The 124,219-nt window shown below is 40.1% G+C and overlaps 1 protein-coding gene, 2 long non-coding RNA genes and 1 pseudogene across 4 annotated transcripts; 1 reads left to right on the forward strand and 3 right to left on the reverse strand.

The window, feature by feature from the left end:
- The first annotated feature begins 13,174 nt into the window (after positions 1-13,174).
- LOC150077714 (glycolipid beta-1,4-mannosyltransferase egh pseudogene) lies at positions 13,175-70,487 on the forward strand (annotated as a pseudogene). The gene is made up of 2 exons (XR_016547618.1): positions 13,175-13,258; positions 68,974-70,487. The product of XR_016547618.1 is annotated as a glycolipid beta-1,4-mannosyltransferase egh pseudogene (transcript).
- On the reverse strand, positions 14,008-19,996 carry LOC150077715 (uncharacterized). The gene is made up of 2 exons (XR_016547637.1): positions 19,891-19,996; positions 14,008-14,243 (listed from the first exon to the last, which is right to left on the reverse strand). It is a non-coding gene; the product is annotated as an uncharacterized LOC150077715 (long non-coding RNA).
- On the reverse strand, positions 39,600-52,229 carry LOC150077716 (uncharacterized). The gene is made up of 2 exons (XR_016547638.1): positions 52,132-52,229; positions 39,600-39,832 (listed from the first exon to the last, which is right to left on the reverse strand). It is a non-coding gene; the product is annotated as an uncharacterized LOC150077716 (long non-coding RNA).
- A 15,769-nt stretch (positions 70,488-86,256) lies between the features above and the next one.
- LOC150077717 (alpha-tocopherol transfer protein-like) lies at positions 86,257-106,633 on the reverse strand. The gene is made up of 6 exons (XM_090384913.1): positions 106,520-106,633; positions 98,773-98,977; positions 97,526-97,768; positions 89,545-89,741; positions 88,064-88,174; positions 86,257-86,571 (listed from the first exon to the last, which is right to left on the reverse strand). The coding sequence occupies exons 2-6, from the start codon at positions 98,912-98,914 to the stop codon at positions 86,341-86,343; spliced, it is 924 nt and encodes a 307-aa protein (XP_090241039.1). The 5' UTR covers positions 98,915-98,977; positions 106,520-106,633; the 3' UTR covers positions 86,257-86,340.
- Between the last annotated feature and the right edge of the window lie 17,586 nt (positions 106,634-124,219).

The raw sequence follows: 124,219 nt of genomic DNA on the forward strand, positions 1-124,219 counted from the left end.
AAATGTTTCTCCCTTCACAGTGGTTTTCGTGAGGACCTATTTTTGAAGTATTTTGGACTGTTTCAACTTATCAAGAGCTAGTTGGTTCTAGTTGGTTTTTATAGTTCTGTTGTCTTTCAAACGAATAATAAACGTAGTTATTCTTAAAAATTGATTTCTGTAGAGAGATTCAGACTTGTACAACTAAAAATAGGTTATACGCACCTGATTATTTAAATCATAAAAAAAGAAAATAAATGATTTTATAGAAGATGGGATCAAGAGGCTGTTCCTTTTAAAATTATATACTCTAAATTAACATATGTATAAATATTTATTATATAGACCCAAGGTACCAATTGGAAAGATGGGTAGTGGCCTAGATGAGAATAATTCCTGTGTGGTGCTTCTCCATCAGGATACGACGAGTATTCTGTAATGGAAAGTTTGATTCATTTTTATCTTTCCTTGAGTTCAATAATCTACGTTCTTCAATTGTTATCAACTCAGAGAAGTTAAAATCATAAAAGTGAAAGACATATGAGCTTAATGCCCTGAAAGCTCAAATTTCAATAAAGATAAATAAATAGATAAAGCGATCCTACTCTCTAACGGAACCTAAAGTCATAAACACTTATTAAGTAAGCTGCATCCATGTACTTTTTAGCTGATGGTTTACTATATCGTTTAATAGCTTCGTAATTATCACGGATGGTTCTTCTCAATCATTATGCAATTTTGCTGATTGTACACTTTCTGTCCAAAAAATTAGAAACCTTTGTTCAATATCTAATAGGATCACCTTTTGACTGAAACACCTTTTGAAGCAATGCATTGCACTAACTGTTTCAGGGAGACTAGCCTTAGATTTGCTTATATTTCCGTCAGGTTATTTGTCAGCTGCTGTATTATGGTCGGTAGAACTACGAAGCCAACTTCTTGCCTTTCCAACATATCGCATATATATATATATCCTCAATCGGATTCAGATCTGAAGAATTAGGCGGTCAGTATTTGTTGGAAATCTTGGGAATGTTCCTCGAATCATTTAGATAGCATTTTTAGACAATATAATTGCATGGATGATTACACGCCCTTCTAACGGTAAGAGCGGGCCCAGTTCCATACCAACAGAACATAACCCACTCTATGAAACCATCTCCAGCGCTTGAGTGGTGGATACGAGAAAGTCTGAATGCATGGTTTCATGAGATTCACTCCACACTTTTACCCTACCCTTCGTGTAAAGAAGTGCAAATCGATACTCGTCAGACGACATGATCATTTTCCACTGTTCCGGAGTCCACTCTTGGCGTCGGCGTTACCAATCCGTTCGAAGCTTCCGAATTTTTATAGAAAGAAGTGGTTCTCATACAGGTATACGATTACCAAATCACAGATTCTTGAACTGCCACGACGTAATTCGGTTGCAAATGGGTCTTTCTATCCCTAAATTTCATTTTTCAGCCATTTGCGTCACACTGGACCGTATATTGTGACCTACAATTTGCTTTAAATTGCTGCAGTCTCCTTCTTGGAGTATACGCCATTTATGAGAATTTCTTCCTTTTAGAGCGGCACTCTCCTTTCCTTTTACATTCAATGTATAGTTTTGAGATGGTTGTTTTTGACGCACCAGTAAAATCCTTTGTTTTCTCAATTGGGGCTCATAATAAACGTGCTCCAATAATAACACCTTTGTGAAAGTCGGAAGCATCATTTGTCTTCCCATGAGAGAATCGACTAAGAAGTCCCAGAAAAGTGTGCAGAATTTTCTTATACGGAACTTGTGATTACCTTGTGACAGCTTATATTTGCACGCGGTGTGTTTAATTATTTGTTGACACCAATTGAAAAAGGTTTCCTTATTATTTGTCCTGTCAGTATTAATTCACTTCTGATTAGGCTGTAGCGTAGTGACAATGGTCTCATTTAATTTTCGAGTGACGATACATAAGTCTATTTCTTTCCAGTGCTATTAATAATAATATGGTATTGGGGCTCCATTTGGTGTGGAGGTTCAAATTCTAATTTAATTTCCAATCATATTCTCACATTATGGATAACAGCACCTATATCCATACAACAAGATCGCGTGGAAACTCTCTGAATAAGCGATCGTTTATTTTCTTTTTTATTATCCCCTCCCCTTTTATAATGATCTACTAATATTCTATTAATGGCATTGGTTTGAACATCCTCGCTTGTTGGTGGCGAACCCTATTTGGCATTCCGCCAGATAAAGAGTCATGCAACTGCCAACCAGTCTGGCAGACAAATTAATCGTTTTCTTTCTTTCTTTTTTTTTTGTTATATATATATATATATATATATATACAGTATATATATATATATATATTTTTTTTTTTTTTTGGAACACGTGAGATGCATTTAATACGAAAAAACATCGAGCAAAAAAAAACCTGGCAGGTACTTTGATCTTGTAATCTGTTTTCCATCCAAGTTGGAAAATAGATCACATGATCAACAGATCACAGATCACGGGATCAAAGAACCTGCCGTATAACTTCGAATATTTCCAATCAGGATGGTCCAGAAACAGTCTGATTTCCATTGATGAACAAAGTCGTATCGGTCCTTGGAAAGTGAACTGTAAACGAATCCAGTTGACCAATTCAAAATTTAACTGTTCCGTGAAGCTCACCCATCCCACAGAGCGCAACCATACCTTTGGGAATGTGTCCCACTTTAGTCATGGTCTTAAGCTCATAAAGCGTTGTAAAAGTCTTTAATAACGAAAACAAGTAGGACTCGATATGTTTTATGCATTTTACGGACAACCCTTTGCTCGTTACGTCACCGTCGGTTACCTTGGCAACTATAAACAAAGAACTGCAGCGACACACTCGAGTGTCCGTTTCGGATCTCAGATTGTGGCGCAAACGTTAGTGAGTAATCAGTGGAGCGTACCGTTAGCATTTTAAAAGTGTCCGAGGGAGACTGACAGAGGCCTGACTTGCAGCACCACAAATAAGGTACGGACCTGTTTATTGTTTTCCTTCGATTCAGCACCTTTCATTTTTTCTTAGATGTCCACAGTTAATTAAAATCTATTCGGGAAGGGAAGGGAAGGGAAGGGGACAGGACACTAATGATACCAGACCTAGTTTCTGTTCATAATTTTTTATTTTTTCACGCACACATACAACGATCTTGTCGAAGGAAGCCATTTATGACCATCGTTTTATTTTATTTATATCAATTTCAAGGAGAAATATTAAAATTAACAGATCCGAACACACAAAAAACATATTATAGGAAAAGCTATTATCAGGTGTGATTTTTGTTTGTCTTAGTTCATTATACTGAGACTGTTCATAATATCTCAGTGCTACTTCTCAATATTTCAAGGATATATCCCAATGACAAAAGGATTCTTATATCATACTTGATCCTGGATGATAGTTTCACATGTATTAGGTTACTCTGCACTTGAGTTTTATTTAAAGTTCTGTAATTCAATGATCTAATGCGTATTATAACTAAATACTCGTACACTACCTGAGCCACTGTAATAAGAATTGTGCAGGTCTGTGCTATTTCCAACAGTCTACCCAAACACACACTCACTGGCCAAAAAACGAGAAGACTTTGTTCAATATCTAGTACGGCTACCTTTTCCACGAATTACAGCCCGTACACGTCGTTGTAACGATTCCACTTAGCGATTCTAGCTACATATATGACCATTCCTCCATCAGGATATTTGTCAGCTGCTGTATTGTGGTGAGCACAGAAGTGCGACGCCGAAATGCCCTTTCCAACAGATCCCAGACATTCTCAATTGGACTCAGATCTGCAGAATTTGGCTGCCAGAGTGGATGTTGGAAATACTGGGAATGTTCCTCGAACCAATCAGGTGTAATTTTTGCAGGGTTAATAGTTACGCTGTCATCTTGAAAGAATGATCACAATACGGGTAAAAAGGAAGCATTGCATGGTGAATTTGATCGGATGCGACAGAAACATATCCATTGGAGGTTACACGACTTTCTAATCGTAAGACCAACACAACATAATCCATACCATGTTACTACTTCCAGCCGCTTGAGTGGTGGACACGACACAGTTTTGATGCATGGCTGTACGAGGTTCACGCCTCACTCTCGCCCTATTTTTTTTGGGCAAAAAAAATGTATATCGAAACTCGTTAGACCAAATTATCGCTTTTCACTGTTGGTGGTACCGTTCCGTCGAATATTTCGATTTTTTACTACATTTTCTATTTCAATAAATGGTTTTCTTATAAGCACATAACTATCAAATACCAGATTCTTCAACTCTGGCCACATAATTCGTTTGAAATTGGTCTTTCTTCACCTAAACTGCATTTTTCGGTCATTTGCTGTGCTGTGAACGTCTATTGTGACGCACAATTCGATTTAAATTTGTGCGATCTCCTCCTTGGAACATCGACTTTCTGCTGAATTTATTCCTTTTAGAGCTTTGTGTTCTTTGTATTCATTGTGTTCTTTTGAGATGGTTGCTTTCGACACACCAATGATTTCCTTTGTTCTCTCAATTGTGGTATCTGCTAAACATGTTCCAACGATAATATCTTTCTTAAAATTAGAAAGATCACCTCTCTTCCCAGGATGAAATAGACTAAACAAATAAAAGCGTACAGTAGTTATCTGTCACCAAGTAACTTGTGATCATACCTATGATAACTTACATTTGCATACCATAGTTTAATTATAAACGGTTCTTAATTTTTTGACCGGTGAAGTGTACGTAAATGGAAGAAATGAAGTAGTGTGTGACCTTTGAGGAATGCGCTATAAAGTTTTTGGCCCGACTAGTGCTCCTATCAGTGGTACCCTAAATGCACTTGGAAGCAATTAAGCATTTTGAACCCAGCATATCTCCACGCCATTGACGATCACTTACAGCCAGCAATGCTGCTCGTTTAACCAGGATATATTTCACTGTGATAATGCAAGTATCCACTGCACCAAATGCGCGAAAGAGTACTTTGAGGAAGACCTCACGTTCTGACTAGCTCACTGTCCCAGATTTAAATTTCACTGAGCATCTTTAGATGGACAGGAATGGAGTGTTCGTCGCCACAGTTCTCTGCCTATGCATTCCAATAATTGAGGAGTTGTTGCGTGAATAGTTCAATATTCCTTTTTTCACTCTTCAACGTGGGCCATTTATCTTCAGATTTTTAATGCCTGGAGGGTCGCTGCTGATATTCAGATAAAGAGTAAGTTTCTTTCTAGTTGACTCTCTAACATACTAGTGCAGAAAACAGCCATCCAATAAATCCACAAAAGTCTCGGTAGTGCGTGAATAACCAATCTACAAGTTCCAGTCAATATCTAGAATATCAAAATCCTGCAGTAGAAGATAATCTAGTTTACCAGCCCACTCTATGCGTCTCTATAGTTATGCGTTATACTCATCACAGTCATGATGTTTATAACACACCCCTAATCTCATTTTCGCGTTCCTAGTGCTGTTGTCACACCAATCTGATTTAACGTTGCACTGGTTACTAATATCAACTAGATACACTGCTTTACATTTTTAATATTCTTCGAGCATAACTTAGAGCATAAACCTCCCCCCGTTCTGTCCTGCCTGTTCACGTTGTACTGCCCATATTCAAAATGTGCATTCGTTTATATCTGAGTAATACCATGAGTCCGATATCTACACATTGTGCGTAATTGATAATTTGATCAGTAATTCAAATTCATTTATTATGCTCCTGGCATTATTCACATACACTTACATCTGCGCCTGTTTTCACTCTTAGTAACCGTTACACAGCTCATATATTTGCTCGTTCTACGAGGATCCCCCCCCCCCCTCAGCAGGCCTTCAATCCTCCGAACTCCCTGCTTTTCATGACACTGTTTGTTCCAATAGAACCAGCATAAGAATCACTTACACCTCTAACGTCAACTGCTGTTAATATATTAATTTGTGTCTTCCCCCAGCTAGCACTTTTCCTACCTACCTAACACTGCCTCGATAGCGTCAGCAAATATTCTTTCGCTCTTTCAATTTAAATGTATCCCATCCCTGTAGCAGCAGTTTCTTCTGTTAACAAGCACACACCACGCTGAGAAAAACGCTGTCCCATAAGCCTTGCAGAATCTCTCCAGGGTCGAGTTGATTGGCAAGGCTCTCATCATATACTTCCTCCTCTCGCATCTGGGCAGAACCGCAGAAACTTTCAATTTCAATCCTAACTCGCCACTCTTTCTCAACACAAACTGTTTGCTGAACGATAAACACCAGTTTCCTGGAAAAAAAATCCATGCCACTCTCGCCTTAGACCGACTAACTCAGCCACTTTCTGAAAAAGACCTATAAAAATTACTCGTGTCAATAACGGAATTCGAACTCAGGTCTTTTCAACCCGGTGTAGATTTAAAAGACCTGTGTAAACCTGTGGGTTGGGGAGATCGATCGTCTTTTTGACAAGGTTGGTTTTGTCTTTTAAAATTATTACTGTTTTTCAACGATTTAGGCAGAACAGTTTACTGGGATCTGCTGACCTTGATGAAAATGAATGATGTCTTTTGAATTCTAAACTAGAGATTGGACGCGATGCACATGACTATTAGATACCGTTCGATCTTGCTGCTAAGAGTTGTGGCAAAATTTGGACGGTATTTATGTTCGTTAAATCTAAGGACATTGATACTGATATTGTTAAATATCAATATAATAAGGACATTGACATTGATATTGTTAAATCTAAGGACATTGACATTGATATTGTTAAATCTAAGGACATTGACATTGATATTGTTAAATCTAAGGACATTGATACTTCTTCTGTTGTGACCTTTAAGGTAGACGAGCCCACTGACCCCTTCTTCAACAGCTGAGAACATTACCGTCAGCAGATCATGAATTTTATTTCCTAGAGCAATGCTCGGAAGAGGACTGGCCCTTTGAATTAAACTAATCCTAAAATTGAAGACAAATTGGTTGTGATAGAGAAATTCAGTGAGGTTCAACTACATTTTTGAATCGAATTTTAACTTCCATAGAGCTTCTCCAAATTAATAAAAAAAAAAAAAAAACGGCAAAGACTGAGAGCTTAATTCGTTTGAATGAAACTGGTCATTATGATGTCTCCACGAAAGATACAGGAGCAAGTAAAATTAGTCCTTCCTACTTTTAGCTGACGCAGCGAGAGAAAATACTTCTCCACATCTGAGAAATTTCTTCCAAGAATAATTTATTTACGATGATTCCAAAGGCTAGTCCTTATAGGTCTTGTTTCTATTGTAATGAAATATATATATTTAAATTTCGGAACTCAAGTCGAATTTTAGCGACGTTGGAGTTAAGGTGATTCTGGAGATGCAGGAAAAGGCAATCAAGGATGCGTAATTAGCAGAATCAAATTCTACACTTAAGGTAAAAAAAAAAAAAGTAAAGTGCAGCCATTATCAACCCACTGCAGGATGGAAGCCTCCTCAACAATTCATGCTGAGGGAAATGGACCATAATCTGCCACGCTGGTCCAGTGCGGGTTGGCAGATCGACCGTATTCAGCAGTCAGGGACTTGAGAGCGTGTACTACTGCACTCCCGCTCCTGACCACTCGGCTACGGAGGCCGTCTACACTTAAGGACTCTGGATTTATTGCTAAGAGATCTTTGCAGCTGAGACCTAGAATCATTATATACGGTTTAAGCGTTGGAAATGATGAGTTGCTCCATGAGGCATTCAATTGAAACGTCTGATTTGTGTAATGCAAAGAATGAATTTCCTCTGGGTAAAAGAAATCTGGAATCTTTTCTTGAACACAGGCTAGCTCTTAGTCTTCCTGATATCTATTTTATCATATTTTTCCCTGTTTCATTTTATGTATATCTTGTGCCTGGTTGGGCATACAACTCAGGTTTGAATGCTAAACGTTTATTCTTTCCTTGGTACGCCATTGATGTCCACGTGCCATGGACCGAAGCTAGAAATTTAATTTACAGTTTTCCGTAGGCCTCTGGGATAAGGAGCCAATAATAACATCGTATCAAGTCATACTTGGATTTCAGGAAAGCTTTTGACACTGTTGCGCATGGAAGACTACTGTACAAATTGGAGCAGAATGGTATTAAGGGTAAGTTGCTACAATGGATAAAAGGATGGTTAAGTGGGAGAAGACAGAGGGTGGTAATCAATGGGTGCTGCTCTTCGTGGACTAATGTTATTAGTGGAGTCCCACAGGGTTCGGTGTTGGGTCCACTGTTGTTTTGTGTATTTATCAATGATATTGATGAAGGTATATCAGGCTTAATGTCGAAGTTTGCAGATGACACAAAGGTTGGCAGGGTTGTTAATGACAGTAATGGCAGTGTGCTACTGCAAGAGGATCTAGATAATTTGGGCAGATGGGCTAAGAAGTGGCAACTGAAGTTCAACCTTGACAAATGCAAAGTACTGCATATGGGTAGAAGTAACCCCAGAGAAACGTACCAACTGTGTGGTACTACACTTAAGGTGGTAGAAAATGAAAAAGACCTGGGCGTAATTGTGCAGTCAGATATGAAGTTTTCTGAGCAATGCAGACAGGCTGCTAGGGCAGGTCATGGGGTTTTGTCAATGATATATAGGAATTTTGCTAGCAGGGAAAAGGAGGTGATTGTCCCTCTGTATAAGGCAATGGTCAGGCCACGCCTTGAGTATTGCGTACAAGTCTGGAGGCCTCATTTTAGGAAGGATGTAGATTTGCTTGAGCGTGTACAGAGAAGAGCAACACGATTGGTGAGGGGAATGAAGGGATTCTCTTACCAAGAGAGGCTTAAGTTCTGCAAATTGCAGTGGCTGGAGACTAGGCACCTGCGCGGTGATCTGATTGAGGTCTATAAGGCCTTGAATGGGTTGAGCACGCTGAATTCTGATGGGATCCTTCCACTTGTTCAGATTACGAACCTACGGGGACATAAGTTCAAATTAAGAAAGGCTAGATGTAGAATAGATGTGCGGAAATTTGCCTTTAGCCAGCGGGTGGTTAATTGCTGGAACAAACTTCCATCTGTCGTTGTGGAAGTTGATAGGTTAAATAAATTTAAGGAGGAACTGGACAGGCATTTGGAGGGAATGGTGTGATGATTTTTTTTTTTTTTTGGCTGATGCTGCATAAGCTCCTACACTTGCTTTCTTGCATCATGTGCCACTACTACTACTACTACTACTACTACTACTATTGCACTGCAATACATGAAAACTACTAAAATGAATTGGCCTTTAGCAAACTTATCTGAACGTTCACACAGAAAATTTATCTGATGGGACCGAACCTTTTGCACTATAGAAATAATAAAATAAATATACTTAGTATCAAAACTTAGATAAACATAATTTCGCGGTTCTGTACAAGAGGAAATGAACTAAAATAAGAATGGAGATAAATGGAATTATTTCTACCCAAATCCTACCTACCAGTATGTAAAACAACGGAGACCCAATTAAATGGACTTAGTTAGAGTATACAGAAATTATTCGAAAAGTTTTAACCATGGTTTCAGATACTATAAACTTTTAATTTTAAAGTGATCAGTACATTTATTTCCACAAAAGCCTCAGAACAACTACGCTATCCAGTTGAATAATGAGCTTGAAAAGTGATATCCGTGGTGTAACAGACCAAACAACGAAGGAACAACATGGGTACCTCAAAACTTACAATAAAACAAAAGCTGGATTATTTTAATTAATTTTCTGTGGAGGCTCTTAACGCGAAAAAAGATATTAGTCCAGTGTCTTTAGTTACTCCAGCTTCAGGAAGGGGAACTGCTTGCTTCCTTCAAAAATATCATAACTAGATTTCACTTCAGTTACCTAAAAACAGACGAAACGTCGCTAAGTATTTATACCAATAGCGAGATTACTGTAGACTTCAATTTTAGTTCCATAAGCCAATACGATGTTGGACTGCAGCTGGAACTAATAACTGTTCCATCACGATATAACATGAAGTCAACAAGGCATTGTTGACCTCGTGTTGTCATGGCGTATCATGACAACATGTACGCCATGACAACGGTCATGGTGTATTGATGTGGGTTTTACTAAAAGATATAATTACAGTCAAGGGCAAGAAGCTTTTGGTTTTGTTTTCCATTCTATTCTAGAAAAATTGGGCAGATAGACTGATGATATTAACATCACTCCATCATTAACTGGATGGTATTAACATAGTACTCTGGGTATCATATTAACATAATATATACAGTGTGAGTAGTGATTTCATATTAACTTAGTAGTCTAGGGAGCATAGAACTGTGGGCTGGTGCTCTGGAAAGTAATTCCACATTAAAGTACCAATTGTGTGGCCACACTTAGGATAGTGGGGAATGACAAAGAACGGAGAGTAATTTTGCAGTCGGACATGAAGTAAAGCTCAATGCTTATGGAATCCTTTCTCTTTCTGAAACTACCACATGAGGTGGCATAAATTCAATTCAAGGTTGGATGGTTGCAGGATAAATGAGCGGAAATTTGCCTTCAGCCAGCCTTCTATAAATGGCTAGTTTGATTAAATTCAAGGAAGAAATATTCTTGCTTTCGTGCTTAGTTTGCCACAGTTATGCTAATTCCAATACTAATCATAATAATCACCTGATCCATACATCGAGCATCTTGTTCCGTCACCTTACATTTTCGGCTGCATTTTTATGTTTTTCAGGTGATCTTCTCTTTCTTAAAATATAAATGACACTAGCCTTTGAATACTCAACAATTTAAGCCGTTTTTTCCTACGGTGGCACCTGTTAAATATACATTGGAAATCATGTCTTTGAAATGCTGTGAGATCTTTCTCGTTCTTCGTTGTTGGTGAACTGATCTAGGTACTATTCAGTTCACTCGGCTTTATAGAGTCTCCTGCACTCGCCGCATACCACGTGAACCCTTCGATTTACACAATTTCGCACAGAAAGTGACAAAAAGCCCATAAAAAGAGCTTGTATCATTGACAGGATTCGTCAATAACGCAAGATTTTTGAACGATCCGTCACCTCTGTTTACCAAGCCATTATAAAGCAGTTATACATTTCTAGAGGGAAAAGCAAAGGCGTGGAAACATTTGGCTCCAGCAAGACGGGGCAACCTGCCATACCTGACGCTCAACCACTGAAATGTTTGTAGATTTTTGAGATCGAATCATGTCTAAAGGATCTTGGCCATCAAGATCTCCTGATTTGAAATCCCCAGACTTCTTTTTTTTACGCGAGCAATTCACGAAGCATTCAGCAGTTCTAAGCGTTGAAAATTCTATTTCTTTCTCATGTCGCTCTCAATATAATCTTAAGAGGGAATTTATGTATTACTAAGAACAGAGGACACTTCTAGAATTGTTTATAAACTATTATTTTATAATTATTCTGATAATAAATTATATTTTCCTTTGACCGTTTTTTTTTGGGGGGGGGGTTTACATTTAAAATGAGCGTCCTATTAAAAAACGGTGTGCCCGTACGCAAGATACTCCATGATTTATGTCCCTACCTCATGGCAGAAAACTATCACACTGGTTAAGTTACAACCACGTTATTTTGTATAATTAGTAGTGATAAAGACATAAACGAACTTCCGGTTAAACTTCTGAAACTGTAAAAGTAGTAAGTACGTACATATGCGCGTGGCATTTTTGTATTTTGATGTTTCCCCCTTCCCTACTTGAACTGTGCTGTCTTTCGCAGCTGTCTGCTACCTCTGGCTGCAGATGAACTGTATGGTGACGCCGGGCAGCGCATTTGTATGAACGAAATACCACATTTTTAATTTACACCAGTTCCACGTAGGCAAAGTGAAGTTGTCACTCCCAAAGAGTAAATGATTACGGATTTTGTGGTTAAAGTAAGTGATTATCTCTTATTAATTAAGTTAATTGTGAAGTTATCTACTGATTGTCTTTGTTAGGCTGAGTGAGCGATATTTGACATATTTATTCCTTCTAATAACTAACAGGAATAGGTAATACTACTAGTGGATTAATGATTACATTACAATACTATTAATACGATTCCTGTACATATATTCAGGGCATTTGTTATTATTATTGATGAGAAATATTTCACAGATTTACTCAACAAACCATAACTGGAAGTAAACTAAGATTAAACTAAATAAAATTTGGCTAAATTAATTTCGACAGTATTCTCCGTAGAGTCATCACCTCAATTTTGTAAATCAAAGTGACTTAAATAATTTAATAAGCCATAACTTTTATTATTAATTTTATTTTAATTTTTAAAATTAATTACAAGTTTTAATTAATTTAATTTATGTAAAAATTCTAAGAGTTTAATTATTAAAATTTGTCAATGTAATTTCTAATGTACAAGATAGTCCATAAAAATTTATTTTGAATAACTGCTGATGTACGTATAGTCTCTCTTATATTGTTTCAGAACAATTTGAGCCTTAAAACGAAGGCGAGGTTTGAAATTGTGAAGCGCCATGCAAAATATTAAAATGTTACAGAAGTTGCATCCTAGTTCAAGACATTTTTTGGACCACCCACAATAAAGACCATAAAGCAAATTGTGAAGAAGTTTGAGGAATGTGCATAATCTACCAAAATCTGGTATACGTTTTATCTCAAAGATACCTGCCAATTAAAAACACGCAAGAGACAGAGAATATCGGGGAAAAAAAGTCCAAAAAATATTTAAAAAAACGAAGTTTGGAACTTTACAGAAGCTTAATAGAATCGTAAATGCAAGTTTATGTCCCATGTTGCTACGAACTTTGATTGAGAACGACCCAGATAGAAGATGGGAATTTACGAGCAGTTTTTTGGCCATGAGTGTTGCAAACTGATGAAGTCGCATTTAAACTAAATGGAACTTTTAATTGCCATGTGTTTATTACTTTGTTAACAACCACAACCCCATTTTATTTTTTGACAAGGATCTAAATGTTCTTGATTTGACAGCCTAGGCTGGAATTTGGACAGGTTTTCTTGGACTTTTTTTTTCTTTGAGGGAAATATGACAGGAACAATCTGAGATTGTTCTGGCATTAATTGTGATTAATTAAGATATATATTTAAAGTTATTTACAGTCAAACATGTTTCCTTACTGTAGTTATTTAAATTAATATAATTAATTAGGAAAAAAAATTAATCAGTTAAAAGTAATTTGATCGATTTAGTTTATAATAAAATTACGGTTTTTAACTCGATTTTTAAATTTCTGCAGCGCTATTCGTATCGGAAGGAGTATTGATCCAGAGATCGATGACGTCTTCATAACATTCGTGCGATATCTGGAATGTACTGAGGTAAAAGCCTGATTTCTAAACATCTTAATACAAGTACCCAGTTTGTTTTTTTTCCTTAATTATGGATTTCAGTAAACCTAATAATCAACAGAGACGCAACAACTCTAAGCTAATAAATATTTTCTTAAATTTGAAGGCGTTATCTCCACATAAGATAAATCACAAAAACAATTTTCAGGATTTGTGAAACGAGCAGAAGTAAAGACAAGATCTGAAAGCATAAATATCATTGAAGACCAACTGTAACACGTGTACAACTCCCACACACCCTAACCAATGAATATAAAAATTTGACATCAACACGAGGCATCGCACCAGGAAGCGATAAAAAATAACGGAGAAAGGTAACACGCGACATTGGTGACCACGTTCGTGTGGATCCCCAAAAGCTTTACCATGCACATTAAGCACACGGGTGTTCCGAACGGCTCTTGAAGTGAGCTTCCTCAAAAGAATTTTCAATCTTTGTTAATATCATTGCCCGCCTCACAACAGTAATGCAGTTCATTCAGAGATAAAATCCCAAATTTCGATAAAATATAATTTGTTTCCTCCCCATTTATCATAAAAATTGTTCTGCCTCCCTCCCTGATGTTACTCCTTTGTGTTGTACCTCTGATTGGTTTAATAAATAAACATTACTCGATGTTTTTCCCCCAGCGTGTACCTGTCCACTGTTGTCGAAATGCCAGACAAAGGAAGCTTTGATAGTTATACAGCTTTATTGATATTATCAGAATACATTGCGACTACTGTCTTCGTTTCTTTTCTTTTGTATTTGGTGGAGGTGTTCCGTGTCCACTTCGTGATTTTTCTTTTTTTGAACCACCGTTTTTTCTATCTTTCCCGGATTTCTTTGCGCCTGCAACTACAGTTTCGCCCTCTTCATTTTCTCTTCTCATCCGTAAAGCGGGTCCAAGTCCATTGTCGTCCAAGGCCGTTTCCAGAAACCTAGTCATAAGATTCCAAGAATCATCTTGATCCTCTGAAAAAAAGAAAAGCAGTAATTAATAATGTGCCCTTCTTTCCACAATGCATATCGGGAAATGAGTTTGGAAGAATTAGTCACGTAATAGGGAGTTTTTTGCGTCAGTTTTAAGATCGAAAAAGCCGTGGTATAGAACTAAAAGTCTTTAGGCTTGGAAGGGAATACAAGGTTTTTAGAACAAGGCGGGGTCTGAAAGTTCAGTGATTGGTATGCATAGTCACTTCCTGGGACGCATCGCTTGGATAAACAGACTTCAAAATTATCCCTAAAATCAGGATTGAGCTTACTCTATTAGGAAGGGGCATTTGAAAAGCTCGTGGCCCGAGTAGGAAGGATTATGAGGAGTCTGATACCATATTATTTTTCAACATAGTCAATATACGTTTGCTACCGATGCTGCAATGCGTTGATTCCAGTTGCGAAGAAAGTTGTATGAAATTGGTGAAAATCCAATGGTGCTAAATCTGGTGAATTGAGGGATGGTCCAAGTTTCCAATGCCACACTCATTCAAAGCAGATGCGTTGTTCTGGTGGAACAAGTTTTCTTTGCTGAGTATTCCTCGGCGTTTTTCTTTGATGTTTTCATACAGACACCACAAAAGGTATGCGTAACATGGCCCTGTGACTCTCTAGCCTTTTTGCACGTAATCTACTAGCCACACTCCACCAGCATCCCAAGAAACCGATGCATTACCTTGCCAGCATAAAGAATCTGCTTGGCTTTCTTTGGAGGAAGAGAAGAGCTGTGTGAACACTGTATGGACTTTTGTCTGTAAGTGATGATCGAACTTTTCACTTGAGTTGACACCTCTTGTGTGTTTTTGATCTGCTGACAACAACTTTGGGATCCATCATGCCGACACCTTTGTTAAAGCAACAGCCTCTGTTATTATATGGTACATGCGTTCAAATGGCACGTTCAAGACGCTGGCAGTGTACCAAGTTGTCACTCATTCACCAGATCATGAACACTGTAAATAACTTCTGAAGTGATGGACGTTTCAGGGCTTCCACAGCACGGGTCATCATCCAGACTCTCCCTCCCTCGTTTAAATTCTGCTGCCCACTGCTTAAACATGAAATAGGAAGCAGCATCCTTGCCAATATCGTAACATTATCGTCATGAATTGGCTTCTATCAGTTACCCAATATTTACCTAAAATATTGGATGACTGCACAGTGAGTGATTTCTCCATCTTTCTTCATTCATACAACTTTAGGTTGAATTCAGGACCTGTAATTAAAAAAAAAAACACTTCATTAAAACTGCATGAAAGTTGGTGGGTTACTATTTGAAGCGCTGTGCATTACGTTACAGTGTTAAAAATGTTTGCACTTAATAAGTGCAAACATTTTTAACACTGTAACTTACATACTGAGGTCACGAACTTCGCAAACATCCCTCGCAAAGTAGTTCCGGTATATCACCTAAGCGGTAGTTTTAAACGTTTAAATTGTGTGAATATACACTGAGTGATCACTGAATTATGACCACCCCTATTAAAACTGAATGCGACCCATTGACCACGTGAGGTACGAGAGTGCGCAGTTAGTCGACCTACATAGCATAGATAAGGTGTCAGTGGTTCAGTAGGTAGTAAAATTCTGAGCGTGATGGTAAAAGGAAGGATTTATCGGACTTTGATAAAGGACAGATTGTGGTGCTCGACGAGCTGGTGCCTCGATTTCCAAAACGGCTGAACCAGTGGGGTGTTCGAGAGCCGCCGTTGTTAAAGTGTACCAGGACTGGCGTCAAAATGGTCAAACAACGATCCGACAGCAAAACTGCAAAGGTTAGCGAAAGGTTGATGTTAGAGGTGAGCGCGGGGTACGATAACACAAACAGGCGCAGCACTATTGAAGAGTTGTCTACCCAATACAACATGGGCCAACCCGGAACAATATCCGGCATGACCATGCGTTGCACGTATGGGCTATACCAGCAGACGACGCCTACGTCTCTCCTAACCAAGGTTCATCGGCCTAAAAAACGCGCCTGGTGCAAACAGCATGCAAGTTGGACGTTAGAAGACTGGAAGAAGGTGTGCTGGTCCGATAAGTCACGTTATTTACTCCACACCGTGGATGGTCGTGTACGGATTTGGTTTCAGCAATATGAGGCTCTTCATCCATCATGCATGGTATCAAAAGTGCAGACCGGTGGAGGCGGTTGTATGGTGTGGGGCATGTTTCAGTGGCAAGAACTTATACCCCTAGTGCATATGGAACAACGTATCACTGGTCCCCGCTATGGTCAACTGCTTGCTGACTGTGCACACCTCGCTATGTTACTCTTTTTCCAGAATGGCGATGGTGTCTTCGAAGATGACAATGCGCCGAGCCAGGAATGTTTTGAGAAACACAGTTCTGACTTCCAGCATATCGATTAGCCTCCCAACTCCGCCGATATCAATCCCGTAGAGCACTTTTGGGACACTATGGAAAGGCATATCAGGCGTCTGGATACACCAATCACCTCCATACCTGCATTGCTGACCGCATTACACAGCTTGGTTAGCCATACCTCCCGAACGCTTCCGATATCTTGTTGAATCAGTGCCACGTCGGATAGCTGATGTACTGAAAGCAAAAGGAGGACCTACGAAGTATTAGGTAGTGGTCATGATTCAATGATCACTCATTGCAAATTTAATACTAAAATTACTCTTGTTTTCTAAAATTGATCACCAGAATTTTTTTTATTTTTTTGTTGTTCTGATGAAATATCACGTACTCCTTTGTAGGTGTTACTCTGCCATCTTTAATCAGCCTTTTCCAACTATTGTCATCTGAGAAATGAACTAATAATCTTAGAGAAAGAAGTTTATTGTGTTAAAAGTTTTCAGAGCTAATATGTACTATAAGTTAACTGTGAAATATAGTTTAACAGATTTTAATTAAACCTTTTTTGCAAAATTGCCTTCCAAGAATGAAAATCATGTATTGAACTAATAAATTAATCTAATATTTATTCGATATTGGTTTAATATCGAAAATTTATCTCACAATTTAAGTGGCGTTAAACGTCTTTTATTTAGTAATTTGCACTCTGTATTTATATTCACACTTTTCCTGAACGATCCTCTCCAAAGACTTTAAACCCTCAGAAACTCCTCAGTTCATCTGAAGAGTTTCTTTCAGACACATCTCTAAAACTCTATTTCGAAATCAAATATTTAGGCATTATCATAGGTATGAAACTCATGTCCTTAGCAGGAAAGATTAGAAAATATTACAGCCACAATTAGCAGGACTGGAACGCAGATCTCTAACCATCATCTACAACGCTATTTTCGTTCCCATAGTTTGTTACGATGCAGCGGTCTGTCGTACAAAACGTTTGCATAGTGTGTTCGTGTCTAACGGCACCAGGGGTTTCCCCCATCCCCGCGTTGCTTTCATTGTGGGTGTAACAGTTCACTGTACACGCCAGAGATTTAAGTGTATGGATATTGTATGAGTGTAGTGTTGTGTATCGTTGTTCTTCTGGCCATTTAGCCGCAAGACCCCTGCTGGAGCCCAACGTTGTCAACACTATGAATCGTGGAGGCAGACCAGGTACACTAGTATTTACATATTTACTCTGGGAGGTCCTGCTACCTAATTTCCTGAGATTTCATTGGCTAGGACCTAAATAAAAAAAATAAATAAATAAAATAAAAATTCTTACTCGGTGGTGGTTAAGAAAATTGAGTAGAAAGGCCAAATGAGTCTAGTGTAAACGCAATTAAATTTAGTCATTAAATTTTTCAAGTTATGCCGGGTATACACTTGCGTATTAGGTAGAGTGGGGGAAGACAGAAGGCTGGGGGAAAAGACAGAAATATGGCGACGATAGAAAAGGCGACCCCAGATAATCAGTCTGGCAGGTCCATGCCCCACCAGGCGAAGTGAGGAGTAGCAAGGAGGTGAGGGGACGGAAACCGTCCTCCCTGCTGGGGAAGAGGGGAAAAGATAGGATCATGCAAGGGAGCATGGTTTGAGAGCCAAGATGGCCAGCAGCAAGCTGCAGTTGGTCTTCAGTGGTATTAGTGTTCCCAATTGGGATATCACTCATGGGACCAGGTCTCGTCCAGTTTAGTCAAGTCAGTTCTTGTCATTTGTTAAGTAGGTTCAGTTGTTATTTCTGGTTGTCATGTGTAGGGTTCAGTTGTGCTCCACTGCAGCGAGTACTCGTCTTCTTGCGAAGAGCTCTTGGGCGTAGCAGGAGAAAGCCAGGTACTCTTGTTTTGTATCCAGTAAGTTGTCCTCTAGGACAATATAGGATCTTTGTTATTAGGATGTTTCGGAGGTCGTCATAAAGCTGGCAATCATATATTAGATGTTGCCAGATCTCCAGACCGCCGAAAACACTGGTAGGGTCCTCTCTTTTCAATTCCCAAAAGGAAACGTTTGGCGTTGATGGCGCCATGTCCGTTGAGAAGGTATGCCGCGTGGAGTCCAGGTGACAACTACGTTTGGACCTTATGGTAGACACTGCCGACGTCAGGTAAAACTCTCTGGTTATCTCGACTGTGTGGGAGTTTGTCCATCTCTCTCGCCACACCTGCAGCAGGTGAGCGTAGAGCCTCTTCTTTTCAGCGGTGCAGTTATTTGCTGGGTCAGTTGTATGTCCGAGACAAGTCCTTGAGGTGCCCTTTGCCAGGTGGTAAAATAATCATTTGCCCACAATCTCCAGGTCAAGGGGGAGAACTCCAGTCAGGATCTGTAAAGTGTGGGTGCTCACCGTGCTGCTGGCGCGAAAAGTAAATAGTAGAATCGATCTTTGCCTGAGACCGACTACCTCAGCCAGGGAGTGAAAAAAGCCCATTAAAGTTCTTCGCGTCATCGACGGGATTCAAACCAGGGCCTTTTCAACCCGGTGTGGAGAGGACGGTGACGATACCACTGTTCTACCCGAGCAGACACTTGGTTGGGTAGAATGTCTGCTGACACTGCACATTTATATAGTGTTGATCTTTTGCCATCGCATCCCAACCTCGTGGGTAGCACAGTTAGTATAATCGCCGTCCTCCCCACACCGGGTGGAAAAGACTCGAGTCTCGTCGATGACGTGACAAATTTTTACGGACAGTTTTTATAACGTGGCTGACTTAGTCGGATCTCAGGCGAGAGTAACGTGGTTACTGGGCTCCGCCAAATCCTCCTCACCTTTTTTCGTCTCAACTGTCTGAGGCTAGCCAGAGTATAATGGGCAACCTAGTTTACCTCTCAGCGGTGGCGGCGTGCAATGCAGGGTCCCACTAATGGCCCTGTGGGCAAGTAACCAGAGACACAACAACAGAACATTACACTATTCTGACACAAACCAGACATTATGAGGAGGCTAACCATAAACGATAGTCCTACTGCTTGGCTCCACAACCCAGTGGTGATGACGACAACATGAGGTCCCACTAGGGGCCGGTCAGCCAAGTAGCCAGAACAACACACGCACTCACTCACTCACTCTTCTGTTTTCTTCACAAGAGATGGCGCAGTTGGAATAAACCACCCGTGGCGCCTTACCCTCAACACTATGCCTATGAACTAACTACTTAGTTTTGAAACATGCAGATTTGATATATTATTTCCACGATGTCACCAACGAGAGATTGAGGCAAAGAAACTCAGTTAATTATTTAAGAGAAGAACATTTTCTTACCAGCAACGACCAAGACAACGAAGATCGATGCAAGGAGTGCCGCTACCAGCCAGGTGTTCATCGTTGCAAACGTCTCGATTGTTCCTTCTGTGAAAGAAGACTGGAATACCCGAAGGAGAATTCTCTTCTTTATACATCTCACCCTGAATTGTATTTCGCCATGCGTACATAGAAACTGCATTTTGTGTTTAGACAGCGGCGCAGAGGACACACGCAGCTGATGATTGCGTGTTGAATCTGGGCTTAAGAAATCACGCAGTTCCTTTATGATAGATGTAGTAGTTCGTTGGCAACAGCAACTATTTCGCATTCTTAATTCAATTCCCTTGCTCTTGCTTAGCTGCTCATTCTTTAATCTTTGCACGCGTTTTATACAGCTGTCTTTCTTCCCTAAAAATTTAGATGGGTATCCAAGCACAGTAAAAACATCTCATTATTGAATATAAAAAAATACAAAAATTAACTTTCATGACACTTCCAATTGTATTTCTCCATTTCAGTTTTTTTTGCAGCTCTAATTTCTTCGTGTGAAATATTTTTGCCAAATCTGTCTCAAGTTGCAATCGCAATGGATTCTGTAGTTGATTCTCAACCTTTATTTAAAGCTGGGGGGACACCCAGTCATGTTGCAGTTGATTGATCTCATCCTCCTTCTTAGGATTATTTCGTTATATCTAATTTCATTAAGTAATTTTGAATGTAAGATAGTATCCCTAATAGTGCTGCCCGAAAAGTACGATAATAAAAAATAATCTTGTCCACTCACCGCATAAATGACAATAAATATTTTGCTGCACTTAACACATTTACTCTCAGTAAACCGAATGCCAATTTATATAAACAAACTTAATATAAACTATTAATATTAATTTTTGTGAGGTTGATGTTTTAGTGTATTGCACGTTGGTTAATTTCCTAGCGCAGTGGTTCCCAAACTACTGAGATCTACGGACCCTTTCAAAAATCAAAAAAAGTTCACGGATCCCTTCAAATATCAAAAACAGTTTGCGGACCCCTATATATAACGTATGCATATGTATGTATCTATATATGGTCGACCATATATAGATACATACATATGCATCTGCGGATCCCAGTTTGAGAAACGCTATCCTAGAGTATTCAATGTGCTTTATTTACTCCTAATGACAGTTCTAAAAGGGGTTTAGTCAGTCACATTTACGATCTGCAACTTTCCTTAATGAACTTAATTCTGTCAGCGAATGTTGTGGCGCTATTAATATTGCATCCAGCAAACAATTTCAAAGCTTGCCACATAAACGTAATCCGAAATGCTATCCTTACATCGTAGTAATTCTTTGTTATCTAGCCTTCTCGATCGGCAAATTGATGTAACAAATAATCTGTGGTGAGCAACGAATAGGCTACTGCACCTATTCATTGACCCGAATAGTTCACCAAATTCAGTTGGCTAAACAATTCTGCAGCAGTTAGCTTAGAAAGACCATAACTGAAATCTGTACCTTCCCTCCCTCCCCCGGAATTCTTCCTACCTTGGTTTATTATTCACCCATGAATCAAGTCAATTCGCAATTTTTAAGGGTGATAATTTCATCCGATGCTTTTATTTCAGAACCTTCTTCTGACAGATACTTTTTTGGCTTTAGGCACACTGACTGGATTTCTTTAAATCGATTTCTGGGCAAAGTTGATTGGATTCACATCCAAAATTTTGAATCATTACATTTATTATCTGTACCTAATCCTCCATTTTGCAGATTCTGAGTTCGTTGCCATAAAATTCGCTACCTCTAATCGTAATAACTTCCTTCGCTGAATGTTGAACGAGCTTGTCTATTTAATTAATCGCAAAAATTTCCTCCACAAAAGGTATTTAAAACTGAACTTTAGCTACATTTCCTTCTCTTCCATTAGACGTCATGTTGAGAAAATTATGAAATCCCAATATCCTGTTGTTTACTCAGCTGAAGCTTCAACTTACTCGAAATTTCAATTCCAGACGATTATGGTGCTGTCTCAAAAAGCTATTGAGATCTTCCAGAATTCCTGTGTTAACTAATGATTCGAATATCTTAATCAACTGACCTCGCGGCATTGCTAATCTTTTTGATACTCATTTTTCGAAACTTTGTTCTCTTGAACAGCAAACATACTATACCCTGTTATCCGTTTGAATATAATACTAATGACTGTTTTGATTGACTAAAGGGGAGGATTCCACACCCACCGAAGGCAGTGCTAAATCAATGGATGCCAGCAGATTTATCTAGTTTCCCAAACCAGAAGGGGAAAAAAGGCAATAAGTCACTGAAGCACGGAAGGCTTTGTGAATTTCAGTACTACTAAGAATAATCCTGAAAGGCAAGCAGGATGCGAGAATAGTAGACGAACAGTAATAGTATTATTAATGGCCACATGGTGCAAGGAAGCCTGAGGCTTATGCTGCACTAGCAAAAAAAAAAAAAAAAAAAAACTAATATTCATAAAAAATTAAATAAAATAAATAAATAATAAACAAAAATAAAATACACAACCTAATGTGTTTCCATGCTCCCGTAGGTAACTATCCCCCCTCGACGTGGGCACCTGTACGTGGTGAGGGGACCTCCCAGTGATGCTGCTGGATTCCCAGATTAGCATCACTGGGATCTAACGCCCATACCTTGGTTCCAGGGTTACATCTTTGGAATCAGGCGTGTGCAGCCGTGCGCCGCGACCCGTGGATTTCGGAAAGGGGGATCCTGGTGGTTGAGGGGCCCCAGCCTTAATACACCACTTTGGCCCCTGCTTCGACAAGACGGGAGGTCCCGGACCGACCCTACTGGGATCAATCGGCGGGTGGTTTTTTACTGCTAGGGTCAACTGCGTTCCAAGAAGTCTACCCCCCTATGGTCCTGGGACGGGATAAAGACTTATTGGTAACGTGGGTATGGGGCTCCTAAGCGAACTCGGCGTCCCATTCGTGTACGCATTACCTGCTAGTTCACGAGTGGGCGTCCCCTCGTAGGGCTCCGTGGTGGGTGAGGTACTTAGGCATCAGACACTTTCTCTTTACTCATATGAGTAATTTAAATCCCATTTCTTCTGGGGCCCCAACAAGGCTCCTACTTAATCGAGACGATGACAATGAAAACACCTCTGCAAAAAGAGCCAGGACTGAGGATACAGCACCACCATCAGTGACACCGCTTTTCCTCATTCTTCATTCCATCGGAGAGCAGTCAATTGGAAAGATGTCACCCTTCTTTATCCAGAAAGGATTAGAAGGGTTGGCAGGTTCACCAAAATCCGTTAAACGACTGCGTTCTGGCGATCTTTTGGTTGAAGCTTCCAGCACAAAACAAGCTGAAAAATTCTTGAACTCTACATCCATAGGGGGGAATACCTATCACCGTAACCCCCCACAAAACTCTGAATTCTTCACGTGGTGTTATATCAGAGTGGGACCTTCATGTTTCTGAGAAGAGATCTGCTGTGAATTGAAAGACCAAGGAGTGTGATAGCTGTAAAAAGAATATCGATACGAAAGGATGGGAATCTCGTCCCTACCCGAGTTCTTATCCTTACGTTCAATACCCCACGGCCTCCAAGTTCCATCAAGGCAGGCTGTCTAAACTGCCCAGTGAGGATTTACATCCCAAACCCACTGAGATGTTTTAGATGCCAAATATACGGCCACTCACAAACATCTTGTCGTGGTAATCCTGCCTGTGCTCGATGTGGTGTTAAAGACCACGAGAGCAAGGAATGTTCAACTTCAAAATCGATCTGTATTAATTGCCAAGGAGAGCACCCCGCCTACTCTCGAGCATGCCAGCGGTGGAAGGATGAAAAAGAAATCCAAAAACTGAAAACAGTGCTGAATATCTCCTACCCAGAGGCCAGAAAACGCATCCAACCAATAAATAGCGTGAAACCTTCATATGCTCAGAAGGTTTTTGCAAAGTGCACTATCGGTACACAAACTGAGATGACTATACCACCGAAAGAGTCATTCACTCCGATTGCACGCTATTTATTGAATTCACAAAAGCCCACCAAAAAAACACAATCAGTTGCCACTCCTATATCCGTGCCTCCTAGTGCTCCACCACTACCAAAACCAAGTGGTAAAAAAGCAAAAACGTTCGGAAGAGTCACCCGTAATACCAGAAACAATGGATGTAGAGAATAAGGTGGTATCGGACGAATCAGTCTTGGAACTCTTTGCGGAGGAAGAAATGGACACGGGACAGCGTCCATTCTTCCCCAAAAAAGATAAATCCAAGACTGACAAAATAAAGCCCTCAGCACCTCGGAAGCCGCCTGATGGACTCACCAAGCCAAAATAATGGCTAAATTCCTACAATGGAATTGTCGTGGATTCTGGCGAAATACTGATGACATCAAGGCCCTCCTGCAAAAGCACGAGCCAGTTTGCCTTTGCTTGCAGGAGACTTATCTAAAGGCAAATGACGATCCCACCATGCATAACATCACTTTTTTTCGAAAGGATAGAATTGCGGATGGTCCTTCTCATGGAGGAGTGGCTATCCTTGTGGGCAACCAGACCCCAGTTCAGCCCTTGCTCGTTACAACCAGCATAGAGGCTGTTGCAATTCGCCTTTCAGTGGGATTTTTATTAACTGTGTGCTCTATTTATTTGCCAGCTGGGACTGACATCTCCCAGGAAGACCTTGATGATCTTTTAACGCAGTTGCCTCCCGCTTTCTTACTTCTCGGGGATTTTAATGGACATAACACCCTGTGGGGTAATGCTAACATCAATGGAAGGGGACGAGTCATAGAGCGTATGCTAAATGACAGTGACCTTTCACTTCTAAATATTGGAGCAAATACCTTCTTCCACATGCCTTCCCGTACTTTTTCTGCCATTGATCTCTCTATCCTCCCCTGCTCTACTCACTTCACTCACTTGGGAAGTGGAGGAGAATCCATACGGAAGTGACCACTTCCCTGTGATAACCTCGTTACACAGTGGGAGACCATGCCTTCCCTTCAGGTTACCACGGTGGAAGATTGATCAGGCTGACTGGTCTGCCTTCCAACATCAGGCAAATTTTGATCTCAGCACCGTCAGTCAGGAGCCGATCAATGATGCAGTAATGTACATCACAGAAATTATAGTCCAAGCAGCTGCGAATGCTGTTCCAAAAACATTTGCCCAGTTTCCACCATTTCCCAAACCTTGGTGGAATTCACAATGCACAACAGCAAAAAAGGCTCAAAACAAAGCGTGGGGGATATTCCTCCGATATCCTACCACGTCCAACCTTATAGCCTTTAAACGCTTACGAGCCAAAGCACGCTATATCCGCCGTCAGAGTCAAAAGGAATCGTGGATCCGTTTTACATCATCCATTAACCAGTCTACCAACTCTAAGGTAGTCTGGGATAAAATCCGGAAAATGAAGGGAAAATATACATCCCACCCTTCTTCAATCCTAGATTATAATGGATGCACTATTGCAGATCCAACTGCAATAGCCAATTCTCTTGGGGAAACATTCTCTAACATCTCTGCATCATCATCATATTCCCCAGAGTTCCTGGTCCTGAAACATAAACTCGAGAAACAGGCACTTAATTTTAAGTCTAAGAGCGTCTGTCCCTACAAAGGGGCATTCCCTATGCAGGAACTGAAAACAGCCCTCACTCTTTCCAAAGCAAGTGCCGTAGGACCAGATGGCATCCGTTATGATATGATTAAACATCTTTCACCAAAATCTATGGATTATCTGCTCTTTCTATATAACAGAATCTTTATTGAAGGGCAGTTTCCGGATTCCTGGCTCAAGGCAATCGTTCTTGCCTTTGCTAAGCCAGGAAAGGATCCAAAAGTCACTACCAATTATCGTCCTATTGCTCTGATTAGCTGTCTGTGCAAAATCCTGGAGAGAATGGTTAACTCTCGTTTAATATGGTATTTAGAATGAAATGACCTTCTCTCCAACATCCAGTGCGGCTTCCGAAGGAACCGGTCCACTTTGGACCATCTAATTAGACTGGAAACATCCATTCGGGATGCTTTCCTAAAACGCGAACACTTGGTGTCAGTGTTCTTTGACATGGAGAAAGCGTATGACACAACTTGGAGATTTGGCATCTTAAAAGATTTACATAGCCTAGGACTTAGAGGGCGTCTCCCCTTTTTTATTCAAAACTTTTTAGCCGATCGATCTTTCCAAGTTCGTTGGGATCCTCACTCTCTCGTTCCTTCAGCCAAGAGGAGGGAGTACCACAAGGATCAGTGTTAAGTGTCACGCTTTCCGCCATCAAAATAAATTCCATCACAGAACAACTTCCTCCAACTGTAAACTGTGCCCTCTATGTTTATGACTTTAGCATATTTTGTCAGTCATGCAACATGAGGGTTATTGAAAGACAACTGCAGAAAGCCATTGATCGCCTTAATTCCTGGGCACTTGCTAATGGCTTCAGGTTCTCGCCGGAGAAGACCGTTTGTGTACACTTTTGTCGTAAGCGTAATCTTCATCCTGAACCTGAATTAAGGCTCGGACAAAATGCTATTCCAGTAGCAGCGAACACAAAATTCTTGGAACTCATATTCGATAAAAAACTGACCTTTCTGGATCATATCCGTCAACTCCGCACAAAGTGCACAAGAAGCCTTAATATTCTCCGCTTGCTCTCCTCTACATCTTGGGGTGCAGACTGATGCATCCTACTACGGCTTTACCGTGCACTTGTGCGATCCAAATTAGATTATGGGTCCCAGTTATATTCTTCAGCCAGAGACAGTACCCTGTCCATCATCAGGCTCTCCGTATCGCTACTGGAGCATTTCGAACATCTCCTGTTCAGAGTTTATACGTCGAAGCAAACGAACCACCGTTATCGCTTCGACGTAAGCAGTTGTCTCTAAAACTGAAATCCCTGCCAGACGATCCTACGTGGTCATTCGTTTTTGAGCCACGATGGGAAAATTCGTCTCCAAGAGCTACTCATAGAACTTAATATCAAGGTAGACAATGTTGCCCAAAAACCGAAGCAACCCCTTCCACCCTGGCATGTTCATATCCTGGCATATGACTTGTCCCTTTAGAAATTGGGGAAAGTCGGACACTCAATCATATATCTACCTGCAGCTTTTTTCAGCACACCGAGCTGAACATTCTGATTTCGCGCCAGTTTACACAGACGGTTCGAAGTCGGAATCATATGTGGGATCTGCTGCTGTCTTTAGGGACACCACTACATCGGAGCATATTCCCTCTGAATGCAGCATATTTACTGCAGAGCTGCACGCTATAGAGTTAGCCTTGGATCAAATTAGTAAATGCCAATACAAACGGTTCATTTTATATTCCGACTCCCTCAGTGTGTTACAGGCTTTAATATCTGTGAGATATAATTCTCATCCAGTTCTATCTAGTATTCAGCAGAAGATTCACATTCCTCCGTGAATGTGAATATGATATCCGCTTCTGCTGGATTCCCAGCCACATTGGGATTAAGGGAAATGATTTGGCTGACACCGCAGCCAAATCAGCAATTCTCAGTAATAATCGCTGCTTGTCAGTCCCCTATACAGACTACAGGCAAGTAATACACATGAAGATACACTCCCAATGGCAGGATTCGTGGAATAGACAGACTGCTAATAAATTATATCGTATAAAGCCCGTAATTGAACCATGGCAGTCTAGTCTGCGCAGGAATCGTAAGGAGGAAGTTGTTCTTACCCGGACCCGCATAGGACATAGTCATTTGACTCATTCGTTTTTGCTGAGGGCTGATGACCCTCCTATGTGTGAGTCCTGTGGCACTATTTTAACTATCAGACACAATTTTAATTGATTGTCCAGATTTTAGTAATATCCGTTTTACCGCTTTTAATCCTCTGACTGAACCGTATACACTCAGTCAGATTTTATCTGACAATGACCATGTGTCTGCTATTTTTAGCTTTTTGAAATCAGTAAACCATTTTACTCATATTTAAAAAATCTACTTCGTTAATGTTACTTGTTTACTGATATTTGTCTTTTACCATTTATACTTGTTTTCATACTCTGACTTGGTGACCTAACTCGTTAGGCCACTGAAAATTTTACTTTTTATGACTAGGTTTTGGCGCATTATAGCCTTAGTCGCTAATGCGCCAATAAAACCCAAGCAACAACAACAGGTAACCACCCAGCTTTGAATTTCTCCAAACTGTTAGCCTCTACCACCCATGCAGGTTACCTTATTCCAGTAATTTATAACTCGCTTCCTAAAATAAAACTTCCTGCGACCGAGTCTAAACACTTCCCCGTAACTTGAATTTATGTCCCCTAGTTCTAGAATCATTTATAACCGTGAAAATTTCGTCCTTATTCATTTTACTTATGCCTCTCACAGCCTCAAACACCTCAATCAAATCTCCTCTAAGGTGCCTAATTTCCAAGCTCTGCAACCCACATATTCGAAGTCTTTCCTCATATGGACGCCCTTTTCCCGATCTCACCAGGCAGTTACCCGTCTTTGGACCCTCTCAAGAAGCTCGATATCTTTCTTTAGGTGCGATCTCCATACTTGAACACAGTAATCCAAGCGTGGTCTAACAATAGCCTTATAAAATGGGATTAGGCATTCCTTATCTCTACTAAAAAATGTTCGATAACTTATCGATAGGCCACCATGGGCCTTCCTTGCAACCTGTCTACAATGCTCGGCGAACTTCATGTCTGATCGTATCGTAATCCCAAGTACCTTTATTCCACTACTGACTTTAATTCAACTCCAAGTGTATACGTTATTTTGCGGTTACTGAATATTTGGTTATCCCTTAACGTCACGAATAATACAACCGGTGCAGGAAGAGCCTAAAACTGGAATTGTGGTCAATAATAGAGATCTAGACGTAGTGGTTGTTCATAGGTTATGTAACCAGTTCGCTACATGTGTTATGGTGGCCTCGGCAAATGTTCAATTCTATTTTATATCTCTGTATTGTGCTCCTTCAATGGACTTTAATAATTGCGTGGATTATTTAGAGTATGTGTTGCTCATTTTAAGACCTAAACAAGTGATTATTTCGACAGACGCTAATGCAAAGTCTCCATTGTGGTATAGTGCAACATCTGACATGAGAGGTTTATTGCTGGAAGAGTTTTTATCGAGCCATAATTTATTTGTAATGAACAAGTCAAATCAACTCTCTACTTTCTGTGGACCAATGGGTGAATCTAATATTGATTTAACTATAACAACTTCTGGTATTAGACATTGTATTTGTAACTGGAAGGTAATGTCTGATTGGACATCAAGTGATCATCGAGCCATATTGTTTTATGTGAAGAATGTGCCGGATTTAACTGGTACTCAAGATCGGATACCACACATTGTTCGGTTTTCGTTGAAATCATTTGATTGGTCCATGTATGAAGCTTCTATTCTTCGGGACTTTTCCTCGGATAAACAACAACAGATAGTTCGTGAATCTGCAATATATTTAGCTAATACTATAGAGGATTCAATAGTAAGAGCGGCATATAAGTCAGGTAGGAAGAAGGTTATTAAACTAAAATCCTGCCCATGGTGGACAAACGAACTGACTGTCTTACGACGGGCTGTATATCGAGCTAGGAGACAGTACCAGCGGCATCGGAATTGGGGTCATTCTGAGGTAGTTAGATTGCATGACAATTATGTATCTCTTAAAAATAATTACAAGAGAACCATGGCAACTCGGAAGAGAGAAACCTGGCAATTGTTTGTAAAACAATCGGGGAGAAACGATCCCTGGGGTTTGCTATATAAGTTGTCAAGAGATAAACTGAGAAGTTTGGAGGTATTTAATACAATTCAAGAGGATTCTACTGAGACTATTGGCTGGGAGGATTCAGTAGATGCAATATTAACCAGGCTGTTCCCGGTTGACGATCCCATCTTAGACTCACAGTGCCAATTCGAACTGCGGAGAAAAAATCAATTTTATGTAGCTAGAGGCAATACCATGGCGTTTACAATAGATGAACTAGCAGGGGTGTTAAAGAAACTTAATTTTGCAAAATGTCCAGGAATAGATTTGATTGAGAACGCATTTATAGTGAGGTTTTTTAAGTTAATACCTAACATGTTACTTTTGTTATATAATAAGTGCCTAGAGGAAGGACTGTTTCCATTGAAATGGAAGATTGCTTTATTGAGGCTAATTAGGAAGCCTGGGAAACCTTTAATTGAGCCTAAGTCGTACCGTCCAATTGCTTTGTTGGCTAATCTGGGGAAAGTGTTAGAGAGGTTAATGGCAATACGTTTACAAGAATTGTTAGAACGCCATGACATGATTACACCTAATCAGTATGGTTTTACACCGGGGAAATCGTGCGAGGATGCTCTTCTGGACTTTCATACATACATTTCAAACTCTGATTCAAAATATGAACTCGCTATATATATAGATTTTGAAGGTGCGTTTGACTCAGTATGGTGGGAGGCAGCTCTTTCTCAACTGTGTCGTGCTGAGTGTTCTAAGCAGTTATACAGTCTGTTCAGGAGTTATTTTTCTGAGAGATATGTGACTGTAAGGTCTAAACATTTTCTCCTTCAAAGACAAATCACGCGAGGTTGCCCTCAGGGCTCTGTATTAGGTCCTTCTATTTGGAATTTAGTGTTACAGAACTGGCTGGTTCGACCACAAGTAAATTGTCACGTGATAGCTTTTGCTGATGATGTCACATTAATTGTGGCAGGTCGATCACGACACGATTTGGAGCAAAATGCAAACCGTGTAATAAATGATATTAATACCTGGGCACAAGGATTTAAGCTTACCATTAGCCCCCAAAAGACCAAAATGATGCTTTTTAAAACCAAACTTGATTTGGGACGACCGCCGCAAATAAAATTAAATGGGAGACAGTTGACTATGGTTTCTGAAACTAAATACTTGGGGCTCATTATTGATCACAAGTTGTCTTATTATGCGCATATAACACATCTACATAGCAAGATTAGGAAATTTGCCGGCTATATTATAAGAGTATCAAGAGGAGATTGGGGTGTGTCCAATAAAACTTTATTTTTATATTATAAGGTGGTGTTTCTGCCTATGGTTACGTATGCAGCGGGAGTTTGGTCTCACAGAGTGGCTCTTGTTAGATTTCAGGCTAAATTAAACTCACTACAAAGAACGATGCTTCTCAGTATATTAAGGGTATGTAGAACTGTAGCTACGACTGCACTTCAAGTGATGGCTGGGGCAGTCCCTTTGGATTTGTTCGTGGCTTATCGAGGGCTGTGCTATGGCATTAAGAAGAAAATATCTACTAGACTTGTTGGCATAGAAGTTGACATAAATTCTGATATTAAGAGGGAGAAGAGAAGATGTTTAAATGAGATTGTTAACTTGTGGCAAACAAGATGGGACACTGTATCTACTGGTCGAGTGACAAAGAAATTTATTCCGGATGTTACCTTTTTAAGTGACAGAACAGTTCGAAGTTGGTTTACGCCAAGTTTACAAACATCATTTTTACTAACAGGTCACGGCTCGATGAAAGCGAAATTATTTCAGTTGGGTCTTTCGGATACAGATCTCTGTTTTTGTGGTGAGAGTGAAAGTTGGCACCATATATTATATGTGTGTACAATTTACGATAATGTCAGGGAAATAATCAGGGAAATCTTTGCTGAAAATGAGTTAGGTCGGGAAGAGGTGTTTGTATCTAATAGGAGTGTATTTCAATTATTCCAGGATTTTGCAAAGGGAGCCTTTGAACTGAGGAAACGCCTGTTAAACAGTTGAACCAGAATAGTGTGTTGAAAAGAATACTGAAGTGGGTCCAGAATGCCCAAGAGACTATTGGTGATGATGAGGAGGATTTATTTATTTATTATTATTATTTTTTTTTTTTTTTTTTTTTTTTTTTTTAAGCTCTGGATTGGGCCCCCAGAGGGTTTTTTTTTTTTTTTTTTTTTTGTTGTCTCATAACCTGAGACCTTATGCGTCCCATCTACTGGAACTGGCCCACCTTCCCGTGGTGTGGACGAGTATCTAGAAGCAGCCTTCCTGGTGATAGCTGCTTCTCGGTAGCTAAGAGGTCAGCATAACACAACAACATAACATGCATTAAACTACACGAACATTGCACTACTACACGCTGGCCTGTTTTGCAGAGTCTGTTCAACGTACAAAGAAACGAGGTGGATTTGAACGGACGTTCTAGGAGCCACCCTACCTATACACACACATGTCCACATGTCCACATGCGGTTACTGTTCCCCAAATGGCGAATAGGGGAAACCCTGGAGCCCGCCAAAAAAAAAATAAAATAATAAAATACTTTGAATACTTTGTTCCCCAGGTGCAATACCTTACACTTTGTTGGATTAAAGCTTAGCTGTCACTTTTCTGACCATTTGTGAAGTCTATTTAGTTCACCACGAAGCCCTGCTTGGTAGTGATCGTTAACTGCTTTACCAATCATTACATTATCTGCAAATTTAGACATCACGCCCTCTATCTCTTCATCGATGTCATTCATGAAAATAAAAAAAATAAAAAAAAAAACAGTGGTCCTAATACTGATCCGGGAAACCCAATTCTTATATTAACCCAACCTGAGGAATAACCATTTATCACAACCCTCTGCCTCCTATCCTGAAACCGTCCTGCTACAAAGGATTTTCCCTGCGATTCCAACTTGTTCCAGTTTATAACGCAACTGCTCATGTCGGAGTGAGTCATATGCTTTGCTCAAATATAAATAAACAATATCGAAATTATTCCTTAAATTCCGCTCATGAGCAACCCTGTCAAAATAAATAATCAGATTAGTTAAACATGATTTTCCCTTCACAAAACCATGCTTGATATTCTTCAAAATTCCATTTTTATCTAAATTATCCTGAATTCCAACTTTGATCATTGTCTCCATGATTTTCCCTGCTACTGAAGTTAGTCTAACCGGTCGGTAATTTCCCACTTCACTCTTAGAACCGCCCTTATGTATTAGAGATACATCGGCACTCTTCTACTTCAACAGAATCTCTCCTGAGTTCACTGATGTTCTCATAATTAGCCTTAATGGTTCAATGCACTCACTTGCTGCCTCCCTTAAAATTACAGGGTATATTCCACCAATTCCAGGAGCCTTACTGCCCTGTAGGATTGAAAGTTTTTTTTTATTAAATAATCACGTGAAATTTCAACATCATTAATTACATTTTTTTTAACTTCACTCCCAAAATTTCTCATTGATATAAAATGGGTTTTTCTTCTGAAATATCGATGCAAAATAAAACTGATTAAATAAAATATGATATCCAATGCCGTGTCCATTACATAAGCGTCCGATCTGGTTTGTTCTCTTCTTTGCATTTATATATGTGAAGAATTAATTACCCCCCCCCCCCCCCCCTTTGCTCTCTTTTTCAGAGGTTTCTCATAATTTGCCTTTGCCAGCCTAACCTTTTCTGTGGCTCTATTACAGATCAATTTGTAGCTGTTATAGGCTTCAGTACTTTTTATTGCTCTGCAACCTTTCCATGCCGTTTCTTTTTGCTCTGTTAACCTGAAAACTTCGTTATTCATCAAACTTAGAATCTTCTTCGTGTAGTATATTTTTAATGGTATATATAAATTCAAGGCTTCTGTGATTAAGGGTTTAAACATATACTATAATTCAATTGTATTCGCTCTATGTGCGACATCTACCCACTTAAAGCTTACTTGCCCATTTCATTTGCACGTTGAGGTTCTCATCATAATCTTCACAATCACCTGGCCTGTAGATTACTCCCACTCTCATTATGCCTTTGTTTCCAACTAAATCTCACTATACAGATTCTATACTAGCATATGAAATGTCTGAATCCGGAAAAGCTTTCGTCGCGCTCAGGATGCTTTTTATAAGAAGCATGACCCCGGCCAACCTTCTGTCTGCCTTATCCTTCCTAAGTAAATCATACATACCGTGCTGAAACTCATCATCCCCTATCTCCGTGTGGCAGCACGTTTCCATAAGCCCTATTATGTAGGCGTTACTTGTCCTAACGAGCAGCTAGAATTCAATCATTTTATTGACGACATTACTGTATAAACAATTAAGACTCGGTGTTCTTCAGGGTTACCTACCCTGATACACCCCTTGAAGTTATTTAAGTTTGGTTCCCTGGTATTTAGCTACCCGCTCATTTGAAATGTTTCTTCCCTCGGATCATCTTGCTAATATAATCGGTTGTGGTAACAAACAACAACTCTTGAGGTATATTCAACGTTACGTTGACCTTAGAGAAAGCATCCATTCATATTGCGTTGAACCCGTCGTGGAAATTGTTTGTAACTGCCTTTTTCTATTGAAAACGTCAACAGAAAACTGTTGAAATTGGAGACAGTTTCAATCAAAACTTTAACATTGTCAGGCGAGAATTGGAGAACTTTTTCTAGAAAGGAATTTCTAAAGTCAAAATAATAAAGGCAGTGGAAGACAACGTGCGCCCAGTCTTCTCGCTGCTGACAAAGGCAAGTGTCATTATTTTCTAAACCCTAATGACCCAGTTTCGATTTGATGGAACCATGCCCAGTGATGAGAAAAGATGTGTAGAAATTTGGACAGAACCAAGATGATATTTGCTGATCAGAAGCAAACAGTACATTATCAATAAACTTGTATGTGATTCTGTGTTTGACTAACGTGGTCCAGAGATCTTTCCAGATGTTGAATAAGTTCCGACCAGATATGACGTTTTTCCCGATTTATACCATTTAAAGAGTTTGCAGTAATACCAACAAATTCCATTGGCAATGCGTGCTTGAGATAATAACAGAAGGATCTAAATATAAGATGAAGATCTAAGGCCAATTTCCCACCAATTACTTGTAGCGCATCGATAGAAACTATACTGCAGGCACGTAGCATACAAACCAGCATTGAGCGCTGAAGAGTGTACAGTTTAATTCGAAACTTTATAGTTTTAACACACTCAAACCACATAGGAGGACAACAATAAGCGACAATTGGAAGAAACAACTTTGTAGTAGAGCAAGAGCATCTTCCTGCAATGACCCCAGTCAAAATTCGAAATGCTCATTATAGCCATAGTAAATTTATTGACCTTCTACAGAAGATTGTTGATGTATAGGGTGAAGTCTAGTCGGTCGTCTATCTCGACACCAAGTTAATTCAAGTTACGGGCGTATGGTATTTGTTTTCCATCAATCTTAATACTAGGAGGGCAGCCCGGATTAAACTGATGGCTGAATGACATCATCTTTGTTTTCGCCTAAGATATAGTAAGTTTGTTTTGTTTAGTCCAAGCAATTAGGCCCAGAAGGACTATGGACGTCCTGGTTTCAAATTAGCTCTTAAAAATCCAGAAACAATAAGCACCAAATCGTCTGCATAGGCAATTTGGAGAGTATACTCAAATCGGCTGATAAACCATCTATTTAAAATAATATTCAAAAACAGAAATGCCAGGACAGATCCTTGAGAGCATCCACGCGAGAGAGATCTATTAATTGTCTGGTTTTTGTGTGATACTTCGATAAACCTGTCTCTGAAATAATTCCAGATAACCTGATAAAGCTGTTTCGAATACACTTTCCCACCACAAAGAATCAAACACGCCTTCAAAATCGATGAAGACAGCTAAATGGTAATTCGAGTCCAAGTTCTTAACATGTTTCTTTAGTTTTAATAAAGTGTCCTCACGACATTTTACCTTGATAAATCCGAATTGGTGAGTTAAAAATTATTCCTGATCATGAATAAATCTGTAATTTTATGATAAAGCATTCGCTCAAATAGCTTTCCTAAGTTTGGAAGAAGGGAAATAGGGCGGAAGGATTTTGAATGAGGAGGCTTGCTCGGCTTTTTGACGAGCTTCACCATGGCCGTTTTCCACAAACGTGGATAGACACCATTTGGCAGATATTTATTAAACAAATTTAATGGAACATTAAGTAACAGCTCACTAAACTTCTTTATTACAACATTTGTGATCAAATTCGGCAGAGGATGCTTAGATAAGCTGTTTTTTTTTTCAGTGTTGCTTGCAGCTCAGATAATGTAAAAAGATCCATTTCCAGGCTCTTAGAATATTCAGAATTCATTCTGCGAACAGATGATTGAAAGTGGGTATCGGAAACAAGCCATCAAGAATACCATTAACAGTGTTAGACCAAGTCAGTTTCCAGTTATCACATATTACGGAAATGTAGACCTCATTTGTAATCAATTTGTCTCTAGAGATTTTATATAGAAGATCCCATGTCAGAATTTCCAGTTGTGCCAACAAAAGCTTGCCACGTTAGAAACTTTTGCTTATCGATTTCTTTATTATTTTCCTGTTTCAGTGCACGATAATCCCTCATTACTCTGGTGACAATAGTCTTCAGCCAAGAGCGGTGGCGTTTAAATAGCCTTCTGGCACAATGTACACTTGTTCTCAAGTCAGACAAATGACAGTTCCACCGGGGTAGAGAAAATGCCCGAATTTCCTTCCTTCTGGTCGATGAGTGGCATGATGAAGGAATGCCTGTACAAAAAAAGCGTACTCGTTTGGATTCAATTAATTCAGAGGCAAGGGTGTCCACGTTGAAGGCTAATCATAAAGAAGCATGCAAGAGCAGTCGTTTTATAAATTTGATAGTGTCTACGAAGATCCTGTGGTGGATGAACAATATTTTGTTTTTTAGAGATGGTAAAGGGGATCAGTCCATGTCATCTTCATGGACCGTCCGATTATGTATGCCTTTAACAATTCCATCCATACCACGTTCAAAATCACTTAAATCTTTCGTGTTGTCCATTTTCGTGCAGAACTGTCGTCCACATTCAGCAACCCTATATATTTGCCAACTTGCTTCATATCTTGTGGTACGAACTGGTAATGCTGTTAAGTTAACAATTTTTAAAAGCTTCAGGCTTTTTCTTTAATGTATTATTAGTTTAAAACTTTATTTAAAAAATATTAATATAGACTTGTGTCCCCCTGATAATTTGTGATCATCATGTGTGGTGGGGGGAACCGCTCTCTCATCAGCTCATCTAACGTCCATTTAGGTTTAAAGCTTGAACATTGTCTCATAGATAGCATAAAAACCCGAGCAGCTTCTGTGATTCTTTTGCTAAATGCCTCCCATTTAGAATTTGTTGTTGTTAACATCATTAGCCGGTCCCACTGAAAAGAATTTAAAAACTGTCTAAGAGGCGTAGACGCCATCAAGAAAGAAAAATCCCTTCGCTTTGTCTTTGACAGTAGTCATCTTGTAGATCTGAATCAGTATATTTTATGATCGCTGATACTAAAAGTTCTTTTAACTGCATATTCTTAATGCACGAAGAGTTGCTGTTGATTATTGTTTTCTCTGATGCTAGTGTAGAAAACGAGTCATCCAGAAAATTTCTGCTACTGTGTGAGTGACCACCGAGTTCCAATCATTATTTGGAAAGTTAAAATCCCCCCTTTACATAAAACATTTTCATTTACTGACCCATTGTATTTGTCTTTGCAGCAATACTAATCACAGTCATTAGGCCTATAACACATTTCTACTCTCATTTTTGTTTCTGCAATACTTATTATAATTGTTATTACTTATTGTAGTCAGTTTACTATAACGGAGTTATTGTAAACTGACTACAATAAGTACGTTATTGTAAATAACTGACTACGTTATTGTAAATAACGGAGTTATTGTAAACTGACTCAACGTTTCCTGGCCACCCACGTCATATGAACAGAATCCTTCCACTAAACATCTGTTACACATAATCCTATCAAAAAATCGGGGGCCCCTACCTCTGATTGCCGGAGATTTGTGTGACTACGAAATATGCAAATATATTTGGCCAATAATGGTGATCAGTGGTTAGTTTTGAATTCATTCCAGCTGTATACGCAGAACGCATGATCTTGGAAAGAAAAAGTTTCAGCAGGGAATGATAGTTGAATATAATAGGAGGGAAATGTGTGCGCTGGCGCTGTGTTCAGGAATTCAACATTTCTTTGGTCAGTTTGTTATAGAATAGTAGTGCAGAGGTGACATTCAACTCAAGAAACCACCAGGTAGGGAAAAAATGGAACTCACCGAAGCTAGCCGCAGCTGGATGCGTCATCTTCCATCACACCCTAGAGAATGTAAGCCTGGAGCTGCCAGAGACCACAAGCAAATTTATATTTCCAAGACACCTATACAGCTACATGCTGTGAATTTTCAGAGAAGAGTTGTAAACCTTTGATAAGAAAATCAATTGCGCACTGTCGATTGGCATGGGGAAAGGCACATTAACGCGGACTGTGACTCAATAGAAATCGGCTCTGTTCGGCACACAGTACACGCTCTTCCAGTCTGAGAAATGGGTATTTTAAAGTAGCGAGGATGCCGTGAAGAATTCTTTCTACCCGAGTGTGCTGTCCAAACTGAAAGATGAGAGGAGACATGCTCCGAATGTCTTTCTCATTGTGTGGATGAGTTTACCGGTTCCTAAGGCTCACTTTACTACGCACACGCTCTTTGAGTAGACCGGGGTTCAAGCCCCTGACTGCTGAATACGGTCTATCTGCCAACCTGCATTAGACCAGCGTGGCAGATTATGGTCCATTTCCCTCAGCATGAATTGTTGAGGAGGCTTCCATCCTGCAGTGGGTTGATAATGGCTGCACTTTACTTTTACGTCTAAAGTAATTAATTTAGACATTCTGAAGTGATTAAAGTATTACGCGAAATACCACAAAGGACAGCTTTTACACCTAGACTCGTTGAGCCTATTAAAGCAGGTTTTTCACATACAGGGTCCTCGTAATGCCACAGGAAGTGCCAAGAAAATAACGTTGGATCTGGAAAAGAGACACGATTACGATCTAAATGTCCGGCTCCTACTGATGTTGTGCCAGTAACAGTTGACAATCTGAACAGTCTCCCAGAGTCCTTCACAAGTATAAATGATCCTGAATTAGGAACACAGAGGGGGGAAAAAGCTAATCTGTAAACTTCATAAATTTGTAACTGCTGTTGATAGCTCTGACCTAGAAGGATTTTGATTCACCGATGACTTCATCTTTGACCTCTGGGAAACTATTAATGATGCCAAATTGAGGAAGGTTGATGAAATATAAAGACAAAATCATGCAAAAAGTAGCGTACCGGAAATTGTATAGTGTAATTTCATAAATATATTACATTATTAAAAGGGAAAGGCTTTCAAAAACATGTTATATCTACACATCTTGGCATGAATTTATGGAGCTGTCCATTTCTGAAATTTCCATGTAGATCCATCCACTAAGACTTGGACAATGTGTTCTAAATTACGAAGGTCGTACAATACAAATAAATGTAATATATTTTAGTGCTTTTAAAAGAGTACAGTATAATTGACACAGTCCATTTTTAGATTCGAATCATGCTTTTATACACTGATAAATAATATGCATTTTGCATACTGCTGTGAAAATACAAAAATATTTTGCATGTAAAATAATATTTTTGCTTATTGCGCAAAATTTTTACAGAAATGTTTAATGTCATTGCTTTCCTACTTGCTCTACTCTAATTACAGAGTGAAGTGCTGTTATGATTGAATTAATGTTTTATATAATTGTATTCGATGGGACTTTCATCAATTAGATTTTTATTACGATTGCATGCATTTAATCGATTCTACAAAACAGGATTCGAAAATTATATCTTTAAAATTTCTTTATTAATTCAAAACTACACCAACACAGTTGGATATCCACTTTATTTTTCATGAAAATGACATACGCCACTATGCTGTTTGGGTTCGGTTTCGCCTTTTTCTTCTTAAGCCACTAAAATTTAGAACTGAGCTTATCAGTTTTTTTCTTCTGTGTTTCTTCTCCTGCTCCTCCTCTTCCTCCTCATCGTCATCAAAAGTATCCCCATCATCGTGTTGTCTTCTTATGCGTAAAGCTGGTGCAAGACCATCCTTGTCCGTTTCCAGAGAACCAGTCATGGAATTCGAAGAGTCATCGAAGTCATCTGAGATAAGAAATACAAATAAAGCATATTAAAAATATATATTCATAAAAGAGCCTGAGAATCATCTATAAATTAGTTTTTCGTATTTGAGGCTACATTTGGGTCAAGTGTAAAGTGCTTTTAGGGTCAAACGGCACCAGGGGTTTTCCCCCATCTCCGCGTTGCTTTCATTGTGGGTGTACCAGTTCACTGGAAATGCCAGAGATTTAAAGGTGTATAGTGTGTTTAGGGTCTAACGGCACCAGGGGTTTCCCCCATCTCCGCGTAATATACATTGTGGTGTTATACAGAACACTGTAGAGGCCAGAGGTTTAAAAGTGTGTGGATATTGTGGTGTGTAATGTTTTGTACCATTGTTCATCTGGTCTTTTAGCCGTTGGGTCTCAAATGAGACCCACCGTTGCCCACACTATACCTCGTGGAGGCAGACCAAGTACACCAGTATTTTAGAAATTTACTATTTACTCTGGCAGGTCCTGCCACCTAATTTCCTGAGTGGCTAGGACCTAAAAAAAAAAAAAAAAAAAAGTGGAGGGGGGAGAAACGCTAGAAATTGGGTCATGCCGAAAGAAATATAAGTTATACGGGTTAGAGTTCATTTTTTTTATTTTTTTTATTTTAGTGTGGGGCTTGTGTAGTTTTGGCAAGGGTCAAACGCTAGTCGCAAGATAGCTAGAGAGGGAAGGGAGACTGAGGACTGGGAGGTGAAAGACAGAAATATGAGGTCAATAGTAAAGATAACCCCAAAAGTCGGCGGGGCAGGCCCATGCCTCACCAGGTGAAGATAGGGGATATAAAATTAAATTACTGTATTAGGGTTACCCGTAAATGAAATTACATTAACCCGTATTCGTGTCTGTAAATTGCGTGTGTTCTCTGGTCGATTTGCCTGTTTTGCTGGACGAAAAAAACCTCAGTTTCTGAGGGAAAAAACCTTGCTATCTACGCCTGAGACCGACTAACTCAGCCACGGAATGAAAAAAGCCCACTAAAGTTCCTCCCGTCATCGACGGGATTCGAACCCGGGCCTTTTTCCACCCGGTGTGGGGAGGACGGTGGCGGTACCACTGTGCTACCCACGCAGACTAAGATAGGGGATGGCAGGGGGGGAGGGTACAGAGTAACCATCCCCTGCCAAGGGAAGGGAAAGAAAGTGAACCGAGTGAGGGTACCCAGTTCAGGTCGCCTAATGATGTTTCGGCAGCAAACTGCATAATGTCATTGTGAGGTCTTCGTATGCCATTCCTGGGACATGTTGTCCTGTCCGTGTGAGTGGTCAAGTCCAGGTAATGACTTCAGTTTAAGCCAGTGGTCAGATCCAGGTTAAGTTAATGATTAGTTTTTCAGATTGTAGCTGTTAGGTTTTTGTTTTGTTGACACATCTGAGGATCTTTATTATGGATGACGAGTGGTTACTTCGTGGGTATGTTCTTCTTCTAGTAAAAAGATTCTGCGCAAACTGCGTTAAGGCTTTATAGTTGTCCTCACTCTCCAGGAGATATTGTTCTTGGTTTATTGGTGAGAAACGTATTCTAGTTATTAAGAGGCAGTGGAGGTCTTCGTATAATTGGCAGTGGTGCATGAGGTGCTACCACGTCTGTGGCTGTCCACAGTGGCAGAGAGGGGTGTCACTCAATCCGAAACTGGACAGTTTTGCTCTTATTGCGCCATGTCCCGTGAGCAGGTAAGATGTCAGCAGTCCCGGTGAAAACCAGTTTGGGCTTTTGGGAAACACTAGTTGATTATCCAGTATGAATCTTCGGGTAACTTCCCCTTTTGTCGAAGTCGTCCAGCAGGTTTGCCAGACCTGCTGTAGGTGGGTGAGAAGGCGTTTTTTCTCGAGTTTACGATCGTTCGCCGGATCGGTTGTGTAGTCTAGGCAGGTGATTGCTTTGCCTTTGGATAGTTGATAAAGCAACAAGCAGCGGACGATCTCCAGGTCCAGGGGGAGAGCGCCCAAGAGGACCTGGAGGGCGTGGGTGCTTACAGTACAGCAGGCTCTCGAGATTGTCAGTAGGACTGAACGTTGAATGGTCTCTAGCTTCCTTTTGTTTACTGCTGTCACCGCCTTGTGGAACCAGACTCCTGATGCGTATGTTATTATTGGTAAGAAGACTGCCTTATAGATGAGGGCTAGGGTCGTCTTCTTAAGCCCACAGTCGCGACGAGTGACTCTAGCTATTAGTGCCGAGTATTTTTTTGATTTTGCTTCGGAGGTAAATAAGATAGGGTGTGAATGACAGATTTTTATCCAACAGAATACCAAGATATATAAGTTCGGTGGAAAGCTTAATTGTTGTTTCCTGAATCTTTATCTGGGGAGGCCTTCTGATATTGAGAGAACCTTTAAGTAGGATGGAGCAGGTTTTTGTTGGGGATATCTTTAAGTGGTTTTGGGTGGCCCAGTCTTGTAGGATATTTATTTGTATGGATATTATAGTGTCGTGTACCGTTGTTCATCTGGTCGTTTAGCCACTGGACCCCTGTTGAGGCCCAACGTTGCCCCACCTTCGCCCCGTGGAGGGAGACCAGGAAACATCAGTAGACTAAGATTTACTCTGACCGGGCCTGCCGCTTAATTTCCTGAGATTTCGGAGGCTAGGACCTAAAATAAAACCCCAAGTCACAGTGGGGCATGCTCATACCCACCAGAAGGGAAAGTGGGAGCGGCGAGGAGGAGAGAAGACAGTAAAACCGTCTCCTCCCCCTGCCGGGGAAGGGGTACTAAAAATGGAGGCTAGGGCGCCCTCTTCAAGTCGCCAAATGGCATTTGGCAGCTGCGCTGCGTCAAGTCTCTTTTCTTCAGTGTCCAGTCGATTTCAGTCCAGTCGCCCATGGGGTAAGCCCAGTCCTTGTGTTTCTCCCTTTCTTGTCTCATGGTTTTTCGCTGTACTATCTCCATTGGATGGTATTTTATGGTCTTGTACAATTTAACTTGTGGTGGTCTCTCGTCAGACACGTTTTGGGGTAATTACCAGTTTTCTCCTCTCGAAGAGGTCCTGCGCATATTAAGAAAGTGCTCTGTATTCCTCTTCTGTGTCTATGAAATGGGATTCCAGTCATTTCGGAAGGTAGTGTATCTCTGTGATCGGGATGCCTCTGAGATCTTCGTATTCTAGGCAGTCGTAGACCAAGTGGTTCCAGTTCTCGACCTTCTCACACGTGCAGCTTGTGTCCTCAGCAAGGCCAAACCCGAGCAGCTTATTTAAAGGGGCCATGACCAGTAAGCAGCGAAGTCAAGTACTTCCCCGGAAAGAACCAAGCCGGTTGCTTTGGGTATATAGGATCGCCGGGAAGTTGCCGTGGTTGAATAGGATTGCCGGGAAGTTGCCGGTGGTTGAATAGGATTGCCGGGAAGCCCTTTACAATTTCAAAATCCATACTGTATGTAGGCGCACTATAGCCCCAGCAGCTCGTGCCCCATTAAACCCCCATCACAACAACAACATACTGTATGTAAACTTGAAAACAGCTCTATGGATTCAGATGATCGCAATACGTAACATCTGCACTCTGGTACAACTTCTGACTGGAAGTTTAGATGCCCCTAAAATTGAAAATCTTGTAGTAAGGCCCCGCCCTGGAGCCCACTTCCACAACCCTCATAGTCTTCGAAGCGCTCTCAATAACACGGACGGATTAAGGCGGATGTTTCCTGCTAATACTCTGGAGCTGTTTAGAGAACTCAAAATAGACCCGGACAGGTACTGCCATGAGAAAACTTACAGGAAGATCATTGCCGCGGATCTGTATACGAAACTACAAATATGACGAAGAATGTAATTCAAGAAAGATTTCAAGTGCCCTCGAACTCATAAAAATCTTAAATGAACTTATATGAACTTATAGGATTTAGGGTATTCCTTTTTGTTCAGAGAATGACAATCAGGATCAATTCATAGTGTAAATGACGATGTCATTTTTCTATGTATGTATGTATAATGTTTTGTAATTTTTCTATGAATGTATGATTTTCTGTATCTGTGTAACTTTTTCCTCTATATTTATATATCTTATGTTGATATTTTATCCTATGTTACACTCTAATAAGTTTAGTTGGATGTATTTATGAGCCACCTTCCTAGATAATTTCTGTACAGGGGTGTTTGTTGAATAAACTGATTATAATAATATTTTGCTGAGGTCGGGGAGGAATTTTCGTGTGATTTCTCCTTTTGTTGTATCGGTCCATCTTTGTTGCCACTCCCGAAGTAGGCGTGTAGTCTGACTTTTTCTGTTTTTGTACTACTCGCTGGGACAGTTATGAAATCCTGGAGGGCGGCACGACCCCTCTGGCGCGCAGGAAGAGCAAGCCAGCTTTTACAGCCTCCAAATCGAGGAGGAGCGCTCCAGCAAGCACCTGCAACACCGGTGTGCTTACTGTTCTGCATGCTCGTGTGGTGGTTAATAAAATGGTCCTTTGTATCATACCCAGAGTTCTGCTATTGACTGCAAGCGTCGTTTTGCTGTACCACACTGCCGCAGCATAAGTTATCGCAGGGATGAAGGTTGCTTTATAATACAACGTCAGTGCTGTTTTTTTTAAATCCCCAGTCTTTCCACGTAACCCTCGCCACCAGTGCCGAATAACGTCTTATCTTCATCCTCATATATTGTAGGTGAGGTTGAACGGATAAGTTTTTGTCCAAGATAACTCCTAGATAGTTCATTTGGTTGGAGAGCTTAATGGTCACACCTATTTTAATTTGGGGTGGACCCCGTATTTGCAGGGTTCCTTTTGAGTAGAATAAATGTGGTTTTCGCGGGCGAAATTTTTAACTGGTTTCTTGTAGCCCAGTGTTGTAGTTTCTGTCGAGCTTGGTTGGCGGTGGTTTCCTGTTGGGCTCTAGAGTCAGTCTCGATGGCAAGAATAAGGTCGTCCGCAAAGGCCTAGGCCCCGACCAGCCCCAGGACCATGTTCCAAAGGAGTGGCTCCTCAAAGCAGACCCCCTAAGGGCAGCCCCTGTGTACAGATCTTGACTTTTTGGTAGGTGGCATTTATTTCTACTTTCCTGCAAGATTGGTAGTCCTCCAATACCTTGTATAGGTTGATAAGGACTGCAGCCTCCCTTAGTCTACCCAGGACGCTCGCCCACCATTGTGAATCGAACGCCCCGGCAAAATCAATTGAGATGACTAGTAGGTATATTTTTTCTGCATTCCTGCGCTGTCCGAAGCAGGTTTCCAAGTGCATCCACTGTGGAGGAATCCGCTAAAATCCGAACTGATTCTTAGCTGCCAGGTCTGCCCTCTCATAGTGGTTTTTGATTCGCTTGTGCAGCAGTTTGTCATATAGTTTGCTGACTACTGAGAGCAGTGCGATCGGTCTATATGACTCTGAGAAGTCCGGGTTTTGTTAGGATTTTTAAGTATTAAATTGGTGTTTGCCGTTTTCCATTCTGTGAGGAATTTGCCTGTTTCCAAGCATCTGTTATATAGAGTAAGTGGTAAGTGCAGTGCAAATTCTATGGTTTTCTTCAAGATCTCTGGTTCAATCATGTCCAGTCCTGGGCATTTCAGATTTCTAATCTTGATGGCAGCCTCACCGAGCTCCTGAAGGATTAAGGGGGGTTCGATTGCCGAGGTGATATAGTTTGCGTTGTCCTTACAAATTTCATGTTCTTCTTGCATGGTTAGTATTGCTGGTTCCTTGAAGATTTTGTCCAGCATGTTGCCCATGGACTGCTCCCATGTGGTCGTTAGGTTTCCATCCGGTGTTCTGATAGTACTAATAACCTCGCCCCTGGGGAGTTTATTGGTTATCACCTTGTAGACCACGCCCCAGGGGTCGGTGTTTGCTGAAGTTGACACTAGGCGCTCCCAGGAAAGGATACTTTTTTATTGTGTCTGTGTTACGGTTCCCAGCTTCTCTGTAGTGTTTTCGCAGGACCTCCACCTCATTTTCGGGCCAGGTTCTGCCAGCTCTCTGGAAGACTTTTCTTGTATCTGTCGTCATAGTACAGCAATTTCTGGTGTCCACCAGGATACTGCGCCAGGTTTTGGAATTTTTCTTTTTATCTCTCGGTCACTGATGTTCAATAATAATTTTGTAGTTTCCCTCTGAAGGTCATCCGGGTCGCTCCAGGGATTTTTGCTCTATACAATGTCCAGTCTGCATTTGCGACTGCATATCTGTTTTGTGGTTGGTTTGTTTGAGTTAGCGTTAGCATTAGTAGAGGCATTTGATGCAAGAAAGCCAGCTTATGCAGCATCAGCCAAAAAAAAAAAATAAATAAATAAAAAATAACCACTTCCACTTCACCCCTCTGTTCGTTCGAAATACCTGTCCAGCTGAGCCTTACACTTATTTAGGCTATCAACTTCCACGACAAGGGATGGAAGTCTATTCCAGCAACCAACCACCCGCTGGCTAAAGGCAAATTTCCTCACGCCTATCCTACATCTGTCTTTCCTCAATTTGAATTTATGCCCTCTCAGGTGATTATTCTGAGCAAGAGGAAGAATCCCATCAGCATTGAGCATGCTCAAACCATTCAATGCTTTATACACCTCAATCAGATCCCCTCGCTGGTGCCTAGTCTCCAGACACTGTAATTTGCAAAATTTAAGTCTTTCTTCGTAAGAGCACCCCTTTGTTCTATTCACCAATCTTGTTGCCCTTTTCTGTACTCGTTCCAGCATCTCTACATCCTTCTTGAAATGAGGCCTCCAGACCTGTATACAGTACTCTAGGTGCGGTCTGACCATTGCCTTATACAAGGGAATAATCACCTCCTTCTTCCTGCTAGAAACATTCCTATATATCATCGACAATACACCATGAGCTACTCTTGCAGCCCGTCTGCACTGCTCAGAAAACTTCATATATGCCTGCACAACCACCCCCAGGTCCCTTTCATTCTCTACCACTGTCAGTGTAGTACCACACAGTTGATACATTGCTCTGGGGTTGCTGTTTCCCATATGTAGTACTTTACATTTGTCAATGTTAAACTTCATTTGCCACCTCTCAGCCCATCTGCTCAACCTTTCCAGATCCTGTTGCAGTAGCATAGTTTCAGTAGTGTCCTTGACAACCCTGCTAACCTTCGTATCGTCTGCAAACTTGGACATTAAGCTTGATATACCATCATCAATATCATTTATAAATACAGAAAACAATAATGGACCCAATACAAGGATAACTAACGAGTTATCCTTGTTAGTTGTCTTTCTATTGAAAGGGTTATTGCCCAGTGGTCTGAGGTGGTCCATGCGTCCTCCACCCTCCAGTCAATCACATGTCCGGCCATACTCTTGGTGGCCAGGGAGACATCAATTGTGGCCTCCCAGAGGGTGCTCGAAAAGTTCAGCAGATGGGGGGTCGATTTAGTACAGTTAGGTGGGATCCTGCGAGGTAGTGTTCTAAGAGTTGCCCATTTCGAATTCCTCGCCTGTCTGGGATGATGCTGTGCCATGCTGGGGAGCGGCAATTGACGTCAGCTCCAATGATGACTCTGATTTGGTAGGGTATCCTGTAGGCATCGGAGGTACTCGATTGCAGAGTCCATATCTTGCCCCGGTCTGGAGTAGAGTGCCACAACATATAGGGTTCCTAATGCTGTGCCAAGTTGCACACAAGCGGCCCACGGAGTACACAGTTGTATGATTTCAGTTGAGCTGATGTTGGTGTTTCTTACCAGCACAGCAGCCCACGGGGTGTCTTCATCCGTGTGGATCACCTTGTAATTGTGTGGGTATCCTGCGACCCACTTTAGATGTGCATACGGTTCCTGGACTATAATGGCATCCACGTCTTCGGCTTTGGTCAGTATCTGGTCAGCCACTGCTCTGGCCCGTTGTGCGTTAATTTGGATTATTTTTAGCATATTTGTGTTAATTCTAATTCTCGTTTCCATAGTTGATCCTGCTTTGATATAAGGTCTTGGTTTGTTGATATGTAGGGCATTTCGGGTTCCTAAGTGAATGCTTGTGGTCTAATTTCATAGCCTTGCAGTTAACGCAGGTCGGTATGGTGAGGTAGGTTCCTTATCTTTTTGGGGGCAGGTGTTAAAGTCGTGGCCACTTTTCAGAGCAGTGGCCACATGTTGGGGTGGTTTGAGCACACGTGTGCGTCGTGTGGCCAAACTTGCAGCAACGATAGCATTTCGGTATGATTACTCGTTCGTGATAGCGGCAGCTTCCCCATTGAATGAAAACCTTTGTTTGGTCTTTCAGGACCTTCCAGGCCTCCGAGGTAAGCTCAACTACCCAATTTTTGTGTATTCCGTTTCTCGCTTGTGTGAAGTATTTGGGTATTAATATTTCTTGTGGGTCCTTTCCAGGATTTTACTCTAAGTTCCTGTGGTACATCTCAGACGCTAGTTAGGTGTGAAATCCTTGTCCACGTCATAGATTATTATAGCCGAACCTTTCCTTTTTGGTGGCTCAGCTGTTAGGCCCAAGGCCTAACAGCTGAGCCACCAAAAGGAAAACCCCTATCTTGGGGTTTTCAATTATCTCTTGCATTTCTCGCTTTGACTCGGTTTCGATCACGAGTCCTACGCTCCCCAGTCTGCGTATTCCTCTTATTCTTTTTTGCTGGAAGTCGTCCTTCATAGTGCTTATTAGTTTGTTTTTGATTTCTTCACTTGTACAAATTTCCTCGGTGTTTTTGGGTCTTAGTATTACAAGGTGAGTAACTCTAAGTATTAGTATTACAACCAGGGAAAAAAACGCTACTCCCAACACGTTAGGCGCCTCCGTAGCCAGGTGGGAAGGAGCAGCAGTGCGTAGCACACGCGAACCTAAATGATTTTGACCGGGGTTCGAGCCCGTCACCACCAAATACGGAGGATGCAGAAAGGTCAGGGAATAACCACTGCATATCCCCGGAGTAATATGGCCTTAGTTGCTAATGCTACTAAAAACCAAACAACAAACAAACAAACCCAACACGTTGGGAGTAGCGTTTTTTTCCCTGGTTGTTCCTTGGCTGGTATATTTATTACAATTGATGGGTTCCTCAGCGCGTTGTTGCATTTATGTGCCCCTACACTCCAGGTAGGCCTCTAATTTGGCGGCGTTTCTTTCTATCTCGCTGTTGACCTTGTGGAGGACTGTTTCTAGTTTAGTGCAGATTCCCACAATCTCGCCTCTGAGGGCTGCCGTGATTCTTCTCGTTGACTCTTAATTTGTTTTTGAGCTCTACCCGAAGGGCCAGTACCTGGTCCAGTGTAGTGCCTTCCAGCAGCCTGGGGGTCAATGTTTGGAATTCAGGCTGTTTGCTTGCTTCGTTGTTTTCTATTCTGGCGTCCTCTTTATCTTGTTGTTCTTTAGGTTCGCCTTGAGATCCTGTCTCCCTTCCCAACGTGTTTCTTGTATTTCTTTTTGGGCGTTGGCTGCGGCAGTGTGTCATTGCCGTCTCCACCTTGCTCTATTATTTGCAGTTCGTCGTTTTAATCTTGTTTGTGATGTCCTCTTGTTATTTTTCTTCGTCCATAATTTGTTCTGTGATTTTCTGATTTGAATTTCTCATTTTGTCCCAGTTGATGTCTGACTTCGGATCATCGAGGCTGTTGCTGATTAACGAATTCAGGACCTCTGTGAGATGATGGCAAATTATGCCAACCGTGAGTCCGTGGCGCAGTTTGTTGCCTGGCAACGTTCAGTTCAAGTTTTTACCTTTCCCCGTTACAATTTAGGGGCGGGGAAACGCCCGAGCGTGAAAACAGTCTTAAAGAGATAAGACTAATTTCTGTTGGGGGTTTTCTATGACGGAGGTTATGATGGTGAACACAGTTTTCACACTAGTGGTGTAGTTACGATGATTCGATCCGTCCATGAGAGTCTATGGCACATGGGGGAAGGGAGGACACTAGAATCATTGTTCCTTGCATTTAAGTTCACAATAACGTTTCAATTTTGGGGCAGAAGCATCCAATGTTACTCTGATTGGGATGCCTCCTCAGCCAAGTGTAAATACTCTGTATAGCGCCTTCATATGGACATTGGCAATTAGTGAAATGCATAAGTCAAGGTCACAGCTGAAGGAGTATATGTCAACTCACTAATCCCTGCTCCGGAGGGGAATGCTACACATTTCGTTGTCACACAAGCCTCCCAAGTCAATTGCAGGGTATTTGTGTGGCAACCACAGTATAAATGGTGCCTCTCTATAGCCCTGCTGTCAGCCGCATGGTTACCAGCACGGTCTGGCAAGAAGGGATACATGCAGATAGAAAACGTAAATAACCTGCAAAGTTCCCAGTAAATAAGCAAAAATTTCTCACTCTGAGATCCTCTGTAGTAGTTCTTCTAATGAGTACACTTTTCATAAATTAGTAGGCACTGTAACCATATATTCCAGGAGCGCGGAAAACGTGCATCCACACTGGACGAAGCCCATACTCGGCGGTCTACATTTGAGTCCAGTGGCATACCGTCCCTGGAGGAGAATATGGCCCATTGCCGGCATCAGTACCGCACCCAACAACAGAATTGTGTAATATCGCTGATTAGCACTTGCAGTCTATTACTAACAGAGCCTAAAATTCATGTTTTGTGGATGTTTTCTCTGCTACTTTACTGTTTAATCTGAACAAAAATAATCACTTTTTTTAGTAGAAACTTTTAAGTTATTTCTTGCAGTAACTAAGTTAATTTCAAGTTTTTTCTTTCTTTTATTTTTTACAAAATAAAACACTGGAATAAGTTTAATTTTGTTTCTTTTTTTAAACTTACGCCACCCACGGAATTTTAGTATTAGCAAATTATGGAAGGAAATATGCAAAAAAGGGGGGGGGGGGAGAAATCGCGCATCACCTGTCCATTCTCGCTAACAACTTGTTCAGTTTTATCTTGAATGTATTCAAACTACCAAGTCTAGAACAGCAGATGGAAGTTTGTTCCAACAATCAACTCTACCAGTTGATAAAGGGAAGGTTCTGCACATCTATCCTACCTCCCCAATTTCAGTTTTTCTACCCTCGTGTGAAGTCTAAGCAACAGGAAGGGTTCCATTAGAATTAAGTGTACTCAAAGCCTTAAACATCTTAGATCTGCTCGCAGGTGCTTAGTACATATTTGTGTCCTTAAGCAATCATGTTACTCTTCTCCGTACCCGTTACAACAGATCCACATCCTTCCTACAAGGAATCTCCCAAACTTGTATGAAATACAAGTTTGTCTTATACACCGGATAATCACCTCCTTAGCTTTGCTTTGAGTTTCCCGTATAATATTGAGAAAACCCATGAGCTGGCATGGCAGTCTGCACTTCTCAAAGAACTTCATGTCTGACTGCACAATAATTCCCAGGTCTTTTTTTTTTATTTTCCGTTGTCCCGAGAGGTACCACACAGTTGGTATCTTATTCTGGGATTACTGCCATCCGTATGCAGTGTTTTGCATTTGTCAATGTTCAACTTCCACTTCTGAGCCCATCTGCCTATGTTTTTTTTTTTAGATCTTGTCGCAGTAGTATACTCTGATTATTACCATTAACCACTCCGTCAACCTTTTGTATCAACTGCAAACTTAGAGATGAACATGATCTGCCTTCATCAATATCATTAACAAATATTGAAAACAACAAATGGGCCAATACAGTTTAAGGCAAATTCGTCGTGATAGGAACGTTGAGATCATTGGAGTCTATATTTTCTGTGGAATGATCTTCTTCACTTAAAATGGATAATTAGTGGAAATAAGCGAAGATATTTTTTCTTCAAGAAAAAATATCTTCTTCAGGAAACCGTTGCTATTTATTTAAAATGGATTGCATTCCCCAGATTAAATAAATCATGTACAACGTGCATCCCTAGCGCTCTAATAGTATGATGTTTTTCCTAGAGTTCCTAGGGTGCATATAATTTTTAAAAAAGTAAGTATTTTCTTGAAATAACTTTAAATTGCCCTGAGAATAAAGTAAGATAATTACTTTTCTTAAGATTAGAGAATCGTGGAGGAAATAGCTTCCTAGGTAGCACAGTTGGTAAAGACCATAGTTCGGATCCCTTTACTGAGTAGGAGATTTTTTTTTTTTTTTTGGCGTTTTTCAAAACGTGCCTGAGTCAGTCGGTCTCAGCCGAGGGAAGCATGGTTTTTCTCCCAGAAACTTGGGTTTTTCTCCACCACGTAACACGCAATTTACAGCAAATTACAAAGAATCAAAGCTGCATCGCACAATTTGTTATTGACGGTGGAAACGCACTCCAACCATGGTGCAGGGATTTTAGGAGTATCACCAAGACTTTGTGCTCGGGGGAATTCCAAAAAAGAGTGGCAAATTTTCTCATTTTCAAAATATGAAAGGCAAACAAACAGTTAAGAGAAAATATGAAATGTCGCTTTCTTACCGGCATTGATGACGAACGCTAAGAACACAGCAAGGAACGTTGCCACCACCACCGAGATGTTCATCGCTAAAACGCGTTCAAGCCTTCACGCAAAGGAAAGAAGACTGCGGTGATTGAACAACAGGAACACTTTATATTCGGCACCTGCCGGAAAGCACATTTTGTGTTTCAGCAGAAACATGTGGTAAAACACGCTATACATGAGTGTGTGTGAGAAACTTAGCTCTGGAATAAGTGTTTTATTTTGTTTCTTATTTTCAAGGAATGTGGTTTCACCTGCATCGAGAATGCACTATTGTCTTGCAGTCTTATCTCTGTTTCATTGATTTCTTATTGTCCCTTCCAAAGGCATGACATTTGTTTGTCGCCTGAAGAGAGTGCCACTGTTTATGCAACTGCCAAAGAGCTCTTTTTTTTTTTTTTTCTTTTTGAGAGAATGTCGCAAACACAAAAGAGAAATCTCATGGCTTGGAAGTTTACACACCATAAACATCAAAATTAAATCTGAACGTCTTTAAACAGATACTTGCGTTATATTTCTGACAGGTTTAAATTATTTTTTCTTAAATTAATCGAAATTTTACCTTTCTTGTAATTAATAAAGCGAAAAGCAAATAAATTAAATTTACCGCACGTAACACACCATAATCTTCACTTTTATTTCATAATGTAAAATTTTTACTGGTATTTTACCAAATTTAAAATACAACATGTATTTCATTGGTTTCTGACTGATAAAATAAACAGATCATCGTAGGTCCTAAACGATAACAGTTTAATTCAGAAATGCCACTTTTTTCTGGTAGATGGGCAACGCCTGCCCGAATAGACAACTTCTTTTCTGCGCATCTGCCATAGTAGAGGACAAAAAAACTGCATCACTTGTGAATTTTGCAAACAATGTGTTGTGTGCTGCATTGTGGATTGCAGAAATGTTCGAAATGCATTTGTTAGATGAGAAATATCTGTGTGAATGAAATCCAATAAAAAGACTCCATCTGATATACCTGCTTCCCATAAATATCTTCTCATAGGGTAAAATGCGTAATTAATGGAAACATGAGAAATCATGGAAATGGCAATCGTGACAACCAAACATACATTTTATTGCATTTACGTGTACAAACTGAAATGACAAGTTAACGTAATACTATAGTATTATGTACTGTAAATCAATAAAATCAGTCCTCAATATTTTCTTGTTCCTCCTCGAGCTGCAATTACAGCCTTGCAACGATCTGGAATACAGTTAATCAACTTCTGGATATACGGTTGCCCAATTTCGTGTTACCACGCTTCTGTAGCTGAATCTTACTTGTTGGCTTCATCTGAGAAATTTTAGACGGCATTATGTACCAGCAATTTTCAATAGGGTTCAAATCTGACCTGTTGCCAGGCCAGTCCAACATTGTGATGCCAGCATTTCTGAGGTTTGACTGCACTTTAAGGGAGAAAGACGAGGGAAAACATTGGTGTATGTTTCAAGCCTTGTGAGACAAGAAGACAAATTCATCATTAAATCTAAACAGCAATAAAACTTACAATTTTTTGCTGTGTGGCAAGGTGCTAAGTCCTGTTGAAAAATGCAGTTTTGGACGTCTGTGTAATAAATAACGGGTTTCAGGCACTCCTCCAAGATAGCAATGTAGCCGTCTGCATATACAGTTCCGTTAATAAACTTAATTCGCCCCACCCCTTTGCTTCTTATGCATCCGCAGATCATTTGACCGGGTGGGGAGAACTTTACAATCGGTGTTATGCAGTCAGGATGGTATGCCTCTGATTTTCGTCTTCTGACGTATCGCTTCTCATCCGAGCCATGCAGGTTGAATTTCGATTCGTCAGAAAAGATGACGGTGTCCCATTGCTCTTTTATCCACAAAACATGCATTTTAGCCCAAGAGTGTCTCTTCCTCATTTGTTGGGTCAACAAAGGCTTCTTCTTGGGCCGAGAGGCATGCATGCAGACCACATTCCGAAAGCCGTCTTTGGATAGTTCGTGCACTTGTTTCAACGCCAAAGGCCATCTCAAAGTCCAGTTTTAGATCAGGAGCATTAGCATGGCGATTACGAAGGCATAGCCGTTTCAAATATCGACCTTGGGAAGGCGTAGTCACTCTCTTACGGCCTGATCCAGGTTTTCTCTTCACATAACCGGTTTCACGCTTTAATTTCAGTACCGGGATTACTGTTGCCTGGTGGTAGACTATTTTATCAGCGATAACACGCCCTTCCTGGGACAGAGCAACAGCTACACTTTTTTTTTCTTGGTATGAACTGAACATATGGAGCCATGGTTACACCTCCGCAAAACAGGATACTAATGATTGTGTATCCACTTCAAACGCAGAGAAACGGCTGACGCAATTACTGTCAGATACAATACAAGCGTTATCTGACGCGATACCTTTGCTTTGCGACAAACAAAATGACTCAATCAAACAATATCCGATACGTGATTGCGGTTTGCCAGCGTCAGGTCGCATGTACGTGTGCTCCCAGTTTAGTTACTATGTTCTAGTATTAGCTTCACCAAACTGATCCATATTGGATATCTACGGAATCCAGGAAGTGTAAGCTAAAGTACGTCAGTCCTTTCCACTTAATTCCACATGTAACAGGTACAGTGCAATTTTCAATTTTAAAATTAATATTAGACGGCCGATAATGTTACTGCTGATTGCCAGAATTCTGGAACAATAGGCTTCCAGGTCAAAAGTGCTAGTATCAACCCTGCTGTTGGGATAATCCAATCAATTCTCTTAGGAATTTTCCTCCAAGTACAAATATAGATCTACCTTACAAGTATCCTTAGGGCTTGTAAACAATTGTCTGGAAATTTCCATTTGGCCTAACAATGAAGAAATCTAAATCTTCTACCTGCCCACGAAAGGAATGTGCACAATTAAAACGTCTAAGTGACAAGCCAAAACGTGCTTCCGGTGTTCGGCCAACTAAATGTAACTCTAGCGTTTCTAGGAATAACTCCCCCACCGGCACTTTCAGATTTCCGTACAGGAAAACCACAAGGAAGAAAACACTTAGAAAAGCAAAGAATACGCGAAATAACATTACAGTTATTGGACCGCCTGATTCGGACGGCATACCTGAACCGAGGACGCCCGGAGCAGTAACCCACACAGAAGACCATAAACCACAATCTGTTGCAATCTTTGTTTTGTTATTTGGTTTTTAGGAGCATTAGCAACTAAGGCCATATTGCTCCGGGATATGGGATGGTCATTCCTTACCTTTCCGCAGTCGGTGGTGACGGGCTCGAACACCGGTATAATCAAGAAGCATGTGCTACGCACTGCTGCTCCTTCCCACCTGGCTACGGAGGCGCCTCTGCGATCTTTGAACCCGGTAGCAAAAACAGAGATAAAAAAAGAAAAAAATTCAGAATTTCATGCCACTTGTATTAGCGAGATAAATAATGTAAAAAAAAAAATATCTCTGCCAATGGGAAAAAACTAGAAAACTGGGTACAACGTCTCGAGAAAATTGAGGATTTAATATTGCACAGAGAAGGGCATGAAACAAAGGGCTTTGAAATGATACTTGAAGGCATTAACAGAATAGCCGATACTCTTGAAACATACCCAAGAACCCCGAATAGCTCAACAAAAGAAAAGGAAGCCATACTCAAAAGGGAAGTGGGTACTCAAACATCAGATCCTATCTCTTCCGCGCCTAGTGAGACTGTACCGCAGCAACGTAAGGTGCCGAATAATAATAATAATAAACCTGCTCTTGAGGTCTCTAGTCCTCTTGAAGAAATGCTAAGGAATTCTGACTATTTAGAATTTATCAAAAAAATCACACAAAGAAAAACTCCAGATTCCTTATTAAGAGGTGATAGATCCTTTCAGCTAAAAAGACCGAACCAGACTACACACCAGTTACCAGCTGCACAAGGAAAAATAATGCATCAGAAGACCAACTAAAGCGGCCGTCAGAGGTTCAGAACTGAACTACAAAAAATCCAAACAGCCTAAATCGAGATATCTGCAGCAAAACATACAACATCATTACTTCCGACCAACAACGAACAGTATGCAACAAATACAACCGATGGTCACAACATGCCGTTTGAAAGTAGTTCCAAGAAGACAGTTGAACCAAGAGCATGGAAAATGAAATCGGCACCTATCAACAGTAACGTTACTTCCAAGCAAGACACGACCTTTTTCACCCAAGCAGCTCATAATCGTGACGCAGTTATTGGCTCTAACCCTAACACACTGGGTATTAAAACGGTGCAGTGTAGAGGAAGGAGGGCAAGGCCCTCCAGCATTTTTATAAGTCGACTGTGTCCGGAAACAACAGTAGAACAAATTGAAACCCTTGTGAAGCAGCTCAATATACCAGGTACTCCCATAAACGTCCATACCAGGCATCCGTCCTATTCCTCTTTCCGGATTAAGATCAAAAGTCCCAATATAGAAAGATATCTAAACACAGATATCTGGCCCGCAGGTCTCTTGGTAATGCCATCGCTTGGCAATCATAAAGAACAACCAGCGGTACAAGCGATCACGAGAATAAGGACGGACAGTGTGCCTCTCACTGCATAGCTAGGCAGCGAACCAGACTGTCCCTTCCAACTTACAATCATGCAGATCAATGCACAACACTCTAGATGCGTTGCTGATGAGATCAGGCTCATTGCACCAAAAAATTTATTTGATATTATATGCATTCAGGAACCTTATGTCTCTAAGCACATTTATGGGCAATCTTCCAAAGTTATGGAATATCCCATGACTACAAAAATCATCCAGTCCTCTGCAGCAGATCTTAAATCTGCCATCGTCATATTCAACAACAAGCTGGATATCACGGTTATCTCTGGCTTCTGTAATCAAAATTCCACCTGTATTTTAGACTCTACATCAACTTTCTCGTTCTACTTACTGTCACTATATTGTCCACCATCAGCAGATATTAATTTATCACAAAGATATCTAGAACAGGTGTTTGCTATTTTAAATCCCACATATTTAATAATTACAACTGATTGAAACGCAAAATCTTTCTTATGGTTCAGCAGTGTCTTGGATAACAGAGGTAGGATTTTCGAGGAATTTTTATTCACCTACAATTTAAATCTGCACAACTTACCCAAACAACCGCACAACTTCTCAAACGTCCACAGAGAATTAAACATTGATTTAACCATTTCAACGTCCGCCATGTGCTCGAGGATCTCTGATTGGACCATACATACTGACTGCACAAACAGTGACCACCGAGCAATCACTTTTAAGGTGTCTCTCCTTCCAAATACTACAGGTACCCCCCTTTCTCCTCCTCCAAAAGATCTTAGAAGATTTTCTATCAAAACCACCAAATGTCCTTTATTTATGTTTTCAATTCACCAGGATTTTAACGTTGGCACTCGCCGGTCTTTGAACCAGTTCAATGCCTCAGAATATGCATTCTATGTACACATTGCCTTACTTCGTGCTACAGAACGCTCCGATAAGAAGCAAATTAGCAAGCATACTACAGTTCCATGGTGGACAGCTCAACTTTCCACTCTGGGCAAAAAAAAATAAAAATAAATAACTTATACGTTTCACTCCAAATATTACTTTTTTTTTAAGGTGATGCAGGTTTTGTGTCCGCGATGTATGATGCCTACTAATCACATCTCTCTCTCTCTCTCTCTCTCTCTCTCTCTCTCTCTCTCTCTCTCTCTCTCTCTCTCTCTCTCTCACATACAGGATTGAAGAAAATAATGGAAATACCTTGCAATCGCTGTATGATGTATTTATGAGCATACTTTTTTTGTTGTTGTTGTGTTTGATTTTTGCGTGTAGTGCTATGCGGAAATGGCGATATAAGCTGATTTTTATTTATTTATTTTTTTTTTTCATTATTTTTTTTATGTAACCCCCAAACACGAGAGGTATTAGAACCTGCAATACTTCGTACTGTGTTGGGTTGGAGGTTGAAAAGACCACAGAAGACATTGGATTTGAACTTCTGTAGATTGTAATTTTCAGGAAATACGTATGAAGGAAGGTTGTTCCAGAAAACGGCAATTGAATGAATGAACGAGGAAGATGAAAAGTTGGTTCTGTGGGTTTGAAGTTGGACAGTAAATGGATGTTGGCTGGTGGCGTCACGTGTTTGGACTGTTTTGAAAGAGAGAGCGAGAATTATAGAAGCCAATTCAGAAGAACAATGCCCATGGAAGTATCTTTAGAAGAGGCATACAGCAGAAACAGTATGTCTAGGAGACAGCGAGTGGAGGGACTCTGTTAGAGATGAATCATTAATTAACCTAACTGCCCTCTTCTGAATGGAATCAAGAAGTCTGAGAGAGGTTTTGGGGGTACCACCCCCAGATGTAGGAACAATATTCCATCGTAGGCGGACTTGCGATTTGTACAGAGTGAGCAGCGGTTTGGAAGAAAAGTAACACCGAGAACGAAAGAGAAAACCAAGTTTTTTAGATGCAGAGGAAGCAATATTTGTAATGTTCTTGTGCCAAGAGAGATTAGTAGTCAAGGTAATCCCCAAAAAGAGATATATCATTTTGCTTAGAAATTGGAGAAATCAGAAGAATCCTTTTTGCAAGACCATAAGAGAAGACTGAGTTTTAGAAGGATTGAAATCAACTAAATTGTCTTTGCCCCAATGGAGAATTACCTGGAGACCGGCATTTAAGGAACTGGTAGCAGATTTTCGAGAAGTTGTAGCTGATTGAGCAGGGTAAGGTTTCTCAAAATGTAAAGTGGAATGGAATGTGCTATCATCGGCAAAACTATGGATAGGATTTCCAGTCAGTGGAAGAAGGTCATTAATATACAAGAGGAAAAGAGTGGGGGGAAAAACTGAACCTTGGGGGACACCGGCATTAGTGGAGAAGTTAGAAGACAGAAAGTCATCTACCATCACCCTCAGTGAGCGATCGGAGAGGAAACTGGTTAACCAATTACAAAAAACAGTTGGAAAACAATAAGATGGAAGCTTGTTTAGAAGAACTTTATGCCAAACACGATCGAAATCCTTTCAGATGTCAAAGCAACTGCTTGTGTTTCACCGAACTTTTCCATTTAATTAGCAAATAAATAGGTAAGATAAGCCAGAATATCACCAATGGATCGACACTGACGGAATCCATACTGGCGATCGTTAATCAGACGGAAGGTTTCTAGGTAGTTTAACAGTTGGCGGTTAATTTATTTCTCCATTACTTTAGAAAAAGTAGAAGTAATTGCAATGGGACGATAATTGGATGGGAGGGATTTGTCACCCTTTTTAGGAACTGGCTGGATATGAACAAATTTCCAAGCAGAAGGAAAAACACCTTTGGAATAAGAAAGTGAAAAAAGTCCGCAAAGAACAGGAGTAAGTTCTGGAACACAGGTTTTGAGAACAAGTGGAGAAATAACTTGGGACTCGGAGCTTTCTTAGCATCAAGATGCGTCAAAATCCTTTTGACGGAAGACCACAGGACGCATTTAATGGAGCGTGTTGGGAATGGTGGGAGATGTTTTACCAAGACCATTAATACATGAGTTGAAAGAAAAATGGGATGCTAGCAGGTCATCTCAATCCTCGGCTGAAGTGACAACAGAACCATCTAGTTTGGACAGAGGTGGGAGCAGAGATGGGCAAAAGTTGTGGCCAATAGCTTTGGCAAGAGACCAGAATGCTCGGCTACCATTAGGGCAAGAAGCAAGTTTTCTACTCTTAGCCTGTTCAAACTCTAGTTTGGACTGATTAATAACTGCTTTACAATTGTTGCGAGCTTTGGTGTAGGCAGAAAATGAAACTGAAGAATTTGAAACAAGCCAATTACGATATGCAAAGTTCTTCTCTTGAACAGCCTTAGCACATTTATTGGAAAACCAAGGTTTAGATAAAGGACGGGATTTTAAAGTGGAGTGTGGGATAAAGGATTCCATTCCTGCAAGAACAATTTCACTGACACGATCTGAGCAAACGTTGACATGAGAAGTTTTGAAACAATAATCCGACCAAGGAGAAGCAGAAAAGAAAACTCACAGGTCATCCCATTTTACATTCTTGTAATGCCAAACAACACAAGGCTAGGAACAGCCATGAGATAAAGTCTCCATTGGAAAAGAGACAATCACCAAGTTGTGATCTGAGGTGCCTAAAGGACCTCCCACTTCGACTGTGTACTTAGAAAGGTTGTTTGTGAGAAAAAGATGAAGCGTGCTGGCTGTATGATTAGGATTGTCCGGTATTCTTGTAGGTAAATGAACAATCTGTGCAAGGTCATTAGAAATTGGAAAAACCTCAGCATCTGACTAGCTGTGCCGGTGAGACTAGAAAACGGAAACATCATCACCAACATTAAAATCACCAAGGAAAATTACCTCACTGTTAGGAAAGTTGGACTGAAGAAAGTCAAGTTACAAAGAGAGGAAGTCCAAGAACCCCAAGTGATTAATTGAGTTGGGAGAACAGTAGAGACAACAGATGTATTTGACACAATGTGTTAGAGAAATTTTAACCAGAGAAGATCGTAAAGAGGAGATTCCAAATTACCAAGTCTCTGATTGGGAATATCCGAACGGACATATGCACAAGTACCACCTTTGAGGCGAAAGGAATCATACAGCGAATAATTTGGGCATCTGAGATGAGCAGTAGTTGAATCAACCGATAACTGAGATTCTCTCAGAAAAAGTACATGCGGTTTGGCAGACTGCAAGTGGAAATAGACATCGTTGAGATTAGAATTGAGACCGCGTATATTGAGAGGTAATGTAAAAAGGTACAAGAAGAAAATAGCAACCTGTCTTAATATCAACGAAGTCAAATTGCTGATTTTTTTTAATGAATCCACAAGTGTAGCGAGATATATAGGGTGATTTATTACCAGTGCGACAAACTTGCATGAGGTGTAGGGGGCACAAAGACGAATCGGAATCTCATAGCATTGCAGGGTCCGAAATGCCTTCGTCATGCGGTAGAGGACGTTGAACGAGAGGTCGCGTGAACAGCGATCCCGCTGGAAGTCAGCATTTGCCAACCGTTTCTGTTGAAGAAACCAAGTAGCAAAAGTCCTCCGGAGTGGATAATCCGCAGGCTCCAATGATTGGACGCGTTGCAGATGGTATGAACTCATTTGGTTTGTTGACAGTATCCTCCATAGAGTGGATTGGGAAATACCTAATCGTTGGCCTATCGCTCGAGTACTCGTACACGGATTGCCTTCTGCAAGACGTAGGACATTCTCCTCATTGTCTGGCGTCCTCATCGTTCGCTCTCGATTCATGGTACCTCTCGTGAAACAGCCAGTCTCACGTAACCTTCTGTGCACACGTGCGAAAATCGTATGATGAGGAGATTTGATGCTGCTTCTCCCAAACCGCACCTCTTGGGAGATTTGATGCTGCTTCTCCCAGAAATGTTCGGCCACAGCAGACTTATTGTAATCAGCGGGTTTTTTTTTTTTTTTTTGCGGTTATTGTGGATCGAGCGCATGGGTTCTGGAACCGTAAATGGCTTGAGAGCCTACGAATCTGTTCATCCGACCACAATATTATGAATAGGTACAGAGGTATGCGTATGCATCCTCTGTTTGATGCTATCATCCTAAGTACGGATGAATGGGTTTGCTTGACACGTTCCCGAACTGTTTCCGCTTCCAGTTCAGACCATGTGCCGATTGCACCACGTGTATTAAGTACCGTGAGCCTGTTATATAAGGACGTGCTGCAGGAAGTTTTGTTACTGCTGAGGAAGGAAGCCGATGCTTCCGAAAGCTCCAGAGATTTTATCGCTTTTAATCCGGTTTATTTTAGTGTATTTTATCGCAAGGATTTTATCACAGTTTTAATGTGTTTTTTACATGTACATAATTTAATTTAATATAATATAATAGCAGTTTTTGTAAATTTTTATTTTAATTTGTAAATATTTTAGTTACAGTAAAATACTTATTCTTATGGTTGGTGTATGTGCTGATTTATTGCCAAAATATGAATTTTCCCAACCTCAGAGGTCTTTTTCAGGACATATGCTTTAAGATTGCCCAAACTATGCCAATGAAAAAAATTATTAATTAACGCACAATTGGCCCACTTACAAAAGACACAATATCTTTTCATAACAGAACAAAACATTTGCAAAGCCCTGGTTGAATATGCCCAAATAGTATTTGTTTTAAAAAGTGATAATCAACGACTAGCCCAGTCTCAACTGGTACAGCTGTTAATTAATTAGATAATGCAACAACTCTGTCCCAGGCCCCGGGAGTTTACCCTCTCCCTGAGAGGGTAACTAAAGGGCCTGGTCTTGTGGGAAGGCCCAGGACATTTCCAGGGTCCCTTCAGAGACAAACCACGACTTGATTAGATTACTGACCTTGCGTCATGACGTGATATAACTCGCTCAACATCGACATCGACCTGGGGACTATAGACAATAAATAAATTTTCTGTTTATACTCCGAGACGACCAAACGGTCAGAGGAGTTCACAAGATAGACAGAATACAAGAGAAACAGCACCGTATTGAGTAGTCACGGGCTTGAACCCCGGTTACTCAAGGCACGTGTACTTATGCACCCGCGCCCCTGACCACTAGGCTACGGCGGCCTTATTGAGACAAGGCATATCGCGATGGCATGTTGTCCTATCTTGCTGTTTGTAAAGGACATTTATGTAAGTGCCGATCTTAAATTAGTTAACCGATGTCATTTCATGTTCTGCTCAACTTGTAGTCCTTTTTCGCTGTAATTACTACTTCATTTTTACATTTCGATTATCATCTTTGCTTTGATCTATTAATTATTATTTAGTTATTATTATTATTTTTTTTTTTATAAAACAAAATCACTTGTATAAACAACAAATTGTAAGATTCCTCTGGCTTTCTGTGTAAGGAATCACTATTGTATAAAATTTATGTTAATAAAGAATCTTATTATTATATGGAAATGTTGATACTGGCTCGTTGCTAGTCTGTGAGATCAAAATACACCACAATTGACTGCTGACATTGTCTTGCCACAATGTGGAAAGATTGTTGCTGATGCTGGAGTCAAGGCCACCTTTGTATTGAAATTCGGCAAATGATCACAATTGTAGCAAAAGGCATTAATCGGGAAGAGCCTCCATCGCTCACGACCAGCGGATCGTTGCTCCCAAACAGCACCAACCGATCATAACAGCTGACGCTACGTTTCTTGTTCTTTCCCCCTAAGAACATTCGTCCCTACTTTCTGTCCCTGCTACATGCGCCGATGAATGGGCAACAGAGGGTCGATGGGATTCCACTGCCCGCCCCCCGTCTAAGAGGTCAAATGAACAACACAACCCATCACAAACACTACACAAACGCACATTAACTCGTACTCTGGTCTTTACAAAGTTTATATACGACACAGTTCAATAAGCAGAGTGGGAGAGATCTCCGATGTCCCGTTCTTTGGGTCAACAGTCAACATGGTTAAACGCCGACACATTCTTCCTCACAGAAACTCAAAAACTAATCGTCATGTTTGCGAACTACAATGTTATATCAACAGTTCTCGACTTTGAGCCTTCACCAGCGTTACACACCAGTCCACTGATCCCTAAGGGTGCGTTGCTGATGCAACGTCATAGTCAGTGTATGTGTGTATACATATGGAAAAATATTATTTAATAAATTTGTTGGATCTTTCTAAATAAGCTAAATAAAGTTTCATGGGAATCTGTTAATTTCAGGTGAAGTTGTCACATGAAGAAGCTGAAGGACATGCTGAAGCTAATTACGTTGTACTCAATTGAGAATGCATTTCAAAATTTCTGCTTAGGATATTGGCACTCAAGTTCTAAAATTAAACAAAATTGTAATACGCTATCTATAATTTGAAATTTGTCTCGATACAATTACAATTTCTTCACATTAAATATTTAAAATGAAATATGACTCGAACATCAAGCGCAGGTGCTGGGAGTTGATTCTTCAAAATTATATTTTCCAGAGCTGCCAAATCCGTGACATGGATCTAGTCTTTCCTATTGTGAATCCTTATTTCTTGCTGAAACTTAATTTGATTGCCTAGTTTCAGATATAATTAATAATTGTCACATGAAACAAATTAAAAACGAATATATATAGGTCGGGGAATTTTTTTTTTATTCATGTGAAGAACAAAATATTGTTTAGAAACAAAAATTAATGAGAACGGTATGTAATAATCTTAGGAGGTAGGAAATTCATGCCCCAACATATTCAAATTGTCCTGCGTGTCTCTCAATATGTGTCACAGTCGCTGTGTGACACGTTATGTCGATAGTTGCGAAGAACGTGCTCCAACGTTTCTCCGACACAAAATTTCATCTTCAATTACTTCCATCAGCACAAGACTGCGTCATTTTTTTTTTTCATTTATTTACACACTCAAATATTATGTACAATCTCAAGAAACATATACGACAATTTATATACAATTTTATGTACATTTTCATTCTCATATATAATTATCCTAGCATATATATTTTTTTTTTCAGAATACAGTTGAGGAAACACAGTACAAAACACATGTGTGTGTTCTGGTATAAAAGGTGGCCCCTAGGCATAGCCCATATCCACCTAGTGGATCTATATTGAATGTAGGACCTCTGCAAAGGAGCAGCCAACACCTGGGCAGCTGCTGCCTGGTACCTGTCCCCAGGCACGAGTAGCCGAGTTCCCCTTTCTTCCTTTTTTTTCTTTTTTTTTTTTAACCTGTTACATGCCAAAGTGCACAAATCCCGCACCCACTGGAGGTAGTGCAATACCAGTGGGTGCCAGCTATCCCGCACCCAGGCTGTCCAGGCCTTAGAGCCGCAAAAAAAAAAAAAAAAAAAAACCAAGACTGGAGCTCCAAAAACCCATTGAAGTCACCCAGCCAGGACAAACATTTTTAAAGACCTGCAGTTATCAGTAGCATTATATATCAGTTACCCTTTTAAGTTTAGCATTAACAAGGAAATAAACTGTTAACATTGATTGCACTATTTATATTCCAGTGAGGTTTACCACTCTCTCTGATCAGTTCTAGCAAAAGAATTTGAGAATTATTTACAGTCGTTTTACAGCAACATTAGTTGTTACTTACCAATAGTTACATGTATTTCTGTTTTATACAATGGTAAAGACTGTCCAGTAGTCTAACTGTTCAGGAAATATATAGTCTGATTTAATTTCTTCCCTAGTAATCCGAGCTTGTAGAATAGGGCTATAGAAGTTCCTCAAGGCGATTTCCATGTAGAGAGTTCACATAGTACTCCTGAGCTTTAGGCGGGTTTGCCTCTCAAAGAAAGGCTCTAAGAACAGTTCTTCTTGCAAAAACAGCAGCTTCTACTATTCTAGTAGAAGAAGGAAAACCCATAATCTTATGGGCTGCCCCTCCCACTTGTGAGGAATAAAATGGCTCCTGGATACAAACAATGCAAGGCAATAATCCTTATTTCATCAGCAACTGCCCGACAGCGCTGATCATTTATTTGCAAAATTTTAAATCACTATGTCCTTGCAAAGCTCCAGAGGTAAAATCAGAGAAGGAGTTATTATCCATGATTGATGCGCATGTTTGCCAATTCCACTACTCTCATGTACTCAGGACACTTAATGTCCCTTACGGAGTGATTACAATCTCTGTTTCTTCTCTTACAATTAATACATTGTGGAGGGTCCTCCTTGTGAGGGTACTCAGCGAAAATATGATCCCCATTAGCACAGTGACCACAAGAAACATTCTTGTGTGAACATGTCTGTGCACCATGTCCAAAACAGAGACATCTAAAACACTTGTTCATCACCGTGAATTTCCGAAACCTATGGGAACCGAATCCAAGGAAAATTCTTTCATTATGAAACAAGCATTTATATAATCGAGGGTTGAAACCAATGACCCAATTAGTTGCATTAGTTCCAGATCCATAATTAAATCTGAATGTTACTTCATCTTTTACCTCATCCTGGGTAAATTCATAATCTTTAAAATTTTTATAGTATAAATCCTCCATGATTTCATCCTTTGTAAATTCTTTGGGCACCACGTATACAAGCACTGTTGGTCTGACATTTTAAGCCTCTCGATCGATAGACCAACCTCCTTTAAAGCTGAAACATTCCCTATCCTAGTTGCATCTTCTGAGTTTGTGGTTTCTAATAAAACCCCTTTATTCCTCAGGAGACGAATATTTTTAATCTTCATATTCTTATAATCCTTCTTAATTGCATCTGCCACTGCATTCCTGACGTCTTGGCTCGAAGCCAAAGCGGAATTTTCTGTAGGTCTAAGTATAACAATGTTTTTAGGGTCCGAAATACCACGAGGACTAACCGAGGACACAGGCACAGCCTTATCTGCAGCTGCAACACCCATTGCGCGCCTCACACTAGCCTCCCTAACAATAGTATCACCACTAGAATTCTCACAGACCAAATTCTGCCTAACTGCATCAGCAAATAATCTGTGAGGAGCTGCCCGTTTCTCCATTAGCTGATCAAAATAATTTGCTAGAATTTCTAGTTCCGTTGATTTAGCTTTTAATCGCTCACTGTCAATCAATAAAGCTGTTGTGACTGCCTCCAAATCTTCCCACAAACTATGGATGCGATTTGAGGCCAACTTTGTTACTTTGCTTGAATCAGCTGACAAACTCTCCCAAAGCCTTTCGGATTTTGGCTACCGTTGCATACACAGCAGAAGCCTCTATGGACCCACCAAGGTCCAAACCCTCGGTAAATGACGAATCCTGAGCCACATCATTTTCACTAGAACTATTTTGATTATCCGTATTAATCGTAGAAGTAATAAGATTGACATCCGTTTCTATCGATGGGGTAGACTCTTCCACCCACACATGAGGATTTTTATCCTTATCCTTGTCTTTATCTTTGTCCAACCGAGGAACAAACAGTCTGGGCGTTTTAGGGGTTTTCGTTTTTTTTTTTTAACCTCTAAGACTGTTTTACATTGTCTGGAGATTTCTTTCTCCTCACCGAATCCACTAACTATGATCCTTAACACGAATTCTCTACGTCAGAATGTCTAGTTAAAGTTTTTCCCAAATCCGTATCCATGTTTAAGAGTGTATGTTTTAGTGAAGAAAAAAAAAAGCCATAAATAAATAATTTTATAGCTGGATAGATTTCTCTCCTTCAAGATATCCCGAAAGATAATCACCCTACTTCAAAATATGTATATTTTGAATTATATTATATTTAATTATATTCAGTACTATGTTTTACTGAGATGGCACTTGTGTGGTTTTTAATCTGCATGGATATATTTAAACAATTCTCAGGTAGCCTTTTCTCCCATGAAAAGTCTATGGCCTAATGCTAAGTCTATGGGAAATTTCACAGCGGTATATATTCCAGTGATAACTATATGTATTCCTATGTATAGTATTCAAATAATGAAAGAGCACTTCACTCAATGATATCAGCACAACCCCACGATCCCGACACCCAAAATTTAACCCAACAACTCATCAACACTTCATCTTTAAGAAGCACATAATTTTATAGCAGGGGGTGGCTTAAAATACTTTAAATAATCTTAAGAACAGGAGCACATTTCCACGATTAATCCAACCAAAAAAGACTGCGTCAGAGATTCTTCGGCGAAATCAGTCTTTGAATAATCCCAAAGATAAAGTCACACGGGTGTTTACAGGTTACACTGGAGGCCACACTGTCCTTTTCTAACAGCAACACTCGAATGGGCTGACCACCCTGCTATCAAAAATTTCATCAAAGAACTCCAGGACAACTGGAACGTATTCAGTGTTGCCAACCAAATCTCCAAACCTTTCAAATACAGAGTAATGATCTTATGGACACGAGAAATATAACGTCGTGAAAAGAAAAGAAATAGTACAATTATTAAAACAAAATTACCCTGTACCCGTTTTAAGCTGAAACTGCAAGTGTCTCATGACTTTTGGCATCCACAAGAATATCACTTACAAGCGAATTTATGAGATACCCTTCCATGTGGGTGGTACCGGGCTGTCGAAATATCAGATCAGTGAAAGACACTAGTTTACAAAAGCCTCATATATGGACAGCACGTTCAGAACTATGCACCAGTTTTGCAACCATAGTAATTTTTAGGCAATGCGGCTTTTTCATCAACTCACCTTTGAGAAGAATTACGTGACGTCCATATAAAGCGGAAATTCTTCTCCTTCCTACTTAAGACACGATTTTAATGAATGTAATGTACCGCAGGAGCAATCCACAGGAACAAGAAAGACACTAAAGGGAGTTGAACAAGGTTCCTCAAAAGAAAATGGCCTAGTGCCGAACAATTCAATAAAATCACACCACAGTTTCCGCTGGTACCTTCAATTCGGTTTAAATTGTGTTCCTGAACACGCACTTATATTGCCATAATACGCTTCAAACCAGTATGATTTCAGAGCTGTTATAAAAATTTTAAAAACTCCATTAAAACTGTTCTATGTTTATTGTGTAATAATCCTGTAAAGTTAATTGTGTAATCTTCTTTTAAAATAGCAATGGTGTATATATATATATATATATATATATATATATATATATATATTTTTTTTTTTTTTCGTATAAAAAGCAATGAAAGTAATAAAGCCAAATGTAAAATCATCAACTTTTGACTTTATGGATCTTTATGACTATGTTAGGCAATTTAGTAATGTGTAGTATAAATGTATTTATTTAAAATATAATTTGTATATAAATTTATAAAATAATTATAATAAAATGTATATAAATGTGTTATTATTTTCTTGACATTTCAATGCTGTTTTTATCAATGCATATAAATACGAATAAGACTGCTTTTCTTTTTATTCCAATAATTACAAGTCGTGTGTTTCACTTCAGGTTTGTTGTTCATCAGCAGAATGAGCTCGTCGAGCAAAATCAAGCACCTGCTACATTGCTGCCTGTGCCTTTCCGTTGTCCTCTTCGTTCTCATCACCTCTGGAGGGATCCCACTATCATCAATCAAGCAAGAAGACATTGACGCGGTATCGGAATATGGTTATGTAGGAGCGTCCATGCTGTATTTTCTTCGCCTGCTCGTGCTATTGTCCCTTCCTCAGATTACCTGCGCGGTGTTGGGGCTTCTCGGTTTCAACGCCTTCAACGACAAGGTCGAGCTTCGGAATTCCCCCGCCCAGGCGCCTTTCATATGCTTCCGTGTGGTGACCAAAGGGAACTTCCCAAAGCTCGTGAGGACAAATGTCCAACGAAATATGCAGACTTGTGTCAGTGTGGGGCTAGAGAATTTCGTGATTGAAGTGGTGACCGACGCACCGCTTCATTTACAGAAGGAGGCCAAAGTGCGTGAGGTGGTCGTGCCTTTCACTTATCGAAGTCGCAGTGGGGCTATGTACAAAGCTCGTGCACTTCAGTACTGCCTAGAGGACCAGGTGAATATTCTCTCAGATTCCGATTGGATAGTCCATCTAGACGAAGAAACCATCCTCACTACAAACTCGGTGAAGGGAATCCTCAACTTCGTGTCCAATAGCGAATGCCATTTTGGCCAAGGATTGATTACGTACGTCAATGATGGGATCGTCAACTGGTTTACCACGTTGGCGGATTGCACCCGAGTTGCCGACGATATGGGGAAGTTGCGATTCCAGCTCAAAGTACTTCATCGTCCCGTGTTCGGATGGAAGGGTTCTTACGTGGTGTCTCAAGTGAGTGCCGAGAGAAAGGTTACTTATGACCACGGTCCCAAAGGGTCGGTTGCCGAGGACTGCTTCTTTGGCATGATCGCATACAGGGACGGGTACCGGTTTGACTTTATCGAGGGAGAGATGTGGGAGCGCAGCCCCTTCACAATGTGGGACTTCGTCCAGCAGAGGAAACGATGGATGCAAGGAATCTTTCTTGTCCTCAGCAGCTCCTCTATTCCAATTAAGAACAAAATCTTCCTCGTATTCTCGTGGAGTGCGACAGCCACGATGCCTCTCAGTTGCGCTAATATTTTCATCGCCCCACGTTTCCCTCTACACCCGGGGAACATTCTGAACTTCTTGTCCTGCTTTGTGGGAGCGGTGAACGTCTATCTACTTATATTCGGCGCCATCAAGTCATTCTCTCTGAGCAGGAGAAGCTACCTCACCTGTGTGCTGGCCACTGTGGCGGTTGTGTGTACAATTCCCTTCACTCTGGTTTTGGAAAACATTGCCGTGGTCTGGGGATGGCTGGGAAATAAGTACTTGTTCTACGTGGTTAATAAAGAACTCAAACCAGTTGCAGCTGTGTGAATGATTCCTCAGTCACGCTCAACCATTGCCAAGTCGTTAATCCGCCCTCGCATCTACCTCTGAGTTCGGTTCGAACTAAACATTATCTGGTGTTTTTTTACTAATCTGTCTTTCATCGAATTTTTGATATTTTAAACTATTTCTTAAACAACTGCATATTTAGAATGGAGATCGTATAACAGCCAAAACAGATAATTTGCAGTGCAGTGTGTACAACACGGGCATCCATGGATCCCTAGACATATTGGTTACAACTTCTAGACTTGATCTTCTGCCCCAAAATAATGTGATTGACAAATTTACTTGTTTGTGCAGTAAGAAGAATACGAAGATTTTTGATATTCGCCTATCTATTTTGGAAATAAATGAATATTCAAAATTTTGGTTTGTTTTCTGTCAAATTTTTATAGTGGATATACGTATGTACACTTTATTAATGCATTTACTGATTATTAAGATGGGGTTTTCATCCTGAAAGAAAAGAAAACCAAACGAGCCTATAATTGCAAACAGTGTAGAGATACAGTGTGCTGTTATTGTAGCTTGTCCTCCAACATGCCTTGGATACTTCAGCACGTCTTCTGAAGAGCCCAACTCCTGTAAGAAATTGTATGGTGCTGTCAAGTCTGGCGACCGTGGATGCGAGATATTCTTGCTTGTCACTCATACCCAAAAAATGCATTGAATTTTCCTCCATTATTGATGTGGCAATAAAAAGTAGTGTAGATAGTCCACGTGCCAAATCATTTATGAAGTGGAGTACAGATAGCCCAAATCTATTTTCCCAGCCGTTTGTAATTCTTTATTTTAAATTACAGGACAGGGATACATTCACCGCCGAATTTTGGGGCAGCCTTATGACTGTTTAATTTATCATCTAAAATATGAAAAACAAAAGTGTTGAAAAGGCTAGAATTTTAAAGCGCAACTCACGAGCATTTTGTTATGCTTTGTAGATGTCATTCTTAAATTTAGTAATAGAGGACAGTATAGCAAATTGAACAACATTTTCTAAGAGATTTTTTGGTGTAATACAAAAGATTTGCGTATTGTTTTCAGCTTTTGCTCATAGGTGGGAATTTATGAAGAAACACATTAAATGCTTGATCCATATCTTTTTTGATATGGATATGAAGCGAACAAAAAAGATTTCAAAACAATGTCTTTAATGTAATACTAGACAATTCAATCATGTCCCTCACGGAAAGATTTTAACAAATGGAAGAGTTCTACGATAATTGGGGATTTTTGTACAATATCAAAAGATATGGACCATGATGAATTATTAAAAAGGTGCAAAGAACTTGAAATAAAACTTGGTGATATCAATGAATGTGATATAAATGGTGAAGAGTTATGCCAGGAAATTGAGGCGTCGGTGGTTCTTTTCCCTGAAAATGTATCCGGTAATGCTTTGGGTATTTTGAAGTCCATAAATTCAAACAAAATGTGAGACATGATAGCAAACTTCTGGATTGCATTGCGAATTATGCTAACCATTCCTATAACTGTGGAAATTGGCGAGAGAAGTTTCGGTAAACTCAAGTTAATTAAAACATACTGCGATCGTCCATGACAGAGACAAGGTTCAATTCGCTGGCAATTCTTTTAATCGAAAATGACAGTATCAAAATTGGATTTTTCAGAAATTATTAACTTTTCTGCATGAAATCTAGGAAGAATATACATTAAGAGAAATGTTATTGATTTCGATTGATTTATTGGATTTAATTTAATTTAATTTTTTTTATTGAATTTAATTTAATGATAAATATCTGGCTCTGAACACTATGAATGCCACAGAATATGCATTTTATATTCAAAGTGTACTTTTTGAAGCTTTGAAGTATGCAGCTAGGCGTAGGAAAGCCACAGATAAGCAAGTACCATGGTGGTCTGAACAATTGAAAATTTTAAGGCGAGATGTTTTTTCGGCCAGGAAGCAATTTCAAAGATATAGGTCTCGTGATATAGAAGAGGCTAACTATTATAAGGAAATATATAGGTGTAAAAGGAGGGAATATCATAGGGCTATTTATCAGCATAAGTTAAGATCATGGCAGAATTTGGTAAGAACTGCAGGAAACAGTAACCCTTGGGGACTACTGTATAACTGTTTCCCCGAGGATTGTGTAAGCAACGATACTCTTGAGCAGTGTGAGATAAGAGCAGATAATAGAGATTATGTCAACGATGAGAATATCTCTCTTCTTACAGCAGAGGAGTTACTTGTAGTCAATAAACAGATAAATGTTGTTAAGACTCCGTTGATTGATTTAATTGAGAACAACATCAGTAAGTTATTAGAGATACACCCTCCAGTTCTGCTTAATATGTATAACAAATGTCTATTGGAAGGCACGTTTTCTGGAAATGTGCCCTTCTGAAATTGTTGCCAAAACCAGATAAAGAAAAAACAAGCCCCAGAAGCTTTCGACCAATATCGCTGTTACCTAACAGCGATATTGTGAATTCATTGCGAATTCATTTGCGAATTCATTGCGATATTGTGAATCCAGCGATTAAGTGAATTCATGAATTTACACCACACTGAGTTGTCATTTCAGTATGGTTTTAGAAAATCCAAATCTACTGAGGACGCGATTAACGATTTAGTGCTTTATATTAAAAATGCAGATAGTAGACATGTTCTTGCTCTGTTCATTGACTTTGCAGGAGCTTTTGATTCAGTCTGGCACGAGAATATTCTTTACTTGTTAAGACAGCTCCATTGTCCAGGGGGGTCGTAATAAGCTATTTAACATCAAGGCAGATAATTGTAAGGGCACAGCATTTAACTTATAGTAAATCAGTGTCTGGGAGATGCCCACAAGGATCTGTGTTGGTCCCCTATTTTGGAATTTGGTTCTGAACCAATGGCTTAAATTGAGACAAACAGTTTGCCATAAAATAGCATTTTCGGTTGATCTGCTTATCTGTGTGCCTGGTAACTCAAGAAGGGATATTGAAGAGAAGGCTGCAATGGTTCTTCAGAGCCTTACATCATGGGCTACTGTAAATAAATTAACAGTTTCAGAAGAAACAACAGTCATGATGGTAGTTAAAGGTCACCTTGATATCAATCGACCAACAAAAAGTTTGTTAAATTGTAAGCCAATTAAATTTATTACCCAAACTAAGTATTTGGGTGTTTTATTAGATGGTAGGTTAACTTTAGTTCCACATCTGAATTATTTGATGAACAAAATTAAACGTTTTAGTGCAGCAGTAATACGGATTTCTAGATCAGAGTGGGGGTTACGTAGATCAGTTTTAAATCTTCATTATACGGCAGTTTTTCTGCCAATAGTGACTTTGTATCATCAGTGGTGTAACTTGCGTGAATAAAATTAAGTTTAAAGCCAAGTTAAGTTCTGTGCAAAGAACAATGCTGTTGGCAATTCAGAGGGCTTGCAGAACAGTCAACAAATGCCCTGCAGGTATTAGCGGGCCGTTAGATCTTTTTATAATATATAGAGCTTTCTGTTACCATATTAGGAAGCGTAATAATTTCACGTCTTTAAACATTGTGAGTGACCTTAACACTGATGCTAAGGTTGAAAAGAAAAGAATATATGCGAAGTTAATGGAAATCTGGCAAGATAGATGGACGGATAGTATTACTAGTGCGGTCACCAGACATTTTATTCCAAATGTTTATTTTTCATGTTTTAAACTGAACAAGTGGATGTTTCCTAGTATGGAGACTTCTTTTTTGTTAACAGGGAATGGTTCTTTGAATAGTAAATTACATTATTTTGGATTAAAATCAAACCTTTACTGTGTATGTGGTGTTGAAGAAACTTGGTGCCATGTATTGCATGATTGTTTGTTGTATGAGAATTACAGAGCTCAATTAAAGAATGTAATTAGTGATTTGAGATATGGAAATGAAAATAACTACTTGTCAGATTATAATAAGTTTGTTGCTTTTCAAAGGTTTGCTATTTCTGTATTTCTAAAAAGAAGACAGTTATCAGCCTGGATATTTGTAAACTAATAGATCTTTACTGTATAGAATTTTTTTTTCCCCTCTCTCCCGCCATCCTATTATCCTGTTTTTTTGTTTTTTTTTTTTTTTAATTTATTTATTTAGTTTATTATTACTTTTTTTTTGTTTGTTTGCTGGCACTGTGGAAATTAACACAGTGCGGGATAAATTGCCAGGGTCAGATTTGGGGGGGGGGGGGGGTAGAGGGTTCTCTTTTTTTTTGTCTCAGGCTTTGGGCGGCTTGGGGATGGGATTTCTGGCGCCCTCTGGTCTAGCACTTCCACCAGAGGGTGCGGGAATGAATTTTGTGCGTACTGCAGAGCGAAGTTTGTCCGCTACGACAGAAAGATATTCATTGGAGGCAACTCGATCTTCTAAAGGTATGACTAGACAAGGTCCCTACCAAAGAACATAACCAATACCATAATACCACTCCAGCTACTTGAGTGGTGGACATCAGGCATTCCAGAAGCATAGCTTTACAAGGATCACGTCTTACTTTCGCCCCATGGTTGGTGCCTAAAAATGTAAATCGAACCTTGTCAAACCACAAGATCTTTTTCCAGTGTTCTACAGAGCAGTCTTGGCGTTTGCGATGCCACTCCAGTCGAATCTTTCAATATTTTACAGAAAGAAGTTTTTTGTTTTTTTTTATTTCCACAGGACTACCAAATCTCGGATTCTATAATTGTCGCCTCCTCCTGGCGAGTCTGCTAGCGGCGGATAGTGACGATAGCTGAGAAACACGAGCTGGGGCCTTCTAGGATGTCGGATGGTTCAGCAGTCACAACATTATCAGGGCATCTGGATTTATTCACGCCAAACGGTATAGGAACGAGTGATTGAACTGCATGCGTTCATCGAGGTACTCGTTCACAACTGTCTAGTGGCATTCACTTCAGACGGCGATGGGCTTCGCCGATAACGACTAATTACGCTAAACTGATTTTTTTTAATGAAAACTCCAAACACGGAAGGTATTACAATGTGTAATACTTAGTACCGTGCTTGGGTTGGAGGTTGAGAAGACGAAAGAAGATATTTGTTGACATTGGACTTGAACTTCTGTAGATCGTAATTTTCAGGAAATATATATGAAGGAAGGTTGTTCCAGAAAACGGCAGTTGAATGAATAAATGAGGAAGATGAAAAGTTGGTTCTGTGGGTTTGAAGTTGGACAGTAAAAGGATGTCGGCTGGTGGCTGCACGTGTTCGGACTGTTTTGAAAGAGAGCGGGAATTATAGAAGCCAATTCAGAAGAAAAGTGCGCATGGAAGTATCTGTAGAAAAGGCATGCAGCAGAAATCATCATGAGACAGCGAGTGCAGAGACTCTGTTAGAGATGAATCATTAATTAATCAACCTAACTGCCCTCTTCTGAATGGGCGCCTCCGTAGCCAGGTGGGAAGGAGCAGCAGTGCGTAGCATACGCTTCTTGATTAGACCGGGGTTCGAGCCCGTCACCACCAAATACGGAGGATGCGGAAAGGTCAGGGAATGACCACCGCATATCCCGGAGCAATATGGCCTTAGTTACTAATGCTCCAAAAAAACAAATAATAACAACAACATCTTCTGAATGGAAACAAGAAGCCTGAGAGAGGTTTTGGGGGGCACCACCCCAGATGTGGGAACAATATTCCATGGTAGGGCGGATTTGCGATTTATACAGAGTGGGCAGCTGTTTGGAAGAAAAGTAACGCCGAGAGCGAAAGAGAAAACCAAGTTTTTTAGATGCAGAGGGAGCAATATTTGTAATGTGCTTGTGCCAAGAGAGATTAGAAGTCAGGGTAATCCCCAAAAGAGATATATCATTTTGCCTAGAAATTGGAGTGTCACTAAAGATAAGCATAGGAGCAGAAGAATCCTTTTTGCAAGATATAAGACAAAACTGAGTTTTAGAAGGGTTGAAATTAACTAAGTTGTCTTTGCCCCACTGGAAAATTACCCGAAGATCGGAATTTATGGAATTGGTAGCGGATATGCGAGAAATTGAAGCTGATTGAGCAAGGCAAGGTTTTTCAAAATGGAAAGTAGAATGCAATGTGCTATCATCGGCAAAACTATGGATAGCATTTCCAGTCAATGGAAGAAGGTCATTAATATACAAGACGAAAAGAGTGGGGGAAAGAACTGAACCTTGGGGGACACCGGCATTAGTGGAGAAGTTAGAAGACAGAAAGTCATCTACCATCACCCTCAGTGAGCGATCAGAGAGAAAACTGGATAACCAATTACAAAAAACAAATGGCAAGCCATAAGATGGAAGTTTGTTTAGAAGATCTTTATGCCAAACACAATCGAAAGCCTTTGAAATGTCAAGAGCAACTACTTGTGTTTCACCGAACCTTTCCATTGAATTAGTCAATAAATGGGTAACATAAGCCAGAATATCGCCAGTGGATTGACACTGACGGAATCCATGCTGGCGATCGTTCATCAGACGGAAGATTTCTAGATAGTTTAAGAATTGGCGGTTAATTGATTTCTCCATTACTTTAGAAAGAGTAGAAGTAACTGCAATGGGACGATAATCGGACGGGTGGGTCTTGTCACCATTTTTAGGAACTGGCTGGATATGAGCAAATTTTCAAGCAGAAGGAAAAACACCTTTTAAATAAGAAAGTGAAAAAAGGCGACAAAGAACAGGAGTAAGTTCAGAAGCACAGGTTTTGAGAATAAGTGAGGTAATTACCATCAGCGTCTGGAGCTTTCTTAGCATAGAGATTCGTCAAAATGCTTCTGATATCCTTTTGAGGGAAGATCACAGGAAGCATTGAATGGAGCGAGTTGGGAATGGTGGGAGGTGTTTTACCAAGATCATTAATAAATGATTTGGAAGAAAAATGGGATGTATGGTTAGGATTGTCCGGTATTGTAGGTAAATGAACAATCTGTGCAAGGTCATTAGAAATTGCAAAAGCCTCAGCATCTCGACTATCTGGATCGGTGTGACTAGAAAACGGAAGCCAGATGGAGTTGTGAACATCAAAATCATGAAAGAAAATTACAGAGAAAGAGAGAAAATCTTTAATGCAACTAATTGAATATAATGTACATATATAGATTTAAATGAAGTTGCAATTGTCCCGTCACGGCCAATGGCTCACATCAGAATAGACAATGCACACTGTAAAATGTAAACATGCCATTACACTTCCTCACATTATACAGTATTAACTATATTTACAATAAAAATATCTTATTTACAATTTTTTATTTAAAAATTTTATTTACAATAAAAATATCTAATATACATGAAAGGCACTTCTCTGTCAAACGAATTTTGTCGCCGCACAGGAGAGCTTGGCAGATGGTGTGGAGGGCGCACGAACCTTTTATTCGATTCTGGGATTGAAGTAAGCTGCTAATATTTCTTTCCTGTAGGTTTTATTCCTGCAAAACCTATGCAAGTCAGCGTCGAGGTGCTGTACTTCAGGTTTAGTAGTTGCTGATGCCCACACTTCAGCAGCATAGAGGAGTGGAAAATAGATTACTGTTCCGATGAATTTCTTAATTACACGTGGCTTCTTAACATAAATTATTTGTTGTTTAGCTAGCCATCGGTGAGAGGCTGCTAGGAAGTTAACTTGTCTACATGAGCATGAAACCGGAGTTTTGGGTCAAATACTATTCCCAAATCCGCATATGTAGGAGTGGCAGATATTACAGTTCCATCGAATGTTGGGGCTATTATTGTAGGGGTTGGTCTAAGAGAGAACACCATTAGTTTTGTTTTTTGTGGGTTGATAGAGAATCCATACTGTTTGAGGCAAGAAGCGACGTTGATGAGACTATCATTAATGCTTGCTGTAGCTTCAAGGTGATTGTTGGAAGCAATACGAGTTAGAATTTTTATATCATCTGCATAGGTGATGATTTTCTCATTGTTACGGACAAGAGGCGCAATGATGGCTGTAAATAATAAGCCAGGTAGGACTCCTCCTTGCGGAACACCAGCAGAAATTGCCTTCTTGTGCCATTGTGCATATGCATCGACTTGTAGTACCTTATCATAGAGGAGTGATGCTATGAACCAGAGGATATTACCTTGGATTAGATAGTGGTCTTCCAGTAAGCGGAGGAGCGCCGACACGTTGATGTCGTCAAAGGCAGCTTCAATATCCAGGTACCAGATTGCGAGTTCCTCTTGCTGTTCAAAGGCGGACAATATATTACATGTGGTTGCAAGGAGGTTCGTCACTGTGGATCGTTTCGAATTCCATAGTGGATCTGTGGCGGCTTATCTCCAAGAATCTGATTCATTAAGGTGGGCAGCATAGTTTTTTCCAGGATTTTCAGGAGCATTGAGGAGTTAGATATCGGCCGAAAGTGCCTAGGTAGAGTGGAGTTTCGAAATTTTGGATGTGGTCTGACAAGGTAGCTGTTCCTGGCTTTAGGAAAATTTCGTGTGGTTACGATTCCGTTGAAGATGGACTTGAGCGGTTGGAGGATGAACGAACTGAGGCATTTTACCATGAATTGTGGCACTTTGTCGGCCCCCGCTGTTGCTGTTGCTGGAAGAGAGTTTATCGCTGCTGTCAGCTGGTGATGGAATGCAAGATGTCTTGTTGTAATTCATTGTCGGGACATAAAAGAGAGTTTAGTTGATCTGCACGCATGTTGAATCTGGTAATATGATTTAGCCATTGAGCTGGGTCCAGCTGACTAGGAAAACTGGGATCTGAAGCAGTATGGGATTTTCCCTTTTTGAAGTTGGGCGCCCAGGTGTGCTGTTATTGCTCCCTATTAAATTGCGCTCGTGCTCTTGAATAAGATATCCGGTCCGAAGTCTGTTGAGTTCTTTTTCAGATCTGGTGTAGCTGCTGCTTTAACAGGAAGTCCATGTGTACATTTGGATTCTACCAGGCTTAGCAGTAAGATGAGATCTTCATCTTTGATGCGGAATATTGTGCAATGGTGTTCATCCAGTTTGGTAACACTATTACAGCAAGCGAGACGTCACACGTTTCAAGGACATGCCAAGGTATAAGAGTGGCGGCTTGCAGGCATTTTTGGATGTTAAGGAGATTGGTGCTGACGATGATGGCGGTTTGAACGATTTTTCGGGCAGGTGGTCCCCGAGCAGGAATTATTACTTTTGCGTAGATAGGGTCGTGATCAGATTTGTACCTCACTGTTAAGAAAGTTGGGCTGGAGTAAGTCAAGTTGCAAAGAGAGGAAGTAAAAGAGCTCCAAGTAATTAGTGGAATTGAAAGAACGGTAGAGACAACAGATGAATTTCACAGAATGAGGTGGAGAAATTTTAAGCCAGAGAAGATTGAAGAGAGGAGATTCCAAATTACCAATGCTCTGACAGGGAATATCGGAACGGACATATGCACAATACCACCTTTGAGGCGAAACGAATCATGCAGTGAATAATTTGGGCAGAAGAGATGAGCAGTAATTAAATTAACTGATAACTGGGATTCGGTCAGAAAAAGTACATGGGTTTGGCAAACTGCAGGTGGAAATGGACATCGTTGAGATTAAAATTGAAACCACATATATTTGTGAAATGAACTAGGACGTGTTTGGGAGGTTTAGATCTTTTCGCAGTTAAGCTTGCTCCATTAGTTTGACAAATCATGGTGTATTCAATTGCAAGGAAAAGTGTGGGGGGAGACATGCTGTACGAAGTAATGAAATTTTTGGATATGGCGTACACATGGTAAGAATATACCCAGATCCTTGACGTAACGTGGTCTCGACAATGCTCCCCGGATAAACACTACTCGAACTCCCTTCAGTCACTATCTGGCAGAGTAGAGGTAGCAAGATTATACACTAGCTGATCCAGAAGCCTCCTAAAGAGTTACCAATAGGTTCCGTCCTGTCCGGTGTACTAACTACCCGTCGGCCTGCGAACACCGTTTTAGAGCTGTGCCCTCGAAATATGAGGAAGATTGGATCTCGCCATGATGTTCATCATAACTTAAAAAGTCATCAGTCATACTGCATGATGGAAGAGATGGGGAAGAGTTGACCAGAACTTAGCTGTGGAGACTAAACATGGGTTCCACCACTTCAAGCCTCCAATAAGCAAAGTGGTGGTATTTCACCGGTTGATGAGATTCGTCCAGCACCTAGTATTGCCTGGTAACACAGAGGAACGGAATTCCTCCATGAAGTGTGGGCGCCAAACCTCGACCCCTGCTTACGTTGGTTCACACCTGGGTGGTCACCTACAGTGGGTTTGTGCATGTAGGTTATACCCAGGATTACTAACAGTCCCACCATCGTGAAGGTGCAAGCAAAGGATTTGGCTGTCACACACAGTCCGGACTTTGCCGAAATTGGTTCTACTTGACTTAAATGTCACCCGAATATCAGTTCCATCAGCGTTTTAGACTTCCTGGGAGTCGAAAACTGGGAGTGTGGGAGTCTACAGCTTTTCTGGTATATCTGAGAGAATTTGTGTGACAACCTCAAGGACCAAATTTACTTGATATGTGATGGCAGGTCTTATCTTATTCCTGTTGTTAGGATATAACTTATTTGTTGAAGCAGCAGCAGCAGTCGTGTTGGGATTTATGACTTGATGTCAAGCTCCCCCTGACACGAAAAGCAGGACTACATGGCCTTCAGTGGTTGAGGTTATACATTTGAATTATGTAAATACAATTTGTTCGTTTGACAGTAGCTCCCTGGCCCGGTTCCACGCGCCAAGGAGGGTGACCAACTAGTGGCGGGTATAATGTATGTGTTAATATTATTTGTACAATACTTTAAATAGTAGCAGGGTTGCCGAAAAGGCTAGCTGCGACCATCTAGTTTAATAAATAAATTTTAAAAAAATTGTCGCCGCATAGTTCGGCTGAAAATGGTTCTTTCTTTGCCAAATTGAAAATGATGGTTGCTTTCGACACACTTGCGATTTCCTTTGTTTTCTGAGGTTCTGCTAAACATGATCCAACGTTTATGTCACTTCTCTTCCCACGGCCATCTCGACCACGAAGCCCGAAGAAATTGCGCAACATTTATCTCACACCGAAAAACTTGTAACAGCTTACATTTGGCATGACTTGTGACAGCTTGCGTTTGTGTACGATCTGTTTTTTTTTTTTTTTTTTTTTTTATTATCTTCTAACCCCAATTACAACGGTTTCTAATTTTTTTTTTTTTTTTTTTTTTTGTCAATAAGTGTACTGGTTACTTTCTTGAAAACATACACAAATCCTATCGAAGTCATCCTGAAGGAGCGCTGCTCGGCTTTTATCACTAACCAACCCCTCAGTTTTCACGTCATGTGTAAATTTTGACTTACGCTGGTGTTCAAATAAAGTGTATCACCAAGGAATTTCACATTTTTGACCCTTTTTCACGATGGTATGTTGCATTAATGACGAGCATCATGAATAGAAATATAAACAACAGATATTTATTAATAGTTAAAGCAAAAGCTAAATAATATTTGACAGGTGCTCTCAAAAGATTCCAAAATGAGCATTTGCAACCTTTATACAACAATGTTGGTAAACACACGACAATTATGGCTGAAATATTATCAGAATTTGCTTCAGTTTATCATTTTAAATGGAAAACAAAATGAAAAGTTAACCAGGTGCAAACTAATATTTAGTTGAACCGCCTCTGGCCCTGATGACAGCAGCACACCGTTGAGGCATTGACAAGATCCATTTCTGAAGATGATCAACTGATAGTTCGTGGTTCCAAACACCAATTATGGCTTCCACGAAGGGTTTTTGGTTTCTTTCTGGCAACTGCAGATGCCAACAGTTCACTGTGCGATTCAGGTCCGTCCGGGCTGTTTCCTGGCCAGCTAACAGTTGTAATGGACCATTCTTCCAACCATTTTTTCACATGTAACAAATGTAAATATATTACTGCCGAACCTCTAATGCAGAAATGAAACTAAAGTAACTACAAAAGTGCCTACTTACACTTTTCGCCCCTCGATGACAAGGAGCAGAGTCATCCTGAAAGATGAAGTTACTTGGCAGGTTGAAATGGTCTCTAATGGCTGGCAGCAATTTGCCTTCCAATATAGCCAGGTATTCATTGGCATCTACGGCACCTTTTATAAACTGCAGGTGATACGAAATGCACCCCGATATCATTTGGCTGGTTCACTGTAGACACCATACAGTCTAGATGGTATTCTTCACCACGTCTATGGCGAATTGTTTGTCTCCAATCAGAGCCACGCAGGTTGAATTCCTTTTGATCCGAGAAAATAACTGACTTCCACTGCTCGGGGGTCCATTTGACATGATCCTTACACCAAATTAATCGGGCCTTTTTCATTTTTTTGTGTGAGGAGCGGCTTCTTCTTAAGACGACGGGCTACAAGTCCATTTTTGAAGAGGCGTCTTCTGACTGTTGCTGCACTTGCTACCACTCCTGTATGTTCTTCCCATTCTCTTTTCAGCTCAGACGAAGAAGTTTTACGGTTTTTAAGGCATAAGCGCTTCAAAACGCGGTCCTGTTTTGGCGTAGAGATTCGTTTGCATCCGATTCCTTTTTTCCTATCAGCAGAACCAGTATTCTTGAGCTTGGAAAGAAATCTACTCACTGTCGACTGATTACGAGACTCTATAAGCAATATGACGGGAAGAACATCCTTCCTCACATAAAGCAACTCTTTCTTGGTGGCGTCAATTGCACGTAAATTGCCATCCTGACACAAGCAAGGAATGACTGCAACTCTTGCAGAGCATGCTTATATAGCTGAAAGTAACAACTGATGCAATATTACGTCATCGACTACGCGTGTCAATCTTATCTGATGCAATATATAAGAAATATTGCCATATACTTACGTTATTCGGAGGACAATTGCAATTTTAAGGGGTGATGCACTTTCTTTCAACACCAGTGTACTGTTTGAATTACAACCAGTAACTCCCAGATGACCGTTTACGCAAAATGTTCGTCGATCATACAAATATAATTGGTAAAGAAATTCTCCTCTTAAGTCCTTTTTAATAATCATATTCTCGACATAGTCTAAGAAACGAAGAGATATGCTGATCAGTGCCTTCGGAAATTTTCCAGAGGTGAAGATTGGAAAAATGGGTCTCGTTACTCCCGTACCACAGAAAGTGCCCTGTGGGTAGCACAGTTGGTAGAATCGCCATTCTCCTCACATCCGGTCGAAAAGACCTGAGTTCGAATCCAGTCAACCACACAAAAAATTTTTATGGATCTTTTCCCAACGTGGCTGAGCCAGTCGGTCTCAGACGAGGGAAGAATGGTTTTTTCTCCCGGAAACTGCGTTGAGCAAATCGATCGAAGAGCGCACCAATTTGCAGATATAATAGGTACGCCACAATATGGCCTAAGCTATTGATGCTCTTAACATCCATAAAACCAACAGCTGAACTTGTCGGAGATTTGAAAGCCGATTTGGGAAAAGTATCGAAGAACATTTACAAAAAACTGGTGGAAAGTGTGTTCCACACAGAAGAGAGGCTGCCATGATGGTGAAATGTTTCAGCACACGTTTTTAGTTATTTCTGTAAATAAAGATTATTTATCGATATGCGGGTGCCTGGATATTAATGGTAGGGGAGTTCCTGTATTATTTAAAATTATACTAAAGCACTTTAGTATTAATTATATAACCTTATCTTACGGTTGTCAGCATACTTTCCGCTACTCTATTGGGATATTGAGTAGCGGAACCTTGGTAAAAGCCAAGGTAAATATCCCAATTTCTTGATGTTTTAGGAGCATCAGCGACGAAGGCCATATTGCTCCGTGTATACTGACTGTAATTTGCGTGGTCTGTGGTCGATTTTGTGTTTGCTGGACGAAACACCCTAGTTTCCGATAGAAAAAAGAACGCTACCCTCACCTGAGATCGACTAACTCAGCCACGTTGTGAGAAAGGCCCATAAAATTTCCTCACTACCCCGAGAAGAGTAGAACTCGGGTCTTTTCCACCCGGTGTGGTGAAATAAACAAACAAATCTCCGTAGTTAATGCTCCCAAGACTGTTCCTTTACTGTAAATTACAACGTTGTTAAATAAGGAAAAGCCTCCAAATGAGCACAAAAATTCATCCCGCGTTTAAAGTCAAGCTAAGGAATGTTCGTCACAGAACAGCCTCGTTATCAACAGCTGTCAGGCTGTTGATAACGAGTGCTGGATGTTCCAGCAACAGCTACTACCTACGATTGAATCCTCACTGTTTGATGTCTGCAGAGTCCGAAGCAGATGGAGGTCATATCTCTCAGTGTGAATTAAACTGGTTATAAAGGAATGATAGGCAGCAGTTCTGGAAACAGTGTTATCCTCCTACAGGACGAATGTGTAGCGAAATTATAAAACTATTGGAGCAGGCGATAATTCTTAAAAATGACAACAGATGGCGGAACTGTACATAGAGTAAAACCCAACCCTTTTTTTTTTTTTTTTTTTTTTGTGATAAGTAAAGATCGTAATTATCGAAATGATTTTAAGAATGTGTCGATGTATTGACTATTTTATGCGGTTTTAGTTTTATACGGCAGTTGCATTATTAGAGATGACCAAGGCTAATTTGGTGTTGAGAGAAAAGAAACGATGAATTCTAAAGCAATTCACATCCACTGCGACTAGAATGAAATATTATCTACCTAAAGACGTGAAAATACTAGACTTCTGAAGGTTGCCAAGAACTGTCTCATCTACCAATGTGTAATATGTCATATGTAATGTCTCATCTATGAATGTGCAAAATAGAAATTAATAAAAAAATTAACTGAACCGTCCTGATCTATCTTGGTTGAATAAATAACTAGTTAATCAGTTAAGTAAAATTTTTGCCTCAATATTTGCATCATATGGACATAATTCAGGATGTGAGAGTACCACGGATCTAAGTAGAAATATCGGGAACAAGAAGACTGGAATTTTCATCACTATAAATGGATTGGTAGCGAAATTTCCATGCTTGGATGCGAAGAAGAATGTCCTGCGAAGAAAGTTGTCATTAAAGAATTATTGCAGAAGAAACTAGTCTAGAATGAAATTTGAGAAACATAACATCGGTTTGTAAATGATGTCGACCTAACCTAAACTCTACTTATGGTTGTCACCAAAAACTGGATACAATGAATAAGGAGCAAGGAGATTGTGGGATGTTTTAAAGCTGGCGAACTACTGTGTCCACTGACTAAGTGCTTGGACATGTCAGGAGTTGTCTATAGGAAGACAATATAGAGACGGATGCATAAGGTATTCTCGTATTGGAAGTAGTGTTGCTTCAGTTTCTATGAGAGTTTCTTGAAAATTTTCCTTGTTATTCCGTATGGAACATCAAAATATTGGTAAACTATGTGTTTAAGTAACACTGAAATGGTGGACGCCAAAAAGTGCAAGTTAAAACAGACAGAAGAAAAGTGAAACATAGCGGTACTTTTCTCTTCTTTGAGTATTCGTCAATTTTCTAGATATAACAGATCTGGCAAGGACAGAATGAATGAGATCAACACACTTTGTTAGCGAGACATTTTACTTTATTTAAAAAAACAATATTAGTGAAATTCAAACAAATTTAAATGTAAAAAACAAAAAAAAAACAATTATATACAAAACACAGATGAGGTAGGTCCACTGTAAACCCAATCCAGAGCACTTTCCTCTTATCTGATTGGCCGAATCACAAAAAGTTCTTCGCGAGGTTGGTGCGGCACTGTGATCTATATTCCTACGGGATTAGTGGGTTTTATTAATTACTCAATTTCATTAATTAATCAACCAAAGTAATGTAATCTACCTATGCCTTCCGGGATCAAGTATATTTAATAAATTTTGCTTGATTCGTAAATTATTGTTACTTTTTGTGGTAACAGCGATGGTTACTTGCCATGTAATATGCTGGAGTTCCAGCAATATTACTTTAATATGGTTTAGAGTCCTTATTTTAATTAAAGTGTATGTTTATGTGGATATACCATGGAAGATTTTATTCTTTTTTCCCTTTTTTATGTGTTCACAATTCTGCTGTTAAAAGCATGAAGGGAACTATGAAAATGCATCTGATTCTTCCCTCTGTGTGAGCTCTTCGTCAACACTTGAGGGCAATCCATACCCGTAAGTCTTAAGATCATACGTGAAGGTTTCTTTCCACGCGCACAAAGAGTCATACAGTTGTACAGCACTGAACGGTCCTAGGTGGCCTCCGTACTCTTCTGGAAGAATGTCCGGGGAAATGTGGCAATGCAAGGAGGTCAAATCGTTTCCATGGAATATGAACTGTAGGAAGAGACAAGAAAATATTAAGCACTGTATACAGCACATAATTTTATGTACTCACTGATGAAAAAATTATAAACTTTTATTCAGTATCTACTAATGCACTAAACAGCTAGCACAGTGGCATAGATTCCAATTAGGTGTCTGAGGAAGTCGAGTCTAGCTCCAGATTTGATCATTTTACCATCACGATTTTTGTCAACTGCTGTATAGTGGTCAGTAAAAAACTTTGAAGCCCAACGTCCATTTCAACATATCCCAGACATTCTCAATTGGATTCAGATCTGGAAAATTGGGCAGGATAAATGTTGAAATATTGGGAATGTTCCTCTAACCATTCAGATACCATTCTTGCACGGTGCATCGTTTTCTTCAAAGAATCCATCTCAATCTGGATAGAAGTGAAGCGTTGCAGGGTAAATCTGGCCGATTCGATAAACAGATGTTCATTGGCGGAATATGAACTTCTAATGATATGTGCAAACCCAGTCCGTACCAAGAGAAGAACCCTACACTATGATGCCGCTTGAGTGTTGAACACGAGACAGCCTGGATACATGATTTCATGAGGTTCACGCCACATTTTCACCCTACCGCAGAAAACTGTAAATCGAGACTCTTCAAACCACATGATATTTTCCACTGTTCCACAGTCCAGTCTTCTTTGTGTTGAAGGGTCGAATCTTTCGGTTTTTTCGGAACACGAGAGTGCATCAGCTTTTGTAGGTTTAGTTGCGAACTTCATTTCCTTTATAATCTATCTGAGGGCAATCCCTTCAGTTAGCTAAATTCCAACATAATCTATTGCACGCCAGCAAATACAAAGAATAATAAATACCCATCACAGCCTGAAGGACTAGTCCCTCGGAACTACTCGTAGCTTCCAAAAATATTGCTAAGCTGGAAAAACGTTTGATACTCCTGATTAACTTCCATAATTCAGAGGATCAAAATCCGATACCCAGGGGCGATTATACAGCTATAGGGGGACGTCGGCGAACAGTACACTACTTCAGTAATAAATAAACACAGCATGCATTAAGTTTCTGTTCCCGTCCAATACCATTGGACTTTGATATTGACCTTGAAAACACCTGAATCGAAATAAAACAAACGATATTGCGTGTAACTGGAACAGTCTTGGTGCCTGTATTATGAGAACTGAGTTATTAACTTTAATAACACAGTTAGACTCCTTATAGGTGATATTTAAGCATATATTAATGATATAATTTTGTGAAGATGTAACCCGTCTCACCACCTGCATTCCAAATCTATTTTATGTCTTAATTAATGAGAGTGTGCAATAATCAAGTAATACTAAAGAAGAATACGGCAGAGTTGCAACCCATGGAGTCTCCTGTATTCAAATACTGTATGTACGATGCTGTTTACTGTACAGACACAACCCTTCTAGACCAAAGTCTGTACGAGTACAAAACGAATAGAGGAAATAAACAACCCATAAAACAATCCTTAACCAGTTTCTTACCCTTTTTTTGATTTTTTCCTTGAGAAACGGCTTCACAAGCGTAAACAGAATCTCGTACGCCTGAGAGTGGTGCAGTAAGTGGATCTTTCTTATTCTAGCTGGGAAGCAATCCTAAGATAAGAAAAACAAACGAGAAATAATTAATCCGGATAATAGTTGTCACAGTTCACATCTTTCCACAATGTCAGAAAAATGAATTAACTTGTATTCGTACATTATATAAGGAAAACAAATTTACAGGCATATTATTTGCAATTTTTTCACATTTTTCCCTCTCTGGTTTCCTTAAAAGTAAATTACTAATCGGACTCCAAATTCCTTAAACTTGTTAGAGACTTCTGTAATTCGAAACTCAGGAATAATGAAAGAATTGAAGTCTTTCATCTTACAGCAGTGCGCAATTTTCTTCGTTATACGGATAATAACACGCAGAAGTCCTCTTCTGGTAAAATTATGAAAGTTCAAAATATATTAAATACTGTTCGAAATGCTTAATTTTGCTTTGATTAAATTGCACATACAAATGGTAGATGAACTTGTTAGAAGTTGACCACGCAGATGTGTCTGATCCGGGATTAGCCCCAAGGAAACATGGGCGAAGACGGAGACTGGAGTGAAACAAAAAGTGGACAGGACGTCAAAGAAAGAGCCTTGTAGCCGGCGTTAGTGGCAGACGGAGCGCTATCGTTGTCGAATCGACTTATCAGGTGGCGAAAACAAAGTAAGTTGGTATTCCCGTGAGAAATAATCGAGAAGAAAGTTGTAAACGACAAGATCAGGATAATCAGCGACTGCTGTTAGACAATCGAAGATCCCCAGAAGAACATCGAAGATGAAAAGATGTAATAAATCTTCAATGGAAATTTGGCTAGAACGCAGTTTTAAGTGGAGGTGGGAAGAAAGAATAATTAGTTTTCAACAAGTAGGATAGGGAAGATGTGGAACTGTTTGAACAGGGACAGAGAAGAGCAACGAGATTTTTGGAAAACAAAAGACGTCCTTACCAAGAACGACTTCATTTTTACAAATCGCAGCGTTCAGAAAGCAGGCACTTACAAGGAGACTTAACTGAAGAGTTTAAAGGGATTGAGAAAAGCAAACTAAATGCTCATGGAGGCCTTATTCTTGCTTGGACGACACACATAAGGAAGCATAAACTTAAATTGAAAAGGAATGTTGTACGATAGATATCAGAAAATTTGCTTTCAGACACGATATTTGACTGCAGGAACAAGTGCCATCTGCGCTGTAGAGCTGGGTAATTTAAATAAATCGATTAATCCTGGTGATGAGCATGATTGTGAATCCTCAGTAAGATTAATAAAACAATTATTAATTAATAATTACTTATTAACAATAATACCCATCTGAAATCAAATCTCTCCTCCATCTTGGACGGCAAAACATTGTTTAATACTGACATTAGCTGAAAACTCATACTTTACTTGAATTAAAACGAAAGATAAACAAAATACAAGTACCTGAATCAATGACATGGTTCGGAATAAGGCACGAGGGGTTCCAATGTCTGCGAGATGCGCCATACTAAGTCCCTCTAAATCAGCAATCACAATTGCACCAGTAATCTGATTAATCTCGTCTTCAATGTACTTCTCTGCTACAAGTACTGTGGCTCTAAATCCAAGTGGAAAAGGAAAGTCCTTCGGATTACTCCGACCTGTAAAATAAAACGGAATTACTCAAGGAACCGTCTCTACATCTCATCTACTACTGCCCCGGTACTATTTTGGCGGTCTGGGTGCACAGTGTTCTAGTTGCTCTGATGTAGCGTTTATTATAGTGATCTTAGCGCTTCCACAAGAGACTTCTTGTTTTACTGTGCAGTGACTACTGCTATCTGGTGGGCCTTACTTCCATGCAGTCCGGGGTGGGCGGCCAGGCGAATCCTGGTCGGCTAAGTAGGCCTTGACTGACGGACTTGTTAGTCTAAAAGTTATTGTGTAGTGTGGGACTCTTTGGAACCGAACATTGTGTTTCCATAAACTGTTAAATAATAGTACTGTTGCAATATGTCAAAAGAACTGACAGCTGCAGCTCAGCCACGGGCTAAGCTAAGCCTGACAAAGCTGAACAGTGAGCAGATGGACGTTCCAGTGTGCGACGATCCAGTTATTGACCTTTCATGCTATATGGAAGAAGACTCTTCCAATGACTCGTCAGTTATCGAGTCAGTTCAGAGAACTGCCGCGAAGCGGCTTAGAGAGAACTCCTCCGATGAGGATGAAGACTCCCAGGAAAACTTTAAGCAACTGAAAGTTGTACGCCAGCAGCTCCATGATTATATGTTTAACGACTCGAACAAAGTCAACAGAGCGGCGATATATAAAATTCTTAACATGTGGGACCAACTGGAAGCTAATGCTATAGATGTATATGCTGAGAACCAGTCGCTCAAGGCAATGTTGAAGATGAGTCAGTCCTCAGTCAACATTGCGCCCACATCGTACGCGGATGTCGTGCGAAGCCACGACATTCACGTACCACCTAAGAAGACGGAAGTGCACGCCGTTCTTATAAAGGCTGACACAGATTCCTTAAAGACCAGTGAGGATGTGAAACAGATAGTTTTGCAGACTGTAAAGCCTGTTTTAGAAAGTGTCAACGTTCGTCGCTTAAGAACTATCAAGGACACAGGAGTTGTGCTGGAAGTAGCCAGTAAAGAAGACGCCCAAAGAATCTTAAACTGTGATACAATTAAAGAAAAGGGAATGAAGACTTAAGTCCCTAAGAAGCCTGGCAAACGCCTCATAATATATGACGTAGATCCTGATGTAGAAAAAGCTGATTTCCTGTCTGAGATGTTCGAACGGAACTTCAGTTCTCGTGGAATCGATAGAGCCCAATTCCAAGCTAGTGTGTTTGTCCGGTCAATTGCGAAGGTCACAAAGATACCAAAAACTGGATAATTGAGGTTCCCACAGAGCTGAGGAACATCCTGATCGAGAATAGCAGAGTGTTCCTGCACTGGTCGTCGTATAAGGTTCGTGATATTTTTCTCACAGTCAAGTATTTTAAGTGCTTGGCCTTCGGGCATCAAGCAAGGAATTGTAAAGTCAAAGCTGTGTGTGGCCACTGTGCTGGAAAGGGCCACTTTCAGAAGGATTGCCCTAAAAAGGCCGAGAAGCCTACCTGTGCGAACTGCTTGAAGCGCGGAGGCGCTACTGACCACTCAGTACGTAGTAGGGAATGCCCTATCTACAAAAGTTACTTAGAGGTGATCAAAAGCAAGATTGTCTATGGACCATTTCCATAGTCACCTACTCTGGGTACAGTTCTCTCTAGGTCAGTCTCTCCTGCTGCTCAGCAGACAGTGTTGGGTTCCTTTTGACTGTTGGTCTCCCCCGATGTGTGCTGCTTTTTGCAGTTCTTAGCCTCAGTTTAAGCATGTAAATATTGTACAGTTGTATATAAGTAGGTAGTGCTTGGCACACTACTGTAAATAAATGTATATTCCCGCATGTTAGCGGAAGTTAGTATTGAGTAGCAACTCAATACTAACTTCCGCTAGTATTGAGTAGCAACTGCTTGTCATTGCATGTATAAATGTGTACAGTTCTGTGTATATAAAAATTGTTGTAAATATGGTGCACAATAGATCCTTGTAAAATAATAATTGTTAACTTCTAAATTGATTAAGTTTTTGATTGTGGTTTGGATCAGAGCAATCAGATCTCTATAAAATTGTGTATATAGTTGAAAATTAAAGGGTAGTAGCGACCTGCCTCCACGGGGCTAGGGATGGTAAACTTTCCTGCTGAATTTCAGCAGGGAAGGCTGTATAGGTCGATGTAAATAGCTTAATTGCGTTGTTGCGCTTACTGCGCCAGGAAACGCACCAGATGAGTGTACATATGATGATGATGATCTCATCTACTACTACTCCCAAATATTAACGCTTCAACTGTTATTTTAGAACAATGCCTTTCAAAGTGCCAGTTGAGATTTAGGCCGCCGTAGCCTAGTGGTCAGGCGCGCGGGTGCATAAGTACACGTGCCTTGAGTGACCGGGGTTCAAGCCCGTGACTACTGAATACGGTGCTGTTTCTTGTATTCTGTCTATCTTGTGAACTCCTCTGACCGTTTGTCGTCCCGGAGTATAAACAGAAAATTTATTTATTTTTTTTTTTATTACTAGACAGCTAATGACGCTCACCAGAAGAAAAAAAATCAACTTTGGCAGTTTAACTTTAGATATATTTATGTGTTTTAAAAGTGATTTTGAAAACAGACTGTTAAGCACGGTTATTATTAAGTAAAATGAAAGTAAGGTGGTGAAATGAAGTTAGTACTTCTAACAGCGCTAACTTAATTTCACCACAAGGAACGGTAAAAAAAAAAAAAAAAAAAAAAAAAACGGGCCAATACCAAGCTAATGAACATATATATATAATCTTTATTGTGTACAAAGGATGTATACAATTTACCCTTCACGGCAGGAATGCCAGGGGCCTCACATTGGCTGGTGTCCAAAGGCCTTGAGGATGGGGCCCACATCGAAGTTCGGGTTCATCCCCCAGGGCCAACAATATAATACGTTTCACTTAAATTATTCACAATATTCATAAAAATGTTATACAGTATTTTTGACATTATATACAATATTATACAGACATCCTTTTTAAATTTATTATACTGCGACATTACTGTGCAGTTTGCCTGGTTGAGTGTATGTCATTAAGAATCTCCCTCCGGTATTTGCGGTCCTTGACAAATTTGTAGAGGTCGCCTTCGATTGCTTGGACTGTGATAAGCATCTGCTTGGGGAGGAAGCGATCGCTAAGGGCTAGTCTGTTATGGTTGGCTATAAGGGTTGGAGCTGATCTCAGTCCGGGTTGAGGGATCCTCCAGCTGCACAGTTCCCATATGTTTGGCTCCGAGATTATTCCAGTAGTCATTTTGACAGTTAGGGTGAGGCGTCTTTCCATTATAAGATTTGGCAGTCGGGCAAAGTTCAGTGCGGTTGCCATCGCAGTTGTTCTTTGCTGGGGTGGACGATGATGTTTATGTGTGACCCAACGAAGGAGCCAGTATTCGGAGGAGTACACACGCTTGATATTCGTGGGGGCTGCAGATGCCCATATTTCTGAGGCGTATAACACGACGGAGTATACAGAGGTGTATACGTACCGCCGAGTCACATCCAGATCCTTAACGTGGAGTAGTTGTTGTTTGGTAATCCACCGCATTTTGCAGAATTTTGTTATGAGCTTGTCAATGTGGGGCTTGAAGGTCAGTTTGCAATCGAAAACTACTCCCAAGTCTGTATGTGTATTTACCACTGGAAGGAGAATGCCATTTAGAGAAACTTGGACTTCAGTGGGTTGGTGCTTCAACGAAAAGACAATTTGGGCTGATTTTGCAGGATTAATAAGTAGTCCAAATTGATGGAGATAGGATTCTAAGTCGTGTAGCTTTTGATTGATCTTTTCATTAATTTTTGAGATATGTTCCCCAGGGTTAATCTGGGTGTGTAACTTAATATCATCAGCATAGCAGATTATGTCTTCTCTCTCTTGAACAAACGGAATAATGAGTGCAGTAAATAATGCTCCGGAGAGGACTCCGCCTTGGGGAACTCCTGCAGTGATTTTTCTTGAGATTATATCTTGATCCGCTGTAAGAACAATGATTCTGTCTGATAGCAGGGTTGTGAAAAACCACAACAAGTCACCTTTTAAATGGAAGTAATTTTCTAGGAGGTGAACGAGTGAGGGAATGCTGATTGAGTCGAAGGCAGCTTCCAGGTCGACATACGTAACAGCAAGTTCTGCTTTGGTTTCGAGTGCACTGAGAATGGTGCTGGTTATGGAAGTTAAATTGGTGACGGTGGATCTTCCGGGAATGGCATAGTGAATTTGAAGATGAAGTGAATTATGAAGTCATAGTGAATTATGAAGATGTGAACAGTGTATGCACACTTCATCTGTTAGCGGGCTGAATTGGAGCGGCGGAGATTCAGCTAAAAAGAATCTTTCAACGTAAGACCGGATTCAGTTATACCAACAATAATCTCCAGTAGTAACACACGCTCTTTGAGTAGACCGGGTTTCAAGCCCCTGACTGCTAACTACGGTCGATTAGCCAACCCGCACTGGACCAGCGCGGCAGATTATGGTCCAAATCCCTCAACATGAATTGTTGAGGACACTTTCATCCTGCAGTGGATTGATAATAGCTGCAGTTTACCTTTTTTTTTTTTTAATCTTCAGTAATGCAGAAAACTTACACACGAGCTTAGTATAATATCATAGAATATGATATTAGTATTAATATCATTAAGTCCAAATAGTGCAACGAATCAGACTTTTTTTGCATTATACAAAAATATTGTTGATACATCAAAATTCCGATGTCTAGAAATGCCATAGATTTCACTCGAAGATGTTTGATTAATATAAGTATTAGTTGGATTAGTGGCAAATGATACAAGGAAGCAAATTTATAATGCAGCAGCCAAAAAAAAAAAAAAAAACAACTCTCCCCATCACTTGTCAATCCCCTAAAATAATTTCTCTAGTTCTTCCTTGGATTAATTCAAACTACCCACTTCCACAAGGTGGTCTTACCAAGCTTTTCTTGGTAAGAATACCCTTTTGTTCCATTCACATCGCGTTGCCTATATTTGCACCCATTCGCAGATGCAGTACCCAAGATGCAAACCAATGCCTTGTACAATGGAATAATCACCTCCTTATCCTTGCTAACAAAGTTCCTATATATCATTAACAAACTTCATAGCTTCACTTCAAATTTCATAGCTGGGGTAATTGGGCCGTCAGTTATGGGGTAGAACTTCGTCACTGACTGCAGAATTACCCCAGTTAATTTTCATTTCCAGTGCCCTAAGGGTAGTACTACACACTTACTACTACCCTAAGGGTGTTACTACAACTTACTGTTCGTACGGCGTGCTTGTTGTCGTTCTTGTTGTAGGGTTTCATCACATTAGCAACTTGGACTATATAGCGGTGTATATAATTTGTCTGTAAATTGCGTGTGTTCTATTGCCGATTTGCTGGACGAAAGACAGGAGTTTCTTGGAGAAAATATCATGCTGCCCTCGCCTGAAACCGACTAACTCAGCCACATTGTGAAAAAGATGTACAAAAATCCCATGCCTCAATTACGGTATTCGAACTCAGGTCTTTTCCACCCGGTGTGGAAATGCCAGAAGAGCAAGCAAGTTTCAGAAGGGGCAGAGGAACCAGAGATCAGATCTTATGTCTACGACTGATTATTGAAAAATGCAAAGAATTCAATGTCCCAGTCGTTTTTTGTTTTATAGATTATTGAAAAGCATTTGATTGTGTTCAACATGAGAAACTATGGGAAACGATGACTATTATGGGTTTCCCAAACCACATAATTCAGCTGATTAAGCTTTTGTACCAGAAACAGGAGGAAACTGTAAGAAGCAACATGGGAAACACGGACTTTTTCACAATAGGTAACGGTGTCAGGCAAAGCTGTATTTTGTCACCCCACCTTTTTAATCTTTATGCCGAAGATATCATGCGTGACGCTTTGGAAGATTTAGAGACTGGCATCAAAATTGGAGGACTGAAGATAAACAACCTTCGTCATGCAGATGATACTATGCTAATTTGTAATTCTAAGGATCATCTTAAAGAAACTCTGAGGAGAGTATGTGAAGCAAGTAAGAAAAAAGAATTGTTTCTAAATGTGTGTAAAACTAAAGTTATGGTGATAATTTCGGTTCCACTAAAGTGAAGGTTAATGGGAAAGATATCAAAGAAGTTGATGAATTTGATTACTTAGGGTCAAGAATAAAAAATAAAAAAAAGTGACTATTCAAACGATGTAAAGAGACGAAAGGCAATTGTTAAAACGTTGGTTACTGATCTGACAAAATTATGGAGGGATCAAGATCTGGTCCTAAAAATGAAACTGAGAATCATTGATTCGTTAATTTTTCCAGTTGCTACTTATGGATGTGAAGGATGGAATCTAAAAAGAGTTGACAGGAAGAAAATTGAGGCATTTGAAATGTGGTCTTACAGGAGAATACTGCGTATTCTTACTTGGATCAAAGAACAAATGAGTGGATATTGAATAAAATTGGCAGGCCGAAAATTCTTCTCCATAGCGTCAACAAAATAAAACTAAAGTTTTTTGGTCATATAGTAAGAAGGAAAAACTTCTTGTTGAAGAATATAATGGAAGGAAAAATCGAGAGGAAGTGGTGCAGAGGAAGACCTGCGGCTAGGTAGAAGGATGAGATCGGTGATCTTCTGGGCATGACGCTTTGCCATGCCGCTCGTAGAGCACATAATCGATGCAGTTGGAGGAATTTGTTAGTGGTCATAACAGTTCCTCAGGGAGTTTTATTACTGGAAGAAATATTTGGAGAATAGTAATTATACCAACTGTGCTACCTACCAGAACGAGTTGGTAAGTTAATCCGGATTTACTGCTACCCATGTGTAGTAACTTGCATTCGTCAATGCTACACTTCAGTTGCCTTTTCTTAGCCCATCTGCCTATTTTTTTCTACATCTTGCAATAGCATATTTTGATTACTCTCATTATCCACCTTCATAACCTTTTTATAATCTGCAAACTTACACATTCAGCAGCTTGATATTTCTTCATCAATGTCATTAATAAACACAGAAAACAATAACGGACCCAGCACTGGGGGCCCCACTAATAACATTAATCCACGAAGAGCGGTGTCCATTGATAACCACTCTGTCTTCTCCCACTCAACCATCTCTTCATAAAATAAATTAAATTTTCTGTTTATACTCCTGGACTACTAAACGGTCAGAGGAGTTCACAAGATAGACAGAATACAAGAAACAGCACCGTATTCAGTAGTCACGGGCTTGAACCCCGGTCACTCAAGGCACGTGTACTTATGCACCCACGCGCCTGACCACTAGGCTACGGCGTCCTCTAAATGTTCCTTGCGGGATTCGAACCCAGATCCTTCTATTCCGTGAGCGGGCGCGCCCCTAATGCCGGCGGTTCTCGTGTTTAGCACAGTTGGTAGAATCGTCATCCTCCCCACACTAGAATTTGAATCCTCTTAATAACGTAAAGAATTTTTTGAGTCTTTTTCACAACGTGGCTGAGTTAATCGGTTTCAGGCGAGGATCGTGTGGTTTTTTGTCTCGAAAAGTCGGGTTTTCTTCCAGTAAATGGCAAACCAACGACAGAGCACACGCCATGTACTGACGTTTTATATACTTTTCAATATGGAATAAGTTACTGATGAACCTAAAACTCTACAGCAACCTTTCTTCGGTTATGAAAAAAAAAAAAACACTAGGAAATAAAATGAATATTATGTTTGAAATTATTAGCAATAGAAAGTAATGTACCGGAATGAAAAGAACGTTTTTTCTGATCTTCATAGCAACGTTACCTCACCCATCCCTTCCCTACAGTTCGAGTGATATGAATTAGAATACCCACCTATTCTTGCAACCAGGATGAGCCTGCCTTCGATATCCCTATACGGTAGTACGACCACTTGGGAATCTCTAAGCACACCTTCAACTACCTCAGGACACAGATCGCCATAAATATCAGGATACTTAGACCGGTACGCGTAATAGTTCTTCAACTGAATGAAAGCCAATTTACAGTTGAACTTCTTGGATCGAAGAAACCGTAAGAGAAATCCGTTGTCAGTCCTTGAATATAGATTTCGCTCGGCTAATTTAATAGAAAAGACATAATATAACTGCCATTTAAGAACAGATTATATACTTTATAAATAACTACAAATGATCAATTAAGGTTTATTTTGAATTCACTCTTTTCCTTTCTGAACTTTAAATCTGTTCAACAATATTTGTCTGTTCAATATTTGTTAATTGTTCAACAATTCTGTCCATCAGCAAATTTTTGCACACAGATGTTTATGATGGCGATTGTACCAGAGACAGATTCGAAAAATAATAGAGACTAGTTTGGTGTTTCTCTTTATCTGTATAACGTGTTTTCAATTTTCTCAGCAGAATTAATATTTTTTGTTTCATTGAAAAAATGCTTAAAATTTTCGAAGTTTTCATTAGAAAAAAAAATTTTAATCTATTGGCCCAGGTACCAATACATTTCGTCTGATGATAACGGCAATATTTCTCAAAATACTTTAAACTAGTGCACAGTAATTGACAAAGGGGATCCAGATCAGAACATGGTGTTGATTGCGACAATTTTTCAATGGCAACTTTCTTCAATGGAAACTGTTCCTGTGCGAACAGTTTCTTGTTGACATGACGGGCATAGCTTCGTGTGGTTTCCGCCAGATACGCACCCTGCAATCCGCTCGAAATAACTGGAAACAGGACTCATCGGACCAGGAGACCCGTCTCTATCCATCCAAGGTCCAGTGCAGATGTTCTTTCTCCCAGTTGAGGCCTGTGTCGTGGTGTTAGCAATGGGACTCGGGTGGGTCGGTGGATCCTACTGCGGTAATGGTCGCCTAATATTGTGGTGAAGACGTTTCTGGCACCTCCCACGTTGAAGTCGGCGGTGATTTGTGCCACTGTCGCTCCTTGGCCTTTCAGGGTACATGCATAAAATGAAATCAGAAATATTGCAAACACAGTAGGTGCTGATTTGCTTCCTACCTATTTCAATACTGAATGAGTAATGTATGTTACTTGAATCAATAAGAAACGAAGTCGATTTTTAAAAACATGTCAATGACTTACCTCTTAGCATTTTTCTAAGTTCTATCAGAGCCTCTTCTCTTTTCTGAGGTATTTCTCCTAATTCATTTTCTGCCATCAAGGCATACTTGGCAGTCACGGTTTGTTCGTTCGCATGATCGTACATGGCCAATTTCTCTTCCATTGTTGACTATCCACTTGAATTTCAGGTGAAGAAAATATCAGTGGTAGAATAAGGTTGTCAGATCTGCAAAGAAGCATTAATGATTTCATTTGGAAAATGGATGAAAAAAAGGCAACTTTTAGTGTTTCTCTGAAGTTATACGAAGAAGAAGAAATAAACTATATCACGAAATGCTCAACTTTCATTCTACCTGATGAAGAATTCTCTTCACAGCAGTCGTAAACACGGTCTGAATTTAGTCACGCGCATACAGATAAGGAAGCAGCCGTCTTACCCAACTGGAGTTCTGTGAACTCCTAATTTTTTTAATAAAATTTTATATATTACGTGATACTTGATGGGAGGGTCAATTTTTAGTGTAAAAGCGGCACATTATTGAACAGAAGATGGTATTTGAATTGATTCATGGGGGTGCTGATGTTAATGGACTTTCGGATTTTTAATTTTACTACTGTGCGATACATTTTATTTTCTGATAAATATTACAGAACGTCCTCTCTGGCTCCATGAAGACGTGGAAGCCAGAGAGAAAGTTCTGCATAACAGCCTCTGTTTTATTTAATAATGCACCCTTCTGGCATTCTCTGCAGTTCCTCGGTGACTTGTATTTGATTAAACATGGTATTCTGCACAACACTGGCGTATCACGAGTATTAACCAAGTGTACAGCAAAATGTCCCACCAAAATTCTTTGATTATCATTTCGATACATTTTAAAATAACGTGAAAAGATACTCCATGTACCTGTACTAAAAATAAATTCTGCTGATGTAGTTAATTTGAAATATTTTGCTTCTACTTCTGGATTATTGAACTGAAAGTAAATGAATTAAATCAAGTTTACTATTTTGCCAATTATCTACTCCAACGTTTTGTTTTGGGTTGATAATTATTCAAATACCACAAGTATTAGATATATTTTCAGTAACCAAATATATCTAAGTTATTCATTTAATACATACTTAATAGAAATCTGATGTATAAAATCTACCACCTTACAGAGCCGCACATTATGCAACTTATTCATGGGTAGAAAAACATAGCTTGCGATCACATTACTTCATTGCTGTTTTTTTGGCTGTCTCAATGGGATAGCCACATCCCCAGTACTCAGGATGAAAAGTCATCGTCATTTAGATGATCGAGATGGTAAACCGTTGGACAACCTGAAGCCGGGAAGTCGCAGGCGGAGGTGTCAGGTTAGCTTAATGTGTCACGCAGTGTCGTTTCGACACTATGGACGCAGTTTCAGGAGACGAGTATCATTACAAGATCTGCCCAATGTCGCCCGAGGGCAACGTCAATCAGAATAGGCCGCTATCTGAATCTAACAGCAAGATGGAACCTGACGATGTTCTGTTATGAACTGTCTGTTCAGGTTGCTGCAACGACAGGTGAAAACATTTCCAACCTGATTGTGTTAAGAGGCTCAATTCGAGGGGACTCTACGCAAGGAAGCGAGTGGTTTGTATACCATTAACCCGAAACCACCGCTTAGAGTTGAAACTGGTGCGATGAACATGTGACTTAGAGCCCTGGGAAACGGGCTACAGTTCTGTTCTCTGATGAGTCCCGTTTTAGCCTACAAACAGATTCTAGGCGTTATTTCATCGGAAGACAACGAGGAATTCGGCACCATCCCTCCAACATAGAGAAAGGGACACTTACTTTGGAGGACACTTACACCTGTACGATCACCACATTTAAATGCGATCGAACATGTATGGAAACCCCTTGGGCGTTGCTTTGCACACTAACAGCCAACAATTCGGGCGCTTAGTGAGCTAAGGTCTGCACTGCGAAAGAATGGGATTTGCTTCCATGGAATCTTATAGATACCCTTATATCGAGCATGGTTCACCACTGTCAGACCTGTTTAGCCGTTGGAAGGGGATCATATATCGAACTGATATCATGTGACCATATTTTCGAGCATGTTGTATCGTCTTGTCTAATGTGACGTTTTTGTAATTCTTATACTACCCAAACCTTATAAATGCCCCACATCCCAGTCCGCAGTTTCTCGCTGTCTCCTCGTTATTCTATGGTACACCACCGTACCAAAGTTTGTCCCGCTTCATCGCAAGCTGCCCGATTTACATCATGTTCTACATGTCCTATTAATTTTTGACAAGCAATGTCTGAAAAGTTTTAATTTAAATGTTATTTGTGAGTAACCTCAAAATGTTGTGAACGATTACATAAGTGAACTAAACAACCTCGTTTTCATTTTCGTATCTGGATGTCTCGGTCAGCAACATCAAGCTCTTACTGATAACGATGAGACTTTGACCGCAGTACGATTGCAGATATTCTTCGATTAGAATAAGCTGTATTTACTACCTCGAAAATGTCTCTGCACAAAAAGCACACCGGTTCCTCATACGGGAAGTTGGTAAAACTCAATTCTTGGTTTTGTACTTTTTTCCAAACTGAGAGATAAGGGCAAGTGTAACGTAGATTTTATCGAATTCTGGACAGAAAGTTAACGTTACAGTGTCTGTATAAGTAACTAAACTCGCAACATGCAAATCGGCCTCTGTATTCACAAGCTCATTTACATGTTAGCAGCAGTGAAAAATCCAGAAAAATTAAACTTTCGTTTATTTCTTTCCATGGGAGTGTTTTATCTCTGTGGAACAGAATTATTAATAGAGGGAGGTAGCTGCACTGACAGATAAATGCACTGGCTTTCGCAGTCAACGTGTAAATGGCGTATCATCATGTGTACATGCGGTAAATAAAGATAAAAACAAAATAAAATTTTATTTACACTCCAAGATGACTACTTACCCTCAGGTGAGTCCAGTCCATCTGCGAAATCTATTGTTATTATTGTCACGGTTATAAATCTCAATTCTTTACAAATCGTGACTTGCAAAGGCTTACATAATATTATACGAACAGTGTCAGGAGCCTTTTTAAGATAAGACAGCGATGCAAAAAACATTGGTTTCCGTCTCTTTGCATTCCTATTTGTCAGCGAACTTATAACAGCATTTCTACCTAACGCCACCTTTCCTAATATTCAGCGTGACTTTACCACCGAACATTTCTCAACATTACCGAAACCGCTTTAAGAAGACATCAATTACAAATACTCACCTTACAGATTTATTATTTTCGAACGTAGTTAAAGAAATTTTTACCTTTATGCTTGTCAATATTGATCATGGCTTGTATTAAACCTGATTGTGTGGTTGCCATTTTTTTTTATCGAAGTAATTGGACTTTGGTTAATGAAAACTTCCTGCACTACGGTTGGATGGATTTTTTATCTACCGATAAGGTGTATTCGAGTGAAAAATATTCTAGTAATTGTGAAAGTGTATTTATTCTACCATTCCTGAGAAGACTGTCCTAGTAATGAATTTCCTTTTTGGTTTGACTCTGCTTTAAAAATTTTGTTATAGAAAACATTTAAAACACACGAATAACAAACGAGAATTAAATATGCAACCAATTGGATTTCCCTTGCTGAACTACATAGACGTGTGAACTATTTTTAAAAATGAGCTAATAAAATTTAGCCAATTACTTTTATATGTAATCATATTCGACTGTTTCAGATTAACCAGAACACGCTGGTACTTCATTTACTGAACAAGTCCAAAACTGTAACGCATTTCAGATAGCAAACAGTGCTATCTGAAAGATATATCTAATGTTCTTTTATATCTTCTGGAGAAGTATAAAAGGATATTCAATGGTTCCAGCACCTCATAAAATTATATGAAAAATGTTTTTATCGACACATGCAAGGACTATGCCCAAAGACGTTATGGTATCCCCCTCCTTTTTATGGAGGAACACCCCTGCACTGTACTTTTAAGTCTATTCGGGTATTTGTAGTTGTTGCTGTTAATCGGATTTCGTAATCAATACTCGGCATGAATTGTTGAAGAGGCTTCCATCCTGCAGTGGGTTGATCATGGCTGCAGTTTACCTTTTACCTTTAATCGAGAAAAAGATTCTCGGAAAAATTTGTTCAGAATTATAGACCTATTCTATCTTCTAGTGTGATGGGACACGAAATAAAAAGTGGCTAGTCTCCAAAGAGGTTCTCTTTTTAAGTAATTCATAAAACGTGTTGGCGGTGTACCTCAGTATATCTTGACGAATGCTTGTAGATCGATGCCAGTCATGAAACAGTTGTTGTTACACTATTTTCATAAATTTCTTTTGTTAACTTATTAAATTGGTACATTTCTCAAAGGTAACCCAAAAAAATCTTTAACAGTTCTTTTTCCAAAAGTTTTACATTGGAAAGTGGGGCTGTGGAGTTCCTCGTGATCCTTGTTTGGCCCTTTATATTAATGACTTCGCGTTTCAGTGTTTGGATCCACAGCTATATTCCTGTGGTTCGTAGGACAAAGGTTATTTGTTAAAAATAATTTATCATCTGATTGTGAATACGATTTATCATCTGATTGGACAGACAGGATCGCCCCTAAACAAATCCATGCTGTGACGGCAATACAATTGCATTCCTTCTGCATGGTCCTCCATTAACCAGTGATTCAATTATTTTCCTTTGAATAGAAGTTAAACTAACATGTCTGTAATTATTCATGTCACCTGTTGATCGCCCTTTGTGAATTATACATATATGTTCACAACTGCATTCAACAGTAACATCACTTGAATCCAAAGATGCTCACAAATTGGCTGAGAGCTTGCTTACCTCCTTTGCTGACTCCCATAATATAGTTGGATAAACCTCATCCATCCCAGATTCTTATATTATGTTTAGCTTCAATAATTTCCCTTCCACCTTCCTTAACTCGGTTATCACAAAATTGTTCAGTTCTTTGCTGGAATTTGGTAAACTTCAGGCCTCCTATGGAATTTAGAACTTACCTATAGAATTTCTCATGTGTGAATGTAAATGCAAAATACCTATTCAGTTCGTCATTAACGTGAGCAGGTTCACTAACATTTAAACCATCGACATCAAGTGGACCGATATGATTTAACCCCTTCCTTCTACTGTTAACATAAGTACAGAAGTCTTTTCTGCTTTTCTTTGTAATTCTTTGGCAAAGATTTATCGTAATCTACCTTAGATTACATAACCTTCTTTTCTCCTGGATTTCAGACTAATTTATATCTAATGTTGGCATCTGTATCACATGATAATTTGTGTCCCATCAGTTTTCTTTAACCTCAGGAGCAGACAGCAAAGTTCCATATCCCCTCCGCAGAAATCGGGTAAAACAAATAGACCAGAGAAAACGCAATTTATAGACATATTACACATGAACAAATGAGTTGGTTTTCGGTGGGCCCTAACATGACAGTTTTTTTGTCGTTTTTGCACACATTGGAGTCTCCATATTGAAATTGTGCCTCCCTTATACAGGAGTAATACTACGTCACCGTTCCCTATAATGTTTGCATTTGTTGACTTAAACAGTACTTCAAATTTATCAAATTTCTTTACTCTGTTACTATCATTAGAGTACATGCAAATATACATGAACTTGTTCTTACCCTTAATTACCCTAATAATGATAGGTGGACCATAACCAGGGTGCGTTCGCCGGGAGCAACAATTGATGATGTTACCTTAACAGATTGCCACTTTTTAAGAAAGGTAAAGAGAGCATTATTATTCATGTGGGGACTAACGATATTAAGCGAACACGACCCAACCATTTGTTGGATAAATGTAAGTCCATGCTGAAAAAAATGCCACGAGCTAGGTCAGAATGTGTATGTGCTGCAGTTACGCCTAGATGCGATAGGCAGGATTATATGCTGAATGCTTTGTGAATTAGCTATAGACTTGAGGGAATCTGCAAAGCTCTTGGGGGGAGAGGGTTTATCAGACTGGCCAGCACTTGTAGGTAGAAGGAATCTGTTTTGTAGAGAAGGTATTCATTTGAACAAAGGTGTTGCACGGATTTTTGACAATATCATTGAGGTTGCCTTAAGGGTTCAGGAAAACTGCTAGTTAGAGGGAAAAGGGTAATATAGGTCCGCGTTTATCTGATGGTATGGCTCAAAGCAATGCGTCACCTCAAGAATTCTTGTTTGTTGCCACAACAGTTGGCAAGATGTTCTGAGGGTATCAGCGTTTCAAATGAGCGGGATGAGAGAGATAGGGAAACAAGCCTAAATAACTTCAAGAGGTGTGTCAGGGTAGTAAGCTAAAGATTACTTATTCCTAACTGTGTGTGCAGTAATTTCAGAAGTGTTGCTAATAAAATGGCTGAATTTGAACTCCTGGTTAGGACAACTAATGCTGACATAATAGGGCTAGCAGAAAAGTGGTAACACCTAGAAATTGGGGAAGACGAGTTTCACTATGGTATGTATAATTTATTTAGAAAAATTAGGGAAGGTATGAGGGTGGTTCTGGTGACATGCTTCTCATCAAAAGCACTGTGTGTTGTGGTACGCTGAATTTCAATACTGACATACGTTGGTATTGACGTTGCACTGTTATGACCGATTTAAATTCTTCGTGCCACAACACACACTGCACGTTCCGTTGCACGGTCGCCATCTTACTGAAGCTGACTGAGGCAGTGCGCGTAGGAATCATTCTGCGCACATTCACGGCGCAGCCAAGGTCATTGTTGAGGTGTCAAATAAAACTTAGTGAATTACCACACTGTTTGCTGCTACGATCATAGCAATCAATCAAATATTTTTCGAAGATAATTAAAAGAGAAATCACGGACACCTTTTTCGATGACCCTGTATTATATCTGTAAATTGCACGTGGTCCGTGGTCGATTTGCTGTTTGCTGGACAAAAAAAACTAAGTTTCTGGAAGCAAACGCCATGTTAGACCTGCTAAATATGCTAATACTGTTCAATCACCATCGTCTGAAACCGACTAACTCAGCCACGTCGTGAAAAATGCCCATAAAAATCCTTCAAGTCATCGACAGGATTCGAACTCAAGTCATTTCCACCAGGTGTGGTGAAGACGGTGATTATACCAACTCTGCTAACCACGAGGGCCGCTCTCTCGAGTAGCACAGTGAATATAATCATCAGTTTCTCCAAATTGGATGGAAAAGGCCTGGGTTTGAATCCGGTCAGTGACGTGAGAAATTTGTACGAGCCCTTTTCTCAACATGACTGTGTTAGCGGGTCTCAGGCGAGGTTTCCATGGCTTTTTCTCCTGGAAACTCGGGTTTTCCTTCCAAATGGACCACAGAATATGCTAAATTTACAATCACATTATAGTGACCCATTATAGCCTTATAGTTACGTTTGGCTTATCTATTGCTTAATACCATCGAATAATCACCTCTTGGTGTCTACTAAGAAAACTTACTGTATATTATTGTCAGACACACAACTCAGCTGCTTGGGGAAGCCTGTCTACACTGTGTGTCGAAGATATCACTTTATACTCTCGTTTTATCAGTACAAGACATTATTAAACAACAAAGAACATAGCGGACAAATGAAGTTCACTATTTATATGTTAAAAAACTGAATTATAATTTATGTAGCATTTAATAATATTACTTTAAACTGGTACCGCTTAAAAATTGAATTATAAATTCTTATAAACGATTTTAAATCAATAACTCATTTTGTTGCAATTAACACTTAACTAAAAAATACTTAAAGCAGACTTACTTCCATTTTTGTTTTCTTGAGACACAGAACGTTTAGTATGCATATATCCTGACGTTTTGTGAAAATCTTTTGCGTTCTCATAGCGTTGAGGAAGACGAGTGTATTCCTTGTGAAAGTACTTTCACTAATCAACACAGTACCTAGTGTTTGTAACGCTTGGGAAAGAACACCGATAGGTGGCAGGCAGAATCCTGATGTTATTAAACTAAGGTACCCTAGAAACAGCCAACGAAAACGAGTATTACTCAACTTATTTCAGATGGCGATAAACAAAGCCAATAGATATCTAAAGTAATTTTCGTCACTGAAAATCAAAATTAAAGCAAAACAGAAATCATATCATTATGGAATGCTGCCTGCAGTTACAACGATGGAAACTAGCAAATGTCGTGCTAAGTTCATGAGGAAGGGTACGCAGTAATTATCTTTACCCCAAGATATGTTTCTTTTCTTTTTTTTTTTTTTTGGTTTAACGCGTTATACAATCTGTCTCTTAGTTTACTAGATAACTATCTCATAAATAGTTATCTAGAAAGTGTCTTTGGTCAGTAATCTGCTTCATCTCTGTAAAAATCTAGAGAGTGTACTTTTGAAACGTGTTCCAAAGTTTACTTAGAATGCTGGGAGTCACATTCATTTGATTATACACTGCTTAACAAAATTAACAGAACACGTAGAAATCGTGGTGTAGCTCATGCAGCTTGCAATGAATCGGGACAAAATTTGGTATACTGTGTGCCATAGAATAAAGGTGAAATGAGGAGGCAGCGAGAACCTTCCAACAGGACTTATACACCTCCTATAAGGGACATTTATAGGGGGTGTATAAAAATTACCAAAAAGGTCACATTACAGAAATCGATACAAGATGCTCGAAAATATGATCACATGACATCAGAGCGGCACATGATTAGCATTAGCATTAGCATTAGTAGAGGCATTTGATGCAAGAAAGCAAGCTTATGCAGCATCAGCCAAAAAAAAAAAAAAAAAAAAAAAAAAAAAGTAACATAAATAAATAAAAATAACCACTTCCACTTCACCCCTCTGTTCGTTCGAAATACCTGTCCAGCTGAGCCTTAAACTTATTTAGGCTATCAACTTCCACGACAAGGGATGGAAGTCTGTTCCACCCACCAACCACCCGCTGGCTAAAGGCAAATTTCCGCACATCTATCCTACATCTGTCTTTCCTCAATTTGAATTTATGCCCTCTCAGGTGATTTTTCTGAGCTAGAGGAAGAATCCCATCAGCATTGAGCATGCTCAAACCATTCAAGGCTTTGTACACCTCTATCAGATCACCCCGCTGGTACCTAGTTTCCAGACACTGTAATTTGCAAAACTTAAGCCTTTCTTCGTAAGAGAACCCCTTTGTCCCATTCACCAATCTAGTTGCCCTTCTCTGTACTCGTTCCAGCAGCTCTACATCCTTCCTGAAATGAGGCCTCCAGGCCTGTATACAGTACTCTAGGTGTGGCCTGACCATTGCCTTATACAAGGGAATAATCACCTCCTTATCCCTGCTAGAAAAATTCCTATATATCATTGACAATACACCATGAGCTACTCTTGCAGCTCGTCTGCACTGCTCAGAGAACTTCATATCTGCCTGCACCACCACCCCCAGGTCCCTTTCATTCTCTACCACTGTCAGTGTAGTACCACAGAGTTGATACGTTGCTCTGGGGTTGCTGTTTCCCATATGTAGTACTTTACATTTGTCAATGTTAAACTTCATTTGCCACCTCGAAGCCCATCTGCTCAACCTTTCCAAATCCTGTTGCAGCAGCATAGTGTCAGTAGTGTCCTTGACAACCCTGCCAACCTTCGTATCGTCTGCAAACTTGGACATTAAGCCTGATATACCATCATCAATATCATTTATAAATACAGAAAACAATAAAGGCCCCAATACTGAACCCTGAGGGACTCCACTAATAACATTAGTCCACGATGAGCAGTGTCCATTGATTACCACTCTCTGTCTTCTCCCCCTCAACCACCCCTTTATCCATAGCAGCAACTTGCCTCCAATGCCACACTGCTCCAATTTGTGCAGCAGTCTTCCATGTGCAACAGTATCAAAAGCCTTTCTAAGATCCAAGTATATAATATCAAAGTTATTCCCTGCATCCAGTTCTTTTGTGACTGCATCATAGTATCCAATCAAATTGGTCAGGCAAGACTTCCCCTTAACAAAACCATGCTGTGTCCTAGCTATAACTGAAGTCTTGTCTAGATGATCCTGCAGTGCTTCTTTCACCAGTGCCTCCATTAATTTTCCGGGAACAGAAGTTAAACTCACAGGTCTATAATTACTTGTGTCAGCCTTTGATCCCCCTTTGTGAATTGGGGTCACATTTGCACATCTCCAGTCAATGGGTACCTCCCCTGAGTCCAAGGAAGCTCTCATAATTATGGCTAAGGGTTTGCTTACCTCCTTTGCTGCCTCCTTTAATATAACTGGATAGATCCCCTCCACCCCAGGTGCCTTTCTTGTGTTTATCTTCAACAATTTCTCCTCCACTTTGCTCTCAGTTATTACAAGATTCTCTAGCTTACTGCTAGAGTTGAATACACCTCTGGCATTCCCCTCGCTGAATAACTCCTCATGTGTGAATGTCGATGCAAAATATTCATTTAGTTTGTTAGCTACCCGAGCAGGGTCATCAACAGTTGACCCATCGATCTCAAGTGGACCAATCTGATTCATCCCCTTCCTTCTAGAGTTTACATAAGTAAAGAACTCTTTGCTGTTTTTCTTCGCATCCCTTGCCAAGGATCTCTCGTAATCTGCCTTCGCCTGCCTAACCTCCTTTGTAACTTGGTTACAGATCAACTTGTATCTATCATAGGCGTCCGTGTCACGTGTTAATTTGTATGTATCCCATGCATTTTTCTTCTCTGCCATATGCCTTATTAGTTCATCTGACAACCATTTAGGCCTAAACCTTGAACAATATTTCTTAGTTGGTATGTAAAGCCTAGTAGCTTCCACAATAAGTTCTTTGAATGCTTCCCATTTTGAATTTGCTGTTGGCAATATCATCAGTTGATCCCACTGTATAGAATTTAAATACTGTCTCAGTCCATTGTAGTCGCCTTTACGAAAGCAATACCCCTTCCCTTTACCCCTAATGGTAGTTACCTCTTTGAGTAACTCCCACTTCAGCACATTGTGATCACTGCCACCAAGTGGTTCATTTATCTGCAGATTCTTAATGCATGAAGAATCACTACTGATAATCAAATCAAGAGTATTACTCCCTCTAGTTGCCTCCCGAACATGCTGATGTAGAAAACAATCATCCAATAAATCCACAAAAGCCTTGCTACTGTGTGAGTGACCAGCCCCCAAATTCCAGTCAATATCTGGGAAATTAAAATCCCCCATTATAAGACTCTCTGATTTACTGGCCCACTCTATTTCTCCGAACAGTTTCTTATTATACTCATCAGAGTCATTAGGCCTATAGCACACTCCTACTCTCAATTTTGATCTCCCAATGCTTATGTCACACCAAACTGACTCGACACTGCACTGTCCAGCGATGTCGACTGGCTTCACTTCCTTGGATTTTATGTGTTTTTTAACTAATAGCATAACCCCTCCTCCCTTCCTATCCTGTCTATCCTTTCTGTAGACATTGTACTCCCCAAATTCCAGTTCTGCATTTCTTACATCTGTGTGACACCACGTCTCTGAAATCCCCACAATATCTGCCTTTGATGTTTTGAGCAATACCTCAAATTCATCAAATTTATTTACTAAACTCCTAGCATTGGTGTACACACAAGTATACATGCACCTGTTCTTTTTCTTAGCTACCCTAACACAACCCATGTGTTTACTTGTACCCCAATGATTCCCAGCAGTCTCTGAAATATCCTGCATCTTATTTTCCAGGCTGCGGCTCATTCCAATAGAAGCAGTGCAAGAATCACTTTCACCTCTGCCAGTGGCTACTGTTAATCTATTAGTCCTTGTATCCCCCCAATCTAGCAGTTTTCCGACCCACCTAACATTGCCTCGATAGCATCAGCAAACAAATTTCCTTCCGCAGGTTCACCTACGGAAACCTTGTTACGACTTTTACTTCCTCTAAATGATCAAGTTTGGTCATCTTTCCGGCACGCCGGCGCAACACGGTGGCCGCTCCGAGCGCCAGTCCGAAGACCTCACTAAATCATTCAATCGGTAGTAGCGACGGGCGGTGTGTACAAAGGGCAGGGACGTAATCAACACGAGCTTATGACTCGTGCTTACTGGGAATTCCTCGTTCAAGGGGAACAATTACAAGCCCCTATCCCCATCACGAAGGAGGTTGATGGGGTTACGCAGTCCTTCCGGACAGCGATGAGCACGCTGATTCCTTCAGTGTAGCGCGCGTGCGGCCCCGGACATCTAAGGGCATCACAGACCTGTTATTGCTCTGTCTCGTGCGGCTAAACGCCGCTTGTCCCTCTAAGAAGACGGACCGACTTCAGTGATCGGTCCCCTATTTAGTAGGCTAGAGTCTCGTTCGTTATCGGAATTAACCAGACAAATCGCTCCACCAACTAAGAACGGCCATGCACCACCACCCACTGATCCACTCCAACGACTAAACTGTCTGACAGCGGTGAACTGTGCTCGATAAAACGATGTCTATAAGATTCTGTGGCAACAAATCCCATTCTTTCAGCAGTGCAGACCTTAGCTCACCAAGTGACTGAGGAGTTGGCTGTCGGCGTGCAATGCGATGCCTAAAATCGCCCGTACAGGTTCGATTGGATTCAAGTCTGATGATCTTGCTGCCCATGGCAGTCGTTGGATATATTCAGTTTCACAGTATGTGCCAACTGTAAACGAAAGAAGAACACAGCCGATCACTCTGTTAGAGATGTCTTGTGTCCAGAATACCAGAAAGCTATGGAAACAGTAAGACAAAGAACTATTCCCATCCAGTCCTAATGATCATAACAGTGACGAGGCTGAAGAATCTATACTCTTGACCGCCAAATTAAAAATCAGTCAATTAAATGCCCAATTAAATCTAAGACAGTAACTGATGAAATTCGAAAACTTGCAGATAGCCTTTCTCCAGACATTGTTTGTTTATAGGAACCGTATCACTATCACGGTAAAATTACAGGCTATCCTTTATCCACCAGAATAATAAAATCCCCTTATGAAGATCCAAAAACAGCTATTATTGTGTTCAAAAGAAATCTAGACATTCACACCGTCCCTTCTCTCCGCTCACAGCATCCTACCCGTATACAAGCTACTAATGAAATTATGTCCTTTACTTGATTTCTTTATACTCTCCGCCATATTCAGATATTAATCCATTTCTGGAGTACCTAGAAACTGCTCACCTTAAACTTTTACCAGAACCTGTTATTATTCCTAATGGATGCAAATTCCAAATCTTCACTGTGGCGTAGGGCAACTACCGACCACAGAGGGCGGTTATTACAAGATTTACTTTTTCCTCATCAATTGCATGTTCTTAATCTCCCAAATAAGCCTTCTACCTTTTATAGCACCCTAGGGCAGCCTAACATCGACGTCACGCTGGCCACAAGCAATATCTCTTCTCTAATTTCTGATTGGGATGTAAATACAGATTTGACAGTTTCCGATCATCAACTTATATCTTTTGACCTATGTTCTTCTAAAACTACTACAGCTCCACCTAATGATCTGATCAGATTTTCCCTACGAAATATAATTTAGGAAAACTTTGACAAATCAATCTTTAAAGATCTTCCGTCTGATTCTAAAGATTCTGTGGACCATCTTGACGATAATCAATGGGCAAATTTCTTTAAAAACATCATCTTTATAGCTATCACAAAATGTACCAAAAGGAAAGCTTTCAGTACAAAATGTCCCCGTGGTGGACAAATGAGCTAACAATTCAACGTCGCGAGGTTCATCACGCTAGGCGCCTTTATCAAAGAGAAAAATGAAATAGACAGTCTTTACTTGAGGTCAATAGGTTACATTTAAACTATAAAAATGAGAAGAGGGTATATACTAAAGCAATATATAGTAGTAAGATCAAATCTTGGCAGAATTTTGTACTGAATTTTGAACTGGAAACCAAGATCAGTGGGGTCTTATACAGGGTGTTTCAGTTAAACGTTTCAGAACTTCTAAGAGGGGTAGGGTACATCCTGACAACTCGAAATCATATAGCAATGTGGGGTCGGAAATGCTTTCCTGAAGCGGTGTTGTACACAGAAGCACCATAAAGAAAAGAGACCGTAAGTGAGAAATCGTTTTAATAATACATGAAAAGAAGCAAAAGGTACATGGATTAAAGTAAGTGTTCGAAGTTTCTTCCACGGGCTACAATGCACGCCTCACATCTCCGACGCATGGACATCCGAACATTCTGGAATACTCCAGGCGAATTTCGAATTTCTTCGGCAGCTACTGCGATTCTTGCAACCAGCTCCTCAGCATTGTCAACAGGGGTGTCATAAACTAGCGATTTCATATGACCCCAGAAATAAAAATCAAGACATGATAGGTCGGGTGACCGAGCAGGCCAACGCACGGGACCACCACGTCCGATCCACTGTTGACCAAATGTGACATCCAGGTAGTTACGAACATCTCCGCTATAATGGGCAGGGGCTCCATCGTGTTGGAACCACATTGTCTCTGCATCGATGCAGAAATCTGTTCATCTCTCAAAAGTTGTGGCAATACTTGCTGCAGAAAGATCAAGCAGATAGGTCCGGTTAGACGACACGGTAACAGGTAAGGGCCGATGAGGTGATCTCCCATAATACCGGCCTATACATTGACCGAAAATCGAATCTGTGCTGCACGACGTCGTATTGCATGCGGGTTCTCGACCGCCCAGATATGGTCGTTATGCGTGTTGAAAATTCCTTCCCTTGTGAAGGATGCCTCATCGGAAAACAACACTTCAGCAGGAAAAAGGGGATTTGTAGCACATTTTCCAAGGTACCACTGTGCGAAAGCAATACGATGTTGAAGAAACTTCGAACACTTACTTTAATCCATGTACCTTTTGCTTCTTTTCATGTATTATTAAAACGATTTCTCACTTACGGTCTCTTTTCTTTATGGTTCTTCTGTGTACAACACCGCTTCAGGAAAGCATTTCCGACCCCACATTGCTATATAATTTCGAGTTGTCAGGATGTACCCTACCCCTCTTAGAAGTTCTGAAACGTTTAACTGAAACACCCTGTATACAGGGTGTCTCAAAAATACACGGCATAACTTCAGGAATGAATTCTTCATATGTATACAATAAAAATATTTCATATCAACATAGTTCCGGAAATGCTTGGTTCCCGAGTTATTAACCGGAATGTCTTATCTCCCGCAGGTGATTTCCTTCATCACAAAGTACTGACAGAATCTGGTGGTTTTCCATTCCGACCATGTACTCAAATCAGGAGCAAGCGGATATGTACTTTATGTACGGTTTTGCGGACGGTAATGCTCTGGAGGCTCGTCGTTCGTACCACGAAAGGTTCCCAGAACGAAGATGTCCAGACAGGAAAACGTTTGAAGGTATCCATCGCCGCTTTTGTGAACATGGGACCTTTACACCTCGTGCTGCCGACAGAGGACGACCAAAATATACGACTCCTGAAGTAGAGGAGGAGATTTTGGATGTGCATGCCATTCCTGGAATCAGCACACACAGAATGTCTTATCTCACGCAGGTGATTTCCTTCATCACAAGGTGATGAAGGAAATCACCTGCGTGAGATAAGACATTCCGGTTAATAACTCGGGAACCAAGAATTTCCGGAACTATGTTGATATAAAATATTTTTATTGTCTACATATGAGGAATTCATTCCTGAAGTTATGCCGTGTATTTTTGAGACACCCTGTATAAAATCAGTAGAAATAAATTAACTCCTGGTGATATCTTTAATACAATAATCTCAAATAATACTGAAACTCTGAACTGGACGCAAACTGCCAATCAAATAATTGAGAGGCTTTTTCCCAATGATGATAGAACTCTTGATTCTGCCTACCACTCTGAAATTAGAAAAGAAAATGAGCAATATGATTCTCCCATTTCTACTCCTTTATTTACTATGGAAGAGGTTAAAAATGCAGTTTCTTCAATCAGTAATAACAAATGCCCAGGAACTGATCTACTTGAATCAATTTTCATAAAAAAGCATCTTCTCTATTAGACCAAACCATTTCTTTGGAAATTCTTCAACAAGAGTCTTGTATTGTAGCTGGGAATTTCCCTATTATTTGGAACTCTGCTCTCATTAGAATAATCCCCAAACCAGGTAAACTACCAAGTGATTCTAAATCATACAGGTCTATCGCTTTATTATCCCACTTAGGCAAGTTACTAGAAAAGCTCATGGCATACAAATGTAATCAACTTCTTTTGGAAAGTAATCTATATTCCTCTCTTCAGTATGGATTTGATCCTGGTTGTAGTTGTGAAGTTACACTTTTCGAATTGAAAAAGATAAATGATAGCTCTACTTACAAATATGCACTGGCACTTTTTATTGATTTTGAAGGCGCGTTCGACAATGTTTGGGAGAGTGTCTTATGGCGCCTTAGAATCGCTCGTTGTTCTAGACATCTCTTCCTTTTGTTCAAAACTTACTTTGCTGAATGTACTGTCTACGTCCAAACCAAACATCAGTCGGTATTCAAAGCTGTTTCTCGAGGGTGTCCCCAGGGTTCCATTCTTCGCCCTCTTATGTGGAACCTCGTCCTTGATGATTGGCTGTCTTCTCCCTCCAACACGGCCGATGTGCAAATGATTGCCTTTGCCGACCTTCTCTCCATCTTAGTACATGGTAACTCCAGGTCACAATTGGAACAATGGGCTAACTCTGTACTCGATAATTTGCTGGATTGGACTCTGAAAAATAAATTAAGAGTGTCACCATCTAAAACCAAGATGATGATATTTCACGAAAACTAGACCATAATAGACATCCTGTTGTGAAGTTTAATGGAGTATCTCTGCCACTTGTTACCACTCATAAGCATCTTGGTATTATTTTTGATGAAAAATTGTCATTCTTACCACACATCCAAAATCTTTCCAAAAAAGTGAAAACTTTTACGCCATATTATTCAAAATCTCTCGGCAGAACTGGGATTTAAAAAAGAGAACCCTCAGAATTCTATACTACACAGTGTTTATTCCAATCGTTACATATGCAGCCAACATATGGTTTCACAGAACCAATCTTATTACAGTTGAAACCAAACTAGACAGAGTCGAACGGACCTTTTTGCTAGCTCAACTGAGAACTTGTAGAACAGTTTCAACTGCATCTTTGCAAGCCATCTCAGGCTTGTTACCTCGGGATCTGTATCTTACGTGCAAAGGCTTTGTTTACTATATTGGTAAAGGACATCCTCTAACTTTTTTTCGATTTGACCTATGATCCCACTGCCGATCCAAAGAATGAAAAAGCGAAATGGTGGACTGAGTTTCATAAAAGATGGCAAGTGAGATGGAATTCCTCGACCAATGGAGCAGTGATCAAATGTTTTATACTTGATATTAAATTCACTACTACCTCTAAAAGTAATCAGTTTTGGTTCTACCGAAGCCTTGTTACATTCTAACTGGTTACGGTTCTTTGAACGCTCTTCTTTTTTTTTCAATTCAATCTATCCACGACAGATACCTGCTTCTGCGGTGCATCTGAAGACTGGAGTCATGTGTTATTCTTCTGCCCAGTTTACCAAGATTTAAGACAAACGTTATCTAGTACAGTGCATAATTTCTCTTCTGGAAATAAAAGATGTCTTATTGAAAATCAAAATGCCTTCTCAGCTCTACAGGAATTTGCCACACAGGTTTTCAACAGACGACGTGGATTGCTGAGCTGACTTCTATACTCAACAAAGATATTGTTTTTTTTTTTAATAATAATAATTATTTTAATACAATACTGAATATAATACTGAAACATTTTATCTAATTAATTTATTATTATTTTTTTATTTATTATTTTTTTCTTTATTTTATTTATTCATTTTTATTTTTATTTTTTGAAACGTAATAATATTTTGTCCATTATTATTATTTTTTTTTATTTGCTAGTCCCTTAGGGGGCAGGATTCCCTGGTCTCCCGTTTATTAGAGACGGGATTTTAAGCTGGTTGTACCTAGATTTGGGCTTCCTGGGTACGGGAACTTCTGGCATCCATTGCTATTACACTTTCTGCAGTGGATGCGGGATTCTTTGTGGTATTCACCACCGTATGTGATTATAGGAGACTGCTGCACCCATATGACTTGTGCTTATTCCTATGGGTGCTTGAAATATTACATTTAGTTTAGTACGTGTATAGTTGGGCCCGCCTCCTCATGGCGTGGACGGGTATTTGGTATTTGGTATGTTGAGGGTCTAGCGGCTCCTGGGATTTCTCCCATCTCCGCGGTGTTCTCTGTATAAAGTGACAGTACCCTGTCAAGCCAGAGATTTAAAGTGTGTGGATCGTGTATAATGTAGTCTATTGTGCCCATTGTTCATCTGGCTTATTGGCCATCGGGCCCCTGATGGGACCCGACGTTTCCCATACCGCGCCACGTGGAGGCTAGCCAGGTGTTACCAATAAGGAATCAGTACTCTGGCAGGTCCTGCCACCTACTTTCCTCAGATTTCAATGGCTAGGACCTATATATATAAAAAAAAAAAAAAAAAAACATTGCTTTAATCGCTGTTAGTGCTTTGTTTGGTCATAGAGATTTGCCTTAAGAGCGAGAATGGATTGTACGCTGGATGAGTTTTATTTTTTGGCCGAAAAGGGTCGGGCAAGCAATTTTGGTGTAGTTACAATTTTGACATGTGGGGGCTGTGCGCTGTGAAGGTAGACAGATTTGGGTGTGGAGAAGGAAGGCTGGAGGGTAGAAAAGGAAGAAAGGGACCGATAGAGGAGGTGGCCCCCAAATGTTCAGTGGGCATGCCCATGCCACACCAGCGTGGACGGGTACTGGGAAGCATCTTTCCCAGTACCCGTCGTTTATGGTAGCAAAGCGGCCACAAACGGTTAAACAACAACAACACACACTCTACGCAAATATAACATTACACTCATTTCTGGCCATTGTATAGAGATCTTGTATATCTTCACAGAGAATCATGGCAGAGATAAACTAACATTTACGGGCCGCCTTGCGTAAGACACAACACATATTCAGTTCCAAAGTGTTCCTCCACCACTTGAGCTCTATGTACTGTGGCGTTGTCGTGCATTAAAATAAAATCTGTGCCAACCAGACCCATACAGAGTCGCAAATAGGGCTCAAGGTTTATTCTCGGTACCTCTGCGCAGTTACGGTACCGCTTTCAAAAACATGAAGAGGGGTACGGCCATTGGTCTTTATTCTGCCTCACAAGAAAACACCGCCTCCACCGTAAGTGTCCCTTTCTCTGATGTTCGAGGGATTGTATAATCCCTCGAACATTCTTCATTGTCTGCAGATCAAATAACGTGTAGAATCTTTGTAGGCTAAAACGATCAGAAAACAGAACTGTACTCCTTTTGTTAGGGCTCCAAATCACATATTCATGGCACCAGGTTCGACGTGCTCTGAGGTGGTTTGGAGTTAATGAGATACAAGCCACTGGCTTTCTTGCGTAGAGTCCACTTGAATTGAGCCTTCTATTAAGAACACACTCCGGTTGGAAATATTTTCACCTGTATCTGCAGCAACCTCACGAGTCGGTCGATGACAGGACATCGTAAGCTTCCATCTTGTTGTTAGAGCCAGAGAGCGGTCTATTCTGGTTGACGCAGCCCTGGCCAGCTGTTCTTGTAATGGTTCCTGTGTCCTAAAACTGCTTCCAAAGTGCCGAGACGACACTGCGTGACACATTAAGCCATCTTGCCACTCCACTTGCGACTGCCCGGCTTCTAGTCGTCTAACGGCCCGCCATCTCAAAAATCATCTAAAAGACGATGACTTGTTATCCTGAGTACTGGAGATGTGACTGTACATCCGACTGAGCAAGCCAAAAAAAAAAAAAAAAATGGAATGAAGTGATGTGGCTGTAACCCGTGTTTTTATAGGCATAAATAATTTGCATAATGTGTGGCTCTGTAAGGTGGTAGATCGGGTTCTGTTGGATTCTCAGAATTTTCATGCCAGGATGCCTATTATATTAAATATAATAGGCATCCTATGAGAAGCAGCCTATGAAAAGGCATCCTATTATTGTGAAAAACATTTTGTTCTGTTAATTTTGTCGAACGGTGTTTTTTTTCACTAGTAACAAAAAATGAATTTGCATTTTAATGTTTTTTCATTAGCAAAGAATATTCAAAAACAATCTCTCATTCTTCTCCTCTTTTCTGTGTTTACAATCAGTAATTACAAAAAATAAAATCTGATATCCTTATAGCAAAATAACCTTGTAATTTTGCCTTTGAGCAACAAAAAGTATCGTTCACTTAGAAAAAATCAATAACCAACTTTTATTTAATCTCGTTTAAAAAATATTTTTTCTGGTTATTTTCCACGTCACAAAAATATAGAATAAGTATAACCCAATACTGTGTAACTGGTTTCAGTAGTTACCTACCGTAGATGTACGAAGGTCATCAGTAAGTCATCACTTACTGATGACATCAGACGCTGAGAAAAACCTGTGCACCCCATTTCTAAATGATGACTTGCAATATGAGTTCGTTGTAATAAAAGGAAGTATTCCCGGAGCATTCATCCATCAGCTCAAAATGTCTTCATATACTGGTGTGCAAAATTTAAGGATCAGTCAGTCAGGCTTTCACCTGTAGCTTCTCATAGGAGTGGCTTGGATATGGGAAAAGCATACCAAAGGAACCTCGTAAAGTACAGAAATGATGAAGGGAACAACACCGACACAACAACGGAAACAAAACGGTACAGAGGGACTTTATTCAAAAATGGCAACATAGTAATGGCTGCCATGATACAGATGCATCACTGCCAAAGATAGAACAAAGGGGAGATATGGCCCCACCTAATATCGATGCAGGCTTTACACCGCCTGTCCATACTTAGATCAATGCTATTGATAAGTTCTTGCGGTAACATCGTCCATTCTTCTGTCAGCGCCACCTTCAGCTGGTGAACATTTTTTGGTGGGTGTGGACGTGCCGCTAGGCGTCTTTCCAGAGCGTCCCATATGTGTTCGATGGGATTTAGATCAATGGAACGGGCAGGCCAATCCCTATGATCAGTGTCCTCACTTTTCAAAGGCATATCACAGCTGCAGTGCGATGGGATGTGGCGTTATCATCCATAAACACGAACTCGGGGCCAATGGTACCTCGGAACAGACCTCAGTACAGTAGCGTGTACCGGTTATAGTACCGCCTTCCAGTATCTGGACTTGTGTACGTCCATCCAAGATAACGCCTCCCCAGACGAGAACACCTCGACTGCCATATCGATCCCTTTCAGTGATGTTTGCGGGGTTATACCGTATGCCAACCTTTCGCCATATTAGCTGATGTTCAGAATCATTGCTGAGACTGAATCTACTCTCATCAGTAAAGAGTACCTTAAGTAAAGATTTTGTGGTTGTAACCTTTAGAAATAGCGTGGCCCTTAAGTTTTGTACAACAGTGTAGATCTGAATTATCTTCTGATTTAAAATATACCGCTGCGCATTTTAGGCAACAACAGTCGTCGTAAGTTATAGTTCTTTATTTATTTATCAATCTCTTTAAACTTCCACAGACAGAGATCACCCCTGTGATAACCAATCTGCTGTAAGGGTTTACAGATACGATTCACGCACTATAATTAACAAATACATATACAAATATATACTATCCTTCCATTAATATCTTGATAACCACATGTCTAAAAATAGCTTTTATTTAGAGGGAAACTAATAACATGTGCAGAACCCTTTTTCCTCCACGAACGCCTCACCTCTACGTGAAATAATCGTCACCAATTTTTGTAAATGTACTCGATATTTTCCGCTATTTCGCCTTCATAGCGGCGACCAGTTCAGCTCATTTTGGGGCATTCTCTCCTCACAGGCATCCAATGATACAATCCATTCCAGAGTTTCTATACAGGGTGTTTCAGTTAAACGTTTCAGAACTTCTAAGAGTGGTAGGGTACATCCTGACAACTCGAAATCATATAGCAATGTGGGGTCGGAAATGCCTTCCTGAAGCGGTGTTGTACACAGAAGCACCATAAAAAGAAAAGAGACCGTAAGTGAGAAATCCTTTTAATAATACATGAAAAGAAGCAAAAGGTACATGGATTAAAGTAAGTGTTCGAAGTTTCTTCCACGGGCTACAATGCACGCCTCGCATCTCCGACGCATGGACATCCGAACATTCTGGAATACTCCAGGCGAATTTCGAATTTCTTCGGCAGCTACTGCGATTCTTGCAACCAGCTCCTCAGCATTGTCAACAGGGGTGTCATAAACTAGCGATTTCATATGACCCCAGAAATAAAAATCAAGACATGATAGGTCGGGTGACCGAGCAGGCCAACGCACGGGACCACCACGTCCGATCCACTGTTGACCAAATGTGACATCCAGGTAGTTACGAACATCTCCGCTATAATGGGCAGGGGCTCCATCGTGTTGGAACCACATTGTCTGTTGCGTCGATGCAGAAATCTGTTCATCTCTCAAAAGTTGTGGCAATACTTGCTGCAGAAAGATCAAGTAGATAGGTCCGGTTAGACGACACGGTAACAGGTAAGGTTACTACCATCCTACTAACTTGGCGTTCTTGTGCGAAATTAAGATTCCCTGCACTAAAGCTCGGAATTTTCGATTCTGCCCATTGATATATGATTTCGAGTTGTCAGGATGTACCCTACCCCTTTCCGGTAGGTGCAGGATTTGTGCATTACAGCACACATAGAGAATGGTGGATCCAGGTGTTAGTTAATCCCTGGTGGCAGAATGGCCTGACATAATGCTCTTTTTTTCAGGCCTGTCTTGCAGACGTTCTGAGCTTTCTCAGGAGTAAAAGGTGGAGATGGGCTTGTGTCTAGGAGCCACCCTTCATATCAGGACACACACAATCAATGTACAGAAAGACTACAGTATATATAAGAGCATGTATATAAATCTGTATATAAATATTGTATATAAATTGATTAATATTGTATGTAAATTGATTAAGATAACTTGAGAATGTATATACAGTTGTGTGTTAATAAATAAAAAAAAAAAAAAAATAAATAAATAATGTACCCTACCCCTCTTAGAAGTTCTGAAATGTTTAACTGAAACACCCTGTATAGGATTGAGGGTAGGGCTCTGTGATGGCCAGTCTAACTTTTCGAGGCTGATGACTTCAAACCAGTCCGTCACATCTCGAGCAGTATGATATAGATCGTTGTATTGCCGATAGAGGTATGGGCTTCCTTCCCCCAAGTGCTGCCACAGTGTAGTTAATGAATTATTGTCCAAGAAGTAATGTCTGCGCAAGTAGCACAGCGGTATGGTCACTATCCTCCCCATCTAGTGGAAAAGAACCGGTTCGAATCCCGTTGATGACGCGAAAACTGTAATGGGCTTTTTTTCACTTTGTGGCTGACTTAGTCGGTCTCAGGCATAGATAGCAAGGTTTTTCCCACCAGAAACTGTTTTGTTTTTTGTTGTCCAGAAAAACAAGTAAATCGACCAGAGAACACACCCAGTTTACAGACACATTACATAAATGGGTATATAGAAAGAAATTCTTGGTGACTATAATAAATTAATTAGAATTTGAATTTTGTCCAGGAAGTCTAGATGGAGGTCCTGGACAATAATGCGCTTGTGCACGGTTGCACTAACTTGGTAACCTATATGCTTTATTTTGAATGCTTTATCCACAGTCACAATTTCTAGAGAAGATCTCATCAATGCCATCAATTCCTTGCCTACCAAATCTACGATTGGCCCCGGCGGGTTTCCTATCTTTATTTTAAATATATGCAGTGCCTATATTGTTGGTGTGCTGTTGCACATTTTCCAAAACATCTTGAGAGATGGAATCCTCCCCGAGAGATGGAATCACTACTTTGTGCGACCGGTGCCAAAAAAGAAGAATCCTAAGGCTTCTTCAGACTTTCGGCCTATATCCATCAGTTGTTCTCTTTTAAAGCTTTTTGAGAAAGCCATCCTTCCTGCTTTAACCCAACAGTGTTTCGCGCACAGGCCACCCCACCTCCATACCGTAGTACCGAGACGATCCACTACTACTAATCTGTTGGAGACTCTCTTCAGAATGCAGCACGCATTAAATGAAAAAGCCCAAATTGACATCATATTCCTTGACATAAAGGCAGCTTTCGATAAAGTGTCGTTACCTGCACTTGAAAACATATTGAAAGTTTATTTCCGCATTATGGGCAAACTATTGCCGATCATCAAGACCATTTTGAAGCCAAGGCACCTCATTGTACAACACCAAGAATTCCGTGCAGAATACACCCTCACTTGGGGCATCCCTCAGGGAGGAGTTTTATCAGCTTTGCTGTTTGCTGCCGCCCTAGAGCCTTTTCTGGCGCGAAATCAGAATTTTATTTCCTACGCCGATGATATTAAGTATTTTGTTGTTTCTAACGAAGGATCTCTGGTGTCCGACGTCAATGTCCATGCCGACGCTAAGCTGTATGAACTGAAGACATACCTTAGCAAAATCGGTTTGTGGCTAAACTCAGACAAGTCAGCACAACTGACTTGTAATAAGAAGATATAAAATGAAATCAAATTATCTATTAATGGAGCACAGATTAAGAAAGTGAACTCATACACCGACTTAGGAGTGACGTGGGACGAGGGCCTTACCTTCCAAAGGCACTTTCAGAACACGAGAACAAAAACTCTTGCTGCCGTGTGGGCTGTAAGACAAGAAATAACTGGGATTCGAAACCAGCAGCTAGTGACCCAATATATCCAAAGATGTATCGTTCCTGTATCCTCATATGTATCAACAATTTGGTCCTCTGCTCCAAATACTTATATCAGGAAATTTCTCAGCCTGGAATACTGGTTAAATAGGATTGCCGGGAAGACCTTCACAATTTCGAAATCCATACTGTACGCAAACTTGAACACAGCTCCGTGGATTCAGATGATCACAATACGTAACATCGGCACTCTAGCACAACTTCTCACTGGGAGTTTAGATGCCCCTCAAATTGAAAGGAGCCCGCCTCCACAACTCTCATAGTCTCCGAAGCGCTCTCCACCACACGGATGGATTAAAGCGGGTGTTTCCTGCTAATACTCTGGAGCTGTTTAGAGACCTCAAAATAGAACCGGACAGGTACTGCCACGAGAAAACTTACAGGAAGCTCATTGCAGCGGATCTGTATACGAAACTACAGATATGATGAAGAACTTAATTGAAGAAAGACTTCAAGTGCCCTCGAACTGATAAAAATCTTAAATGAACGATATATTATATTCCAAAAGATTCTTATAGGACTGAGGGTATTCCTTTTGTTAAGAGAATAAAAATGAGGACCAATTCATAGTGCAAATGACGATGGCATTTTTCTATGTATGTACATTGTTTTGTAATTTTTTTGTGAATGCATGATTTCTGTATGTAAGTAATTCTTCCTCTATGTTTATATATTTTATGTATTTGCTGATATTTAATCCTATGTTACACTCTAATAAGTGTATTTGGATGTATGTATGCGCCACCCTCCTAGAAAATTTCTGTACAGGGGTGTTTGT

This window comes from Mastigoproctus giganteus, chromosome 11 (genome assembly GCF_048544385.1).
Source record: "Mastigoproctus giganteus isolate SK-2022 chromosome 11, ASM4854438v1, whole genome shotgun sequence".
NCBI classification, from domain to species: domain Eukaryota; kingdom Metazoa; phylum Arthropoda; class Arachnida; order Uropygi; family Thelyphonidae; genus Mastigoproctus; species Mastigoproctus giganteus.

Coding starts and splice junctions, on each gene's coding strand:
- LOC150077717 (XM_090384913.1), bottom strand. CDS start 98,914: ATGGAAGAGAAATTGGCCATGTACGATCATGCGAACGAACAAACCGTG. Junction 89,742..97,525: donor CATCCTGGTTGCAAGAATAG/GTGGGTATTCTA, acceptor TTTATTTTACAG/GTCGGAGTAATCCGAAGGAC. Junction 86,572..88,063: donor AGGAAAAAATCAAAAAAAGG/GTAAGAAACTGG, acceptor CTCTTCCTACAG/TTCATATTCCATGGAAACGA.